Below are 144,179 nucleotides of genomic sequence, written 5' to 3'. Positions count from 1 at the left end.
TTACATAGGAAGTCGTGGGTGGTGTCATTTCTGATATGCTTATGGGGGGCGGTGGCCGTGAGTGCGAGGGCCCGTTCATCGCTGCTTGCAGCTTTAATTTATAATTGGGTTTTAGCTGATTCCTTTTAGTCTTTCTCATACACCCTTGCTTTAAAGGTGACCTATTATGGCATTTAATGTATATTTTAAACAGGCCTTGAATGTCTTAAAAACAAGCTTTTGATTGTTTTTTCTACAGAAAATTAGAAATTCAGCCTCTGGGCCATGTCTTTATTTTTACTGTTTCTACCTTCTTCTCTATGAGGGATTCTGAGTGGGCGGGGAGGCTATGATAATGAGGCTCTGTGCTGATTGGCTGCCTGAATGACGTGTAGCAGGGGAGGACACAAAGCACAAGGAAAGCAAAGCAAAGCACACACAAGGAAGGACTGTGCATCTTCTGAAGGTGTCGTTGAACAGCTTCAGGTGCATTGCTTGGTAGATTTGAAACCATAAACAGAAAAAAAATTATTACTAATAGAGAGCTCCGGTGTTACCTAACAGGTAACACTGGAGCTCCGGTGAGTGGCTCCGTTAGGTAACACTGGACGCTCCGGTGTTACCTGTAGACAAATATAAATAACATAAAAAATGAACGTCACTTACCGCTGACTCGTGTGCAGTTGCCGGGTCCGTACTGTTGGTACTGATCCTTCTATGCAGGTAAGTGTCGATGCAAAACCTAATTTTTACTGTCCCTCGTTTTTGAAACAGCCACACGATACACCGCTTTGAAACAATGGCGGCGTTCTTGTCCCGGTGGAGTTAGTTGTGGGCGTGGTTTCATGCAGCAGAGGCCGACCTATGGAAATCTGCTCCCGTCGTTACGTAACGATGGGAGCAGAATCTGAACGGCTCGTAGAAGCCACATGATACTGGAAGGATCATCCGGGCGGCTGTACAGACACTGCAGAATTTGGTTGCTTTCCTTCTTCTCTGAGTTGGCAGGCTGAGGGGGGACCACTTTATATATGTTAAAGCAAGAAGTGTTTTTCATAATAGGTCCCCTTTAAACTAGCTGTTCTTGTTGTTTTAACCCAGGTCTTATGCTCTTATGGTTTTAAGTTGTTCTAATGTTTGTTTTAGCAGCTCTTGCTTTTTAGACCTACTTTTAGGATTTTTTTGTTATACTTTTAAACTCTTTCAGTGTGTATTTTTAATTCATAGCCTATCTTATCCTGCTTTCTTGTAGCTTTTAGCTCCAGTGTTTTCCTCATGGGGAGCCTCCATGCTGGGACTGGACTCTGGCCTGCAGGGGGTCGTCCTGGGGGTGGTTCTGGCCTGGATGGATGTGGAGCTCTGCACCACGGCTTCACCGCTGTGGTGTGGACTCCTCTATCCGTCCGGGCCGGGATGGTCTCTGTGGAGACTCCCCCCCTTGTGGTTGCTAGTTATCAATCAATCAATCAAATTTTATTTATATAGCACCTTTCATGCAGGTACATGAAATACAAAGTGCTTTGACATTTTGACTGAAAAATAAGCGTAATAAACAAAAAAAAATAAAAACTGGGAGACCAAAAAAAATAAAAAAATATTAAAAAAAACTGGGAGACCAATGCACACTGACATACAATGTAGTTAATTAAAATAAAAAAAAATGATAAAAGTTCAAGGATTAAGGCTAAAAAATAATCAGTCCATAACAATAAAATATATAATAATAATAATTTAAAAAAATAATAAAAACATTACAAGAAATAGATGAATAAATAAAACAAATACCTTTAAAAAAAATGTTAAACAGAATAAAACTATAAAAATTTGATGCTACATAAAAGCCAGACCAAAGAGATTAGTTTTTAGTCTACGTTTAGAAATGTCCATATTTCCAGCTCCTCTCAGATCCTCCGGCAGGCTGTTCCACAGTTTTGGAGCATCGTGGCTAAAAGCAGCATCACCAAATGTTTTAGTTCTACTCTGTGGAACAGCTAAAAAGGAAGAGCCAGAGGATGAAGAGGCCTTCCTGGTTCATAGAATAAAAACATCTCTGAAATATATTTTATTATGCAACCTCCAGGCGTGGATGGCTCCCTGATACCGTTTCCTCACCTGGATCCTAAGTGCCCGGCCATACAGTATATTTGTGCGAATCGCAGTGTGCTTGCGCCTGTCTGTGTGTGTGTGTGTGTGTGTGTGTGTGTGTGTGTGTGTGTGTGTGTGTGTGTGTGTGTGTGTGTGCGGGGGGGGGGGCATTATTAAGTTTTATGTTTTATGTAAAGTGCTTTATTTTGTATGAAAAGTGCTTAACAAATAAAGTTTGATTTGATTTGATATAATAAATATGATTTGATATCAGGTGATTTAAAGTTCTTTAACTATGTGGAAGATGCACTGCTAACTTTGCAAAAGCAAGATGATGAGATGGACATCTCTCTGGTCTTTCTGGTTTTTCTTAAATGTGGAGGCAGCCAGCTGCTGATTAGTTTAGTTCAGCATAAAGGCTTGGAACAGGGATGACTCGACCCGCTCTGTCTTGGAGGAACTCATCTCCCAAGTTCCTGGAAAAGTAACAAAATCAGACCACCAGCACTGCTTCTCACTGATTTATGATAACTCATATACTTCACCATTGCAAAAGCCAGATGCTCAAGTTAGACTAGGATTCATTGAAAGATTAGCTTTTTGCACATTTTGGACATGTGTTTTTTTTTTGGACATGTGGTTTTTGTTGTATTAGCTGTAGCCTTTTCTTCTCCATGTGCTTTTGCTGTTGTTGTTGTTGTTGTTGTTGTTGTTGTTGTCGTTGCCTACCTCTTGCCTGTAGACAGGTGAGACAGCCCCCAGCCCCCCTGCAATCTTGAACCCCCCCCCCCCCAGACAGAGTAAAAATACATCATTACAAATAGTGCATGAAAAAAATCCTACTTAAGAATTGGTTTGAATTATTAAAGTTAAACTCGTTTGCTCTTCTAGGTGATAATTGTATTTTCCCAGCATATTAATAATATAGACATTAGGGAGCAAATAGCAATTTACTCAAAACCACTGGAGGTGGTGTTAGTTTAAGGGACTGTGAAATGATTATGGAAGAGGAAAGTTGAGGAAAACATAGTTCTGATGGGATATGAGTGTAAAAGTCAAAGCTCTGCTGGATGCAGACTAGCTATATAGTAGAAGTACAGCAGTGAGTGTTATCGTGTGAATAGATAGATGCGAAATATGTTGTAAAGTGCTTTGGAAAACCCGAAGAAGACAATTCATCGTCACAATCCTGTCTCTTTGTTTATGACCATTCCAGTGTAAAAATACGTCTTTCAGTGAACCGTTCATATTTCAAGAGCATTATCACATCGCAGATCAGAGAACAATTATCCAGCGTACCTATCTTTATCTTCACCAAGCTTCACATCACGCTGCATTTGTTGCACCAACGAAGTGGATAATGTGAAACGCCTTGTGGGTTGAGAGAAGGGTGTAGTGGAGAGGAGAGGAGTGGCTCACTCCACCCCCTTAAACTGTCCTGAACTGAGCTTTTAAGGAGCTTTTAAAAACAAGCTTTTTGATTAAAACTGTGGTATTTGACCCAAACAATTCACAGGAATTTCAGTAAGAATTACCTCAAGAAATGTTATACTGGGGAATAATTTGTCTCCTTTGTTGAAAACATCAACAAAGCATCATCATGAACCCTCCTAATGTGGGTTAGAAACCATGTAGAATCGCGTACCCTACCTTTAAGTAAAATCATCGCCATTAAACCTGGGTTTGGAAGCACTGTTACTGTGGTACCTCAGGACAGATTCTGTGCACACAAAAGACAAGGGTTCAATTGAAATTCACATCTTGTTTCTGTCCAGGAGTCCCTTAGTTGGTTAATCTGGTGCTGAAATTATCAGAAAGATAATCTACATACTGTACACTACAAACATTGCTACAAACAAAACAAATTAAGGTAAAAATAAATTTGAACTGCGTACTCCTGAATTGCTGGTTTTGATAGACGGATATGCACAAAGAGCCTCCCTGGCATACCTAAGAGACTTTGTTAGTGGGTCATAAGTGACATTTACAAGAGACATAAAAAGCAGGCAGACTCATTATTCTCTGTTATGATGAAATATCTAACTTTACAAGACATAAGTTGATTCAGGTCTTTAAACTTTTAAACAAAAGTTAGAGTTTAACTTTATTCTTCAAGGGATTTATGCATATTAGAGTCACCTTTTAGAACGAGTAATGTGAAACTGAACTATGGATCTCAGGAAGGTATTCACATTTCCAGTAATCACTAAGATTGCAGAGAATCCCCAGAGTGAGATATTACGTCATCCATTCCACTCTCGGTTCTCCAGTTTAATGAAATATCCTTCTCTGGGACACGAGAAAACCCATATGTTTTATCTGTCACCGGCTGATGTTTACCTCAGTCATGTGTTTAAAGTTCAGAGACAGGATGTTAAAGAATGACAAGGAAGTGTGACGCGTGATTCAAACACGCACGCACACCTACAGTACATGCAGACAGGCACAAGATCTGTTACGTAATTACACCGTTTCATTCTTGACAATCTTGGAGTCAGCTGAGGTGGAGCTTAATGGTTTCGGGGAAATAAAGGTTCCCTGGTGCAGAACAGTCTGCTGCTGAGTCTGCTCACAACTCTCTGCCATGGACCAAACATATCAGTAAGTTTAATGCCTCTTTTTTTTCAGTGATTGTATTTATGTACAGTACAGACAAAAAATTTGGACACAGCTTCTCATTCAAACAAATAGGGAAGTGTGTCCACACTTTTGGTCTGTACTGTATGTGTGTGAGCGAGAAATAGAACGTTTTACTCTGTATGGAGTCTCAGTTGAATGACATAATTATATTGATTATCGTGTGTAATATAAGACAAAATTAGTTAGTACGCCCTTTTTTCATCCTGTTTTTTTAGTTGTTTTGTTTGTTTAAGCATCTGATTGCAGAGTCGCTTAATATTTGCCATGACCACAAATATTGAACTTTTTTCAACAAATATGATGCCAACAAGATACTAAGTGTTGCCATGATTGAGATCCACCTTTAGTGACAATCTTTGGGATTCGTTTCCAGATTGGCTCTCACATCAGTGTGGAGAAAGTCTGGCACATTCTTATGTACAAAATGACCACAGTACATTGAGTTTTTGGCAGTCGTATATAAATAGCTTTCTTAAGGTTGTTTTTTTATATATATTATTATAATATATTTCTCACTGCCTTGGGGAAAGTATTCAGTGCGTTTTACTTGTGAATAATCTTACTAACTTTCAAACAATTAATTCCAAATTTCTTCTTAAAGATCATTGCTTATTTCTTTCCTTCTTGGCATTGTGTTAGCACACACCAGAATGCTACAGATCAGCAAAGTGCCCAAGTGTCTGGTTTTACAGACTTCTGCACACCTGCTGAAGATCAGTTTATCAAGAACCCATGATCATTAATACCTGGGTGCAACTTACCCTCTTACATCCTATTAAAGCAGTGAGGGGGTACTGAGCATTGGCCATATATATATATATATATATATATATATATATATATATATATATATATATATATATATATATATATATATATACATATACACAAACAAACAGAATATAAAGAGGCCATACTTAGTTTTGCACATGACTGTATGTAAGACCACATGATCCTGAAGGAAAAAAATCTTATCTCAGTTCTTGTTTTATAATCCACCATTCGTGTTTACAGTCACGGATTACTATTTCATTACATAATAAGTGTGTTATATAATTTATCAGGACATGATATGATAAAATGTTTACGACGGAGACTGAAGGGCATGAGAATGGGGTGTAACACCTGATTACGTGTGACTGTAGTCATGCTGTAGTCAAACCTTTGCAGAGTGGCTCCAGTCACAGAAACTACTGTCATATAACAAACATTGGGTTTTCACTGGGGGGTGACGTGTAAAAGCTTAAATAAATGTTTGTACATGCTGGGAAAACTGAATGATTTGTCTTTTAAACACATACAAAAACATATATTTTTCTTTTATGTTGTGTTTGCAGATAATCCAGAAAAGGGCACTTGAAATGAAAGTATCCACGCACTTTTTTTTAATGAAACTTCAAAGCAAATGTGAGCAACTGCAACCGTAAACTGGACAAGGAAAGAAGTTTCAAGACCAGCCTTTCTAGCCACCTCATGATGTCGCAGCCAGATGATCAGTACTCGAAAAACCGATTGGTTTTAACTTTTGTTGGATTCTTTTTATATGTTGGAGACATTGTTACAGACACTATATTGGCTGTGAACTATTTTAAAGAAGCCCAGTATGTTTGGGGTGGAATGACTCTAATGTTTGTCCTGACTGGGCTGCTAGTAACACAGATTTTCAGCTGTGCCTGGTTCCGGGACGATATGGAGACTGAAGGAGAGCAAGAAAACTGCTCATCAAAGGCTAAAAGTGTTGCTATCCATGTCTTTGGCATCGGTATCTTCTTCAGGTATGCAATAGATACGATTACCTTGCATTTTGCTTCGCATTATGGATGTGGATATGCTCAGTGGCCATGAATTCTGCTTTTAATTTTCATCGATTAGATTTAAGCAGACAGCCAGTCAAAATTATGACCACATTTCTCCCTCAAAGATGATGGTTCACCACTATCCTTACAGGCTTTAATAATGTAGAGGTCATGTCATCACCTAGTCTTTCAGTAGTCTCAGTAATCCTTTGCTTCCTTGATGCATACCAATAATTTCACTGTTGGGGAGTGAGAAACATCAGCACACGACTTGTCTTCTGACATGTTAATTAAGGACTGAGAAAACAAATCGCTGCATCACTTGGGGTCGAATCATGATGTAAAAACCTGGTCAGACAGTAATTTCAGTTAGTCAGCTGACTCCCTTTTTGGCGCACATGATGTTGCTGAAGCCAGACGTGACCAACTGAAGCAACCCCAGATCATGATACTTCAACCGCAGCAGATACTAGACATTTGTCTCTTATGTATTTGCTTAGTCACCTACTGGCCTTTTGTCTAGTTTGTTTACTATATTTACATAAGATGCATGAGGATGCTGGTCACACGCATATACCGGTAAGGAGGAATGCCTGTGTGTTATTAATATTTGGTATGCACTGACATGTCTAAGGAATGTGCAAACTGGTATAACTGGTACACGCAAGTGCTTTGCCAAAGCATGTCCTTCTGTGGATGTGCAGACAAATTACTAAACAAATGCATAACATGATGACAAGTTGTTTTTATTGTGTTTGGTCTGTTGCTAGGTATTGTCGTCTGCTTAGGGAAGGCTTCAAAGAGATTTGGATGACGAATTCACCCAAACAGGGGCACTACAGGCTGTTCTGCATGGCTGCAGATCTCAGTATGCTGAAGATGTTCGAGGCATTCCTGGAGAGCGTTCCTCAGCTGCTTTTGCAGCTTCATATACTGCAAGAAAACAATGAGTTGTCAGTCATGCAGTGTAAGTAGAGGCAGACAGTCCTTTCTGTATCATCTCAATCTTACAGAATCATCACTTAAATTCCTTGTCCTTTTCTTTCAGGTTTGTCAATGGCATTTTCCTTCTTTAATGTGGCCCTGGCAGTGGTGGACTACCGTGGCTTACTACGCAGATCCCTCCCCAAAACCAATAAAATGCCCCCAGGCCTCCCGACGGCAGTCTACCTCCTCTACAAACTCGGCACCATCACCAGCCTTGTTTTCAGCTACAGCCTCCTCCTCAGAGTCAGCATTTACAGCACAGTAGGCTTCGCCCTGCTCTGGGTGGTGACAACAAGTTGGGCACACTTGTGTGAGACCGACTTCTGCTCATCCAGAGCCCTGGAGCTTCTCTACCGAGCAGTCGTCGGAGTCATCCTCATGTTCACCTTTTTCAACGTGAAAGGACAAGACACAAAAAATTCCATGAGCACCTATTACGTGCTCTATACAGTTATAAACATTAGTGCCCCAATAGTGTTTATCTATTGTAAACTGACCATAAGCATGTTTTTCATGATAGCTTTGGTTATCATTTTTGCAGGTTCACTGCTGGGGCTGCTGTGTCTTGTGTTGTACTACCACTACCTCCATCCCAGAACACAGGCAGATGAGGTAGATGGCCAACAAAAGGAAGTACTGCCAAATAGAAGAAGCAAATTTTTGCAACTTTGAAGTCATTTTTCCAAGTATATCTAAGATATAATTGGAGGAAAGAGAAACATATACACAGTTGTGAATCTGAACTACCTCGACAGAGTCAAGCCGGTGCAGACGGTCATCTTGATATTGTGCTTGCAATCCACTCAAAATTATTGCAGGTACTACCGGTACTAGTCTTTTTGATTGTTTTATTGTGTTTTATCCTTATCCTTTATCCTATTTATTCTTGCATGAGTTAAATGTATCACATGTGATATTGTTTCGTGGCCCCGGGCTTACAATTCACTATTACAAGGAAAAAACACAACTGCAAAAGAAAAATCTACACATTTCTGAGAACACAAGAATGATTCAAAGACTGAACATTTCACTGTTCAGAAAAAGTAACAAAACAAAAATAGCAACAGTTTGTCAGAAAACAAATGTACGACTTACTGCACCTTCTCCAGTTTAGATGAGGATTTGGCCACTTCTGAAAACTGTGTACTGTGTATACAGTCTAGTCAGCGTAATGTAACAAAGTACAAATACTTAAGTGCAATTTTCACATATAGATACTTTACTTTAACATTTCTATGTCTGGCAACTTAAACTCTTACTCCATGTCTGCGTACGAATGCTCCGATACATTTTCCTTGACCATTTCTGTTACACATTACAGTAAAATCAAACAAATGTGTTAGACTGTAATAGTTTAGATGAGTTAAAACCTTGATTCACTCTAATTTCATCAACGCTACTGATGACTTGTTGAGTCCCATTTGTGGTTAAATGCTGCATGTCACGTTGACAGTGACTGATTCTGTCGTGGTCATAAAAGCAACCAGTGGTATTCCCAACTCTAACAGTCAAGACCATGGTAGTTAAATGTGTTAAATTAGTACGTATGAGAAATGGGGTTTGGCAGTTTTTGAAAGTGATCTTAAGAGATGTTAGATGCTTATGTGGCGTACATTTAGTTTAACCCTTAGCTAAAGGTTAGAAGATTCTTAGTTTCTTTTTGTGACTTTAGGGACCTCAGGGACTGAATAAATGTCCTTTATTTATGGAACATGTGATTTCCTGTGGGCTATATTAATGCTGATGGGTATATTTCTACATCATAACATTCTTCACACAGACAGTTTGACCTCAGCTGAGCTCATGATCGTGGTGACGCCGTCACAGTCTGCGCTGACCACAACAGCAGGTTAGATGTGAAATGTTTCAGTTTAGATTGCAACATGTCATCTACACACTTACTGACCCATTTCCACTGGATCTTCACATTTTTATTTTAAGCACAAGGTTTTTCTGTTCTGGTGTCTTATTGACTATTGTATATATTTAATTTAAATTAATACAATTGTAATATTTTATATAATATATTGTACATATTTACTTATATGTTATTAATTAAATTGAGCTTTAAAAAATGATGTATTTTCTATTTTGTTTAGGTGTTTTTGAGATGTTGTGTTTGGTAGGCTTTTTTTGGCAATTCTTTTTCTTAAATATAATATTTTTCAGTTTTGTTTATACATTTTCTGTTGTTTTTTTTCTAGTTGTGTCACGTTGAGTTTTGCAGTTCAGCGTCACCAGGATCACACAATCAATCATGTGCTCCAACTTAAGTTGCTGAAATTCTTTGAGAATTTCAAGAAACAATTTCAGACAAATTCAAATTTTAGCATTGAATTTCAAACAGCACTGAGATTAAAACAGACAAGAGATGACATGTTCTTATATCCTGTAGCGGTATCCTCACAATTACTTTAACCAAGAGCATAGTTACTTTTGTTTATTACAAGCTTTCTTTATTTCCTTTTGTATGTACCATTACATTCTTACAGACATTTACAACACTTTTGCACGTTTGCAGCCTGACAGAAGGTACTTAGGGAGGCGTTTTGTTTGTATGGACCTACACTTGTAGTGCAGATGATGAACACAGGGTGGCGCTACTACCAAACATGACTTTACTAGGAAACTGAAGTCAGGCGCTCCTGTTGAGGAGATGTACAGACACAATCACAGACAAAGAACATGCAGCACTGAATGTGTATTGAGTGTTATTTACTCTCTCTTTGGTCAAACATAATCTCACATTAATTCAATGTTTTTGATTATTAATTCTTAAAATTATCTTAATCCACATGGTTCCTTTATAATATTTGAAACTCCTAAGTGTATGGGTAACTGCTTTTAGACCAACAGAGGTTTTCCTTCCCTATTCTAGTGAAGAATACAACTAAAATGTTCAGTAGAGGATCGGATACAAAGTGATAGCTCATTTACATCGTGGAAGAGGAAAAAGATTTCAGGGGATGGCGATGGCTGAGTGTGAGCTCACCTGGGAGGAACGCTGACAAACCGCAAGGCCTGCGATGGTTGTTGGCTCTCAAATAAGCACAGCCATTTATTTTGGGTTTTTTTTGCCCTCTTTTTCTCCTTTAATTCGGCCAAACGCAGAGCTTTTGACTTGTTTACTCCAAGAGGCCACTTGAACTTTCATCAGTCGATTGCGTTCCATCAGGCACACTCTATAAAATGACTAATGAACTTTTAGGAACTTTTTGTTGGGAGGAAATGAATCACTGCCAGGTAGTTACCACACAGAATTCAATTTTACCGTGAAGCTAAAGTGGATAGACTAAATCTTCATTTCTTGATTGCTTTTCTTTCTGTCTGCATATAAAAAAAAAAAAAAAAGCGTCCTGGACGGGCAGCCTGTCCTCGGTTTACCCCTGCCGTTTGCCGAGAGACAACTGGGATAAGATCACTGTTGACCTGAGAGAGAAGAAGCAGGTTAAGGTAATGGATGGAAAAAAACAAGAACCTTTTTCCTTTTTTTTAACCCGCAGGGAGGACTCTCCTCTAAGAAGAAGCAAAATGACATCTTCTTTTGCATTTGAGATGATGTATGCTCCCCTCTGTACTCTCTGCTATATATTTGCTTGGGCTAAGTGGAGTAATGTGATGTAAACCTGCCAACGGGACTTTTACTGGGAGAAGACGCATGTGTCTTTGGCTGGACCTCGGAGCAGTCTTTCCCTTTTTGTCATCCTTTGCTTTTGTCAAACCACACATAATTTTGGCTGTGACTCACCACTGACAGCGCTGCCAGGGAGCAGTCACAAGCCATTGGGATGAAATGTGTTGAGTAAAGCATTACCTCCCTCTCTCTCTGGGAGAAAACAAGCAGAAAGAAGTCTGGCGTTGACAAGCTTGCAGTAATTTCCACTTCTGGCACTGAGAGCGTAATACCCAGTAATCTTTCCCTCCGATCTCGCTGAAAAGCACCCCGAGAAAGGATGGAGAGCTCAGGGAGAACCTGAGAAACTAGAAGCAAATCAAACATCGAGATAACCGAGGGTGCAAAATGAATCTCCAGAGCTCCGCAGGTCTGAGCTTTCCACAATCAAAGTCAGATCACTTTGCTCTTATCACACACTCACAACAAAATAAACACACAGGCACATAAGCTCACGTTGCCATCACTGTCAGCAGTTACGTTTTGTAAGACTGGACTTCTCAGTGTCTACATTAGCAGCCTTAAGCACTGACCTCTCCTTAACAACCTCTGGACTTTTCACCAAATCTTATCTTTTTGTTTTCCATCACCACATCCTGAAACAGCCGGTCGGGTGGGGGACATTCCTGGCGTACACCATCCCCACAATTTGTACAGACACAATAAACCCACACAAGCAGCCTGTTTCCTATTAAGGCTTCAAAGTCCATATAAACCATGATTAATGAAGCCCCGAGATGCTGTATGTCTTTAATTATTATGACTCGACTGCTGCACCAGCGCCTCGGATGCATTAGCAGTGTTGGCAATCTGTTCATTTCTGCCTGGTTCGTTGTGACATGGCTGCTTCATTTCATTCTCTGAGAATTCCCCCGAATTTAGAAGAAGGCAGGAGGAGAATGATACAAACCCCCACTCTCCCTCTGTTTTTTTTTTCTTTCTCTGCAGTGGCACCAAAATTTCTTTAATCACTGTACATGCACACTTACAAATGAGGTTGGGCAGTGACAGATTGGAGAACAGGCTGAGGATAATTACATGCAGTGGGCTGGTATGTGATCAGAGCGTGGCATTGCATTACCCAGATGGTTCTGTAAATAAAGTCCTCATGCAATGAATGATGATATTGTATAGCGCATTATACCGGCTACAATAGCCCTGCCATTGTTACTGTTTAGGTTTTGGCTCCGAAATAGCTGCTGGTGTTGTGTGACAAGCACTCCAACGAGGAAGTCAATCTCGGTTTGAAGAGAAACTACAATGGATGAGGTCAGTTGTTGGCATAAATCTAGCATGAGGCTGCAATTTACCTGCAGAGACTAATTACTTTTATGTAGATTTTTATTTCCTGTGAACGCTTTTTTTTTCTTGACTTATACATTTATGGGTTGGCATGCTGGTTTGGTTAGCACTGGTTCTTGGTCCAAATCCTGGCAGCGGGGTCTGTGTGGAGTTTAATGTTCTCCGACTGCGTCCATAGGTTTCCTCGCTGTACTTTGGTTTCCTCCCACATTCCAAAAATGTACAAAAATGTACATGTACATGTAGGCTAATTAGTGACTCACCAGGTCTTTCTGGTCCTGAAACTTCTGCCTTTTGCCCAAAGAGAGCTGGAATTGTCTCCAGCAGACCCTTGTGAACCTGAATGGGACGAAGCAGGTATAGATAATTCTTGGACAGACATGTATGATGATTAACTCCTGGAAAAGGTCTCAGTTAACTGCAGTCTTGAAGCATAAGTATTCAAACCTTTGCTGATCCGTTGATCAGTCCTGCACATCAGCATGAAGACGTTTGCAGCAGAACACCTTCGTTTCTGATGTTGATGGTTTCTTTACAGGCACTGCTGACCTCACGTTGACCATTCACTTTATTCTTCTTAGACAAAGAAAAAACGTTCCTGAGGATCCACATTTCTTCCAGATTATGCCAGGGTCATAAGCCCAAATTGTTTCTGTACTTAAGCATTTATTCTTCATCAGTCTTTACAACCTGTCCTTACCAAGATGCACATAAACAGGCCCATACCTTAATACTACCACTATCATGTTTCACAAAGGGGCATCTGATTCTCATGACTGTAGTGTTTTATATTTTCCCAAACCAAACCAAAAAGTTCGTTTTTGGTGTCCTCTGCCCACAAAACATTTTTCAAGGAGGCTTCAGGTATGGTCATTTCACATTTTGCAAAGTGAAGATGTTCTTTGTGTAGATTTAGTAAGTTCCTCCTTGCAACCCTGCCATGTTCTCTGCAGTCCTTTCAGCCTTATCAAGATGACAGACCCAAAAAGAGTCCAACTCTTCATGTAAGAGCTTCTCCTACATGAATAGTTGGACTCTTTTTGAGTATGTCATCATTTTGGACATTATTTTATCATTTTAGACAGCTAACACCCCTGACCTATGCATGTAATAGTAAAAACCAAACCTCAAATAGCTTCTTAACAGCTAAGAGCAGCTGTTAAGAAGCTATTTGAGGTTTCTTTTTTACCATTACACTCATAGGTCAGGGGTATTAGCTGTCTAAAATGTCCTCCATTTGCACACCGTCAGTCTAATTTTAAGATGTGTTGTATTTCCCTTCATAGCCTCATACAATTCTCTTTGCGTTCAGTCTAAGAACACATTTCCTTTTTAGTCTAAATTAAATTAAATCCTCCATTATTCAAAGAAGGGAATAAAACACAAATGCTATAAAAACAGATTGCCAGCAGGCCACCTTCTCAGCCCAATGAACAATTGTGAGTCATCTTTAAAAGCCTTTGCAGAATTACTGCAGCCGTTATATTACTCCCTAGTCTGCATCTCGTCGAGCCAAGTAGGACACACGTAGAGAAGAGAGGAAGCTCGTTTGTATAATCCTTATTTAGCGCAGGAGGTTTATGTATCAAAGTCACCAACAGTCAGTGAGCATTAGCATAATGGTGCTGCCCATCCTCGCCCTCACACACGGCCCTTTGAACACAGATGTATACACAGATAGAAAACAGAAGCCATGTTAGTGTTGGACACACTCCCACAGCATACAGGATGATGGATTATCGAGTGTTCCTGTTTATTTATGCTGCACTGGGTGGAGGAATATGGGCAAAGACGTCATGCATGGAGCCTACATATGGCAAATATAATCAGACATGGAGTAACGGTTGCATCTTATGAATGAGAAATTAGTTCACACACACACACACACACACATACACACACATACATACATGTACTTTTGCATGGGAAGCAAGCTTGTCTTGATTGTGACCGAAGGAACCTGACATTTTCCTTTCGCGTCATGCTCCGTTCCCTGAGTGGCTCAGTGGAAATCATCAATTTTAGTTTGCCTGCAGTTTGTCTGCTTGATTCCTTGCCTAATCAGGATTATTAATTGATGGCCTGTTGGCCTTGAACAGGAAGTGCTGAGTGAGGCTTTGCAGTGTTCTTGTTTTGTTTGTTTTTTTTGTGCTAAAAAGAAAATTAAAATTCACTGAACCAGTTGTGCTGCCTTACATTATCATATTGGACTAAATGCTCTATTTTCCCTCTGGTTTAGTGCTGCTTGAAACTATATCCCAACAAAAAAATAAACAAGCAGAGAGGTTTCAGAAAAGAAAATGATTTTCTGAATGAGCCATGCGATCGGTGAGATGGTGCTCAAAGCAGCAACTTCACGACTGTGGTGGAATGTGTTCCTCTCATCCAGCTCCTCTCTGAGCTGCACACACCACAGCTTATCACCCCCTTGACAATTTTCTTTTTTCACTCAGTATCAGAAAGTCCATAGATCTTGAGTGGAGGCAAAGATGCTATGCCTGATTATAACAAGAGGTCAGGTCTTTGATGCTGGTACGGTGAAATTTGTTACACGTTAAGCCAGTGCTAATGTGATTATGGACATTGATCCATTAAATCTACTGTAGAAATGCAGCCTGCGCTAGTTTTGAACTTGATACTGAGTAGAAATGTGAGAGGTGAAACATTAAAGACACTTTGATGTAATATTTAACCCATCTGCAGCGAAGTGGGGGGAAATGACCATAAAACACAGTTTCGGCCGAAGCAATATGGGCAGACTGGTGTGAGACATGGCATCTGTGATTATTCTGTCTGGTTTCTTTCAGTACTATTACACTGTGTGCATGAAAATGGGCAAGTGCCTGTTATGATTACCCTGGAGGACGTTTATCGGGGCAATAAAATCAGGTTCTGTGTGGCTGGAATAGACTGTGGAGCTGCACAGCCTACAGTGGGATCAGTCTGAGATCCAACCCATGTCTGCACTGCCATGGCCAATATGGACAAAGTTTAACGCACATGTGCCCTTCCAATGCAGGGACTAGTATAATTGAAAGGGTGAATAAAAACAATCATAATACTGATCATTTTTTGATTATCAGCATGGATAGAAAACACACAACAGCTTTCCTTCTTTGGTTAATTATTCATACATATGCATATGCACTGTAATCTATCAACCAAAAATACATCATTTTAGATTTTATTTTAAAAATCAGATAATATATCTCCTAATTATATTTGTTTTGACCATCTCTCTAAAATGCACTTGTGGGATTGATAAAAGCAACGGTGAACTATATCACTGTGAGAGTATCCTCACTGAATCATATGTGTAAGAAGTCTAAATTTCAGGTTTTGAAATATGAGTAAAACCACAAGTCTCTAGAATTACAGTTGATTCAAAGCCTTAACCCCTTAATGCCTATTGTATCATATTTCAGACAAACATTTCTGAGTCCTCTGCACCACTCTCGTACTCGAAACAATTAAAAAAATCTGATAAATAAATATAATTACAAAAAATATCAGTTAGAAAACTGTTAAAGACAAAAATGGTGGTATTTTTAATTTCAACATATATTAAACACTTCAAATTAAAAAGAAAAGGATTTCAAATGTCAGTATTTTGTTGGTGGGATGTTCTAAATTAGTTAACCTTCCATGCAAATTAAGTTTAGCTCAACTTTGTCTTTTTCTCCATCGTGGCTCGGTTTCACCAAAGCTTATTCTTCAGGTAACGAGTCATTATAACAAGTTATTCGTTTTTCAAAGTTGTCATAAATATAAAGCGAGTGGAGTCAGCCAGCTATATACACACTACTGTATATCTAGCCTTAGCTCGGCCACTAGACTAGATTTAACAAATGATACATAAGTCGGAAATCGGTTCTCAGATCTTGTCACAGCCAAATAGATCAAGTTGCAAAAGTCTAAATAATGAACCCGTCCAAATGACTGCATTGTCACTGAAGCAAAACAACATTTTTGTGGGATTTAGGACATACAAACAGCATAGCAACATGTCCCCTGATCAAAAGTGAACAGTTCTTGGTATAATCCTGATGTTATTGGTATACAATAATACAAAACTGTTAAAAACAATAAACCTACACAGTATTTACTTTGTTGATGCATGTAGCATCCACGTTGGATTATGAACTTTAAGTCAGGGAAGGTGGTGTTTCCCTGATGCAGCATTTGAGCTGGGACTTCATAATGCAGAGATCCTTATATGACCGCAGACAAAACTGCAGTTAAGCAACATTTGATGCCCACAGGAAGGTTTGTTTGTTTGGCTTGCCTTTAGAGAACGTACTGAGGACATCTTTTGGTAAGCCACTACATCCTCACTCACACATTCCTCCACACATGAATACTCTCTGCACAAGTGGTATGACACAATCCATAACACAAAATACCACATAAAATAAAAGCTCACTAACAGGGATTTCTGCTTATCATTCACCATGTCTGCTGCTGTTGTGATGTCAAGTCACCCAACTTGGTCGACTTGGATCTTGCCCGAGTTTCCAAGCTTAAATCCTAAATTCAGTGGCGGCTTTACTGCACTGACCGGAGGTTGTTCTTTTTACCCCAGTTCTGGGAACAATCAAATGCAGCATGACTTTCCGACTTGAAATCCTGACTTCAGGGGAAGTTCCACTTGAATTTGACCTGGAACTCAGAAGTTCCAACGACCAAATACAAATGGAAAGTATGTTTAGTTGACTGCCTCTGATGTACCATGGGGTTTGCTTTAAATCACATTTCCAAACCCTTGCAGAATTATATTTTTTTATGTCAAAATATTTTTTCATTGGGTAAAAAGGCCTATTATTTTTATTTTATTTATTAGTAGTTTATTTTTTCTCGCTTTGGGTTTTCTTTTTCAGAATCAAATTGAAAAAAGTGGAAAAACCGAGATGTTCTTTTTCTTTTTTTCACTCTAGAACTAAAATGAAAAGGGGAAAGAACCGTGCTTTTCTGTTTTGAAAACAAAACAGGAAAGAGGCAACAGAAACTAAGGTTAGTTGCTCTGATTGTGTAATAAAACACTGGAAATATGACTTCAGTATCTGGCAAGTGCCAAGATGTAAGGGGCAAAAAAAGAAGAGTTTTGTCATTGGAAACATGCTCATTTACAATATTGTGTCTGAAGTACTAAATAACAATCTGTTGCTATTGTATATCCTTTCTTTGTGTTTTGGATTTTAAACAGAAAAACAAGCAGATTAAGCGATACATTTTTTGAATCTGCATTTGTTATGCTGTTTGTCTCATTTGATTTTAGAATTGAAAATCAGAAAAAGGTCTTAAGTTTTGTTTTAAAGATTTGATTCTGAAACATCACAACTAAACAATACTAATACATGGATTTTACAAAACAGAAGATTAGGATTAAATGTAATTCACTAGACCATACACCTAAACATTTGCTACTTCAAAAATGTTTCCGTTCCATTAATCTGAAAGAAGAAATATTATGGAAGCAAAAACTCACTTTTCCCATATCAGACTAGCACAAGTATGTTTCTAAGATGTATTTAGAGAGAAACATTTGTTTAATGTATTCACGGATTGAGGCTTTTTTATGATCAAGCTCTGGCCTAGAGGGACAAAAAGACATGATTTGACTAAGAAACAGTAAACACTAGTGCATGTTTTCATTTGAGTGTCTCAAAGCCACCAGTATGGCATTTTTGGGGGACGTCAGCAGTGCGAGGCCTTTCAGTCTGACCCATAATGCAACAAAGGTGTGGTGACTGAGTAATCTCCTTAAACAGGCTCTCTAGCAAAACTACGGTTTGACTCTTGGGCCCCAGAGCTCTGCCAGAGGAAACTACACCCCCTTCACCCCCATTAGATCCCTACTCAGATAAAGCTCACTGATGACATCACCATCTCCACCTCTTTTTTTTCTTTTTCAACATCCCAGTGGTCTTCCCTTATTAGCATGTGCAGTGTAGCGAACAGAGAGAATAATAATGTGCTCTCTCTCTCACACTGAGTGAGCTATTTGGTTTGAAACCACAATGCCCGAGGCAGCAGCCAAGCTAAATAACAGTCAGAGGGAAGATGGTCAAATCATCACAATTAGATGCGGTTTATTTTGTATTCTGCCCATGCCAAAGGGTTTGCAGGCTGTAAATTGTGAAAGATGTTTGAGAGTTTACGTTGTCAGAGATATCAGTGGAAAGCTCATGAAGGTTTAAGATTTGGGGGAGTCGGTGTGGTCAGAGGTGATGCGGGGCGAAAGTTGACCAGTGAAGTGGAAATGAGCTGTTTTAGAAAGAATGTCTCCTTGAGTTGGATAAGAGTGAATGAAGTCTGTTGTTTTTAATAGGGCAGTGGAGAGCTCAAACAAACACTCCACTGTGTCTCAGTATTAGCAAGTTATTCTGTGATCGGAGCTCGGACTTTGACATAATTATTATTGATAATTTTATGGAGTAAAAGTATAGTTTATGCCACCCAAGGGTCCTGTCTAGGCCAGGCTCGATGCATACCCAGATAGTGCCGTGAGTTCAGGCAGACACATGTGGGATTTCCCCCTGACAACACACGAGAACCAACTGTTTCAGCATATTTATAAAGCCCTGTTCTGGAGTTTTGGCTTGCATACATATTTTGTTTAAAAGGCCCTCTGCTGCTGTCTCGACCCACAGGGTGAAGTAGGCCTGTCAATACAGATCACAGTTGCAAAAGTAAAGATTTTGTTCTTTAAAATGTGGTTCGCTAGACAGTTGAAGTAAAACCTGTCTCTGAACATTCAGTTTGTTTTTCTTTCCTCATTTGTTTGGGCATCTAAAACCACAAATCAGTAAGTTTCACAAAATTGTATTTTCCACATTCAATTTGAGCCCATATTCTCTCACTGGGCTGAGCTTCCCTACTGGAGAATTTTTTATTTTGATTATTATATTTTTTTACTAATTTCTCCATAAAGATATACATCCACGATTTAGCATAATTGTCCTGCACTTTTTTTTAACCTATAGTCTCCTCTGAATGCGGTCTGAGTCCGCAGTACTCCGTTTACAAGGTGTCCTACTCTCTCTGTCCAGTAGATGGCGCTGCAGATGCATGAAAGCGTGCAGGCCGTGTACGGCCTCGGCCTCGGCCTCGGCCTCGGCCTCGCAGAACTGCTGTCTGTCCGAGCGCAGGCCAAGCCTGCACACACCTGAGCGCCGTCTCTGCTCTCATCTGCGCTCCGACAAAAAGAACCGAGAAAAACTGTCTGCTGCTAAATTTAGACTTTAATTAAAACAATTTCAGCGCAATACGGGCTTCATTTTTCCAACCATGAAGAGCCTCTTAATACCTAAAGAACACGGTGAACACGATGTGTCAAGTGAATAAAAAATGAAAAATTGAACGAGATATTTTGATTCAATTTGTAACAATCTTTTATATATATATATATATATATATATATATATATATATATATATATATATATATATATATATATATATATATATATATATATATATATATATATATATATATATATATATATATATATATATATATATATATATATATATATATATATATATATATATATATATACAAAGATAATTTGGGGGCTTAACTTTTTGTCTTTTATTAGGCCTATATTAAGTGTCCAAATATATCTCCTATAATTTTGTTTATAAAAAATGTACATACAAAAAGAAAAAAAAGTTTTTTTTTAAGTGTTTATAATTACCAATACTGTAAGCCATAATATGGGAATTAAAAATAAAAATGCATAGCCTCAAAAGCCGGTGAAAAAAATTTGCAGCTGAAAAAAAAATAGTCAAGAAACAAGTATATTCATATTTGAACCTTTTTCTCAGTTAAAGCAATTATCTATAGTTAATATAAGCTTATTGTTATTACAAAAAAGAGAAATAATTATTAGGTATTTAACGAGTTAAAGCCACATCTTGGTTTACAATAAATAAATACATTGTCTTATATGCAGTTAAATATACTTTATTATTATTATTTTATAATCGTTATTAGTATATTTGTTGTTGTTGTTGTAAGCATCACATTCTAAATTTATTATTATCAGCTGACTCGTGGCTACAGCAAAGAAATGATTCACAGGACTGTCCTGTGCGGTTACATGGGCTACTGTAAAAGTCCCACTCACACCAGCGAGTGATCGATAACCTCGGCAGCTTTGGACACCGGGGTTCAAGTCACATGACGGCAGATTCCATGAGAGAGGCAGCACGACAGGCCCAACCTTGACACTAAAAGGAATATCGAGTTTTCAGACACTGAAGAAGGTCAGGTTTCATTTGAAGCGCCCACAATTAATGAAACCGGAAAATTACAGTGGGTACCTGGATGTGGGCAAGCCGAGGATGTCCTAAAGGTTATAGATTTTAGCAGAGTTGGAAACTTTAACTTTTAAGGGCAGGTTCAATAAAAAAATGAAATTGTGTGTTAAATAAGACATGATTAAATTTAACAATTAAAAAACAATGCATTTTGATTGGATGTGTACCTACAAATATTTACAAAAAAAAAGCTTATATGAAAAGCAGTGATGATTGAAAATCTGCAAACCTCTCTTCAGTTTTAATTCTGATCTGACACTAATACTCCTCTGCCATCAATAAAGTTCCCACCTGTCCTGAAAGTGATAAAGCCCCTCATCTCGCTTGCATGCTTTGCCAGGAAGTGACGGCCTAATGCCCCTACTTAATGATTTCCACAGGATAGGCTGTGCATGACAGACGCCAGAGAATCAACCCTCATCACACACACACACACACACACACACACACACACACACACACACACACACACACACACACACACACACCAATACTATCTATCAGAGAGAGACACTGCACTTGGTCCAGTGCATCTCAGTCTTGCCTGTGTTTATGTAAGCTTGATTTTCACAACTGGAAAGTAATAGCCATCTGCCCGAGCAGGCTGCAGGGGTATCATATGTGAGCAGGTAACGGATGGCTATTAAAATCACACAGGTCCTCTCTCTCTCTCTCACACACACACACGCACACTGGCATGCACACACACATTCACACTGCAAGTTGCTGCAGGAGCCTATAAGAGAAGTAGAGAGGGAGGAGGAGAGCAGAAATGAAACATAGAGCAGGCGCCTGTCTGTCAGAAACACTGGCAGGCACACCAGGCAAAAGAACACACAACCAACGATGGTCGTGATTTATCAGTGTAATATATGATAAGTCTACATTACAACAGTTTCTGCCATACAGAGACAGATATGGAGGCAGTGATGTAGAAGATCCTGAAAGTCAATCCAGGATATGTGTTTATAGTCAGAACGACAGGCGAGTGGAGTCAGCCAGATCCAGGTTAGTCTCATTCCCAGGCTCATGTCTCGCCAGGTAGTGTGGGAAGCCTAGCTTCCCCCCCGCCAGCCCCCTCCTCAAAGGGCATGTGCGACCCCGTGATGACATATGACCTCTTCAATGGCCCTCCCGAGCCGCATCTGTCATTTCCCACAATCCCGCTCCCATTTTCATCTCAGGGTAAGCTCGAAATTACCGGAAAGAACCGCGGAGGCTTCCTCCTCGTGCCTCCAGACTCTTGTACAGTCTGTGCCGAGTCAATTTTATCAAGTTATGAATAAAAAGGGTATTCTTTGTTTTTATGTCACAGTGTGCTGCAGATTAAGGCAAGACTGTACATTTGTGGAAATATGTCTAAGCCAAATAAACAAACAAAACAAAAACATACCAAAATACATTAGTTGGATAGAATAACTGCATATTTTAACATTTCATCTATTCAGAGGATATGGTGAGTGCTCATTTATTCCCCTGGTTATCTGTAATGGTCTAATTACCCCCTAAAAGCTTCTCCATTGGCGTCTATGTAATGAGGCCCCTGTAGACAACAGGTTGACATGAGGCCGCCTTCAGCTCAGCACAACTGCACCATAACCCCTCCTACTCTTTCTCCACCTTTGCCATCCACCGTCAAAGCCCTATGGCGGATCGACCAGCAGGGGTCCATCTGCACAGACGGAAGTTATCGAGGCGGAACATACAGGAGAGCTCCTGACAAGATAAAGATATCAGGAGCAGACAAGGGCAAAGGAACATATTGATGGAGAGGGCCTCTCTCAGGGCAGGCTGACACCAGATACCTGCTATTTAAAACAGTGGTTTCGCTTGCTCATGGATTTGTCCGCGCTGCAGTACCATAACCTAACTGGGAGGACCGTGAACTCTCTGTCTCTATCACTCTTCCCCTCCGCCCCTTTCTCCCTCTTCATGTCCCTCATCCACCAAGGCCCATTTTTACACAGCACCAAGCAGACAAACCCAGTCACACCTATAACTGCTAATACGACTGACATATGGATCCATCTTTGGCCCCTAATGAAATCGGAATAAGTGTTATGGAGTTCCAAAGTGGATCATATAAAAGCGATCGGACTCCTCTACCCGAGGCTCTTCCTCATTCCTCGATTCAGGGTTAACCATTAGTGTTCCTTTAGTCTGTCATTGCGACGGGGGCCCCTGTTCAGGCTGCTCTGGCCGGGGGCCAATGCTCCTCTGAGGACGGATGCCGGGGTCCAGTCTTCCCCTTCGGTTATATATTGTGTGTATGCGCGGAGCCGAGTGACAGTGAGTCCTGGGCAACAGCTGAAAGACGCTGGCAGCATGAGTCCATATGGGGGAAGGGTTCAGGCTGGCTTTGAGCTCGGTTAGAATATCACAAAAATCACAGTAGTGGAACAGAAAAATGGACTCCAGCTATTATTAAAGCCCAACCCAAAGCTGTTAGATATTTACTACACATGACGGGTTGCAGTGCAGATACAACTAGTTACTGCCCGTCGTTACCCAAACGTATCAGCTCTTTAACTCCATCCTTTTACAGTACACACTGGCCTTCAGAGGTGGGTAGAGTAGCCAAAAATTGTACTCAAGTAAAAGTACTGTTACTTCAGAATAATATGACTCAAGTAGAAGTAAAAAGTAGTCATCCAAATAATTACTTGAGTAAAAGTAAAAAAGTACTTGGTGAAAAAACTACTCAAGTACTGAGTAACTGTTGAGTAACGTCTGATTTATCTTTTTAACACAACCATTCAAACAGACAAAAGTACAAAATAATCATCTTCAGGCAAATTAAATCAATAAAATAATAAAATAAATTAGAATTAATAAAACATAGCTTAAATTAAAATAAGCTTAAAGTAAATTCAAGTACTTTAATAAATAGTCAAATAATAACAGAATAAAAAAATTAATTAAGCACAAGTAGCACAAAATTTCAAGCCTTTGTACTTTTCTTTTTTAACCAGGCAGAACTAGAACAAGCCTATGAACTCATAGAAACTCTGTGTGTGTTTGAGTCTGTGTAAATGTGACAAAACTTGCAAAAACAAACATTTTTCCCAAAGAATCACTCAGTGATGATGTCATGAGATTGACGCGTACGCGGATAAAAAGGATAAAAGAAAAGTAACAGCTCAACGTAGCCTAATGTAGCGGAGTAAGAGTAACAGTTTCTTCTTCACAAATCTACTCAAGTAAAAGTAAGAAGTATAGTTATTCAAAACTACTCCTAAAAGTAAAAAAATTCCCAAAACCTACTCAAGTAAATGTAACGGAGTAAATGTAACTCGTTACTACCCACCTCTGCTGGCCTTTCTCTCTTATTGCCCAGTGACTAGACCCTCCCATGTACCAAGGCCCATTATAGCCCCCCAGCCCTTTCCCCCCCGCCGTCACCAACCATAGTCTCCATTCGTGCCCCCTCGTGTCGCATACCCCTGCCCCTGCCTTGTCACAGCCAGGCACTGATGGATGGTTGGGGTCAGCGGTTCAGCTGTGGAGTTCAAGCCCGCGGGCTCCACGGACCCCCGACCATTCCCCCCTCCCATCCTATTCCCTCATTCCCCAGCCCCCCCCCCACATCCACCCACCAACACCTTTTACTACTCCTGTTCTCCCCGCCCTCCCAGATGAAAACAATGTCCGAAACCCAAAGCTGGGCGCTCAGCTGAGAAAACTCATAACTCTCCCCCTTCCGCACCCACCTTCCTCAACACCCACTGTTAACACTTTCATTCCTCGCAGGGCCCTCAAATAGACCCGGCTTACTGGGGCCACATAAATCACCGAGGGGGGGTCAGGCTGGGCCGGGAGTCGGGCCTCACCTCACTTTGAATGAGCAGAAGCAGGTCACTCACTGTCACTGCGCTGTGAGTTATCTCTTCATAATGACGCCTCTTGGATGTCTGTGAATGTGTGTCTGCGCTGCGTGTGTGCGTTAGTGAAAATGTGAATGGCACTCGGTTTTCATAGAAACTTATTTTTCATCTGGCTTTTCTTTTTTCTTTTTTTTTTTTAAGTTATGCTTGGCTGAGAGGTGCATGAGCTCATGTGCTCGTTGTGGTGCTGCTTACTGTCTGACTGCATGGTTTCACATCTGCGCAGCAAGAGCCACGTTGCTCCTGATCACCCCTGTCCTAACGACTCCATAGCTGTGGTATCTGGAGAGTCTCACGTCATAGACTTAAATCCGTACTGACACACACTTTGCTCTTATGCTAATCACAATGTTTAGGAGTATTGAACAGACACGGGTTTGGGGGCGGCGGTGGTGTTGGGACAGGGGTGGACAGAGTTGAGCGAGAGGCCCGTCGAATTCCAGTAGTTTTGAAACGTGGCAATTATCAGCATTAGCCTGCACCCCCGACCCAAACCTCCAAAGTGAGCGGAAATGGCAGCAATCAGGCCCGATTTCCCTTGGAGATGCTCGATGGGCTGGACACACACATCCAGAAGGACATGGGCCCTCAGTGAACGCAGGGAGAGCAGCACCAGAGCTCCGCGAGCCCCCTGACAGATGGGAGCCGAGCAGGGCAAGTCCTGGGGCTGACAGCAATGTTGCCAAAATTGCTCTTGGATTGACTAACAATTAAGATATCAAAAGAGATCACGGTAGCTCACTGACAGCTGCTCCAATTGTTTGCACCTGCTCCTCTGGTGTTCTGCACATGTCTGGCATGGATTAGGCCGACTTGTGCTGGCCACATTTCACCTTTCCACAAGTGATTTACTCCAGAATCATCCTCCTGTCTCACTGGCTTGTTGAACACGCCCTGCCACTGCTCTCCCATTATGAAGAGGGCGGGGAGCGCGATGACATCATTATCATTGTCATTAGCAGCATGGTTAAGCATGTGTTGTCTCCCTTTTCACTAATGTTTAACTGTGGCAGGGGGGGGGGGGTGACTGTAGGCTTCCTGATTCTTTTAACAATCTGAAGTATACATACATTTACATGCCAAAGCCGGAGCAAAGTAATAATTTAGGGATTGAAACATAACTCCCAGGAGCAGATTTTTAATTATTTAGATCTTACACTGTTTACAACCAAGTTCAATTTTTAGCATAATCCAGATTGTGAGTAAATTTTTAGCCAAAGCCAAAAACCACATAAAATGTGATCTTTTAAATGTATTTATTTATTTTTCTCAAATCGGAATCAAACCCCATATGGAGGTGATTTCGAATGCAAATGGATTCAAATTTTCCCAGATGTGTCTCAATGAGGGACTAGTGGTGGCATGCAGGTGTGTTATAGGCTTTTTTCATGCAGGTGAAATGCTGTCTGTGAAATGAAGTATCGAAGAATAATTCAGTCAGGTAACCTGAGTATACAGGTTCGATTGTCACTCACTTAAATAAATTTTGCCCTATAGCAAAGGGGAAAAAACACATTCAAGTAGCTGTGATGGGAATCACTACATCCTGTTCATTTGATTGTTAATTAATTATATATATATATATATATATATATATATATATATATATATATATATATATATATATATATATATATATATATATATATATATACATATATATATACATACATATATATATATATACATATATATATATATATATATATATATATATATACATATATATATATATATATATATATATACATATATATATATATATATATATATATATATATATATATATATATATATATATATATATATATATATAGAGAGAGAGAGAGAGAGAGAGAGAGAGAGAGAGAGAGAGAGAGAGAGAGATTATATATTAAAATGCATATATATGCTTTAGGTTTTACCAAACTTGGTATATGTGTATGCATTTATATATGTAGACAAAAAAAAAGTAAAGGAACATTTCTTTGGGCTTCTCACAGAGGTTGAAGCAGGATTCCATTAAAAAACGTACATTTAATAAGATTTTCTAAATAATTAGGCTACATGAAATCCTGAAAAAAAATCTTCTCTGACGATTTTTAAAGGTTTGTGTCCAGGAAATAACAACAAGGCTAAAAAACCCCAAAACAAAACAACAACGCACACACAGCTCATTATAACATTCCCTCTCTAATAACATCCTTTTTCTTATGAAGAAAAAAAAATAAGATTATCAAAAAAATGCACAGCTAAGAAAAAAATGAAAACAAACTAAGATATTATGTGTGAATAAGGGCCATGTGGGGGTGTGACATTTCTGATGCATCATTTAGAAAAACAGCAATGTTCTAAGAAAACTCATAGAAGTGGACAAAACTATGTATTCTGGTTCTCGATATGTCTCAGTTTCCCGACACAAATAAAGCTCTTTTCTAACCAGTGAAACCTCTTCAATCAATAAAAGGACCTGTCACTGTTCGGACGTCTCCAAAGTGTGCGTTATAAAATCTATTGTCCGATGAAATTTGTTTAGTGGAGGAGGAGGAGGACAGAAACTGGATTTTTTCTTGACGAGGTGATCTTCACAGAATAAGTTACCATGGTAACATACTGAGTCGTAATTTACCTCAGTTTCTGAAACAGGCTTGACTTAACCTTCAGTTTTGGGGGGACCTCACCCCTTGAATGTTGAATTTCTCTTAATTTAGGTCTAACATATTCAGAGTTTGCATATATTCTGCTTTTTGAAACAGGCCCCAGTTAATCAGCATCCATGTTGGTTTGTTTACATCCCTTTGATGTGTGTAGGTCACCATGTTAATCATGTGGATTGGGGAATGTCAGCAAGGACAGACAAAAAAATGCCACTCTAAACAGATCAGCGAAAAGTCATAGCAACCTGCAGACCTGCCGTTTGGACAGCCTAATCTAACAAACATACGCCTAAAGAACAATAAACTTAACAGAAAACCCCAACAGGAAGAAACAGAGATGGGATAACAAGGATCTGACGAGAGAAAACGGAAATGAGGAGGTTTAGATACACTGAGAGAAATAAGGACGAATGAACATAAGGTGACGTAATGAACTCAGACCTGGTGTGAAACAGGGCAGAAAGCAAAGTTACCCGGAGCTAACGAAGCTAAAGCGCCACACAGTTGACATAAGTTGCATCATGGAACCTCACAGTCAAGACTAAAGATGGGGGCGTTAGCGGGGAAGGGGGTTTAATAAAAGCCTTAAACCGTGAATGCAATAAAGATATATTTCACTGTATTGTAGTGGTTTTAACAGACTATATGAAAAGACAGTGAGAACACAGAGTAACAGTAGAAGCTTCATGCTGTTGAGGACTATTGAAAATAGTTGTTTTATGAAACACTTATTAGTCTTGCTTCACATCTTACACTGACCTCATATGACTCTCGGTTAGTCAAAAGTGCTCACGAGAAGTGTTATTTTAATCTTTTTATCACTGAATATGGTTCATTGTTCATCTCTGGTTGTTTCTTCCACATCTCCGGTCAACTGCGACTTCTTCATGACATCTTGAACAGTGGGTGGTGAGAGCTCCTCCACACCTTTCTGCAGCCATCCCTTACTCAGTTTGAATGAGCGAGCTTCACTTGCAGATTTTCAGTGAGTCATCTTGTCCTGGAGCCTAAAGAGTTAGACTTTTGATGACGGCTCTTCACAAAGCGACTCTCTCCTCATTAATCCTAACCACAGACTGTATATAAAACATGGCCGTGGCCAGTGTGTCATCACCCACTGGTCTGTGGACCGCTGAGGTCTCACATTTCTTGTTTGACTGCCTCAATCTTTAGTTTTTTTGTTGCCAGATGTCACATACAAGGTTCAATCTGATAAGACGACATGCATTGGGGAGCATCTATAGCACTCACATGTCACACAATGTAATTTATCTCTTAATATCAACTGAAAGACTTAACAGCATTTAAATCTTTGAGGTATAAATTACTGTGTGGCAGGGTGGAGGAGCAGCCACTCAGGTGATTGGGCACAGGTGTGCTCAATCAACCTCTCCACCCTGCCTGCCTTCATAAGAAGTGGCTGCACAGCAGCAAGAGAGTCTCTGCTGAAGGTGTTGGTGCACGTATGTCTGCAGTGAACGAGAATAAAAACGTTTCCTGCACGAAATCCTGTGTCCTCTGTCCTGTCGGTCGGCCCCAGTGGCAACGAGCTTGCTACAATGGTGCCCAACGTGAGGCCCGACAGGACAGAGGACACAGGATTTCGTGCAGGAAACGTTTTTATTCTCGTTCACTGCAGACACACGTGCACCAACACCTTCAGCAGAGACCCTCTTGCTGCTGTGCAGCCACTTCTTATGTAGCCAGGCAGGGTGGAGAGGTTGATTGGGCACACCTGTGCCCAATCACCTGAGTGGCTGCTCCTCCACCCTGCCACATACTGTATCTAGGTGTAAAACAAAAAGAGGTACCTGATAGCAGCTGCCTCAGCTAGGATGTTTGTCTTTTTTCTTCTGGATTGGCATTATCTAACTTTTAAATTTGAACTAATTTGGAGTGAACTGGATCATAAATAGATCACAACAAACTGGACTCCATTCAAAGTGTCTGCTTTCTGCATCCAGTACCTTGAGATGACCTTTGTTGTGAATTAGCGCTTCACGAACAAGCCACGGTTGAGTCTGCAACCAACAACCTTGAGTCCTGCTGATGTAGGAAGTCCCAGGGTGTATCTGTAAGTTTTATATTTATTTTTTTCATTGCACCGGCGTGTGTTTCACCTTTGCCTCCTGGTACATCAGCCACGTGGATTAGAAATTAACAAGTATATATCAGACAGTTAAGTGGATTTAAAGGGGACCTATTATGAAAAAGGCTGAATTTCTAATTTATTTAGCAAAAACAATCAAAAGCTTGTTTTTAAGACATTCAAGGCCTGTTTAAAATAGGTATTAGATGCCATAATAGGTCCCCTTTAAGTAAATTATTGGAGGTCTTCCCATATGCATATTGGGGCAGTTTCGTCTGCGGAGTGATGTATTTATTTATACATGATGTATGTATTTACTTCCTAACCATTATTTTCTATATGCGTCTCTGTCAAATAGTGTCTTGTGTGTTTGTTTGCTGGTGAGCAGGTGCTGAGCATCCATGTCTTTTGTGCCCAGACTTCTGTTTGTAGAGAGACGCAGCTGAAGGATGAAGGGACAGGAGTACCTGGAAGAAAGGGTTATGTCCAGAGCATATGTGCGCACGCACACGTATACAGTTGTGTGTTTGTATTCGTGTGTGCATGCTTGATTATAATACATGCAGTTCAAACAAGGTGACTGTCTCCTATTATTTTGTACAGACTCATATCCGGCACTTTAAAAACCTCATATTGTACATTTCTGTTTATACATTTTATCTCTTATATATTTGCTTTTATATTTGTATTGTATTGTACCAATCAGCACAACAAATTCCTTGTGTGTGTTCAACAAACTTGGCAATAAACCCTTTTCTGATTCTGATTCTGATTATCACCCCATCAGCTTTAGGCTCCATTAACACCACCCTCCCCTTACTGCACAATAACACCAGTATTCTCCAGCTTCATGCCGTTGGTGTCCAGGCCCATACAGCACGGCTACCATCTCTTATGGGCCCCTTATGGGTCTTGGATCGTGTCTCACAAACCTGTAGGCAAGGTAATTACCAGACTCTGTCCCAAAAGAACAAGAGCAGGAAGGAAGGATGTAGAAGTGGCAGCCAGTGTACCACATCCACTAGTGCACATACACAAGGGGCAGCACTCCGGCCCGGTCCTCCTCTCCTTGTTCTGGCCGGTCGGACCAGGTGCCAACCCCCCTTTTGGATGCAGGCCAGTCTAACTGGACCCTCTGGATCTTATTCTGGTGCGGGCCGTTGTGGCTGGTTGCTTGGACTGTGTAACTCTAGCTCGGTCTCTGACACAGTACAGGTATGTCCCATGCGGCCCAGATTACCAGCGGACTTTGTAAACAGCCCTGCTAATCTGAGGAAGTATCCTGCTGGCAGCAACAGCTTCACTGTTTCATTTAGAAAGTCGCTGCTGGCATCACGAGAGTAATAGCTGAAGAAGGGACACGCGCACGCACGCACGCACGCACGCACGCACGCACGCACGCACGCACGCACGCACGCACGCACGCACGCACGCACGCACGCACGCACACACACACTACAGATGTACTTTTTTTGCAAAAAAAACGGTTTTGCAAAAATATGACATACAATAAGACATATTTTATTTCACACATGCATTCAAACTTCTCATTCATGGGAATTGAAAATCATTTGATGTTTAATTGAAGAGTGGACTTTAATATTCAGTTAATCCTTCAAATGACCCTAAACAAAAATCTCTGTGTCTGCCGCCTTACCGTCTGTCGTGGAGAACTTTGGTCCCCGTGCCTTTAAGTCACTTTAATCTGCTAACAGCTTGGCCTTGGGCCACTTGGTAATTTCTGTGGTCCTCTTTCCATTGTCCCACATGTCATCTCCGGGCAGACACTGTTTAGATATTAATGGCTGCATGATGAGATGGCCTCCTTACAAGGCTGCCCTCACTGGATAATTGATCGTGCTGTGAATGACATGATGTGGTTCAGGTTTAGGTCTAGCCGCTTCAGCACAGAAGCACATGACCAACTTTTGCTTCTTCTTCATTTTTTTTGTAATATTATAACCTTAGAGAAAAGGTGCAACTTTGTTTCTTTGAGATAAGCAATTTGTATTCTTCTCAGAAATGAAAGACTTTGTATGAACTTGTGTATGGAGATGAACAATATATTCATAAATGAAAACGACAACAAAAACTAGAAATGCTGGAAAATCCTGAGACATAAATGACACATTTACATAATAATTCATAGAGCAGAAAACAAACATCTCATAGTGGTTTCTTTGATGACTTTTCTGTGGCAGTAACTAATCCCAGGGCCAAATGAGAGAAATAATGAGCATTCTTTACTGACATGAGAGTGTTTATAGGAGCACAACTCTAGCATGTAAAGAGAGACGCATGGAAGCACTTCTCTTCCTCGGAATAAAGTAATTAAGGCTCTCGCTCATGTTTTCGCTGAGGCTGGTCGGAGCCAGAAAACGTTAACTCCCCGTTCGCAAGTCGATCATCGCTGCAACTTGACATCCTGACCCGAGCATTTAATTTATTGATCTTCATTTTATTCGGATGTAAGGACCCTGTTGCTCTTTTAAATTAATCCAGGTTAATTTGGCCAGCCCCCCTATCCCACCCAGCATGAATGGGCCCTCTGTTGGGCCGCGCTGGCCCCGGCCACCCAGTTTTATGGGAATCTGCAGTGAATTAGAAAATCTGTCAGTGCGAGAGGAGTTGCGCAGCGCGGATATGCAGTGTCACTCCACCTGTAAAAGAACTGCTCTTTGTCCATTATCTCCCAGGCTTACCTGAGGAGAGTTAACCTTGAGGTCAATAACATCTCCATGGTGTTTCATGACTGGCTGGGCTTAGGCCGGGGGGTCTGAGGAGAGCCATTGTTAACACACGGGCTGCAGACCCACACTTCCTCCTAGCTTTTGGCCCTCCTCATCAAATACCTCTGGGAAACAGATCTGTAAAGAGCAGTGACGGGAGCCATAAAGACGTGATCACTTTCACAGGAAAGAGCAGCCACTGTGCCAGTTGGTCCTCATTGTTCTTAAAATAATGAGCCCCATTTCTCCAAATGAAGTCGCAGCATGGGGGTATTTTCCCATCGGATGTATGTAAATGAACCCTCATAACTTCATGTCATGCACAAGTCCACACACCTGCTTATTTTTCCGCTTCTTTACCGTTAAGCACCCCGGTATTCCGACCTAAGCGTCCCGGATCGGAGTATGATTTGTGAGTGCGTATCTGTTGCTCCCAGTGTAATCACCCACATGGTAGAAATAACTGTGAGACCGTAGGGAACTTTTTGGTCGAGTGCCAGGCAAATAGCAACAATCTAATCACAGTCGTGAGACCAAGAAGAAGAATACACGGTCGCAGTTGCACGAAACAGCCTGTAGATGAGTCAGATTCAATATTTAAAGCCCCGTCTTGACTAGATTAACAAAAAGTGATTGTAGTCTGCGGCGTCAATTTGATTATTCTAATTGCAGACCCTATACAAGCTAATACACCATCACAGGTCAGCAGAGTCTGTTTTGAAATGCTGCTCTGTTTAGATGGAGGTATTTGAATAGGGTCTGACCTGCATGTAAATGGCAGGCTGATGGGAGTTTACATTGAAAGCAGGCAGACAGGTGCAGAGCAGAGGAAAGTCCAGGTGTGCTGACAATGACACACATCCACTCTGCAATGCTGTTTGTACTCCCCCCAACAGACCACAGCAGTGTGTAGCTAATTGATGGTGGAAAATGACTTGGTTCAATTATTCGCGTACCTTGCAGACTCTTTCTGCCGCACCGTTTTCATCAGAGCACATCGGGAAAGAAGGATTTGCGTAATTTGAATGGATTTTTTCAAGTCACTCAAGCATTTGTCAACAAAAGCCAACAAAGCGAGACAGACAGCTCTGTGCTACGCAGGCAAGACAGCAAATTAAACACTGCTGGATTGATTACCACTGGCTGTCCAATATGGATTTATTTTACCAAACAAAATCAGAGAGGGATGTCTTTTCAGATGCTCGTGTGTTAACATGTCTTTTTCCCATGTTAAAAACCACCATATGTGCCAAAGTCCTGTCACATTCAGGTTTTATTAATAAGGTATCGATCTGTGTCGCAGCAACAGAGGACCCACCATCGCCTCTCTGCTCCTTGTCTTGGAAAACTATGATGCTGTTGCATTCGTTAACAGCCCCAAGGGGGTGGTGTGGAGGCAAGTGAAACTTGTGGGCCAAGCTCATCACCTGTTCCTCCAACCAAAATAGGACACAGCATGAGATTCAATTTTAGCTGCCAGCGGGGCTGAGCAGCAGCAGCGACAGGGGCGTAACGGCTGGTGGTGAGTGACGATCGCAGGCCTTCACTCACAATCAGCGGCCCCCGGGGGCCTCGTTTCGTCATACCTGCCACTAACTGTGGCCTGCCATCAGCCACGCACGCTCATTATAACCCCTGCTCAAATTATCTATTCTTTTTCTGGAAGTGGCAGTTTGTGTTTTGCGTCTGAGATCATCTATTTAGTAACAAATGATTAGGCCATAGCTGAAAGGACAGAGCAGACTAAGCCGAGTAAAATCCTTTGAGGAAAAAATCAAAAGTTCCAATTTCCCCCCGAAATCTGTATCTGAGTAACACAATTAAAATAGCTAAACGTCAAATAGTCAGGCTGGTCAGTAATCAAAATCACAAATCTTCCTCAAAGGAGGATTAAGTCATGGCTTATTCATGATTGTTGGGAAGACGGATCCTTTTAGTTGATTTCAGCAGCTGTATCTTACTTTTTTCCAGGTTTCAATTTGCTTCTCATTTCCCTGCCATATTAAAACACAATAAACCGCAAAACAAATATTTGTTTTTGTTTTCTCCTTGGATCCAGAGAGCTTCGAAATCAAAACCGGCTGCATTGTTGCTCAAACCAGTGCTGAAAAAATTCGAAGTGACAAAGCATTTTTCTCCCTCCCTCCAAGCCTGTGGCTGGAAGTTTTCTTTTTTCTTTCTTTCTTTCTAACCTGCAAAGAACTGCAGATGTTTAATCTTTTTCATCATTTGGAAAATGTATACCTGCCTTTTTTCCTCTGTTGTACATTTAATCCTTCGTGAAGGCTTGTGGTTATTTGCGGTTGTAATTAGGTTGTTTCCATTAAGGAATATTACTGCTAAATGGATCCATTACTCTGGACTCTACTCCGTCATAGGAAAATGCTCGACCACCACGGTGATTGGAAAGAGGCCCAGCTCTGATCTCGAAACACAAAAGAGTTACACCTGAGAGAGGCCGAAGCAAAAGAGGGGTTCAATATTCTCATCTAAGTCCATTTACTATTGCTTGTTTGGGCTGTGGAAAAATAGCTTTTATTTCCCTGTTTATTGTCATTACTTAAAACAAACCCTATCATTTTATTTTTTTAACATACTGAGTGCCCTTGTTATATTTTGTAAAGTGATTTTTTTTAAATAATAAAACTATCCCATCCATTTCTCCCACATTCAAGTTTCCATCTCATGTTTTCTGTGTAATAGTGACATACAGTATGTACTTCCTTTAATGCCAAACGATTTATTTGCTTTTGAAACATGGAACTAAGGGTTCCTCATGAAACATGATGTGACGATGGAGGATCGAGAGTGTTTTGCATCATCTGCGTCCCACAGTTGCTACAGAGGATTGTGAGGTTTTACTGGACCAACTGAGATATGAAGTCAAGCGTGTCTCAAGCGTGTCTCAAGTGTGTCTTAAGCGCGTGTCAAGCGTGTCTCCAGCGCGTCTCAAACGTGTGTCAAGCGTGTCTCAAGCGTGTCTCCTGGCTAAAATACATCTTTTTAACTGGAGGCATTCACTTGATGCTTTTCCTTGGCTTTTCCCTACACAAGGGCGCACGCATAGACTGTGCACAGCAACCTGGACGAACTCTGTGTGACGTCAGCCATAGGTTTACTGAAGAGGGGTTTTGAAGCCCATTTTGAGAGATGTCATCTCGGTAGGAGCTGACTTCACCCCACCCAAAAATAAGCAAATGGGTAAAACAGGGTTAGGGACTAAGTATAGATATTTCTGCTGTAAAGTGGAACATTTAACTCAATTTTGGAACCTTCCTCTAGTGGTCACTCAAGGAATAGCACTTCCACATTGGCTTTAGCAGAGGTTACCTCCTGGGTGCAGCGTGCATCCTTCACTGCGAAGTGGAGAGTTTCCAGATTATTAGCTTTGTTAACTTTCCAACATTGATGACACAGTGCTCTTTTCTTAATTTGGCCCACATGTCTGTTTGTAGATGCCCAATAGACTTCTTGGAAGAAGGTCATCACACCCCATTCAAAGCAGGTCAGAGTTTGGTCCCTGATGACATTCAAATTGTGCGTAAGACAAGTATAATGTGGTAAATCCTGTTATTTGGCTTTTATAGCTCATGTTGAGAGGTATCTGACCTTAAGGGTTAAGTTATTGATTTAATTTGACAGGGTACATCCACACCAAGGATCACAAACTTTTAAAACAGACCAAAAATATTTGACTTATTTTTCTAGTTCACTATGACTGATTGAAAAGAAAAAGAAAGAGGGTTGTATAAATCATAATATATGGTGCAGATTTAATCTAGTTCTGTAAATATAAATGAACTGCAATGTAAATATCAAATTTCTCATAATACTGAGAAAATATGCAAAAGGTTTATGAACGTTATTCATCCAAAGCCCCACCCTTTACAAACTGAGAGATCAGTTTTTAACATTCAACAGCGATAAGTGGGAGCTTATATAAGATATGCTTTGTGTTCTTGAGTCTTGTGGAGGAAACTTTCAGTCTTCTGCTCCCAGTAAAGATCATGTCGGCATTGACAGGAACCGAGGGCCTGCAGCGTTACGTGTCACTGATAGGGCTCCACGGTGCCCTGAATATGTGACACTGACACTAAAATGTCACCTGGACTTTGTTTCCTACCGTGTCTCCACCTCTCCGCCCTCGTCCCTGAGGGTGATTCCCAGCCTCAGCTTCACTCACTCCGCCCTTTCACATTGTGACCAAAACAATGCATCCTGAAGCCTCGGGGCTATTTTTACGGCTCCGAGCTTTGTTTCGTCCACCCTCCTCCCCGCTTCTTGTGTGATGTGCAAAACGACATGGCCGATCAACTGCAAAAGAAATATTTTTGGGAACTCTGGAACCAGCGGATGAAGCCCACGGGGCTGCTCCACAAAAGACTGAAGGGCCTTATTGTTGTTGTTTGGCATTATAGCGGGAGCCATAGCGTGACAGAGTGGGACAAGAGTTTGTTTCAGGTTCAACTCTGAGTGACGGATTGCTGATAATTATAATTGTGAAAACAGACTGAGACGCTCGCTGTTAAATGTATTAGAGATTTCTTGGAGTTGGCTCATAAATTAAGGGGAAAAAAGCTGTTATTATGAACGTTGCCGTGCAGCGTTTGATTGAGCTGATGGGAGAAACTCCCCTAAAACATGAACCCTTAAGGCACCATTTTGACTTCAATAAGATTGTTTTTCTAAGTATGGTATGAGCGGTTTTGGAAAATCTTTTACACTATGTTAATCTTGTATTCTTTAATACAGTAAACCAAGGATTCTCTGGCTGATCGGCAGCGTGGCAACATCAAATCAGGAAATAATGTACTTCCTTAAATTTTCTGTGGAGCATATTTACCGTAGGAAAAACATGCCAATCTGGCACTCATTCGCTCAAACATTCTGCCTCGTCCTTGAAGCGTGTCTGAGGATATCTTTCTTCATTATTATTAAGAGCATTGTATCCTTTTCCTAGTTTTAACCGTGATGACAATGCTTTCCAAATCCTCAATCATCAGTGTCCTGTAAACAGACCACCGCTTTCATGTGAGCAAAAAAAAACTGCACAGTAAATACCCTCTAATAGTGCATATCAATTGCTATCTACAGCCAGACACAAAAAAATAAAAGGGGAAAAAGAAGAGTGAGAGAAAAAACAGGAGGGTTCCGTTTATTCGTCTATAACGGGCCAAATAAATAGTACGATGTGAGTGATTTGGTCCAGATGGACACCAAAGTCCAGCGGAGTTATGGTCGTCCAAAAACTATCAGACTTTAAGAGGTAAGCATCCCCTCCTCATTAAGAGCTTATTGTCCCAAATGGATTTTACAGATGCTGCTTTGGGACACACGCAGGCTCCGAGCGGCTCGGGGCAGGTTGGCCCGAAGAAAATCCCTTTTGAACTTAGCAAAGGACATTTGAACTGAAAGGAACTGAAGAGAAACTAGTAAACAATTCTAAAGTACTAAAAATATCAATTATCATTCAAATCAATAAAAATATCATTTAAAAGGGATCGTCCAAATTGCAATAGAAAAAAAATCTTTTTCACACTTATCTCTGGTAATAACTTTTCTTTTATGTGATTTATTCTGATGGTGTTGATTGTTTGTGGCTTTGTTTTTGTCTGATGTTGCCTTAACGAAGTGCTGCCTTTCTTGGCCAGGTCTGTCTTGAAAAAGAGATTTTACCTGGTTAAATAAAGGATATAAATACATAATTTCATGTCAACTCCAAGTGAAATGTCAAGACATTATATTTCAAAGGATGAATGGCATTTTCTTGGTGTTGCTAAAAAGGAAAAGAAAAAAAGTCAGTGTGGATCAGCGTGAGCAGGGCACGTATCTTTATAAAATTTCAGTCCAATCCACTACAAAGTTGTATGTTTCAATAAAAGTGGATCAACAGCTGGATCCTTCAGATCAGCACCTAGAGAGAATCCATCTCGCCATCCCACAGCATGATGCACCACTGTTGGAAAGAAAACAAGAGATTAAACATCATTTTAACAGCTGTTGAGCGTTTCAGGTGTGATAACGTTCAAGAATAGTACACATGGGAAAAAATACAACTCCTCCAGTCTCCTTAAATAAAAAGAAAGAGCACAGATATTTGTGAAAAATAAATAATAATAATGGTTTTTGGTAAAGACTGAAAACAAAGTCTACACTATAAAAACGATCGGATTTTCAGAGAGGATTGATGACTTTCTCTGGAGTGAGGGTGCAGTAGTTGTGATGCCAGGACTCAACTTGTAACAAATGCTTCAGAAAAGAGGAGAGCTGACGCAGCAGGAGACTTCACGGGCTGTTTGTCATAGGTGTCGATTCGCTTGCGGTGCATTTGAGAAGTTGATGTGCATTGATGTGCTTAGATAAATCCCTGGTGGAGTTTTTTAAACTAATATACATGCAGATTGTTTTCCAGAACACTCCGGCAAATTAGCAGTAGCAGTCAAGTACAAGCAAATGTACAAGCTTGTTAGATCGATCGAGCCTTCATGTGATGGTGAAGCTTTGAAAGAAAAAAATGGTTATTAAACTGAGCCTGTGCATGTTTTAAGTTGCACAATATGCAAATCTTTGTCTTTGCCTATGTGGCCCACTACTGTATTATAGCAGAGCTGCAGTGTTTCAACTCCTTAGAAACATCAATGAACAACACTGGTGGTTCACTTTCCTTTGAAAATTGTCTGCCCACTGGAAAAATTGAGATCTTCTCAAAAGACTATAGTTCATTGAATGATTTTGTTGAAATCATAAACTATAAACCAATGCATGTCAGAGCCATATGTATTTATTTGATTCATTGTTAATTTTAGGATTTAGTTGCAAACATTCTTTCTTTTTTTTTTTAGTAGCCAGAACCGACCCATGAAGGTGGAGCTGGACAGTGATACTCGAAAGCTGATTGGAGAAAGCTTAAACCTTTGAAAATGGACGTCTAGTCAACAAAATTGTTTTCAGAAGGAATACCACCACACAGATCAGACAGAGTGACATCATAGTGGCTTGTGGGAAAAATGTATTAACTGAAGACAAGCACCTTTCGGCTGACAGGAGAACTGCACTTTTGGGTTTATTGTGGCTGAATCTGGCTTGTAATTGACAGTGATGGATAGATTGTTCTTTAATTGCTTGCCAAGCTTTTTTTTTTTTTTTTTAAGTGCCTGCACTTTTCCAAACTTTCTCCAATGACAGCTTCCCAGATGGTTCTGTGTAGCAAACCATCTGGCACATTAGGTTAAACAGTGGACTGGACGACCACTGGCCTGCCATTTCCACTCCGAAGAGCCATGCTGAGACGATCTGGAGACGGGGAACTTTTCAACTGTTACTCATCAGTGAACAGAGAGACCAGTACACATGCAAAGCTGATCCCCTTCCTTTGCTGCAACTCCAGCTAAATGAGAACACACTCTTTTAAAATGTGAATGAACAGACTCTTCAAGTCCATAATAGACAAGCCATCCAATAATTGTTTGTCACCATCAAAAGGAGATCCTGGCAATCATCCCATCGAACGACGTCTGCCCCCGCCGTCGGCCTCATTTGTGTGTGTAAATAAGGCTGAGACACGACCACAGCGGCTTCTGGCTCAGACATCAGCGATGGAAATGAGCTATGGTGTGTCAACAACAGTCTAGAAGTTGTTTCTGTCAGCTTGCTCGTCGTGTCTGATTTAGGATGTTCTGCATGTGGTAAAAGTGGTGAACGTATAAATTAATGGCTATTCTTTTTTCTTTCTTATTTTTATTTTGGTTGCTGAAAAACATTTGTTGAACAGACAAATAAAAAGCAGCCGGCATCTGTTTAGCGGCCGACTCCAGTGACTCGCTGACATTTGTTTTTGTAGCTTAACTGCACAGATGAGGCGCAGTGGCCTCATGCAGCCACCAGCCTTCTGTCAGAGTGTTTGCCAGTTGTGTTTTGGAGCAAACTAAAGCCAGAGGAACTGCTTCTTAGTGGCGGGCCTGCATGTCTACATGCAGCAGCACATGGAAATGGTTGCACGGAGCTGACCTCTAGCAGCCCAGTCAGTCCTGTTTGTGAGAGATGGAGCCTGTCTTTTATCAGTCCCCATTAGAGGGGACAGGAGTCTAGCGCCAGCGCGTTGGTGTGTGCGCCTTTGTGTGCCTTGCTTGAGCAGCCACATTAATCTCCATGAGTGAGCGCTAGCAGGTGTTAACCTATGTCACTCCTAATCGTCATAGCAACCGACTTGTGGCACCTGGAGGTGTCTGTGAGGCTGTGTCATGTTTTGATCATCACGTCCAACCACAACACACGTCGACATGTTTATTACAAAATGGACCCTATTACAACTTCTTATGTTCTTTTACGTTAATAAAAAAAGCCAGTGATGAAAAAAGAGCAGATCTTCTGAATATTTCCTGGTTGGAGCCAGTTACACTGTAAATGGTGTTAAAGCCCGAGTTTAGCCTTGCAGATCTGTTTGGTGTCAAACATTTGGAAATTATTTCACAATACCTTCCTGGCGTGAAACGAAAAGATGCCATTAATGAGCGGCTGTAAGTCCGAGGATCTGCACATACCATGTCCTCATAATGCAAATATTGATCCTGTGCTTGTCGGTGGAGCTGGAGAGGTTTTCATATTTAAATCTTGTACTTGTCTGGGCTCACTGATCCAGTCTGGGGCTTTTGGTTTTCTAAGTATTTATTAGAAAACCTACAGCAACCAATGGCCGCATTAAAATCCCATGCCAGCCATTTCTCCATACGGCAATGTTTTACTAGTTACATTAGATTATTGTATTAATCCCTGCTATGTAGCTTTAAAGGTCAATTAGCTTCAAATGCAAATATGAAGCGTGGTTACTGCACATGCGTTTACTATCTTTTCCTACATGCCAGACTGTTTTGTAGCTTGGAACAGCAACTTCCTTTGTTAAAAAGACATTTAGAAGCTTATAATCTGGCAGGTTTCAGAGCTAGCAACAATCCAGCTGTTTACCCCTACAGCTAGGCTCACTGTCTTTTGGCTTAACTTTATATTTCCCCGATAGAACTTCTCTGCACACAAGAACAAAAGGGACTTTCCCACATACTGTATCTAATGATCTCTTTAACATTAAGTTAAAAGGATCAAAGTAAAAATCTGCAAATAAAAGGAAACCATAACAAGCACTAAAGTGCAGCGTAATTTCCTGTGAGGGCAACATTAGTTCTTCCTTGGCTATCTTTTGAGATCAGCTTCGAATATCTTTCTTACAGTGTAATCATTTTAGCTGAGGTCAACTACTGATGGTTTTCAGGAGAGCTCTCTTAATGCGTCTCTTAAGTCCTCCGGCTCTTTCGCCGTGTTCGGGGAGACAGAAGTTGGCGATGGTTTCGTGGAGGAAATGCTTTAGAAGGACTCGGGGCTGGAATGTAGCACAGCGTGCTCCCAGAAGGCCGTGCTACAGAGGCCCCAGTGTGGCTGCCACACGCCATGATTGCCAGGGGTCACTGCCTGGGCCTGGAGCCTTCAGCTCCATACTCATCACGCATGAGTTGGGGTTAACATGTCAGAATACTTCCCCGCCTGCTGGCTAAAACCCCCACATTGTTCCCCGAGTCGTCATTCTCAGGGACTGGGAGAGGTTGAGGGATGTGTGCAAGTGTGAGGCCAAGAGTCAGATAAGCACATTCGGATCAGATATTCCGAAAAAAAGAAGAAAACATTAGGAATGAGATAGAGTGTGACGCAGAAAAAAAGAGTGATCTTGCAGAGCGCCGCCTGGCAGCAGCATTGTTTACCCTGTGAAGAGAACGATGCTTAAACCAAACGCGGCGAGCTAATGCTGGGTGGCAGCTCTCTCAGGCTGAGTCCCCCGGGCTTTGAGCTGGCTGGTCCAGCTGTCATCTTTCTAATGATTTCTTTATTTTGCAGGAAGAGCTTGTCGCCAGGGGAAACGCACCACTTCCGGCATGGGGAAACCCGACGCTGGGCCAGGCTGACGCTGGGACCCGCTACGTCTGCAGCCACCTCACAAGGGACCAACACACCCTTTCATCCTGCCTCTGTTTCTTTGCTTTCTTTCTCCCTCTATCCACACAGTCATCAGTATCAGCCGTTCCCGTGGAGCTCCCACTTGTCCTCGGGGGGTTTAACTTTCCTTCTCAGTAGTAATAGTTTTCCTTTGACTCCTAAATGATTATTTAGCATTCCATCTGTAGCGGCGTTGTTGATTCTTTGATAATATCTCAGTAAACTCCTGGAAGACTTTTTTCTTTTTTAGTTCAGCCTCTTCACCTGCCAGTGGGATTACTTTGCTAATTCTTTCTAGTAATAAAAGTACTTTTATTTAACAAATGTAAAAGTGATCACATATACAATATGAACATCTTTAAGCTCAAATCTCTTAACATGGTTGCTGTCAGAGGTGGACAGAGTACTCGACCCCAGTACTTGAGTAAGAGTACAAATACTACTGGTCAAAATTTACTCCGTTACAAGTAAAAGTAGCTCAGTCAAAATATTACTCGAGTAAGAGTAGAAAAGTACTTGCTTTTAAAGGTACTTAAGTATCCAAAAGTAAATGCTTTTAAATTTACTTTAAGTAAAAGTAAGAGTAAGAGTAAATTTCGTATTTTCCACATCAGTAAATTACTATATTTTTTCTAAATTAATTTAAGGATCTTTTAACTCTTGTTTCTGAGAATTCGATGTTGAGTTGTTGAAAGCAGAGAGGTAGTTCTGCTTCGGCAGACACAATAAACATTTGAAAATAAATGTCTGTGGTTTGTCTGTGCCCTCGTTTTTTGCTCGGTCGAACTCAAACATTGAGTTAAGATACGGCCAAGGATTTTGTGAAAGTCCCTGCTCCGAGTCTGGCTCATTATCAGACTCAGACGACTCAGCGGATTGTCTTTCTTCTCCTGACGCAGGCGTAGCCATTGTTGTCTTGACGTGTTGCGGCTCTGTCTTGACGAACGCAGGCTACTTTGGCGGTATCGTTTTGAGGAGGCTTGACGTATTTCTGCTTTACGTACATCCCAGTGGAGAGCGTGCACTGTGATAGGTCTCCTCCTTTGACAAAAACAGCTTGTGTCCAATAGGATTTTAGGGAAGAAGAAAAAAGAGCAGACCTGAAAGTAACGAGTACTTTTCAGCCTTCCTAGAAATTTACTCGAGTAAAAGTAAAAATATTTGTCTTGGAAATGTATTCAAGTAAGAGTAATAAGTACTAAAGAAATCTAATATTCAAGTAAAGTACAAATCCTCTGGATATGTACTTAAGTACAGTACTCAAGTAAATTTACTCCGTTACTGTCCACCACTCGTTGCTGTAAGTTCAAGGCAGATAAACAAGCTGGTTTCTCTCATAATAATCCACATCATCTTTTGACCAAATTTCAAAATTGTGATTAATTTTGGAGTATATCTCAGATCCATGAGTGAGCTTGGCCCTGGCCAGTTGGATCGTAACGACTGATCTCACCCTGAGTGAGGCGTCTCTCTGAAGGCGAGCTTGCACAGATCCCTGAAGCCGCTCCACCAGAAACCTTGAGAAGGCCTTGAAGGGAAAAAAACACCCTCCTGTCCCTTAACCCTAGATGAGTATAATCAGGCCCAGCCTCCCAATCACGAAACCCAAGTTGAGCGGGGCTTAAAGCCGTTTCCCTGCGCTTCTCTCCGGGCCCCTGCTGCTGATTGTTTCAGATACAACAGATGGAAATTGTGAGTGTAAACATGTAAATACTGCACGACTGCATGACTGAGAGCAGCGCGGAGCAGAGTGCTCTCTCCCCTCCACGGCAGGAAAGCTATTACGACACGCTACAGCGCAAAGTCTTCGGAAAAACAACTGCTTTGTGTCAGATGTGATAGCTGTCAAGCTCCAGCAAACGGAAGCATAAACAAAAACCCGCGCAAACAAACACGTGCAGTCCAACCAAATCTGCCCCAAACAAAACCTGAAATGGAGCACTTCCGGCTTTTAAGTCAATTTAATGCAGTAAATAATGTTAAGTGGAGGATGATTCAAATACTAACAGTTGGAATGAATACTTAAAAAAACATGTGATTTAAATGAATTCAAAATAATAATTTTAACAGAAAACCAAGGAGAAAAGGTTGCACAAGTGGATGTGTATTTCTGAGTGTGCAACAGTCCTCTGGATGTAAAAATGCTCTAATTTTGGAAGATGTTAATTGTGGTGGAGCAATCTATAGAGGGGCACCTGAGAGCATGCGGCACAGTTGAAAAATGTAAACATTTTGAGAGACTGATTAGTATCCAAACCACAGGACCGTTACCTGTCAAGACCGAGCAGCGCATACTGACCTGATGAATGTGTGTGTGTGTGGAAATTAGTGTGCATGTAAATGATTATATATGATTGAAACTGAGGCCTGCACGGGACAATAAAAAAAGCTCTGGTTTGAATCAAAGAGTCTGCTCCGCTTGAGACTGACAACGTCATTATATAATCTAAATTCTGGGTGATTTGATTTCAGACAACGCAGATGTACATTTGCACAGAGCGAGCCTTGATCAACCAGACCAATATAGGCCAATATAGGTTTCCTTCTAAAAATATCTCACATGTGAAACTGGAACCGCAGCAAAGAAAATGTTATTTTTCATGTTATTTTTATACTTTTAAATTAATACGTGTATATAAAATCTGTATTTTAGGGAGTGATGAAATAAATTTGCACAAATGTTATTAACAGTGTTTAAGTTTGTCACCAAGATGATGAGTCTGCATGAAATCAATAAATAACACTCTATTTAAAGATAAGATAAGATAAGATAAAGATAAGAAATCCTTTAATAGTCCCACAGAGGGGAAATTTCCAGATTACAGCAGCAAAGGGGATAGTGCAAAAACACAAGAGGCATCAATATCACACAGTAATAATAATAATAATAATAATAAAAAACACTAAACCATATATACAATAATAATAATAAGAAGAAGGAGAATAAAGATAGTAATAAAAAAATACTAGTATATAAAAAGAATAAAAAGAATAACAGATGGATAATTACAGATGTTATTTACATAATTGCACGTTGCAGAGAATGGTATAAAAAAGTTTTTTTTATTAATTCAACCTTTTTTTAATTGTAAAATCTTATTACACAGTTAGGGGAAAGTCATTTTATTATTAGCATGATATAACAAATACCTTGAGGGAATTTTATAACTTTTTGGAGAAATTGTGATTTCATGACAAAGTGTCATTCGCTGTCAGCGTGGAGACTTCCCCATTAAAGCTGAGTGACTGACAGCTGGGACGAGGCTGGAAACGCTGCTGGGGGGGGTGGGGGGGGCTCAACACTATGGGGCGGCTGCCATTGATATCCGTTGTGTAATTTTCTATTGGCAGGTGGGTGATGGCTGTGATTAAATCTGGGCTTTAGCCTCTGCCATCCACGTTATTGTGTCGGGATTCCTCAAGTCCCTGCTCTCCGGATCCTCTGTCACATTCTGTCATGCCAGCTTTGGGCCCTGCCAGCTGGCCCCCATCGCAGGGCATAACACCGGCTCCCCTCAAGGGCCCTGCCTTCGCTATCCCCTCTCTCCCAAACACACGCACTCAATCAGGACCTTCTCACTCTTTTTCTCCTCCCACCCTTTTTCCACCCTCATCACCCAGCATTTAAAGCCCTCACTGCCATCCAACTGCACATTTTAATTTATTTTAGTCTTCTGCTGTTCTCCAAGCAATGCGTCTGTCCATCATGCTTGTCCGATCAGCTGGGAGCGCAGTGGTAGAGGAGGGTCACACCGGGTTTATGATGTTATTCGTGTTGGTATTAGTGATTACGAGTAAACGTCTGGGACGTGCGGGTCTGGTCTTTGTGGGCACAGACTGGGACAGCGGCTAAAGGTCAGGCGTGCTAAAACAGAAACGCTTCCTATTGATGTCTGACTGGGGTGTTTGTTTAAGAGCAAGGAGGCGAGGAGAGCCACAGGGGCTCTCATTGGCTTTGGCTGAGGCCACTTTACCTCACACACATAATTGGAGAGGCTTCAGCTTTAGCTGGAATCATCTCTGGGCCATCGACATCATAATGATCTCATTTGCCATCCAAACACTGGCAAATTATTCTGAGGTAATCTGACCTTCTCTGAAATTCCAAAGAGGGTTAGTTTTGAGATTTTGAATACCTACAGAGACATAATAATTCCAAAATAATACCAAAAATTAACCTGAATTCTGTGAAAAGTTTAGAGCCCAGATCCAACTTTTAGCACATACAGATCGTATCTAGATAGATTTTTTCCGACAGTCTGAAGAGGCAAAAACCACAGAAAAATTTGATTTTTTCCAATTATTGTTCCAATCAAATAAAGAGTTTGTTTCAAACACAGTTTCTAATCCCATTTTCCTTGGTCTTGTCACTCAAATAAGCTTTTAAATAGTGTTTTCTGCCATTTGCATCGACCTGATTGACAGAATAAGGGTATTCAGGGCAAAACAATGAATTCCTTTGCTCTGTTATGAAGAATACGAGTTTAGGGGGTATTCTGGTAGTGGTTGGGGTCCTGTTAAGTGTGTCACACAGCTGAGCTGTCTGGGAAGGTATTGTTCCCGTTACCGCTGAAATGGATGGACACAGTACTGCAGGGGATGTGTACAGCCATGCTAATTCTTGCATTTGGCTGTTTGCAAATAAAAAAAAAGGAAAACCTAACAAATACATTTCCCTATGGCCAAGTATTTGGAACCAGCTGTAGTACTGAGCCATAGTTTTGACATGATGGACAGTTGACATAACAATATAGATGGATGCTGAAATAAAACAGTACACAGTAGTGTCATGGTGTGCAGAGACCAGTGTTGTGCAAGTTCATACTTCTCATGAACTAGTTCAAAGTTCCGTTCACATAGTTTAAAAATAAACAGTTCATGTTCATAGTTCACCATTTTAATTTTGATCTAGTTCAAATTCAGTTCATTTCAATATTTTTAGGTGAGAAATACGAATGAAATGCACCCTATCCTTAAACTGTTCACTGTATACAACCATGTATTGTCCTAGTGGCTTTTCAACTTTACTCAGAGGCTGCAAATCTCCAACAATGTAGTCCATTATCAGTGTGTCTACCTGTTGCTGGGAAATCAAACCCCTGAAGGTGCAGCAGTGGCACTGGGGTCGTTTGGGACTGTTGGGTCTTTCCTGATTACTTTTTTTGATTGTCAAGGACTCGCAGATATTTTCACAAACTGGACAGATGCTTTAACTCCACATGACATTTCAAATTTGAAGTTGACGAGGCAGAGGCTCGGACTTGTTTTCTCGGCGCAGGTGGACATAATTTGCACAGAAAGGTTAGATTTTTACCGTCGGACTCTTTGGGAGACGATGTGTAAAAATCCCGCAGATAATGATAAGCGGATCATTATCTGACGGCTCCTTGACGCTGCGTCCGCAACGTCTCTCTCTTCACCTGTCATTTATGAAGACTGCAACGTTGCCATGGGGATGGTGCCCGTTGTTATGCTTCTGTGTGCGCTGCATTGTGGGTGATGTAGTGTGAAGTCGTCGTTGAGTATTTTAAAGGGGACCTATTATGAAAAACACGTTTTTTCTTGCTTTAACATATGTAAAGTGGTCTCCCCTCAGCCTGCCAACTCAGAGAAGGAGGAAAGCAACCAAATTCTGCAGTGTCTGTACAGCCGCCCGGATGATTCATCCAGTGTGATGTGGATCTAAGAGCCGTTCAGATTCTGCTCCCGTCGTTACGTAACGAAAATCCAATTTACATATGTTGGCCTCCGATGCGTGAAACCACGCCCACAACTAACTCCGCCGGCCAGAGCTTCCGCCATTTTTTCATAGCGGTGTAACGCGTCATTCAGGCAGCCAATCAGCACAGAGCCTCATTATCATAGCCCCGCCCACTCAGAATCCCACATAGAGAAGAATGGGAAGATAAAGACATGGCTCAGAGGCTGAATTTCTAATTTGTTTAGCAAAAACAATCAAAAGCTTGTTTTTAAAACATTCAAGCCCTGTTTAAAATATGTATTAGATGCCATAATGCGTCCCCTTTAAATGTGTGCGCCGCCCGCTGGTGAAATGAGAAGGATTATTCCGTAACTGTCCCAGTGAAGCTGAAACTCACATAATCTGAACGGTTCAAATTCCAGTTCGTGATCTGCAGAATGAACAAGTTCACGTTAAAGTTCTTTATTTGCAAATATGTTGCGTTCAGTTCAACGTTCTCACAGAAATGTTCAAGTGTTCAATGAACGCGTTCATGCACAACACTGGCAGAGACCAAAATGTTTTTTTGAACCAGGCTGTAAACATGTTTATTTCTGCTCTAAAGTTGAACATTTCAACACGGGAGTCAATGGAGATGGACTCGCTTTTGGAGCCACCCTCTAGCGGTCAGTCAAGGAACTGCAACAAATCTTCGTAACCCCAACAGAAGTTAGATGGTTGGCGCTTGGTGCTGACGAGACATAGACATAGATGAAATAATCAGGATCATGGGAAATCAAGAAAGAACTACACACACCAGGACACAGATTATTCAAAATAAAACAGCAACTAATCAAACACAAAACCATGGCCACAACAGAAAAATGTGTTTTTGCTTAAAAACACATTTTTGGGAGTTCTCGCGGCTTGTTCCTGACACTTCATCTTATCATGTGGTGTCTTAGAAATTTGGTGTGATTGATCAAATTGATTGATCAGAAATTTGATGTGGGTGTGGTTAAAGCATAACATTTTTTTTTTCCATCTCCTTAGCTGCTTAAAAAATGACATTCCTCCTCCTTCATCAACTCAAAAACTGCCATCTCTGCCAGGGTCATAGTGCTGTAGCAGTATTCTTGTGTCTGTCGCGGTACTGGCACTGCAGGGGGAGGGCCCTGTAAGAACATTCAGACGTTCTGCACTTTAGTTTCATGTGAAGTATGAAATCTCTTTTGCTCTTGTTCTTGCCACCTTGAGAAAACGAACAAATTTGTCCATTCTTGTTCAACACATCTCCAGCCAAGAAAAGTGGATTCTGTTCAGATAAGCCTAAAAAAGTGGATTTTCCTTAAAGCACATGTTTATACTTTGCCTTTCCTTTAACATATAGTTTGAAGTATACACAAAATATGTACGTAGTAGTGAAGCACACATATTGTTCACGACTTTACAATTCAAATGAAACTCAAATCATAGATATTCTCATGTACTTGCTAGATTTTCCAACGAGTTTGACCTGTGGTTTCATACAAGTGAACATACAGTCCGTACATGTTTAGATGCATGCGTGTCATCTCTCGGAGTTACATCTCTATAAGGCTCGGCTTTCTCTCGTTATGTCTCGTGACAGAGGCGGTTTACTGGTTCAAAATTAGCCCTTGACACGTCAGGTGTGTACAGTATATCACCAGTGCAGTGAACTCTTGAATAGCACACCTCATGCTGTGAATGTGTCAATATTATGAAGTGCTGTCATCTGATCTAATGGGGTCCATGTCAGTGGACAAGCTGCGACCTATGCCTACTCACACACACGTATATATATCTAACAACACACACACACACACACACACACACACACACACACAAACACACACACACACACACACACACACACACACACACACAGAATGGAGTCTATGTCGCCCTTCCCCTTCTTGGCCATTGTTTTAACGAAGCAGTTTACCCGTGTGCGCTACATTCATTGCTGCACTTGTGATTAGAGAAATATCTGATTACGTTCTCCCTGCCATAAGTTGGTGGATCGCCCTGACACTCGAGCTCTGTTGACAGGAATGTTTTCCTTCGTACTTGCAGATTTGCCATTGATGGCGCTGGCCGAGACTCTGTTGACTGAAAACAACCAAGGCCAGAGAGTGAAACGTATCGCGAGCCGGCCCTTGGCTTGTCTGGTGATTAACATGTAATGCAAAGAGCCACCTTGGAACACGATTTTGGGGAGCGTTGGTTGAAAAAAAAATCTCAATCTCCGACTGTGTACGTTTTCACGTACATGTGTGCACGCGGACACAGCTTTCAAAGCAACAAATGCCAAAACAAACAAGAGGCTTTTGACGTGTGCTCAAAGAAGGCCTGTCTACTTAATTTCAACACTGCTGATGTTTACAAAGAGGTGGAAAAATAGATGTTGAAAATCATCATTATTACCGCCTGTTTTCATTTCACTTGCTGCAGTACAGTATCTGCCATTGATGTTGCCCTCTTGAAGCTTTCCTTATTGTTTATCTTTAGGATCTATATCTATTTACCTTGGGTTTGAGGGACTCTCTTGAGTATTTAAAATGCTTAAGTGGATGACCTCATCCAGTATACCCACTTGTCAACTGAAGTAAGCACGGGGTTGGTCCTACGTAACGGCACGTTTTACAGGCTGCTTTTTTATTTTTTAGAGCGCATGTAAATGATATATTTTCACACATAGTTGAATAGTCTGGGAATATGGAAAGTTGTCACAGAGGCAGCCAGCGCAGCTCAGCTGGCCGAGCTGGTAAACATGCACCACTGGCAGCGTCCTCCTTGCAGAAGGTAAAACTGACAACTGGAATGGCGTCCGTGTGCCACAAGAGCATACCGGAGCCGTGATACACACTGGGCCCATGGTCTTCTCCGACAGCAGCCCAAAATCCACGTGTTATTCACATACAAACACGCAGACTCACACACGGCGGTTGCGTCTGGGACCGAGTGAATCCCGGCAGGCTGAAGCCACATTAAAGGTGAGCGCTGTTATCCTGCCTCCAGTCCTGGTAGACTCATCACTTATCCTCTATGGCCTCTGAGATGTCTGCCATCAAACCTTTCCCCTCCCCTGCCCCTGTTTGTTTTCCGAAAAACGCCGCTCTCGATGTGGGAATATGGAGTGGGTGTGTCTGACACAAAAGTAAAAACACATCTTTCATGTCTAAATAAATCTGACAAAGAAATGCTTTATGAACCGCCACCTGAAGGTAGTCCTAAAAGCCGCAGTGAGCAAAGTGGCCATAACGTTTAATCCAATTGGCTTCCTCGCTGCGAAACCGTCTTAGCAGATGGTAGGCTGTAATATGAAAGTTATTCACCCACTCACTACTGCAGTGTGTCTGTTATATCACCATGTCCTGTTATTCTTTATGGGTTCCATAGGCACTAAAGAGGAGAGAAGTTATTTTCTTTTCATTACTTCTCTCTCTTGGGGGACTGGGAGACTTGGTCCAGCTCCTCTCTTTCAGTCCAGAAATTCTTTTCAATTAAAGGCCTATCCTACCAGATGGTAGAAGCATTAGGCCAGTCCTGTTGATGTGCTGCCCCTCCAACCGATGGACAGCCATTTCATTTACCAGACAGTAAATCTTAAGGCACCGAATGCCCCGCTGCACAGGCAGCCAGCACCCGACAACACGCTCCAGCGCAGCGCATTGCGTTGAACCCTTACCGCCGAGTGGCGCGCACTCTCAGTCACACATGTATTGTCTTTACCGCGGATCAATTAAAAGGATGAGGTCTAAAAAAAGGGCCATTTGTGAAATGGACGTCCTCTAAGAACTGAAACAGCAGCAGAGAGCATTGGAACCGTGAATAATTTATCCCGAAACCCTATCACAGTGTTTGTATCAGTTTCCATCATAAAGCTTGGAGAGGGAGTGGGGGGGTGGAGGGGAATACATCAGGCTGTGTGACAGGCTCTGCAGGGAGGGTACAGTAGAGGGGCTTCTGGGCAACCACAAACGCATAAATCCATTTGCTGTCACCGCAGGAAGATGATGAGATGAAATGGCACAATTAAAGCTTTGGAAAAACTTAAAATGCTGAAGGCCTATCATTGCTTTCTTTCAATGTTATAACAGTAAACATTTTATATTCTAGAGCCCATTGTTAATTATTCAGCATGTTATCAATTTTTACACAAATTGGTTCGCTCTTTATGGCAATGGTACTCAAAGATTGTAGTTTGGCACATCAGCGTGGCATGGGAAAGTTTAGGTTTCCTGTAGGACTTTGTGACAAGCTACATTCTTATTTCAAAATACAACTATGCAATAAATGTACATTTTGATTTACTACATCTGTACACTGCACGCTATATACTATACAATTCCCAAAAGAAGTGCAAATTCCTGTTGGACATCAAAGGTTTTTCGCAGAGAGTTGAGAGGAAAACAAAGCCTGCGAAGGGAAAATGAACAGAGCAAGTCGCAGTTATCCAGGGCAGTGAAGAAAAAGAAGCAGAGCGTCATGAAAGTTAGCTCTTTTATGGCTTCGTGCGGTGAAGATAAGTCGATGGCCATAGTGTCAGGGCACCCTGTTTAGCTAAAGCTAACATAAGCTGGGTACCAAGTGCACTGAAGTGTTTCGTCTCCTACAAAAACAAACTTGACATGACAGCTGAGAAAACCTGTCTTTTTTAAAAAGAGCCAGAGATTATAACCAGGAGCAATAAGACTGTTGGCTGGTGTGAAAATGTCTGATAAGATAACGCGGTCAACTGAAAAACTAATGGAGCTAATTGCTAAGCAGAAGGAAGAGAAGACAACAACAGACATGCTTATCTTCACGACTTGTACTAATTCAAAGGCTAGGTCCAGACACCACAAAATATTACAGTCTGAAATGCTCTAAACTGCTGATGCAATCAAGAGTACAATCGAGGGCATGAAAACAAAGAAAGCTAAAAATAAATTGGGATGTGTAACTCACTGTGTGAACATTTCTCCACTGGCATCAGGTGCCGCCTCAAGCTGCCACTTTGCACATAAAAACTGGGCTGTTTCTCAATAACGACACCAACAAGTTCAACTTGTGATGTCACACTTTAGAATAGATGGCAGCACAGCTCAACTAGCACATCTCTGAAACCATTAGGAGTAAAATACACTCGTCTTGATTGAAAAAAATCTGAATGAGAAGACTTAAATTCCAACATCGTATAATTACACATCATGACAGCACAAAAATAGTATCTCAAAGTTATAACTTTTAGTAGTCAGGTTCTCCATCATTACGGTACTTTCTCTTATTATATATTCTTTGGAGCAAACATGTTTTGCTATCTGCCCATATCTGCAGCTTTCTTTGGCCCACATTTGGCTTTGACTGATGGGATTGAAACTTGAGATGAGTGCGGCTGCTTAGCCACACAGCCACCAGATATGGACAAATTCTAATTTTTTTAAAGGCTTTTTGGCCATATCTGGCCCTCACAGCACTCACCAAGTCCCATCTCAAAACTAGCTTATAAAATTTGGGACACATGTGGCTCATGCAGCATATGCCAAAACCCAAGTTTGATGCCCTTCGTGAACTCTGGGACACATGTGGCCCACAAAGCCCTTGCTAGTTCTGTAACTGAGCCAGAAGTGCCAAAGGTACCAAGATTAGGCCCACATGCGTATGCTATCATGGTACTGTCTCAAATCTATACGTGTCTATTTTGTAAGCTAGTGAAATTATAGAATCTTTATATACCAATATATAAACTGAGATACCTACTGAATTACTGAGACCACTTTATATATGTTACTGAATTTCTGTTCATTACTTATTTATTGAAATTCTTTTTTTTTTTGGGGGGGGGGGGGGGGGGGGGGGGGCGTAAATATGAAATCTTATCTTGGTTATTTTCAATAGCCTTTTTTGATTTAATATTAAATCAGTATGAAATAGTGTGCCATGCTGATTTTATAACCTGACTGGGTTTTGTGTGATTTTTACAAATATTTCAATTAATTCTGAAACTAGTTTATTGAATTTTCTTTTACTTATCAGTCAACTGAATTTTAAAAGTCACAAAACTTTTAAAGTGGACTTATGTGGAAACATACAACTAAATAATCTCCTCTCCATTCACCCATAAACTATATAACAAATGGCTTAATATTTATTATGAGTATTATTTATTTTATATACAAGATATATAAGATATTGAGCGTATTTATTGATTCATTTCCTCACCTTTCACCACCTGAAAAGAGAGTGAGGAAAGAAAAAAGACAATAATAATTTCACATGGGACTCGTGAGAGACAACGGCATCAAACAACTGTCCCACTGGAATAAATCCAAGGTCTCCAGCACTAATTCCACTACCATCCCTACAACATCAAAATGTTGACTTTTTTTTACCGGCTTGATCAGTTTTTAGTGCTTGATACGTCAAACCTTGATATCACAGGCATCCGGGGTTTCAGGACATGCACAACTTTTTATTCTGGTGACTGAGTTTGGCAGGAAGACTTGGAAGGCAAAATGCAGAAATATATTAGGCCCAATAAGACACACACATGCATACACATAGTTTCTTAAACTGCCAAATGCAGGAGAAATGGCAAAGACAGACTGCGATGGGAGGGACAGAAGTATCGTATTGTTCTTCAAAAAGGTTAGAAAAAAAACTGCATGCCTGCTTTCATGAAAATTAATGGCAAGGCTTTCCTATGTGTAAACACTCTTTCTAGGAAATAAACAGGATTTTCCTTATATGTATATTTTGTTTTAACTGCTGTTGTTGTAAAACTTTTAGATTGATGATAATTACCTGTCGTATTTGGCATCACACAACTGATTTGCTAGTGTTGAGCGTTTTATTGAAAGAGCTCATCGTTCATTGGCTTATTATTTCCAAAATATCACATTTTGGCGGCTTCTAAAAACAGCTCCTGGTGAAAGAGTAGAAAGCAGCATTCGTCTGGACATCAGCTCTGTCCTGGCCGGTAGTCAGAGTCTGTAACTCCCACTGTTCCAGCTGCTGGAAGAAAAGGAGAGGGGCTGGGGACTGACCGACTGCTGCAGTCAGCACTCTCACCGCGATCTGCGTCTGAAGCCAAACCCTGGCCGTCCCAGTAGAATGTGGCATTTTCTGCAAGTCTGAGTTAAAGTCTGGTTTCACACGCAGAAAGGAGCTTGTTAGGCATCTCTCTCTCTCTCTTTACCCGCTCCATGTTCAACAGGAGCTTTGGGATACTTAAAAAAATCCTACAGAGTTCAGAAGAGACTCAGTAAAAACAGATGCCGCAACCATTTTCACACATTATTCTGTCTGGTAAAGGTATTTACAATCACTTTACTTATTTTATGGATGGATGGAGAGGGAGCTTCTTTAGTGGCATGTATTTTTACATCTAAAGAGTTTCCTGTCTGTCTACGAAATTACAGCCTGGGGAGAGTTGGATAAGCTTCTCATAAATTTTAAAATCAAATTATAAAACAACAGCAGAACAATCATAATAATTTTCATAATATTGTTAATATCGAAAAACTATATATCTAATGGCAGAATTCTCAAAACATGTTCACAGCAGGTTAACTGTGATCAAAGACAGTTTTATTGATATAAATTGGTTTAATCTTTTAGCTTTATTGCACATTTAGTCCTTTTGTTAGTTAAAGCAGATACAATTACAATATAGAGTTTGGAGGTTTGCAAAATGTTTTTAACGTACTCTAGTGCAACATATCCTAATGTAGTGAAATCCACACGATAATGGGTGCACAGGTGGATGAGCAGGTTAGGGGTATCACCCCTATTCATGTCTCCTTCCACTTGCTTCTATCAAGTCATGTGATTTCTCTAGAACTCCATTCGTTCCTTTGGGAACATCTTTAATTTCAGAAATAGTTGTGAAACTCCTCCTTTCTGGGTTTTTGCGTCTATTGTTTCTTCCTGTGTGTTGAGGAATTACAACTTGTTTGGTGGATTTTGTAGAGAACGTAAATGCTGTAGTAGCTCGCTTGCTAGGTAGCGCAATGTGAATAAGAAGCAAGCTTTAAAAAAAAAAAAAAAAAAAAAAATTCAGTTGTTTGACCTCGTAGTTAAATTTTATAGGTTTCAAGTGTAGCCTGTTATAAAAGTAGTCTGTCTCCAATGCAACTTTTTTTTTTAAACTTTGGCATCATTAGCACCGAGCCCACCCGTCAATAAGGAACTGTGTTTCGTTGCGTTGAAGGGGGCATGTTTTGAATTTTTATATGGATTGATTTATGACAAGTGAAAATGAGGAGTTAGTGCTGAGTGTAGTTCAGCTCTCCCTGTAGACCACCAACACTGCTCATTTACGGAGTCCAAAGAAGTCTGCCGCGCTGCTGCTGGACTCGTGCCCTCACCTTTCATTGCTCACGACATGATGTCAAATATGAAAGCAAACAGGCTCATGGTAATATATAGCAACCAAATGTTTTGCTGCCTGATATTACTGTTGGTAACTAGAGTCATGATGTAATTCCTTTAAAAAATATACATATTATCACCTTCTTTACTTAACACAATATCAATACTTAATCTTATTCATGTCATAGCTGTCATCAGGTTGGAGTTCTAATAAAGTCTCATTCTGAGCAGTGATGTCACCTGCAGTGCTCATTCCTCACAAGAACGTCTGTTCATTGAAGATTTTTGAATATGTCTGTGTCAAAATAGCTTATAGAATCTACTTTTACAAATGTTGGAAATTGGATTCTGTTCAGTTTTGTACAGATGAGTCTCAGATAATTGTCAGATTGCATTTCAAAAGTTTCAAACAACACAGGCAACAACTGCCTGGCAAAAGATGCTAAAATTAATGGTCTACTGGCACGACACTCAAATAGGCTTTTTTCAGAAGGGTAGCTATGTCGTAGCTGTATCCTACGTTGTTGTTGCCACTGCAACCCATGCAGATCATTTGGCAATGTCTGGACAGTCAAATTTTATTGGATCATTAGCAAATCACAGGTTGGTCAATCCGTCCAAAATATTCGGTTTTAAGAGGAAATCAAAATTTCCTACAAACTGAACAAGCCTTGAAAAGTTTTGTTGATGACTTTGAATGATCTTCCTTCAACCATATTTCAGTCACGTCCCAGAACTGTCTAGATATTTTACATTAAAGACTCTTCTTGTCCTGGATTTAACATTTGAGACTTTTTTCTGTTTTTTTTTTTTTTTTTTTTTTTTTTCCTTTTTTATTTCAGACAGAGGGGTTTGAGGGTGAAGTGTCATTTTACTCAGCATCCATAAATAGAACACGCAGAGCATTTCCCAATGGAGGTGAATGCATATCATGTTAGCGGGGCTGAGTAGGTGCTAACCTGCTGCTGGCAACCTCCACACTAAACAATACTTGTTACAGAGAAACACAGAAATTGGATCACTGTTGTGTGAAAAGTAAACTAATGTTATGTGGAGTAAAACACAAGAAAGTGTAACGCAATCTAATGCTTATTGTTGTCATGTGCTGGTTCCCTTGACAGAATTATATTACAAACAAGTGAAAAACAACAGGGCTGTCTTTGGTTGTGGGGTGTGATGTGTGTGAAACAAAACGAGGAACATTTTTCAATTTTGAATGAAAAAAAAAATTATAGGCCTACAGAATTTTTTTTCTTTCAAAATAACAAAAAAATCATTTGAAAAATATACATTATTATGTACTTTGGTTACAAGGCGTAAGCTACTCAGACATACAGTGAAATTCAAACACAGAATGTATCATTAGATGTTTGGCCATTGGCCGACATTTGACTTTGTGAGATGGCATTGACTCAAGGTGGCTGTGGCCGCTTCAGCTCGCCTGCATATCCTATGAGAGGTGGCCCAAATCTTCAATTTCTTTTGGGCTCTGAGGGCCACCCCTGGCCCTCAAAACACTTTTAAAAACCTAAAAATCAGGTTATAACTTATAACAAAGACCCAGGTTTGGCCAAAGTTCATGAACTTTGGGAAAGGTCTAGTCCTCATAGTACTTGTCATTGCTCAAACCACAAGTTGTGGGTGGAATAAGCCTAAATATGTTTACTATCTGGGATTGTTACAGTAAAGGTGCATTTTATGATGCTGTACTAGTTAAACAAGACCTTTGCTGAGACACTGCTTGCAAACACTGCTGAAGTATTTTGCTAAAACACAGCTCTGCATGCTTCTATACTTTAAGAAACTAGTAAAAGTTAATACCAGTACAAAGAAAAACCATGTCAGTGAATGAAATCCAAGAGCGCTAGTTGCAGGATGTTGATGAAGCGGTGCGCCACTGAACTCCACTCTGGACCGGAACCATGTGACCTCCTGAGTGGTTAGGGTTGAGGTCTGAGAGATGTCAGGGAAAGGTGCACCACTATCAACTTCAGCTAATCTGTAGGTTTGAAATAATATGAAAAGGTAGTATCACTCCAGTTTTCCTGAATTACTGCCAATGTTAAATCTGCAGTATATTATCTCATCTTGTCTATCATCTACTAGCTCAATCATTCCAGATCCTCAAATACTGGGCATTGTGGTTAGCCAAGTAACAATGTGTGAACATCTCACGCAGCAATACAGTGTCAATTACAGAAACCACAACATTGCTTTTAAAATAGAACAGACGCTGCACCATTTTTATCTTTGACACTGTACACGTTGGATATTTACCTGAGCTCGCACTGAAAAGTCAGTGGCAAGCCAAAAAATATCCCCGGGCCTTGAACAAGCCACCCGAGAAGCCGCTAATGAGCCTGCTTCCTTTCACAACACCCTTTTCCACCCAGTAAAAGTCACGGCAGTGACATGAAGACGTGAGAGGTAAAACGGTATCTGGTGTGCCCTGCAGTCACATAACTATTGTTATTGTGTTTTTGTGAAGGCTTGGGGAAAATATCAAAGTCTTGGATGCTTACCAAGCTTTAAACAATTAGATTTTGGCTTAGCGACAAAAAAACCTTAGACAACAGGAAAGATTAATTGAAAAAGAAAGAAACTGACAGACGATGCAAGAAAAAAGTGTGTATGCGCAGCAGTTTTGGCTTTTCAAGTGTCTGAATGATGGGGGGAGTTGCAGCGGTTGGGGTTTTTAGATATTACTGTCTTATAGCATGACAGCTTGACAAAGTAGTCTCAGTTTGATGCTTTACAGGAAGAAACAAGACGCTCACAAGCCGTGGCACATAAAGGAAAGGCTGCAGATGCAAGCATGCAATATGAATGCACACCGGTGCGCATATACGCATGCTTAGGAATGCCTGTTAATCTGAAACATGGAGCTACATGATAGAATTGGTCTTTATGTGTTGAGAAGCTGAGGAGACAGGTCAGGGTTTATGTCAAAGACTTCCATTCATACCAACTCCAACAGAAAGGAGCCCATCAACCTGGTATCCTCTATCTGACACTCAGAGCAAGAGAGGAAGGGAAAGAATTACCGCGGAGCAGAGTCTGGTGAAGCCGAAGCCTGTGCTGCTCCCCGGTTCCCAGCCAACGCAGGAAATGAAGAAATAGGATCACATCAAAATATGCAAGCCCTATCATCCTGAGCACACCTTTTCAAAGGCCACACACAAGCCAACATAGGATTTAGCAGTTTAACCTTAGACCAGATGAATCAATTTTGTGGCATTTATTGAGAAATGTGTTTTTACAATGAGGAAAAAAAAAAAAGAGCAGATGACCAAATAACAAAGCGTATGTCTGCGAGCCAGTTAGCCCGGCGTGCCAATAAATACAAAACTTCCCTGAGCAGATTATTAATTGTGAGACAAAAATCAAACAACTGTGAGGAAGAAAAATAAATACTAATCACTTCTTTTGAAGGTGTTAGCAGCAAATGTTTTAGGCGCTGATATAGTGAAGAAAACAATTAAGATTCAGATTCGTAATTTAAGTTTTACACGTTGGCTGCCCAACGGAAAATTCAACAGCTCACAAGAACCCCACAGATTTTTTGACAGGTATGACATTTGCAACACTGACATGACTTTACAAAAACTTATTTTGGCCCCATGAGTGAAACCTAACAGGAACTTGGCCATTTTAAATGTAACTTTCAATTTCTGCTATTTTTAATGCTTTGCATTTTTGACAAGTAACATGGTGGCTAAATGGTTAGCACTGTTGCCTGATATGGGCCGTGGTTCAGCTCCCCTGCGTGGGTTTTCTCCGGGTGCTCCGGCGTCCTCCCACAGTCCAGAAACATGTATGCTATGTTGAATGATGATTCTGAATTGCCTGTAGGCATCAACATGCGTGTGAATTAGGGTTGCCACCTTTCAGAAATAGAAATAAGGGACGCCCTGATTTCAGCAGCGCAGGAGCCAAAAAAAAGCCCCAAAACTTCTAAACTGAATAAAAATGTGTTTATTTTATATGAAAAAACAAAATGCTTTGATTTAAAGTTTAAAGTGCTTTAATAGCATTGAATTTTCATGACCGTACAGACAGCCAACCATACTAGCAGCTGAAATAGCCTCCTATGCTCTGTATGTCCACATCAGCCCAGATGTATAATATAGCCTACAGGTGAAGAATATGGTGTAAAAGTTAATTTATTTCAATAATTCAACTAGAATATGGTGTAAAAGTTAATTTATTTCAATAATTCAACTAGAATATGGTGTAAAAGTTAACTTATTTCAATAATTCAACTAGAATATGGTGTAAAAGTTAACTTATTTCAATAATTCAACTAGAATATGGTGTAAAAGTTAATTTATTTCAATAATTCAACTAGAATATGGTGTAAAAGTTAACTTATTTCAATAATTCAACTAGAATATGGTGTAAAAGTTAATTTATTTCAATAATTCAACTAGAATATGGTGTAAAAGTTAATGAAAATACGGTACAAATCGTGTCCCGTATTAGTTCAATACGGGACGCAACATTTTTTTCTCAAATAAAGGACAATTCCGTATTTTACGGGACGGGTGGCAACCCTAGTGTGAATGGTTGTCCATCTACATGTGTGGCCCTCTGATGAACTCGTAACCCATCCAGGGTGGACCCCTGCCTTTTGCCAGTATGGAACTGGGATGGGCTCCAGAAGGACCCTGTGACGCTGTGGATTAAACGAGTATGGAAAATTAACAAATCTATTTTTAGGAACTCTTTCCAGAGATTTAGTCTCATCGTCAAGATGTGCAGTGCAGCAAATCAAAACTACACAAGTTTTGTAGTCTGGACAGTTTATCCAAAACCAAAGATGTTTCAATCCATCTTCCTGGAAGTCAAGTTCTTCCTCTTTGTTTTGGAAACAAGTTTCACGTGACGATATTGTAGGAGAGTTACAAACATAAACAGAAGTTTTGCGGGATGACATTTTATGAGAATTACGCTCATTCGCAAACCACCATTCAATGGAAATTGTTGCTTTTGTTTTGCAAAAAAGTTGAATGGAAATCCACCTAAGTAGGCTACTCAGAATGTGCAAAAATCATCGCTGACCGCAAAACATTGAATAAGTTGATTGCAGAAACCCAATCATACTGTTCAACATGCAGTTAACATTATTAAAGGGTTCTTTTTTAACTATTTAAAAAGATTATTTTGAATCTAAGCCAAAATGATTTCAAAGACATGTGGTTTTGACACACAACCAAACAACAGAAGTAATCAAAAATGAAACTATTACAAGTTGCAGAAATGGTCCAACAGAGCGCATGAACCCCAGTCTCCCAGGGTGGAAGGTTTATGCCTGAAATATATACAAAAATTAATAAATAAAGTGGTCCTTGACCTGTTTTCTTCTCTCAGCATGACTGGATTAGATTTTAGACACACAACAAAGAAGAAAAACAATGAGAGAAGGTACATGGCAGATTTGTGGGAGTACAGGCATCAGGGCATTAATATATCACTCAAAAGAACTGTGAGAGGAGGAAGTGAGCATGCAACGGCTATGGAGCAGGTGGGGCTGTTTCCCTCTTTGCGCGTGGTGATTACTGTTGGCTGACGTCCGCCCAGCCTCCAGCTAGCAAAACATTATCTATGGCTCAGTGAATTCCCTTTTATTCAATTTGATCTTTTTCTTTTGCTTTTTTTTTTCTAGTTTCAGAGCTGCCGTGACAGAAACCCATAACGCTCGCAGACCTCGAAGCCTGAAAGTTTGAAACACGTCTTCATAAATCCCACTTTCATTTACAAGTTTGTATGCTTTGCATGATGTTATGAAGTCTAAACATTTGCGTGATGCTGTAGATCATCTGCGGTATAATCAAGGGAGCAGAACGGAGGTCCCTGATCGATTTACTGCTCATTAAGGAAGGCGCACATACACACTGCACGGCTGAACATCAGTCAGACTGAGACACACACATGCAAAGAACATCTATCATTATTTATAATACTTTTCTCACTTTATCATAACTGTTTGTCTTCATGCAGCCGTTTTTCTACCTCTTTTCATAAAGTATTTGTGGGAAAAAAAAGAGTATTATTCTTCTTTTTATAGCTGGTCTTTAAAAAACTGTAGATGTTTATGGGGCACTCTCTTAAAGAGCAAAAACTGACTCATGGGTATCAGCTGGGTTTCACTCCTCTTCCTTTCAGTTACTCTCTTCATTGAGATGCAGGGAGCTCATAAAGAGGCCTAGAGTGAGAGGATCCGGGTGATGTAATTTGCTCTTAGCGTCAGTGAGGAGCAGTCCGGTGATTTAGCAGGAGTGTGCTGAAGACATGACAGAGACTAATTGCTTTCATTAATCACGTTTTGCTGGGCCCATTCTGAGGTAAACTAATTGAAATCCTCTTACCTGTCAGGACGCCAAGCATTGTGCGCCCGGCAGGAGTCGCTGAGGGAGGAGGGGCGGCAGGAGAGGGGGCAAAAAGGTGCAGGGAAAGAGTGCAGGAGAGGGAACAGGCAGGAAATGAAGCTCTAACTACAAATAAACCACGTCTTTGTCTAGACAAATCTCTTTTCAAGCCATAATGCTCTCTGAAATGTGTTAATGTCATGTAAAGTCTTTCAGGGGGCTGTGGAGCTGAGGAGAAGCCAAGTGCAAATGTGGCTTGGGAAGAAAGGCTCTTTTCCAGCATAAAATACCAAATCAAATTATTCCCTTGGTCCAGCTGCCAGTGGCGTCGGAGGGAGAGAGAGAGGCTTTAGGCCTTAATACCTTTGTGTGTGACAGGGGCCATTACTGAGGCCCCTTTATGGAGGAACACAACAGAGACATCAGAACAGGCCGATCTCTGCAGACAGGAGGAAAAGGCAGACAGCGCACAGATAGAGGAGAGTGCATTCCCTGGGAAGCCTGTAAATAGCCTGCAGGAGAAAAGTACTTCCACCATTGCTTTGTACTTTAAGTGGAGTGCTGGGAAGGATCGCCTTGTAACATCATAAAGAATATGAAAAAAGAAAGAAGAAAGTTTTGTAGTTTGTTCTTTCAATATTTATAAATGGTGGCAGAGGACATCCGCAGTTAAAATAACTTTATATCTCATGTATTTAAAATGTTTAACATTTGCACATCAATTTTGTCTTGTAAATCAAAATACATTGTCTTAGTTCCCTGGTCCTTTGGGTCCAAAAGGTTTGGATGATTACAGTGACCGTGAGGTGGAAAAAAGATCAAATAATCAGAAACTGTTCATAAAACACAAAACAAATAATTATAATACATCTTTCTGTCTATCATTCATTGAAAATTATTTGAAAACTAAAGTAAGATGTAAAAAATGATGCATAAAAACAAAACCCACGCATTTGCCTTGTACTGCACACATGCTTGTGTTCATAAAGGAATAAAGTAAGTTGAGAATGTTTAGACCTCACACATTCTGCAAATTCCTTAAAACCCTGTGTACCCGTGGTTTTAGAGCAATCTAATCCCAACATGGTGAACTGGGGTTACAGAGGATGCGATTTCAGATACAAATACAGGTATCTGCAGATCCGGTGCAAACAATCACGAAATGCACAGGAATAATGCAGCTGAGCTTATGTGTCAAGATTTTCAAAAATCTAAAATTGCCTTTCACTTTTCAAGATATATTCACGTTGACTTTGATCTATTATAAAACATCAAAGGGTCTTGTGAACACGTGCTGGATGTTTGGTCCACATGTACCTGTCTGCCTCGTTATAAGTTGCTCCCATGCCACAAAGTTCAATATACTGAGATTTAAAGACGCGGTCACACCTGCACGTAAGTGCACTCTCATGCAGACACAAAGACACACAAACACAACCCTTTTTGGCAACAGCATTCAGGAGATGCATAGAAGACAAATCCAAAAGTGATTGCCGTGTGAAAGGCCCTCCTCCTGCCTTGAGAGTGCGTCTCCAGTTACGAGGTCACAGACAATTAGACAGGGAGGATCAGACGGCTCCACTGTTGTCATGGTGCTGCGTTGTGACTCTCTGCCACTGCACACACATACATGCACATGTGCACCAACAAATCTAGTCATAATATGCCTGAAACAGGCTCACTGACAGCTTTTTACACTGATTCTATAATCACATACGAAAAGTCATACATGAGCAAATGAGCTAATAGGGGCCTACGTCTCACTACGTGCAGCGACTGTCAGCTAACACCTTGCATTTCCTCCTTCAAGCAAATATCGCCTCGGGCTCTGAGAAGCTTTGAAAGGTGACTGTAATATAAGTATCAGGAATGACTTTATTCGCCAGGAAAATAGAAGATCTACTGATCTGTGGGGTGTCTGCTGCTTCCTGAACATCTCTTGTCAGTGATGGGCTGCCTTTCCCCGTGTTGTACCGAGGTGCAGCAGGGCCTGCAGGGACACGGGCCGACTCCAGATCTTATCGCCTCTACCTTCCAGTGTTCGGTTACATCCATTTTTTAATTTAGCATACTGGGAGACAAGTCAGCATTCACAATGAAGCCTTTATCATCTCTGTTGACCCAGCGCCAGGGACAACGATTTCTCCTCATCACTTGTATGAATGCATTAACAGCTATCTAACTTGTCTAGCTTTAAAATCAGGCAGAATAAATGCTTTTCTTGATGCTAATAATGTTACATTTCAGAGGAGAATGTACCAGTGAGTTGTCATTGTTTTTTAATAACAGCAGTAAAGTTTGACAGAGATTATACGCTTGAAAATGAACAGATATTTGGGTTTCTTGAGATTCTCAATTCCCTCTCAGCCCATAAGATTTCAAAGATAAGACTTGCAAATTTTCCAGACTGAATTTTTCGCTAATCTGAAAAACATAGCCTGCTCGAACGGGACAAAAGCCTGCTTCTTCCCACGGACTGTAAAAACAATGGACGCAGCATTAAGTCACATGATCCACTGGTTTCTGAGGAGTGGTTTTGAAGCCCATTTTTCTTCGTACGGGCCACAGTCATGTTGCTTGGGAAGGCATCGGGAACATAACCACCGTGTGTCAATCAAAGTTAACTTTGGCTACCAGCTCCTTCAGTCCCACTGAAATATCTCCGGAGCTTCTGGCAGACGTTTACAGCAGAATATGTCCTTTAACAAGTTCTCTCTTGAAGATTACTGTCGCCAATAAATGGAGCCGAAGAAGTCAATGTGCAGTTCAGTTCCTTGAATGACCACTAGAGGGATGCCATAAGGATGAGTCGATCTCCACTGAAGCTACCTTGTGAAATATCCAACTGTACAGCAGAAATAAACATGTTTACAGGCTGGTACAGAAAAACGGTTTGTCTCCATATCATTCACCTTTACAACTACGACAATGGGAGTCAGTTCGGATTTATTTCGTTAAGAAAAGTTATATAAAGCCACAAATTTGTACTTGTGAACTTGCCCCCTGAGCTGCGAATCAAGACCGAACTGAACATATTTCTTAATTTAAAGATAATATACCGCATTGTGACCTTTTTTGCTCTTGGCTTGTCTTCCCTGATCCGTTTTAAAAACACGTAAACTACAGCTAACAGGAAAGAGTTCACAGATCTTACCTTTATACAATTTATTTTGTCTCACATAATTTATACATTTTAAAGAAACTACATATTTAAGTTTGTGAGACGTGGAACAATTTTTTACGCTCAGTGTTGCGAGAACAGACAATTGCAGCACTGCCCAAAAATACGGATTGGGTTTCGCAAATTTTCTGAGGGTTACAGGACACAGTTTGGTTTTTCTGTCATGAACAGCTGCCCAACTGATGACGTCACAGCTCAGCCAACAGACCTTTTAATATTCAGACATAAAAGAGTAATATTTGGTTTCTCCAAATCAGTAAGCTGTAGTAGTATAGTATACAGTTTCAGAAATGATGCAAGTCACTGCTGGATGCATCGATTGTCCTTGACTAAATACGATACTTGAATTGAGACATTACTTCAACTGAGACTGATGAGATTTGACAAGTCCACAAGACCTCCAGTGCTGACAAGAATGCATATTGAGGAAAAGCCGACACTGATGTTGCTTTATTTTTGCCTTTCCCCCGCTCTGCTCTTCTTCATTTTGGTGAATATATCAGGTAATGTCTTAAGGGTTGTCTGCACCACTTACACCCCGGTTAGGTTCAAATTGAAAAGACTGAACAGAAGTCATGTTTATCTCTTTGTTTAGTCCAGAGAGCACAAATGGACCAGCCAGGGGATGTTACTACCTTTACTTCAAAAAAGACAGATTGGGTCTTATAAATAAAACAGTAAATGTTGGTGTATATTTCAGTGAGCCTAAAGGGACAGAGGCCAAAACCAAATGTTTTACACTGACATTGACATTAAGGCACAGCAACAATGCACAACATGAGGAAAAAATGATTCTTATGAGCATTAAAACATGTAAGCCTGTACAAATAGACAAAACATTGAACAATCAACCAGTAAATAAGCATTACATGGGCTATTTTAAGGGTAGCATGTGCGCTTTTATGAGTATGTTCAACAGTTGAAGATACCCAGTGCCAAGATTATGGTTTCTGGTTTTCTTGATTGTGAACTCCTGCAGATCCTTTTCCTAATATAGCTTGCAAGCCTACATAAAATGGAAATGATATGCTCCTTCCCTTGGAGTTAATGCACATGTTTGCTTTACAAATGTCGTTAGTTTGTTAGCGGTGGTATGGTATGTTTACAGTCTGGTTCCTTGGAGTTAGCGCGTGGAGAAATCCAAACCTGTGGTGTCTTGCGGAGTTTGCAAAGCGGTGATTAGACAATCAATGTTCATCAATAATACATGTCGACTCTCTGACTTTTATACTGTAACTGAAATGTTACACTATAAAATTACACTACGGAGAATTATTTTGTCATGATTAATATTCTTCTAGCACACAAAGTGGTGAACTGGCACCGAGTGTGTGGCTGAACAGAGCTGAGCAACTCGTGGACTACCTGAAACAATTAACATGGTGAACTCTGTCAAAGCCCTACATCCCTCTGAGGGTGGCTCAGGGGTCATGAATTATGGATCGAGGCTTAAATACCTCCACTTCCCATTTTATTCAGGCTGTAGGAAGCCAGCCAACAAATTATACAGGACAAATATTCATGCCTGCATTCTTTCTCGTCTGAAAGAAGCATCATGAAACATGTTTATTTTTTGGTAAAGAGACAAAAACACAGAAAAAAACCGTGTCCTATCCTCAACTTTACTTGTCCGTGTGTGCATGTGTCTGTTAAACATCCTCATACGGGGTTGATATACAAACCGTGAAGGAGGAAGGTTAACAGAAGACGATGACGACGGCGGAAAGAGGGAATCGCATGCGGCGATAGTTGGGTTTGAGCAGCGGGGCAGCCGGGGGCAGAGGCAAGAGGAAAGATTGAGGTGCGTGGAAGGAGGGAAACGAGAGAAAGGGGGTGGGGGAGTGGGGGTTAGGGCTTGGCTTCCTGTTCCCCAAATTCCCAGCTCCTGTCTGCAGAGCAGGTACACAAAGCCTCCCTTGAAAGTTTTTGGAGACGGGCGGTGGGATGAAACGCAGCCACTGATGGTTAACAGATCTGTCCCCCCGGACTCCCCTCTCCCTTCCCTTCCTATCCGCTCCCGCACCGCTAGCCAGCGCTGCGTTTGTTTACACTCTCAAAAGCCTTTTTAGCATTTTTCTGGCCAGACCGGTAGACTTGGCGGGACTTCATGCTGCTGATTGCCATATTCTCAGAGCAGAAATGTCACTTACCACTTTCCTCTCCTTCATCCGCCAGTTAAACCCTTTGTAATCCCCCAGAACAGCCGAGTCACCGAGGATGCAGGATATTCTCTCCGGTCCCGGTGACTTCTCTTACCGCGCTGGTTCTCCGAGCCCCCGTGTGCCCCGAGCCCAGACAGAGACAGCGCAAGGAACCATTTCAGCCAACTGAAATGGGACATTAACATTCCTACTGGGTCAGCTGAGATAAACCAAGCCAGGCCAAAGACAAGATAGCAAGCCAGACAAAGTTGACATTAAATTACGGTTGTTGTTGTCGACTTCATTCTTTCATTCTGATATTTTCTTTTTTCATACTTTCCTTCAATTGGTGGCTTAGTTTTTGATGTCTGCAAAACACCTACAAAGACTACTCTTATCAACATCATCTTTTTTTTTTTTTTTTTTTTTTGCATAATGCTTGCTTTGTGGCTAGTTTGGCGGATCTCCGGCGAAAGCCTCTTAACAAAACTATGTAGGCTACTGCATTACAAGTACGTACTGATTGTGCCGAGACGTAGCGTGTAAAACACGGACTCTATCTGCACTATGTGGAAAAATACCCAGATAATGCTTTGGGAGGAATTCATAATACGCAACTGACCAGTCCATCTTGGATACCTTATGCAAAACGCAGTATTGCAACAATATTGGTCTGTGGTCTCACAAAAAAACATGGCAGACAGCGGTACTCCATGCTTTTTCCTTCTGCTTTCTAAAACCAGAAACTGGCCACAAATGGCGTAGCATATTATAGATTACACTGTCTTCATGGTGGAATAATACGGACTGACATACTACGTACTGTGTAGTATTCATGGAGCATGGGCTTTTATGAAAACAAAGTCTGGCAGCTGCATAAGTGTGTGGACGTTTCATTGAACGTTGAACTGGAAAAGTCTGTTGTTCAACCGGGTGGATGTGAGATAGTCCTCAATGGATGAGAGTAAATGGGATACGTTTTTTTTTTTTTTAGCAAATACTGCATTGAGTATGTACATTCTCAATCACTGCTGATAGGGCAGTTGACAAATATAGCGCATTACAACAGGACTTCTGACCTGGAGATGATTCAGAGTGCAAAGAGACTGTTTTGAAGGAGGAGCAGCATGATGAATCCTTCTTGGAATAGCTAATTGTAAATAATAAATGCCGTGAAGCAATTTGTGATGTATGACGTCGCACAGAAGCAGAGAAACACAGGACATCTTGAATCTGGATGATATAATTAGTTATTACCCCGGCTTCCAGAGTGACAGTAAAAACATTATGCAGGCCTTCGTAATAGGGTTTTATCTCCACTAAAGTACATCTCATTTCGGGCTGAAAATCCTCTCTCTGTGGGGTCGGGCGTTTTTCAACATGTGCTCCTCATGTCCTGTCCGTCGCAACCAAATTCCAATTTAAAGTATCCGTTCAGTCAAGCACGGTTAAAATTCTTGACTATGTTCTTGGTCTGCCCAATTCTATGGAGGATGTATCCAGCAGAGACTGGACTTAAGAGGGTATCCCAGTATCTCAGAATCCCTTTCACATCAATGAGCAGAAGTAATCAAGCCAAAGTAATGAGAACCGCATTCTCCCGTCCTCCTGATCCTGCGTCAGACTTGTTGTGTTTGAACCGGCACGTATGCACCGGTAGCACGTACACCACACATTAGAGGGGTTTGGCAGGTTACGTGTTTCTGGTGTAGAGTCCAGCTCCACTTCTCCACAGCTCAGAGCCAGATCCTTCTCACTCTCTGCTAGTGCACTCAGCCATTTCCTACTGGTCAGTTAACCAACCAGAGGGCTTCAAGAGCAGTGTCGTGCTGCTTACTGCAAAATACTAACTAGTTACAGTTATTAGTTACTTAAAGGAGCATGAGGCTCCTTTAAGAAATGAGACTCTCTAGCGCCACCGTTCGCCACGACGGCCGTTGGGGGTACTGCAGCCAACAGTGAAGCCGGCACGGGAGAACGGGGAGAACGCACATGCAGCGTCATGTGACGTCACATCCGCAGGACAGCGCGGGAAACTCGGCCCCAGCACTGCAGCACATTTTGCAGCACACAGCCTGTTCAAGGCAACGGAGAGATACACTAGAGGAAACATTCTTTTTGGTTTGGAACGCTTCATCTGACATTATTACTAGAAAACTTAAAACGTTTACGAATTTTTTTCATAGATCCTGCCTCAATCCTGCCTCAAGCTCCTTTAATTTAAAAGTAACTCAGTTAGTAACTCAGTTACTTAGACCAAAAAGTAATGCGTTACTATGAAAAGTAACTTTTTATTTACTTTAAGTAAAAACATTATTTTAAATGTTCCCATTTAATGCCCCTCTAGCCTTCATTTCAGCAGGTACTGTATGGATTTGCATTGGGCTAAACAGTCTCTTCTTCACTTCCTGTGTCAATAACGTTGGTCGCTTAGCAACAAGCTGAGAACGGCCAATGAGCTTCAGCAGCAGCTCAAGAACGGGACCCTTTGATGAATCGTTCATTACAGTCTCAAATATAACCAATGGTGGCTTGTCGGTTTATAAGAATCTTTTTGCCCAGACGAAAAAAGAGCGACAACAACGACCCATAACTATTTTCTTCTCTCGAAAAAACACACCTGCACCGTGGGCTTTAGAAGAAAAAGACGCTACAGCGCGAGTCGGGATGCAGCAGCAGTCAGAAGAGCAGGGAAATACGTGCAAGGCGGTGCTGATCTCCGCAATTTGAAGCCTTCTATAATAATTGTAAAAAGAATTTCACTTATCACGGGTTCTTTTTGGAACGTAACCCCTGCGAAAAACCAGGGATTACTGTAATGACAATATCTCCACGTTGCGAAACTCGCCTTCTCTTGGCTCGTCATGTTTTTGAACGCACACACACGCCCACTACGTTTCCTCCGGTCTCCGTGTGTGGGGAAAAAAAGCTTCACTGTAGCCAGAAATAATGGAGTAACGCACCGTTTGGTAACGGTAATTGGGTTACTGAATTTAAAAAGTAATGCATTGGAGTATTAGTTACTGCAAAACTAACAGCGTTACTGTTTTCACAGTTTTACTAAATAACGCGTTAGTCCCGACACTGTTCAAGAGACAGGATCTAAATCAGCCGCTTCAGATCGAGGGTGACAAGACCTGCTGGAGTTATGTGGAGAATGAGATTGCTCTGTTTATGTTTTTGTTTATTTTTTTTTACAAAAGTATTTAAATCATTTAAACCTGATCTGTTGGCCTGTTAAGTAAATCACAGACCTCCAGATGAACATAAAGTGGGTTATTTTAAGGTTGCTCACTTCCTATGGAAGGCTTTCACTTATGGGAAGTTTCAACATTAGTCCAAACACAAAAGACCAGGACGAAATTATATTTCTATCAGTCATCTAAATGAGGAGATGAACTGACCACTGTGAAAGAAAAATGTTTCTCTGGGCAGACCTAGGGAAACATGGAGAGTTTTAATTATCTTTGCAACATTTCAGGACATAAAACAGCTGCAGTTTGAGGCCAAAGAGAATAAGAGCAAAATTAGCAAGAACAGAAACCCAGGTTCCCATTTTCTTCTTCGTAAACAAAAATATGAGGAGAGCAGAAACAGCAGCCATGACTTATTGAGCAGAAACAAACCAAGGTGGGATGCCAGGGCTGTTTTATTAACGGATGACATGCGGCCCATTGAAGTGGCTCAGGGGCTCCTGCTCCTGCCAGATGAGAGGGAACCTGGCCGCGATCCAGGAGCCGGCCAGGGAGGGCCGGCCCAATTAACACCCGGGAGGAGGGTCCCTGCAACTACACACACACGCTCACACGTAAACACCCTGTATGTGTTCACACACCACGCGGATGGAGGTCCGAAGGGGCTGCAAAAAGCCATGCACGCGCACGGCTACACACACACACTCACAGTTGTGCGGTGGCCGTAGCTCACAATATAAATCTCTGCCACTCACCTTCAGGCGGACCGGCGCGGTGGGTCCGGTAAATATGCGTGTGACCGCAGATGCAGGTGGAGCTGCGGTGTGGTCGGCTGTGGACGTCTAGCCTGGCCATGCCACTCACTCTCGTGACAAGTCAAACACTGCAAACCTCGCCGTGGATCTGAGCCGCTGCGGTGAGAGGCCACGTCGAAGTGTCGGTGGATTTGCTCAGTGAAAATGAGCCTTGGCACCGGATAAGCTGCAGCAGTTCTACAAGTAATTATAATTGGCTATTCCCAAAACATTTTGGGGCTTGGAAAAACAACTTTGCAATCAGCAGAAAAAAAGCCACAAGTTGAGCAGAGGTAGTACGGGACAGATGCATCAAAACAATAGAGCTGTGTCAGAAAAGCAACACTCTAATACATAACCATCAGTGACCTCTACGCATCACTACCCACTCTACAAGTCTATCAACCGCCACGACCAAAACGCATTAAACCCTTCACCAACATGCATTGATAGTGCTTCACAGTCCCGACTTGTTTGGAAATACCCTGTCTGTATTGGACGGGCATGGCCGCGGACACCAGGCCCCTTCGGAGTTTCACACTCCTGGCTAAGATCCCTGGCATCCACGGCTCCCTGATTACCAGCTGTCTCCCCCCTCGGCTCTGTCTGAAGAATCCCAGTAACTGAGAAATAAACAAACAGTAAACAAAGGCCCTAGTTTAGCGCCGCCGCCCGCTACAGCATGACAACGGGCGGCCATTCCCGCTGCCTGCCAGGGCTCACTGAGCCCTAGCGCTCTGTAAGACGAGGCCTTTCTTCAGCTCCAGATAATTTGAGGAGGAGCTGCAATCAGTAACATTGGCTCTGTCTATCCTGCCTGAAGACAAACAGCATCAGCCAAACCGAGAGTAAAGAAATCCAGAGTGAAACCCAGCAGTATGAGGTTAGTAGATTGAGCAGAAACTCAGAGCAGCTTCACTAAGGATGGACTTGTGCCTAATTCTCCCTCATTTCCTCTTTTTCTTATTGTCCTAATCTCTGGACATCTCCTTGCTACAGAGACAAATTCCCCTAACTTGAGACACATTAGCCACCAAAAGAACAAAGGCCTATTAATAGGCTTCCTGCTCGTAAAAGAGATGCAGCTCATGTGGATGCGGATCAGGATTTTTGGAGGGAGTTTGATATGTATGTAATACAATATTAGTTCAATTGTGATGCACCATAAGAGGCCCTCTCTCTGGAAATCTGCATGAAATCACTGTCTGGGCAAGGTCGTAAATCACCAGTGGCGTTGTTTATTATTGCAGTACAGTTTTATGGAGGGGGGGGCGTGCACTTTTGTGGGATGTCCCTGAGAGGAATGCCCAACCTCAGGACCTTCAAGGTAATGGACCCTTTATTTCCACGAGGGGATTTGGTGGGAGTTCAGCGAAGAGCGGGCCTCCTGACAATGATATGGTTGCTGTTAAAGGCCCATTGAAGTGCAGGAACATCTAACAAACGCGAGCACAAGTTGCGTCCACCAAGAAGGCTCGCGGGTCGTAAATATCGGAGCAGCGGATGATACAGTCCCAGTTCCATCAAAGTTATGATGGAGGATTGTGTATAAGGTAGATGACACGGACCAAACACACACGACCCAGCTCCCCCTCGGTCCTCCACCAGCAGCCAGGCCGGCTGGCCGGCGTGCAACGCCACCCACTCTCTCTTTCACAAAAACGTCTGGTCTCCAGGCCAAGCATCAGGAAAACTTATCAAAGAAAACAGACTTTTATTCTGTGACAGCGAGCCACTACTCTCCTCGAGAGAAGGAGCCAGTTGGGAGCTTGAGACACTTTGCAGTCTTTCAGCTGTTCGGGAGTAAAAAAAAAAAAAAAAACAACATCTGGGAAAATCTGATGGCAGCAACTTTAATTTACTTTGTCCTGCCTGGCAGAGGCGCATGCTGCACCTCGGCCATCGTTGGAGCTCAACATGAAAACATAATTGATCTGGATATCCAACGTGCCGTGCGGCCGTAAATAAAATTCCATGCATGCCTAATTCTCCGGCGCGGTTTTGGAGGCCCAGACACTTTCTTCTGCGTCCAGGCTAGTGTTACACACTGCACTGTCTAAACCCTGACCACGTCATAAAATCGGCCTCATAAATATCTGTATATTTTTTTAATTTTTTATTTAAACCCGCCTCAAGATTTGAGTGGTTTGCTACATGTGAATTATGCACAGAAGCATATTGGCTTGAGTTATTGAACCTCAAGAAGTTACGCAAAATAAAAAAGTCACAAACTGAAAGTCTCGATGTAAAAAGTATATTGTAGATTTAAAGGACAGAATTTGCATGTACGGACTTGATGTTTGGTCTCGATTTATACGTCAGTATTACCATCAATACAATTGAAAGTGCTGGAAAAACCCAACAAAAATCAGAGCGACAAGTAACAGTTCACAAATCAGTTTTATTAATTTAAACACAATCAAATAATAATGTCAAAAACATCTGTACACATATTTTGCAGACACAACAATCTCGAGTTTTCACAATGAGGCCCATGTAGTGTAAAGTATTTCCAGTTTGCATTTATGATTGCAACATAATATAAAAGCGTGCTGTATGAATCTATAAAACATTTCCTCTATTTACCTACCATTACCTTGATCTAGCAGCAATACGTAGATACCCCGGAGTGAGGGGGAGAGAAGTCGATTCGAGACAGAGGGGGGGTGTGGGGGAGAGAAGGATTCGAAATGAAATGCAAAGGCCAACAGTGATCATGTGCAAAGGAGGGAAAATTAGAAACGCAACGAGTTCGGTTTCTGTTTAAGAAATTCACAGTCGATAGCACATGTCCTGTAAGTTCACAAACCCCTCAAAGTTAGTGGCTTTTCTCTCACTGTTCTCTTTGTTTTTTTTTTTTTCCCGTCCACAGATGAAGAAAAAACTACAGAAAGGGCTTTGTGGATTTCAAAAGGGGACACAGAAGGTTTCTTTTTTTTTGTTTTCCTTCCTCCAAACTTTGAAATAAAAACACTACATCATACAAAATTACGCTTGCTGTACAAGAGTTTTTATAGTGCTTGTATAAAAGATAATAAAACCTATTCAAGCTTGCTTCTTTAAATATCAGATTTATTCAAATTTGTCATTAAAATGGCTCTTGGGCTTGCCGGTTTTCTGAAACCCTTATCAGAATTAGGTTTAATTTCAGTTATATGGGGTCAGGGCTGCAAGCTGGTGAAATGCCATCAGGACACATGTTGTGAGCTACCTTTCTGAATTACAAAAGAAAAAAACAAAAAAACTCTTTGAAATATGTGTCTAAAAAAGGACTTGCAAATGAAAGCTCCCATGAAGATGAGAAACATCCCAGAACTAACAGAAAGGTCCTTGACACTTGACATCCATGCTTTTGGTCTTGACAAACCAGTCCATCACAAAATCCCCTTATCTACATATTTGTTTATCAAACAGAACTTGAACACGTCAACACTTTCAGGTGTCGCACAAGCGTCATATGCGATGGGATGCCTCTATCTATTCAGTCTTTCTTACTTCAATAAAAAAAAAGAATTGCCACCTTTCAAGAGCATGTACCTAAATGAATATAGGAGGGAATAGTCCAGTGATTACAAACTTACACACACAAAAAAAAGGATTTCTTCTGTACACGATTGTCTCAGCACTGTAAATAAAGTTTTTTGTTAATTTTCTTAAATTATTAGAAAAACCCCCCTTTTTTTTCCTTTGTTTCTTCCTCTCACTGCGGTGGAAATTAATCGTACTTTGCAAAAGGCACAAGTCTTTTGTCACGGAGGTACCTTCCCAGTGGCGCGGCGCCACTTTAACAAAGTCTCTGTTCATAAATAAGAAGCACAGCACTCCCGGGCCGACGCTTGACATCGGAGCAGTCTCTTTGTCTGTATGCCCTATTTTGGAGGGGAGACCTATAAGAGCGGAAGATGTGGGGGGGGGGGGTTGATCCGAAGGGATGGGGGAAATGTCACTGCCAGTCACCGCCTGCGACCAGCGAGGTGAGCTCGGTGGCTCTGCCCTCCTCACAGGCGTGAACCCTGACGAAGTCCCAACACAAATGGGGAGGTGGGGGGGGGGGTGAAACTGTGACAGCTTCAGAAAGCGGCTGATTCACGGTAACCGAGGGGCAAGCAGCTGCTGCGCCATAAATTCACCTTTCCCTCCTTCGCTCAGCAGAAGGAAAAAAAAAAAAAGAAGAAAAAGTTGAGGGTTAAGACGATGTGTGACTGTATGTCAGCACATTAACGGCGTGCTTCTTTTTTTCTCCCCCCCCCCACACTCCTCGTCTTTTCTTCTTTTTGGTAGTGAAAGACAGACGGCGGGCAGCACCGGGTAAAGAGCGGGGTGGGTGTGTGGGGTGTGTGTGTGTGGGGGGGGTCTGTTCTCTGAGCTCTGGTGGCCGCGGCAGGCGGGCGGGAGAAGGTAAGAAGCTTGCTGAGGCGCGGAGGGGTACGCGGCGGCGGTGCAGTGCTACAAGTACTCCAGGTCTAGAGCGTGGTGGAGGGCCATGAGGTCCGAATGGCTGGAGATCCTCCAGAAGGGCATGTTGTGCTGCGGGGAGAAGACAGACGCGTCATTTTAGGACGGAGAGTCAACATAAGGGGGGGGTCAAGAGCAGAACACAAGACTAATCTCACTTATTTTGGTTCATTTAAGTATTAAATACGCTGCTGCTTTCAGGCTTTCCTACCGCTTCCACCGAGTTCACATTCTTCACACTCAAACCGGCACGTTTACTCGGGAGGAAAAGCAATCATATCAGTAACACACCGCAACGGCTCCTGCAGCTCCCTCGTGAGCAGGTCTGTGAAGTCATAGCCTACATCTGTGCCTTTAACTAATTTCTCCACTGCATCATCACGCTGTTTTATAAAATAATCCAGTTTTCAGGCCGGACAGAAGTGAACTCCCCCGCGGAGTGTTTTCAGCGAGCCTCCTGCCCCTCCGCTGTGTTTTTTAGGACTGTGCAAATGAGCTGTTGTTCCCAAGCAGAGGATGGAGGGAGAAACCTGAGTCGCAGCGAATGAAAGGAGCTTGTCAGGTAGAGTCCTCAGCTCGTCGGCGTGCAGAGCCCATTACCCTCCCCGTATCAAAGGTATGGCCTCTCCCAGGCATATGTTCCGCTTAGGAGAGCCTGCACTGACCCTTAAAAAGCTCTTTGCTTTTTGTTTTGTAAATTGTCTTTGCTTTTAAGTTTAAAAGCTGGAGATGTTATCTCTGCCGTTCTCTCCCAGGCGACGGTAATAACTGAAGACAGAATTGTGGATTCTTTTTTTTTTTTCTTCCTTTTTTCCCAGTTGAAGGAATGAGGACTTCAGACGACTCTCAGACATTTGCTTTTGTAGTTCCACGCAGTGTCACGTTTGATCCGCGTCTCCTGACGGGTGAAATTGTTGTGTTATTTCTCCTCTGTGATGTTGACACAGAAACCTTTTACTTCATGGCGTGTCGTGGGACTCGCCCCACTCTTGATGGGGAAAAAAAAAAAACAAAACAAAAAAAAAAACACCTTCCCCTTCCATCAATGTCACACTCCAACAACTCAAGACCGAGGGAAAATATTTGCATGTATTTCCACGGTCGTCCCTCCAGACCGTGTTCCCCGGGCGTGTTCGCTTCTCAAAACACAAAGCTATTGCTTTACACTTTCATCCAGGGTGCAGATTGTTGCTTCTCCCTAATCACCGGCCTAATCGGCCCTCATCTCCCCTCGCGGTCGTATTCAGGGTTTTTCTGACAAATAGATGGAGCTGGAGGATTTTCAAAGTCACGTCTTCAACCCGATACTGTGGCTCGCCAAAGCTGCCACAGAAATATGCCCCAGCGCCGCTGACTAATTTGCTAATGAATATACTCGCTTGTGTGCCGCACTTTGTTTACACCCGAAGTTTGACAGAAATGCTGAAAGAGCAAGACGGGGAGAGCAAGTTCCGACAAGCTCCGGAGAAAAGACCAGTCGGCTTCGTCTGAAGCGACGCCGCTGCGTTTCCTGAGAGTATGGCGGGACGACGGCGTCTCGATCCATCTCGTGCTAACAAGCTTGTTGCTGCTGTGAATATTCTAATTTCATCAACAATGATTTAAGTCTCCTTTATGTGTGTGCTCTGTTTACGACGAGCCTTCAGCGTGCCTGAAAGGGCTTGTCTAGCATTACACATCCAGCATTCACACTGCTCACAGCACCGAGCAGGAATATATAATTATGCCCCCCCCCCCTCCTCCTCCTGCTCTGTAAACCTGAGATGGTGGAGGAAGAGCGCTGATTACACACCACAGACTCGCTCTCTTATAAGAGGATAAACGAATGAAGGCGAAGTGAGATTGCTGAGGAGAGCTGGAGCACTGATTTCCTTCCTTCTCTTTAGAGGGGTGCAGCAGGTATGTTTTGTGTTTTCTAGGCATTCAGAACAAAGTCCCGACCGAGCAAAGCGGAGTGTGAGTGCAGCGCGTGGCACCTCCTACCTTTTTAGAGCCTTGCTCCTCTTCTACCCCATCTCCGACGACAATGTAAACAACTTTCCTCCCGAACCTTTGAATTACTCTCTCAAAGCAACTCTCCTTCCCTGCGGAGACGTGGAGGGCAGGATGTTAGTGGAGCATTGCATGGATGCAAACAAATACATGAGCACACACACACATGGATTTAGAGGCACAGAGTGACAAGAGCCCTTTTAGAACAGCACACTTACAAAATAAGGCAGAATGTAAACACTGCGTTCGAGAAAGAGACGTGATAAGATCAGCCCGGGGATAAAGGCAATCTTAAAAGAATTAACTTCGCCCCTCCGCTGCCTAAAACCTGGGACAAATAGACAAATCACTCTTGCACTCCCGGGGTCGGGCCGTGCCGCTGAGAAACCCGGAGCTCATGCTCTGCCCCCATTTGCACTGATGGGCCTGTTGCAACAGTGGAGCTCCGTGTTTATTTTGCATTTGAAACAGTGAAAAAGAGGGAGAAAAGTGGGAGGAAAAGTGGGGAGCTGGAGGAGTCGGGGGTGGGAGGGGGGTTCCTGTTGCTTTGGAATGACATAAATGTGCAGAAGTGGTTTCATATGCAGAGATCTAGGAGCAGAGGCCCAGCACAGGCCCTGCTCCAAGAAAATAATCCCAGGCTGATTAGGACTATTCCCTCACAGAAGAACATCAACCCCCCCCCCCTTCCCCTCCCCCAGTCCATAACAGTCTTGTCGTTTAAGTAGCGGATGAGTCACAACTATTAACACTAACCGAACTTAAATAAATAAGCACGCACGGCTCACGGAGATTTCCTGATCGGAGCAGAACAACAGAAAAACTAATCACACATTCCAGACGTTTTCAAATGTGAAATACAGTGTTTACCTATTTTGGTTGCGCTATAAATATTCTCGATAGGAAAGACGATTCCCAGGCCGTAGAGCAGGACCTTAGCCAGGGCGGGGATGAGCTGCGTGGTGGTCACCAGGATATTCACACAGTTTGACCTGAGGAGGAGAGTTGAGAGGTGACATCATTCTAAATCAGCCCGAGGGAGGACAAAAGAAAACAAGATGTGCAGAATATAATGCATCATGTCCTTAAAGCTCATCCTACGAATTCCCTCTTTTTTTTTTTTTAAATGAGATCTTTCAGCAGGCGGATTTGTCAAAATTAGAAATAACAGGCTGTCCAAAAGACAAATCGAAGCATCATTTTTTTTTTTTTTCTTCTTGTGCTTTGCATAACTTGGAATAGCGCTGCTTTATTTACAATACATACAAGTTTCTATACGTGCGGTGCAGGACAGGGCATGATTTTCCTCACTGGAGTCCTACCTTGAGTGGATTAATGTTAGTGCTTTCAGTGCCAGTGTTAACCAGGAGTCCGTCAAGGCTTCAATTTCTGCTCGCAATTGCAACCAGGCTTCCCTTTTGGCCGGGCCCAGCAGACCTGAAACGCAGGGTAACATTGTTTGGGTTGGACCAGCCATCCAAATACCACTGAAATGTTCAAACTTTACCCCTGCTTTTAGAGTGCGCGTGCATTCGAAACACCCGCAAGCACTCGCACGAACGCGTGCAGAGCCATTTTCTACTCAACAGATCGGCGCGAGGGAGCGCTGCTCGTTGGGGATTACCTCCGACGTTATTTTTGTAGGTGGTGTAGATTTCTTTTACTCGTCTGTAACGGAAGGCCAGCTTTCGCATCCAGTCCACGCCTCCCCGCACGCCTGTGGCCAGACACAGGTTGGCACTGGTAGCTGCCGCATGGAAACCGTCAGCGCTGAAGTTATACGTACTAAAATACAGACAGAGATGGGATTTGTTACCGCAAGCCGCAACGCATTTCGAGGCATTTCTCGTTGACTAATGATGGTAACCCACCTTAGATCCTGACCGTTGTCGTCAGAGGACACGTCGTCGATGTGTACCTGGTCACATTCCTGAAAGACACAAAACAGTTGCGTTGGATGACAACTCTGAGCTGCGGAGCTTAGACGGCCTTCCTTCCTGGTACAGGACACTTTTTCACCACAAATCCCAGATTTTTTTCCAGGCGCATTCAGCCTTTTCAACAAACTCCCCCCTCCTTTCTTTTCTTCTTACCAGCTCTTCTAGATTGTAACAGGGTCTAAAACTACGGATAGATACGAGTATAGCAGATGAACACACGCAGGCTCGCTTTTATAAGGTCTTATAATCGAAAACTAACGAGCAGAACAAGCATGGGCAGTGACAGTCTGGGCATGATTATGTTTTTGTTTGTGCATATCCAATCGTATGTGCACATGCCTCTTCCCCTCTTTTTTTTGAGTGGGTGGAGGGGGGGGGGGGTCCTGGCTTCTTTTGGAAAGGTAGAGGCCTTCTGCAGCCTTTCGCTGATTCCACCGTTACACGGTAACACAAACCAGACTTTCTGGTAAATGTAACCTACTAGAAAAATTGAACCTGATGCTAACCGCCAATGAAATTATGACCTCTGATTGCTGCTGCGCCACACACCAACACAGCCCCGGGGCTAGCAGCCAGCCAGCCAGCCAGTCAGCCGGCCGGCAAAGAAGCGCAGCAGAGAGAGCAGACAAAAAATCTGTTATTAGTTTTCCATTTATAGGAGAGCTGGAGTGCCCCCCCCTCCACCCATCCCCACCCTCCTTTCCCTTTCCTTCTCGCTCTCCGCCCCACCAGCCTGCTCCAAATGTGAGGGAGTCCTGCTTTGGCATTCAGATCAACACATTTCACATACAGCAGAGGGGATACGGGAGAGTGGAGCGGCCTTTCGCTAAAACTCCGGGTAACGAGGCATTTAGACAACAGCAACGGCTCCGTTCACATCAAAAGGCTTCACAAGATGTTAAGTTCAACATTTGTCTAAGTCGGCTGTAATCTAGTGTGAATAACAACAGTGTTTGCTATTACCGTGATGCAGTTTCTCTTCTAATTGCTCATTTGAACGGTGCTGCAGGTTTTCACATGGATGGATCGATGAAATAACTGCCAGAAAGTTTGTCTCACCTGTTTCACGTTATGTGAGAACAAAAATAATTTCTCATGGAAATTGAAACTCGAGAAAGAAAATTCCCCCGGTTTCAAGTATGAACAGTCCCCCCTCCAATTTTTTGAGCTTTTTAATTAAGTTTCATCCGGTTGTTAAGACACCTAAACACAGAAAGGACTTCCTTGTTTTAAGTCAATCTCACTGAGGCCAACTGCTGACGTTATTGCATTCCTCTCTAATGCTGGAGCAGGGTAAGGGTAAGGGCTTTGGACCATAAACCTTTTTTATTTTACTGGTTCCCCTCTGAACAAATTTTTCATCTCCCTGGATTTGTGGAGAGAGAGAGAGGGAGGGAAGAAGGACGCGAGGAAAAACTCAAACCAGCTGTTCTTTAACAGAATTAAAATCTTGACCCCCCAACCCCAGCGCTAATGCAGCCATTCTCTCCCCGAGCCTCTCCCAGCAAGCCCCGAGATCCAAAGAGGAAAAGACTTTGACCCCGTGACCCCTTTCTCCCCTCCTCTCCGGGACCGTGGCACCCCGATAAGGGGGTGGAAGGGTGGAGAGGGAGGGGGGCGGAGGAGGACGCGCGCTAATCCACAAATCTTATCAAGAGCACAACCCAAACCTGTATAGGTGCATTTCATTTCCTTAGGCATGTCTGTTTGTTTAGGAAAACAAAAACATCACCTTGGGTAAAAGCCCCCCCCATTATCCAGTAATTACCAACCGAGGAATCGGACACAATCTGCCAACAATCACCTCTTTCTCTGCTTTGGTACAGGACCATTCATTCCCACTCATTTAGCACCACATCCTAAATTGTATGCTGTCCACTTGTTGACAATGGCTTCCCATGTTTGTTCTACCCGCGTAATCTCTCTCTTTCAGACGGTGACAGGCAGCGTGGATCTAAAACAGACATTTGAGAGCAGCGTTACTCAGCATGTTAATTATGGACCTCTGCCTACGTTCCTTCAGCTCGAGCCAAAAGGACTCAAACACATAGTCTCTGTAATTACTCCTTACTGCAGCTGTTATAAACCCGGCCTGATTATGAATGATTTTTCTCGGACCCAGAGCTAATAAACACAGCAAAACCTTAACAAATGTAAAGCATCAAAGATTCAAGAGAGCCAAGATAAATACAGGGAGCTTGGGCTTACACTTCCAGCGCCTGCTGTCTCTCTCTCTCTCTCTCTCTGTCCCGCTTCATTGTTTTTGTATGTTTTTACAGTTTGCTTTTTTTGTTCAATTAAGTGAAGATGCTTAATTAAACGTTGGGCTGTGTCTGGGATGTATAGAGGGAAGCTCTTCCGTGTGTGTGTGTGTGTGTGTGTGTGTCCGTGTACTGGGAATAAGAAGAGGGAGAGCTGCTGGAAGAATGAGCAGACTCCAGCAATTACTATTCCCAGCTGGCGCTGGTATAAACCTCTGCACCGGCTCCCTGGGAGGACTGGGAACGCTAATAGAGGAGGTGGCTGCGGGTAATGTTGTACAGTAACCCTTACACACACTCATTACAAGCCACTTCTGAGGGCCTCATAAACACCGTAGAGTCGTGGCTGGTGCAGGTCGGGGCAGGGAAAATGGAAAGAAACTATTACTGTAGGTGGTGAATTTTACTGCTCACACTATCATTTGGCAAATAAACACCTGGAAGATGAACTGCAGGTAAAACAGAGTCATAGGGGCAAATTCAGAGTCATTCCACGATGAAGTCATTCATGCAATGGGAGCTTACTGGAAAGCTTATAAGACACAATAACATTTTGTGGTGATTTTCTTAGTATGATGCTGACAATAGGCTGGCATTAGGAATGGGTGATATTTTACCGTTCACGATAAACCGTCAAAAAAATTCCCCACGGTAAGAATTTGTCATCTCGCGGTAAAAACGATACATTTCCGTTGATGACGTTTTTGTGTAAAGCCGGATTTGGAAAGTCTGAAAGTCTGATTGAGGAAGGAAGGAAGGAAGGAAGGAAGGAAGGAAGGAAGGAAGGAAGGAAGGAAGGAAGGAAGGAAGGAAGGAAGGAAGGAAGGAAGGAAGGAAGGAAGGAAGGAAGGAAGGAAGGAAGGAAGGAAGGAAGGAAGGAAGGAAGGAAGGAAATGAGCCAGAAAGAAAGAAAGAAAGAAATGAGCCTGAAAGAAAGAAAGAAAGAAATGAGCCTGAAAGAAAGAAAGAAAGAAATGAGCCTGAAAGAAAGAAAGAAAGAAATGAGCCTGAAAGAAAGAAAGAAAGAAAGAAAGAAAGAAAAGAAATGAGCCTGAAAGAAAGAAAGAAAGAAATGAGCCTGAAAGAAAGAAAGAAAGAAAGAAAGAAAAGAAATGAGCCTGAAAGAAAGAAAGAAAGAAAGAAAGAAAGAAAGAAAGAAAGAAAAGAAATGAGCCTGAAAGAAAGAAAGAAAGAAAGAAATGAGCCTGAAAGAAAGAAAGAAAGAAAGAAAGAAAGAAATGAGCCTGAAAGAAAGAAAGAAAGAAAGAAAGAAAGAAAAGAGCCTAAAAGAAAGAAAGAAAGAAAGAAATGAGCCTGAAAGAAAGAAAGAAAGAAAAAAAGAAAGAAAGAAAGAAATGAGCCTGAAAGAAAGAAAGAAAGAAAGAAAGAAAGAAAGAAAGAAAGAAAGAAAGAAAGAAAGAAAGAAAGAAAGAAAGAAAGAAAGAAAGAGAGAAGAAAGAAAGAAAGAAAAAAACATAAATTCCCATTGATGACGTTTAGTAGTATTTAGTATCTTTTAGAGCAGTGGTTTGGGGGCTCCAAAGACTGAATGTGGTGATAGATTTATAGTTACAAAGGTGGAGTTGAATTGCTATTTTTTTTTATCGTCATTTTTATCGTTATCGGGATAAATGCCAGAAATTATCGTGATACATGTTTTAGTCCATACCGCCCATCCCTAGCTGGCAGGGCTTCCCTGTTGCTTCCAGGGCCGGCTTCTAAATGTCTTTTAAGCCTTTTGAACACCTCTTTCCCAATGAATCCCTCCGTTCTCCCCTCACCAAGCAAACAGTGGTCTTTCTAAAACCTACAATCACCGCTAACTCGCACCAGATGTTCCTACTGTACTAAGGAGTGAAGACCCTCCACCAGAAGCTGTTGCAATTACTCCCTACGCAAACACCGAGTTATTCTGTTAATTTTATCAGCGACATGCTTGTCCTGGAATTTGCTCGGGCTCCTGAGCAGCTTTTATCTGCGCAGGGGGGAGAGAATAAAGACGGGATGCTTCCACCTCAGGGTGCCTCCATCCCAGCATCATTCACTCCATCGTCCTCTTCCTCTCTCTCTGCCTGTCCACCGGTGTGCTGAAAGGCTTTCACAGGGGAGGAAGTTATCAGAGCCCTCTTTGTTCCCTTGGCATCTGTCGTTAAGCAATCAGCGATGACAGCCCGCGTCTTCCTGTAGCCCTGGAAAGAACTGGGAGTGGTGACTGCTACAGTCAGAGGCGGGGAGAGGAGAGACGGGGCAACGCTGCCATGCATGCATGTTACCAAAACACGGACACAACCATGTTAACTACCCCCCCTCGATCTGTTTTTACCCCCTCTCTCTCTGCGTCCTTCTCTCATCCCCTTCAGGTGAGCTCTGTGCTGTGCCGGGGGAGGGGGAGGGGGGGGTAGGTAGTGGAAGTGGCGAGCGTGAGCGACAACAGCCATCATCGCGAAATTCTTTGTGAGCCTACAGGCTAATGCCATGTGAAAAAGGCTCATCCATGGTTCGCAGGTTCTCAATACCGCCACTCTCCCGGCAGAAGCTGTCATCCACCCCCCCTCGCCTGTGACCCCAGTAACTTCCTTCTCCGTTCCCACCACAGGCACCCTTCTCTACGGTGGGGGAGGAGGGTGCAGGAGGGAGGGGGGGTGGGTGATTATCTGGGGGTCAAACACAGGATGTGGGTAACAAAGGGAGAGTTCTTCAAACCCACTTCATTCCAATCCACAATCTGTGCTCGAACAGTCGAGGAATTCAAACAGCCGTGCCAAACAAAGCACAGGTACAGGGGAATCAATGCTGATTTTATGAAAAATAAAGAAAAAACGTTTCTTTTTTTTTTTAATCCCATCGAGGAGAAAGGATACCGAGAGCTTAGCCGAGGAACAACACGTGAACTAGGTCCTTCAAGTGTCTGAAAAGATGGAAAAATATTCAAAAGAAAGGGAACACCCCACAGGTAGGGCAGCAAGGGTTTAGAGTTGTTATGTGTGATAGATGTGCTGCGGCTCTTTATTTCCTACTTTTTGGCATTTCACATCCAAACCGCTCCTGAAGGCGAGCGACATTAAGTGCTGTATCGAATCTCAGTCACTTCAGCATTTTCCCCGGGAAACGAACGTGTCCACAATGAGACGGTCTGTTCCTGCCAAGTGGACTGGTGTCTGGACAAATCCGCGCAAGTTCCTCCTCTCTTCCTCCGCTAGCCGTATCGTGCAGGTGCCGTGTCTCTGTTTTGAATGCAGGACAAGTAATCTACTCTTAAATATGATCATTTGTCACCGGAGAGTAATTCTATATTTTCTGTGCGCTCTCAGCCCTTATTGGTGTGTGAAGCGGCCGTGTTGGGATGGCGGGGGGACGGGGAGCGTAATGCGGAGCGGTGCAGAGTGAAGCCTGAAAGGGGGGCTTTGAAACTCCCACTTTCTGTTTGTGGACTTTCCAAAAACACATGAATGGCCTCTCCTCAAGAATTGATGAAGTTATGTCCAGGAACATGACAGAGGTGCTGCATCAGCGAAAAAGCAAATGTAGAAATGCGTCAGCGTGTACGAACTGTAGTAACTCAAAATATAGAAAAAACGGTACTGTCTGGGTTCATAAGGATGTTGTCAGTTAAGAAAACAAGACGTAAACATGATGATAATACCTACTGGTCTCATGGAAAGGCTATTTCAGGTCTCTGCATGTGAAACTAACAGAACGGCTCTAAACTAAGGCTCTGGAGAACCGTTTCAGCCGGGTGAAGGTAACCATGACTTTCACAGCATCTCTCATTAACAGGCAGCCCCTGTGTGAGCGTGACAGAGGAGGTTTCAACCCCGCGACTGCGGGCTGGGAGCTATAAAAGGTAGTCAGCATACGGCGTTACGGGCCTGCTACCCAGGTATGTGTGTGCGAGAGTTTTTGTGGACACTTTCATGAGCATTTGGTAAAGCACGCATATGTGTTTGCATGCGAGACTCTCGCAGCTCCACATGTTTTGAGTGTGCGGATGCATCAGAGGACTCATTTAAAATGTTCCCACCTTTAGAGACCTCTCACCCACTCCCTCTCTCTCTCTGTGAGTAGTTTGCCCCCATGCCCTTTATTCTCCAGACAGGGAGGGTTGTTTTCTCATCCCGAGGAGGTGGGAGACGGCAGCCCCCGTATCCCACTGAGAGGGGATCACAGGGGGCTCGGCCGGCTGGAGAGGCCCCTGGTTCCCACATAGTGTTCAGCGTTGGAGCTGGGGCTGCAGCAACACACCTATAGTAAACTCACACCCTGAGTCACAGCAGAGCTGTCAGTCTTCCCCGTGAACTCAACCTCAGTGGGATTCATTATCCACATCACTTTAGACCTCAGGTAACTGCACATACAGCCGTCCACCAGGAGTAACTCATTATATTCTAATCACTGGCAACTGATGCTCGTAATTACCTCCTAATTTACCTCAAGAGCATATACCGTATTTTCTGGACTATAAGCCGCTACTTTTTTCATAGGTTTTGAACCATGCGGCTTATACAAAGGTGCAGCTATTCTGTGGATTTTTCTTCCACCGCTCGGGGTGCTCTAACCGGAATTAGAATCAAAACTAAGACAAAATAAATGCAAAGAAGAATACGCTACTTCTTCTTTAGCAGATAGAAGTAGGTAGAAGCAGATTTCAAACAGATAAATAGATAAATAAATACTGGTTATTTTCTCTTGGTTCTGTCCCGTTTTAATCAGCAAAGTTGCTGCCGTGTTAAAAGACACTGTTAGGAAAGGATCTATTTAGGTACAAACATCATTTACAGTTCAAAATCCTTCTGTACATGTAGTAAATATCTAATCTAACAACATAAATATCTGCGGCTTGCATATTTTTATTTTTTTAAATAGAGCGGATGCGACTTATATACAGGTGCGGCTTATAGTCCAGAAAATACGGTACCTCCTAATTTACCTCAAGAGCATATAGTTTAAAAAAGAAATGTTGGTTTTCCTTATGCAAAATGTCGATGATGACGTGGCACTTCACTAACAAATTACAACAAAAACTTGTTTCATTTCTTGTTTGAGATTTGATCTGAAGACATATACAACTGACTGTGTTTATTTCAGCAGCTATTGAAATAACTTTTTTCAATGTGGAAAAAATGATCACATTGATCAGATCAATAAAGATCATATCGCCTTGAATGACTTTCCTAACATTTCCTTCACCGAGGGCATTTTTAGATGATAAAAACAGACTGTGCCGTTCACACAGTCCTGCACCCGTCTGTCTGTCAGAGGGCCGAGCAGCGAATGGACGATCGATAGAGAGTCACGCGTGTGAGAGGGGAAGTCTTTTGGAGGAGCTGCAGTATTTCAGAGACCCGTCTAAGAACCAGCGAGTGAGAGAAAAAAAAGAGAGCGAGAGAGCGCGAGAGAGAGAGAGAGAGCGCTGATCCAGAAAAAGGTCGGAGGAAAAAGAGGGAGAGAAAGAGAGAGAGACATAAGGGTGAAACTGATCCCTGTTGACCCCTTCGGCATGCCCTCTTTCTTTTTATGACTTTCCCCCGAATCATCACTCACCAGCTCTATCAACACGGTCCGGCCTCCACTCACACACACATCCACACTTGAACACACACGCTAAGATGAGTGGCCTACGCGGCGGCGTTTGTAGGCCGGGTAGAACACTCTGCTTAAAAAACGATGCTTGGAGTCCCTGTGAAGAAGCCTGATGATTAAAAAAACTGCTTTCCTCTAGTTTTATTCTGTGCAGGGGCCGGCATGCCGGCTGTGTGGAGGCTCGGATGGACCCTCACACACCGTTAGGCCACTAACTCTGCACCTGTGTTTCTGCACGGCCTCTGGGGTCTCCCTTTATGGCTTAGACTAAATTAGATGGACCATATGCATTTCTACACATGCTTAAATACATAACTGCTCCGGCTGCGGTATTTATAGCGGGACTCTATTTAGCTCTATCAGAGATCGAGGACTGTAAATCAGCAGAGAGGAAACACAACTGGTTAGGCATTGCTGAGAACTGGCACTTAACACTCAGACCGGCCTGGCTTAGTTTAAGAGGGGAGATCAATATGCCTTCGAGAGAATGTCACTTCTTCTCTGCCATGATTATTTATGACAAGCATCGCAGCGTCTGTGGGGGGATCTGTACTTTGGACATTTTAAAAAGCATTCCTCACACAGACCACATTTAGCTGTTTCAGTCATGATCTTTTTCAGTCATGAGTCTTTTAAGTGTCAAAACAAAATCTAATAATTTTGTTACTGAGATAGAGCAGAAGAAATATATGCACTAGGGTTTTCAAATAATTTTATAAGTAGTCTGAGCTGCCAATTCATCTGTGAACAGTTTCATCACATGAAAAGAAATCAAAACACGGGACAGATGTTGAGCAAAACCACATTTAAGAGTTGTCACAAACTGCCATTTTTTTTTCAAATGATTGGGGCACATCTATTAAATAAAGTGCAGCTAGAATGGATTCTACATGGCCAAGCCATAAGGAAATATTTAAGCAGCCAATTGCAGCCAATTAACTTTGATCACAAAGACTGCGTTTGGAATCTCAGTCACTCGTCCGTTTGGGGAACTACGCACATTTTCTTTCTCTCTCCCTCTCTCTCTCTCGGTCTTGTGTTTTTTCCCCCTTCTTGGGTTTGCTTCGTGTAACACGGCCGAACGTGGTGGTGAGTAATGAGACTTGGCAGACTGGCCACAGATCTCTTCACACTTAAGTATCAAACAAAAACATTTCCTCTCCTGTGAGGTCAGCGTGCAGCAAGACAGCGAGGCAAAGAGGAAGGTCGGAGGGCTCAGATTCTCCAGGATAAAGAGGCTGAGAGGAAGAGATATTTTGCAAAAATGAAGGAAATAAAAAAAAACTCAATAAAATTGAAGCCAGAGAATTGGCTTGAGTGAGTAAAACCACTTTTTTTGTTTTTCACTACATGTGATATGGATGTGAGAAGGTGTGCATACACCCGTACATCTCTAAACCCCTGGTATGTGCCTCACCCTCACCTCCAGTGAAGCAGATCCTCAGACACCACACGAGACACACTAGCTCACTTCCCACACTGTCCCGATCCGTCTATCCCGCTGCCCCAGGGGAAGATTTTACACTGGCTGTACATGACTCGGGGAAGGGGGGGGATAGAGAAGCATGAGAGGGGAGACGGTGGGGGATTTCATGCTGTGACAGAAGGCTACGGGGTGTAGGTGGACAGCGACACCAAGCACACAGCGTGACACACAGTCAGACAGAGGAGCCACAGAAACACTAGAGCCTGACAAATTGCGCTAGCTGCCGTGGAAGTGGGAAGGAGGTGTGGGGGGGGGGGGCCGGTGACCCTGGAGACTGACAGCACATGCAAAATTCATGGTATCCCATGGGCTCTGAGGTAATACTTCACTGCATTTGGATAGATAACCGAGAGACGGAACCCGTGCTATTCTGCAGTTGTGGCTGCTTTTCCTAACATTTTAACTGAGTCACAATATAAATGACCACGAAAGTCACCACAGTGCAAACAGAAGCACGATCAGACTCACCTCTAAATCATTAAAGAATAGGTGCGTGTCGGCCAGGTTGAAGATCATCTCTTCCATCCTCAGACCCAATGACACAGATGTAGGCGGGTCCTGTGAAAGAGGAAAAAAAAAATCAGGCTTGAGATCTTTATTCTTTTATGTTGCGTTTGAAAAACTAATAATGTAGTGCAGAAAGTAATGACAGTCCCTACGAGTCACTCAATTAACACAGAGCCCCTTTAAAGTCCACAGCAGGCTCTTCCCGTAAAAGAAGACTTCACATGAACGCGGGAGTCTTGCGCTCTCTTTACGACCCTCTGAGAGGAACCAGAAAAGTCATCAGGAACGGCGCAGACTTGAATGAATGTGGTAAAAGTGTGTCTTTTCTCAGAACGGGTGGTCAGTCCAAAGACCTGGAGGGTCGTGGCCTCATCGTAAATAGTCCTTACTCCAAATACTTGTGCTGATGCATCATCTGGTGTCTCTCCAGGTGCAACCTCGTAATATAACTCTGCTCTTCCTGATTTTTCCCCCGATGATCGACGGCCACTCTGGTGGTTCATGAGTAAAATGGGATGAATACCTACAAATGCCACCTATCAGTGCTGCGTCAGAGACAACGGCAGTGTTTTCCCTTAAATCGTGATCTCTGTCGGTAACAGGACACGGGTTGTAACGGTGATACGGTTGTACTGTCTGTAAGATAATACGTCAAAAGGAGCGAAGTAATATGTAAATAGTTAATGAGCATGTGACAATGTGTTCAATTCTCCCTTTTAAAACGTAATGCTCAGACAAAGAGTCTTCAGAACATTTTTTTCCTCGGCAAAACACCACACTTTTAGTCTTGATGAAAAAAATAAAGAAAAATATTTCACCAAAAACAAACTCATACTATAACTAATTATCTAGCTGCAGACAAGTGTTTTTTTTTTTCTTTTCTATTTGTGTTTACATGACCTGATTTTCCCTAATACCTTAAATCTCTAATCAGTAAATTGTCTTGGGCAGGTAAAGGATGAACCGGACAATGGCTGTCTGTGGCAGAGCCGCCGCAGCTGGGCCGGGTCTGTGTTTAAGGCAGGACCAGAAGCAGGGATTACGGAGTTAAACCACCTAAAGACACACCTGAGCTTTCCACTGATTAGCTGTCACATCCCACAATGCTTATGTTTTCACTAAAATGACAAGAGCGCAAACCACACAAGTAGAGCTCAATCCCCACTTCTCCGGGCTTTCTCCGTCCCCTTAACCTTCCCCGTCTGAATCAATCTTTCAGTAAAAATTCATCAAAAAACGATTACGTCAAATCCATCAGCGAGCTACCATCTTCCTCTCCCCAACTTTCTGCCGCTGTAGGACGATTTAGCGGTCTGGACTGGTTTGGTGGGAAAAGGCAAGTCCTCTGTGGCGTGAGTGAATCCCTCCAATTAAATCTAAACAATCAGTCAGTGAGGGAGTTAAGGATACAAGCAGGCCAGAAGGCCAAAGTGCTGCTGCTGTCAATGCTCCAGCACCACCTGTCCTGAGATGTCAGTGCTTCCAGGGGGGCGCAGAGTCCACCCTTCCTCTGAGCCCCTTAGCAATAACACACCCACACCCACACACACACACACACACACACACACACACACATCCCCACCCACTTTAAGCTCCAGCTCTAGCCAGCCCAATCGCAGCACAGCTGGCCTCAGCCATCAGCTTTATGGGGGTGAGCTGCCTTGATGCCAATTAGAAGGGCTGATAAGAGCAGCAGCGTGTTTATGTGTGTATGAGGCAGGAAAAAAAGCGTCGGGAGGGAGGGTGGGAGGTCACAGTGAGTGAGAGAAAGTGTGGATGTGCACTCGCTCAGATACACATCTATTTATAGTAAGCTAAAGCCGGCGAGAGAGAGAGAGCTGTTTGTAACTTTTTGTGTGTGTGTGTGTGTGTGTGTGTGTTTGTCCCACTAAGATGGAGAAGACATGAGTGGCAGACAGACAGAAGGGAGATGGAGGAGAGGAAAAGCGGTTGGCTCTTCACTTTCTTTTTCACAGATCCGCTTCTCTGTTTGGGTGTCATGTGCTCTGCGGTTGCCGTCGAGAGGCATTCCTCCCTTTTATAAAAACTGCTTTAAATGTGATCGTGGCAACAAGTTGGAGCCTGATGAAAGAAGAGAAATGGGTGAAAAGGTGACTAAAACGGACGCAGGAGGATTAAAACAGAGAACAAAGGAGAAAACGGAGAGCGAGAAGGACTCTAGTGGCTGTCACATCCTATATGAGCTCTGATGGAACGGGCCCTTATGGATTGAGGAATGTTTCCTGTTTCAGAGCAGCACACTGGAGAACCCTATGGGTGACTGTGTGTGAGTGTGTGAGTGTGAGTGTGCAGCGAGAGCCCCTCATCACGGAGCCACAGCTCTCCTAAGCCTCGGCTCTCTCTTAGCCCAGCATGCAGGGCTGCGAATAAAGTAAATAAACAGTGGAGGGTCGCGGGGCAGCCCTCCTTCACCCCAGAAACAAAACACTGCCCCCATCAAACACCCCCTTACACCAGAACAAAGGCCCGGAGCAGGAGCCGCAGACACTAAGCTCTCTGACATATGAGGAGCAATATGTCACTTTCTGACTTCAAAACCAGACAAATCTATAGCCACAACAACTGGCGATTGGCCATGCCGCATGTAGACACAATAAAATAAAATGATCCACATTTTCTAATTTGACATCAAGATGTTTTCAAACTCGAATAAATTGTATCTTTGTGGAGAAAAGTGGAGAGGACGGTGCACTTGGAAGGCTATATAGAGGCTACGGCCTCAACCAAAGCATGAGAATAGGATTCTGCCTTATTTCCCAAATTGTTTGTTTTTAAAGTTTAAATTTAGAGAAGCAATTTACATGAAACAACAAATAGCAAAGCCTGGAAAAGTAAACTCTTCATCTTATGAGAACACACAGTGACATGGGATAAAAAATCAGCTAAAACTATAATAATAAATATATTTTTTAAGATGAATATATACATTTGTATATGTAATATAAATCCTCATTTTGATTCTAACTAAGGCAGATTCGCGAGAACCTCCGCGTTGTAGTTTAAAATAATCACTTTGTGTGGACTCTGACTCTTCTCAGGGTCTCCGGGGAGATCCCCGCCTGAAAAGGATGGATTGAGAAGCACTTAATTAAACTAACAATGTGGCGTTTCTGAAGGAGAAAGGAACTCTCAAGATGTGTCAATAGACAGACAGAGTGCAACTGTTGCCAGCCCCTGCAGCCGAGCCCCGACCAGCCCCACATAGCTCCAACAGCTGCAAAGAGCAGTCAAATACTTGCCAGGCCTCATTGGAGCTATTAAAAAAAGAAACAATTATCCGTACATCCAGTTCTGCCCCGTCCTCGCACTGCGGACTCGGGGCAAAGTGAAATCTATCCTCCACTCAATTGCCATTGCCCTCACGCTGATCCTTATACTCTCCTTTTAATATTTATGCATTTTGCTGATAAAGTGCACCAGCCGCCGCTGCCGCCACAGTCTGACGTCACTCACCCGTCCATATCTGTTGGCGTAAGAACCCGTAAGCAAGGAATGGAAAACGATGATTGTTTCATCCAGGTCCCAGATGAAAACTCGCTGGAGAGAAGAAAAACAGAGAGAAAAGAAGGAAAATCAATGGGGCACTCTGTAGGGCTGCAAGGTGATCCTGCTGGTCAATAGGCCGGGAGCGTGTATTTGTGCGCCACTGGGACCGGGATCCATTTGCTTGGGTTGGTCACCGCAACAATTCTCTCATCACCCCACTACACACATTCCACCCAATGCCCTTTACATTAGACTAATCAATAGTGACAAACTAATTAACTAGATATGTTAACATGCCATGATGTCAGCGTTATAATTTCCTGCTATTATCCTCATTCAGATTAATACCATATTAATGAAGAGCCCTTGAAATTAAGAGGAGCTTATTTTGACACATGGTCACTATCAGTATCTTCCGTCCACTTGAGTGACGACTCATTAAATTTCAAGGCTTTTTGTTTATTTACAAGCCATGCCTGAGAACCTTATATACGATATGCGTTAAGTGATGACTCATATGTTCCACAATGCATCAATAATCAATCAATAGTTAAACAATTCATGCCCATCAAGTGTTTAAGTTGGTGTGGCAGCCATACGGTAAGTGGATTAATGTCCGCGTGCCTCAGACAGGGCGAGGCCGTCTGTCGCCAAGGTAGCGGGCTCACCCTACCTCAAGGTCAGAGTCGGGCGGCGGTGATGGGTTGTTGTTCCTTCTTCCACGGCCACGTGACTTTCCATCCGAGGCCCGGCGCAATCGATCCGAATCTGAATCTTTAATGGGGGTTGATGGACTGTGGATGGTACTGTACTCTCCTGAAAGGAAGGGAAGGAGCAGGAAGGGGAGCACAAAGGGAGCGTATCGGAGATGAGATGTTACTCGGCGCTAGAATATATTTCTGATTGAGCGTTTATCTTGATGCGGAACAGACAGGATGTACGAGACATCCTTCAGAGGTAGATTATTTAGGACTGCAGATAACAAGCATATCATCAATCAGACGGAACACAGAAAAGCTATTGTGCTCCGCGCTGATTTAATAAACAAGAGGTAACATAGTGCATGCCAACAAGAAATTGCAGAGATGTCATTTATCTAAACTGGAGGACTGTTTATAATCATGTTAAGTTAAATCTGTCAGTTTTTGGTGTTGTTTGATGAAAATGTTAAACGCGGTGATATAATTTTGAGCGACTTATACAGATACAATCTCAATTGCCAGATCATGCATTAATGCCACATGAAATTACGGAAAATTCGACATCTGATTTGAGTTTGGGCGTTTTTTTTTGTTTTTTGTTTTTTTTTCTTCCTCACCACAGTGTGGTTCAACAAGATGTTTAGGCTGAAATTGTCTCTCGCTTATGATTTGTAAGTTAAGACTTTTGACATTTAACTCGCGCGCTTGTTGGTGAGGGCAACTTCCAGTGGCTGAAAACGAGACGGCTCAGTTCAACGTTTGTTTATCGCTCTCACCGCTCATCAAACTCCCGATTCTCAGATTAACCGAGGCCACTGTTGTGCCCGGTGGTTGGATTCTCACCTGCGGGGTTGTCTGTAATGGCTTGACTGGTGATGACGGCGGGCGGCTCCTGGAGGGTGTAGGTGGTGGTGGTGGACGGCGTGCTGGGGCTGGTGTTGTTGCTCGTCATGTAGGGTGAAGTGTAGGGTGAGCTGTTGTAATACTGTGCATACTGGCCCTGGCCGAAACCTGGATAACTGGGGTAGTCCTGCAGAACCAGACGAGGTAAGACAGTGGAGATGAGATACAGTGAATTAAGAAGAGACAAACGCCAGACGGGAGAATTTGATCAAAAAGGAGACAATGTAGGTGGTTTGGCAAAGAAATCTGAGATATGTCCTGCACCGGGTTTGCTACTTTACAGCACAGATTCCAAAACATAAATGCAAACACGTGTCTGTTCTGTCCTACATCTGGACGACTGTCTCTCTTTCCCTTTTTTTTCCTCCCTCTTTCTCTCTGTGGCATAACACAGATGTGTTCAAGGAGGTACAACAGATAACCGCGTGTACAAAGCATGACATGGTGAGTGATTTGTGTGTAACGGCGTCATGGAAGAAATGTAACATCCCCAATGTGCATGTTTCATGAAGATTTCCAGATTCAGAATCTGACAGAATTTCACTGTGAACATGTAGCTTGTAAATTGATAGCAGATAGGAACAATGGAAAGATAAGGTAGCAGTGCACATCTACCTGTTGTGTGCTGTTGAAGCCGGTGGAGTTTGTCAGGGAGTTGTTTCCTGCGTACAGTCCTGTTGTGGTGGTGAAAGTTCCACCTTTAGTGACAAGAATAATAACACTGTGATTCATGCATGGTCTGTTATGATAAAATGTTAAAAAAAGCAGCAGTGAAGTGGGAAGACAAACAGAAAACTGCAAGAAAAGGTGCATTGTTGTGGGGGTAAAAAGAAAGATGAGTCTCTTAAACAACTATTTACGGAGACGAACAGAGAGAGGCCTCGGGGAGCGCTGCTAACAGCGGCCTTATCTTTCTCCTCTTCCTTCCCTATCAGTGATTGGATCAGGCCTGATGAATGACGGGGGCGGAGGAGTGGAAGGGAGGGAACCCACCTCCGAGCCCGCACAATGCGAGGAACACAGGGGACTGTTGTGTGAGAGCTACTGAAGGGTGGCGTGGGGTGACGGGGGTGAAAAGGGAGTGGAAATGGTGGACTCACTGGGACTGAGCGTGAGGGCGCTGGTGGGGGTTGGAGGGGGTCATCCTGGTGACACACACATGTATACAAAGTGAAGATTGAGGCTGGACTGAGGCAGGGCTGGGAGGGTCTGCTGCTGAAACTCAGTCCTAATGAATATGTATGCTCTTCTGTTCGCGAGCTCAAAGGATGGTCCTTCGGGGTAATTAAATCATTCAAAAGGGCTGATAACATCTAATGGCTTAATAATATACAAGCCGTGAGTTATAGGGCAGGACGGCTGACTGGGCCCTGTGGGACGCCGCCTCGCTCCTCAGCAGCCAACCACCTGTACCGCCATGTCAAGCCAGAGACAAGCGGGAAGAAGAGCTTAGCGGGGTCCCAGAGCTAAACAGTTGGAAACTGAACTCAGATCATTTCATGACACATAATGACTGTGAACAAAAAAATAATATAAATAACTGATTCATCCCTTCAGGCTCTGGTCCTGTTGTTGATAAAAAAGGGAGCATTTAAGCATAAAGTGTTCACTGTGAAAAGTAGCGAGTATAGCCGTATTAGGGAGGATTAAATGTGATGAATAATTATCAGGGGACATAACTTCAATGTGTGAGTTAAAATAATGGTTTCCATTAGTTAATTCCAGCCTAATGCACACAAATAACATCATTCATAGTAAAGCTCTGTTATTTTTATGACACTTTGGCTATAAAGTGACAGAAGTTTGATATTTAAAGATTTAAATACGAGTAGGGCTGTTCGATTAATCGATTTTAAATCGTAATCGCGATTATGTAATTAGAACGATGTTAAAACATGAAAATCGTAAAATCGATTTTTCACTTTTTTTTTTTTTTTTAATTTATTTATTTTTTTTACCTTGTCTGCACACATATTAATGATTGATACCATATTAATGATTGATGGAAATACCTCTCAATACCTGCGACAAGTGCCCCATTACACACCTCTACCTCCTTCATGGGTTGCATTATTATTTAGCATGCAAAGACCCAGTTTAGTTTAATTAGAAAATGTCTTGTTTTATTTAATTGGAAATATAACTTACTGTATGTTTGCAAGTGCTGATTTTTTTCAGAGATAAAACTTTATATTTTATTATATTTTTTAAAACTTTTTTTCAACTTATTTTACAGAGTTTTGCACTTTATTCTTTCATTTTTGGTTTAATAAGAGCAAAGTTTGCACTTAAAGCCCAATGGGGCAAATGTTCAATAAAAAAACAGCATATTTGAAATCATTTCTTTGCCTTTTGTCAATTCACAAAATAATCGTAATCGTAATCGAAAATCGGATTTTGAGAGAAAAAAATCGAGATTTTATTTTTGGGCAAAATCGAACAGCCCTAAATACGAGTAATGCTTTAAAAACCAAAGCATGGCCATGAAAACAGTCTCAGGGCCCTGATCAGTATTTAAAAAAAGTAAAACACACTACGGCACACGGCCACATGGGCCATCACTGGGCCTGCTTTTAACATCTTTTCCCTTATCGCCATCCGGGATCCTCCCAAGAGGTGTCCCGCTGCTACGGTGAAAAACAGGGCCGGAGATACATTTACTGTTCTTAAATGAGGGCGTAATTACACCTTTGTTGCCAGAGACAAACAGAGGGAGCCCCTTTCATCCCGTGGTCATTGGCCCCAGCAGAAGGGCCCTCCCACACCGTGACAAACGCAAAGCAGCTTTCAGGAAAGGGGGAATGATGTGGAACATTTGTGTGTGTGTGTGTGTGTGTGTGTGTGTGTGTGTGTGTGTGTGTGTGTGTGTGTGTGTGTGTGTGTGTGTGTGTGTGTGTATAGAGGACAGTGTGGTGGGGAGGGCAAGGAAGGTATGAAAGGTAACACTGCAAAAAGAAGACATTGCAGTGTATGTTTTTGCCAGTGGGTTATTTGCCTGGTAAAGTTGTTCAAAAGATTTAAATGATCTCGCCCCGTACATCTAGCAATTACATACGCAGCAGATTTCATGTTTTTCATCTCAACCTCTACCAGTAATTTTCATAAAAACCGTCCTGTCTCTCTCTCTCTTTCTCTCTGTGCTGTTTTGTTTAATGTTTCAAGGCCAGCAGGGGGATTTCCACAACTTTTGTACTCTGCAGAAAGTTCAACATCAAGTGAAAGTACAATGGAGACGAGAAGGAGTAAGGCTGTGAAGGACAACAAATTAGCCTAATGCACATTTCAAACAGTCATAAAAGCTCTCACTGGCAGCGTTTGAGGGCTGCTCTGTGGAGAACAAGGAGCCACATAAAAGCTGGAGGGACCCCCGCTAGCCCGGTGAGAATGAGCCCATGCTGTTGGGAGTGGTGGTGGTGCTGGTTATAGCAGGGCGGGGGGGAGAGGGGGTCTTGCGGTTCCCCGGGGGGCATGTTTTCTTCTCCCTCCCCCTGTCCTGCTCCAGTTAGTTCACTCACTCAAGACCAGACAACATCCCTCCCCCCTCTCCTCCTTCCCTCTTGCCTTCTGGCTCCACAATTGGAAGTCCATTTGCTTTGCTTGATCAGTCCCCCTAGCCATGGGCTATGTCTATCATCAGTGCACAATATTTGTAGCAGAAGTTTGTATGCTCCACTTGGGAATAGGCTATGAAGTCCAGATGGGGTCTACTTTAAAAAAAGAAAAGAAAAAAAAAAAAGGCAGCCAAGACTTCAGCTTCTTCAAATCGCACTGCCATTGGGACAGAACATTACAATCCAATTATTCCCCTAATTAGCATCTGTTGCATCCCACCAGTCAGTCTTTGTCACATTTTATGTTTCAGCCCTTTTCTGGAAATCCACCTTACGTTAAGTGTCATTAACAGATCGGCCAAAATGTCACGTTGCCTCGCCCGTGACTGGTGACGGCTTCAGAACCCGCACAAAGCTTCATGGGATCAGACATGAAATCAAAGGAGCAAAAGAAAAACATTAATTTAATCGTCCTCGGTCTTGACAGCTGGCACAGGCTTGTTGCAGGGACACCGACAGAGCGCGGCGTATCAGATGTGGAAAAGGAGTCTTCGGTCGGGACACCCGGGCCTGAGGCACATCGCCCAGGGAGATCAATAGGCCAGAAAGACTAATGATGATGGCGTGGCTGAAGGCCAGAGCCACGGTTAGAGAACCCAGAGCCCAGAAAAGTGCTCAATCTGTCATCCAACGTGGCTGTCAATTACTGACGCACTTAACGCTATCGTTGTGCACGCAATAGCGGGAGATAGCAGGAGAGAACGGGGGACACTCTGAGATGGACGGAAGAAAAACGAAGGAGAGTCTGAGCTTAATACTTAGAAGATGAATGGGCACATAATGCTGTCATCGTGAGTTAAACCACTGAGGGCAAGAGAGCAACTTGTTCACTCAGCTGCACATGCTCTCCCTCCTTCTCTTTGACTGTCCATTTTCAGGTATTCTTATGGGCGCCGCAAAACTCTGACCGTAGCCAACTGTATGCGGTTAAGGCGAGCGGAAAAGAGGCTTCCCCAAGCAACATCTGCGATGGAGCTGGCATTATTTATTGCGATAAACTCTTGAGGCTTTTCAGCAAGTTGCAGCGATATTTTCAACTGTTACACTTTAAGATATAACAGCCGAAAAACACAAAGATGGAGCTATTGGCACGTTTACTGTCTTTTGAAAAAAGAAAATGTGAATAAGAAGAGAAAGAGAAGTAAAAACATTGTGTTTATATTTAAACTGACTGCATGACTACATAGAACGAGCCAAAAAAAAAACCCGAAGGGGGCCAACGGCAGGGCGCAACAACTCATCTTTATCGGTTTGGAGGCCATAAATCTGTATGCTCACAGCGTTTAAACAAATACAAATATCATCACAGGGAGAAAAAAAACAAAGGCTGGGGAGCGACATGACCGGTGCCTCATCAGTGCCGCACATTTTCCCGTCTTTGTTGATTCTTTTAAGAGGAGAATGGAGGGAGGCAGCGGGTATGGCTGTACATACACCACCGGGATGCAATCATTGTCTGGGGTGAAGGCGAGGCCTTTCCCGAGTCAGTCTGCCTCTGCAAGCCTAAATCAGGAACAGAGGCCGATGTCTATAATCCCTTTTAAAAAACAATTCCATAAAACATATTTTGGATGTCTAACCAGATGATGAATATTTTGATAAAGGACTGAAACAGATACACAAAGATATTGAAGCAAACAGATGGAACAAATTGAACTGTGGGAAAAAAAACTGTTAACCATTTAATATGGAAACACCCAAACAAGCTGTTGGGGAGAGGTAGAGGATTCACAAAGATGTCCTCACCCTGCATCTGGTAACTATAGGGGGCCTGTCCCGTCTGCGGCGTGGTGAAGCCGGAGCTGTAGCCCAGGAAGCCCGTCTGTCCCGGGGACTGGGACTGGCTCAGACCCCCCTCCGTCTTTATGCCTGCCCACAATGGACCTAAATCAGTTAGTGACACCAGATCGGTTTGATGCACAGACAACAGTCAACACAGTTTTAAATTACACTGGACACAGCATAGGGACACTGACTCTGTCTGTTAACATAACACACTAATCGCAATGGAGGAGCTGTGATTATCTGGTAACTGATTTACGCTATCCTCTGTACTTTAGTAATATTATCTTTCACTGGGTTCAATCATACAAGGAGTCGACTGCTCGGCAGTAAAACCAAAGGCATGTTGGGACTGCGTTTACTTTAGCGATAACAACAATAATGATTATTACTATCATCATATGGGTCACAACTGAAAAGATGCACGAGTAATAAAACATTTTGCATGTGTTTGCGAGTTACACAGACCACTGCCTTGGCTGAATCGACCAGAGTTGTAGTTTTTATGCAACGGTAGGCTGCAGGACTCCACTCAAATAAACAGTGTAAATTCCTCTGCATATTGGAAGGTTTTCTGGGGTCAAAACACTCCAAAGACTTTGCAAAAATAAAGCCATGTACTCTGTGCTTTCTCTCACAATGCCAGAGGAAACCAGTTTCTGTTTTCAGATTTACATCACTAATCTTTCAGATCTATCTGAAAAGCTTCGCAAGCAAATTCCTCTTTATTGCACAGACTGAGAATATACAGGCACCAAACAACAACTCAGCATCTCTCCTGCTGTTGTTTTTCTGTGGGAACGTGGTTTGGTATGAGCAAGGTCCTGGCTCTGACCTTCAGCGAGGAACAATGTTTATTTCTCATTTTATGCCTGCTTGCGAATGAGAGAACAGTGGCATTATTCAGGGACTTGTTCGGCGGGAGGAGTAATCTGTGCGATGTGTTGTCGATCTTACCGTAAGCTGGGATGCCATAGGGCTGGCCGGGCTGGGGGTAGCTCGCATAAGCTGCGGCCTGCTGCATTCCTGTGGTGTACTGTGTCTGTCCATATGCAGCCATGTTTTGGGATGAAGGGGTAGGGAGAATATGCGGATACGTTCTGCTGTTTGAGGGAAGAAACAAAAAGCAACTGTAAGAAAGGAGGACAGGAAGAAAGAGAACTCAGTTTTACCCCCAAAACAACAACAGCACGTTTGCAAACTGACAAATTCCTTATGGTGGTCGCTCCTTCGTTCTACGCAGTCAGCCAAGCCATAAGACAGATAACATCACATGGCTCATATACATGGAGAAAGAACAATAAATGGCAAAGGAAATTTTTGCAAGATAATAATGACAGCAGATTTCAAGAGTGCATAAGCTGCAGACATCCAGGCAAACAAAGGCAGTCAGAAAGCCCCGATCTAGCAGAAGGATCTAATTAAAGATCCAAATGAAGCTGGATGCTGCTTATTTTTTAAAGAAAAATAAAAGAAACCTTACTTGGAAGGGTAGATCTGCGGAGAGAACTGGTGAGTTTGTCTTGGGCTGAAGCCACTGGTTCCAATAGCTGGGGAGAGTTAAAAAGAAAAGAACCGAGCACACATTTAAACATTAAGAAATAAGGTAAATATTAGCTTTTGCTAAAAGAACTTCTGGATTCCAAGGAAACAGTAATTACATTGCACGACTCTATTTATTGTGGTAAACTTATTTAAGGTCAAATAAACCGAAGAGCAATAATGAAGCATAATAATCAGGTTGAACACCAGGTTCTTCACTGACCCATGCGTCTCTGAGACACTTCTCGGCTGCCATGACAACCACTGATGCTAAACACACAGACACAACGGCCTGAACATCAGCTGGTGAACTCAGTTGCAACGTTGGAACCTGATTGCAGATGCTATCCTACCAGATAATCATTATTGATTATTGTTTGAAGATATTAGTCAAAAAGATCACTCAAACAAGCATACTTGTTTTGAATGCCCGTTTACGTAACACCTGGCTTTTTAAACGTATAACTGTTATGTCTTATAAAATACAAACTACACTCTTAATTAAAAGATATAAATAAATGTTAACTTTGGATTAAAATGAACTAATAAATCCAGATAAAATGGTGAAAACTAAACACAAAATACAAACTACCACCTTTACAGCTGCTCTAGGAAAAGAATAATATTAGTTGTAATTTGCATGAATTTTATCCAAATCAAATGTAAATTTGAAAAATAAACCATGAGAGATGGAGGTAGAAATGACAATACATTTTGTTACATTTGATAAAAATATATGTTAAATAAATGTACGCTTGGTAAAAGCACAGAAGAACTCTGGACATATTCAACTGCAGTGGAGTGGCACAGTTTTGAAACATCTGTCTAATTGATCGTGACGTGTAAAATGAGGGATTCGGTTGCGGGGGAAAAGCTAACTGTATGAAACTGTACGCCATAACCCCTCGCACACTTTATTATCACTGAACACTTTTCCCACATCAGCAACACCTGCCACTGGACCAAACTTTCTCTCCTGAGCTGAGCTCCGGGTTTCCCCATGGAGGAAATGCCATATAAGATTACTAAATTTCATTAATACTGTCACTGACCAAAATCATTTGGTGATTTATGCCCTTCTGGCGTTAAGTATCAAGTGCTAATCTAAATAAGGGAAGAAATACAGGAAAATTAACAGCAAGTTAATACCACACTAGGTTAAACAAGCGGTATTAATAAATGTATAAAGAAATCAGGCTGATATTAATAACTTTTTTAAATAATCTCTGAATATGGGGAAAAATTAATAAAAAATAAAATCTGGATAATTTGTATTAATATTTCTACAATGCTTGCTATACTCTTAAGCCTTGGCTTTATTTAGCAATGTGTTTATGTGTGTGTGTGATGTTTGTTGAAAGGTAGGTGTGAAAACCCCGGCTCTCGCGGGGTGATAAGATAACAGCCCCTGCAGACTGAAGGCCACTGGAACAAAGTGCCACTCCACTGGACAGACAGGTTCAGAGCACAACACGTCATAATTCAGTCCTCACTGACATGGGAACCAGCAGACTGAGCAGCCACACACACACACACACACGTAAGCAAGAACAGCATAAAAATATGCTGACTACGTTCAGGTGGAGGCCCTTGTTCCTAAACACACATGCATTATATTGTCGTTTTAGCTGCTCAAACACTTCCCGGGGCCAGGCTTATCAGTCACCCATCTAGGCTCATCTCATTATCTAATCAGTTCTGCAGATATCACACACACACACACACACACACACACACACACACACACACACACACACACACACACACACACACACACACACACACACACACACACACACACACACACACACACACACACACACACACACACACACAGATGTTCTCCTCTCACCTGATCCTGAGAAGCTGTCTAGAGAGGTGTCTGCTACTGAGGAGACGATTTCACTGCTGCTCATTGGCTCTGTTTTAACTGCAAACAAATAAAAACCACACTGTCACCAATTAAAATTGAGAAAAACAATAAACTACACGTCAGCTGCACCAAACATCTAAATTGCATTTCCAAGATTATTAAAAAACAAAAAAAGGAAAAAGTGATCGACTAATTAAAATGGATCACGATCAGTTATTTGGAAAAGCTCAAGCGGCATACATTCCTCACTTATTTCTTAAAACAATTTTTAATATAGTTTTATCAGCTGTTAAAGATGATCTTATGCTATTTTTCTGTTTATATTGCTTATATGTATCAATTTTTAGATGTAATTCATCTGGGGTTGACAAATTTATTCCAAAAACTGCTTTGTAAAGACTTCTGAGGGAGTGTAATAAATCAATGACATTTGACAGAACTTTGTTCTTCTCAAAAACTACTATTGTATCACATTATTATTCAAATCAAATAGTGGCCTTTCAGTAGTGAAATGGAGAATGAAATAAAAACGTATTTCTATGGATGTATTTGACAGTTGACTGCACTCTGCAGAAGCATGCAAGTATAATTGAAATGTCAAGGAAATATATGGTGTATAAAATCTTTTTAAGAGTGTAGCGAACGCTGTCTGACCTCGGCTCTGTTATACAGGCCAGCAATAGACTTGCAGAGACGATTTCACAGCTATCTGACAGCTCAGGAATCTTTTGAAATTAATCCATTTCACTTCAGGCGGGCTGAAGGACACCCCCAACCCCCACCTCCCCTCGCTTTTTCTTTTTTGGCAAAACAAATTAACAATGTGGGCAAGGGAGTCATGCTCAGTGGGATCCCTCATGGTTGAAGAAGCCATTCGCTGTCATGTTTTACATGTTTCCGCTATGCTCGCTCTCTGCCGAAACACATGTCGATGAGGCGTAATACTTTTTGAACGGCACACTGATAAAAATATAGTGGTGAAGTGCATGCATTAACTCGCACACACTCAAGTCGCATAGCACACAATAGCCACTGTATTCAGGAAACAGCATGGAACATCCAAATGAAAACAAAATGCTCAGTATGCAAAAGGACACAATCGGGCCAGTCAATATCAATGACCTCGAGGCCAGTCGGTGGCAAACCATGCTTGAAACAGAATACCACAAAAAAATAAAATGAATGAAATACAATAAATAATGAAAGGCACAATAGTTGAGGCAATTTAGAACATGTTGCAGCTGTGTATTTCTGAGATTTTTAAAGAACGCAATTCACTTTTCAAGTGGAATAACGAGCCCCAAAAGCATGTATTCACTGGAGTTAAGGAAAACACCAAGTATTGTCCTTTCATTGTGTCACTAAGAGTAGACAAACCTGCAGTGGACTGTGAGTTAGAACCTAACAACCAGTCTGCAGTGGTAAGCATTGTGATGTTATCACCTGGGGGAAAGAAAGAATGGCAAAGGGACACATGACAATCAGCATCATGACGACAGGCCCTGCGTCATGAACACTGAGGAAAACGAACCAGGAGCTCCAGCCTGACGATTATGAGAAGGGGGGATTTTGATAACTTGTTGGTTTGTGACATGAGCATGACTGCTTCAGTAAACAAAGACTCAGATTTTAAGCACGGCCGAATCACCTGAGTAAATAAGTATGTACAGTAGAGACCGCATGCAAAGCTCAGTCATTTCCATGCTGTGGGCTTTGAATAATTACATGGCTACTTAGATAAACAGCTAATAGTCACTGGAGAGCAACTGCAGGCCATGAATTGTTTGAAACACAAATGTCAGGGCAGAAAAAAAAATCTGAGGCCAACAATCAGAAATATTCTCACTTCGGTTTCCTTTGTTTTTTTAAAACTAGTAAAAAAATGTAATTAAAAAAATTAAAATATATATATATATCTATATGTATACCGGTATATAAAAACATTAATATTTTGTCCTAAAAAAAAAAAATCTAACTAATAGCATGGCTTTGTTCATTTCAATGTCCTTTTGTTTGGTTTAAACACCTCCAGGCTATTTAAGTTTCTTAGAAATATCTTAAAATCTTGATCTCATAAACGTACCTTCAGTGCCATTGGGTGTCATGGAATTGTTAGTGATGTGCGAGTTGTCGAGGTTGGGACCATTAGGAGATTCACTGCTTCCACTTACTCGGCTGTGAGGACTGGCTAGATCCTGCATTTCCATAGACCTGACAGGACACACACACACACACACACACACACACACACACACACACACACACACACAAACACACACCAAATCAAATTACTCACATCACTCTGGTTTCAGGGAAGGCACAGCGCTCTGATACACAATGCTTTTGTTCACAATTTGCATAGTTGTAAAAATGTAGAACAGGCAGCAAAGAACAACAGCCTCCAAAAAATATTAATATAAAAGTGCATTTTAAAACGGCTCACTTTGAGCTGACTAAAGTCAAGCTTGTGTGTTGAAGTTTTTCAGCTAAATGTATATTTTTAGCATTTGAAAGACTTGCCAAATAACAAACAAGGAAATCACACGCGCACGTGTTGCTTCGTGACATATATGAAGGGACATGTCACTCGTACAAACCCAGACACATTTGCACAGAGACAAAACAGTGTGGGATTTCAAGCTCTAAAATAAACAGGTTCCAATCTCACAGCTAGTCACAGTTAAACATGTTGTGAACGCAAAATGTTTACTGTCAAATTAGCCTGTTGTTTCATGAAACAAAAATGGCCTTAAGTGTATATTGTTGTGTGCGGTAATGATGACTGTTAACAGATGTTTGCTGGTTTGAGGCGATGCTTAATGTGCCTGTTAAAAGCGCAGCACTGCCTGATTGTAAGAGCCTATGCCTCAGTGATAGGCAGATGAGGAGCTCATGAGGCATGAGTTTGCTCTGGCAAGCTCTTTAATTGTTTCTGTGTTTACACAAAAGACCACGCCACTGAAAACATTATTCTATCGTCTCATTTGTGTGCTCAAAGGATTTGATCGTATATAGACAATGGAGCAGAAAGAAGGCACGAGTGATTTGAAAAGTGCGGCCACAAACTCCACACCTCATTTGTCTCTGCTACTGTTTCCATTGCAACGGCGAGTTAATGAAATTAGGTTAAAATGTTTTGAACATTACGCTGCCATTTTCAATTACATCTCAGGGTGCTTGTTATCTCTGCTATCGATTGACAGAATCCGTTATAGCATGCCATAATGATCAATGCTCAAGCAACTTCGAGAAGTCTGAGTACGATAAATTCGGATATGCATTTAAAATTATATTATATAAAATTATATAAAACTATTTTACTATTTTAGCGTAGCTTGAATAATCCAGTATTTAAGTGTGGTTCAAGTGCAAAAGAGTTATGAATGCAATTATGCATTTTAAAGTATTATATAATAGACCAAAAAAAATAAACAATACAAGTGCTAAAAAAAGTTGTTAATAACAATAATAATTCCAATACTGATGAAAAAAACAAACTGTACCAAAAAAGGTCAAGACAATCTTCTTTATGCATGTTCAACCAATGGAAGCTGCACTGTCTATTTCCCAAAGGTGTATTAATTTACTTACCCCCTAAAAATATCACACTCTCCACTCATACAACACTTGAGGATGATCCAAAATAAACTAACCCGTAGTTCTTGCAAACACACCCCTCAGTCTTACGTGAAACTTTCTAATTATGGACAGTAGGCTAAAAGGCCTTCAGTGTGTTCAAACGGAGAGCAGAGAAATCAGAGAAAAGTTGTTCTGCAGAGTCTCTATCTACGCGACCTCCGATGCCACACAGAGAGCTGCACGTCTCCGGTGCTTGCTGGAGCCGGCACAACACTGCTCTTACCTGGACCTAGATGGCTCTGAGTCCTCTCAAACCACACTCCCTGTCTTTATTCTGCCTCCACCTGCCCCAGCAGAAACAATGTCACTCCTTGTTACTGCAGCTCGATGTCACAGTCCGGAGCCATCCATGACACAGAAAGGCTTGTCTGAGAAAACATTATTGTTATTCTGCAGCAGAATGGGAAGAGAAGGCTGGCGGGGGGAACAGAGGCACACATTGTCTCTTTCTGAGCCGCAGCCCTGCTCCACTGTTGTTTCCTCCTCCAGGTCCTCCCTCCTCCCTGAGCGAGGGAAGCATGGCCAAATGACGGAAAGGTGATTCATCATTGGTCTACGACAGCTGCAAACTGGATTAGCCCTCCCCCAATCAACATGCAAAGCGGCTTAGCCAAGGTAAGCAGGAAGGGGTGGGGTGGGGGGGCAAAGGGGGGGCTACGAGGGGTGGGGGGGCAATGGGGGGGCAAGGAGGGGTGAAGGTAGGCAGAGGGGTGAGGGGTTGGGGGTAGACGGGGCTGAGGGGGCAGTGGAGTGTGGGAGAGCCGTCCTAGCTTCCTGCATGAGATATCCTGCTGCTGGAAGGAAGATGGGACTTGTTGAGCGGAGGTAAGTCAAGCGTGACACCCCCAGCATCTTCAGCAGATCTTTCATCTGCAATTGACACTATCTGAAATTTATCTGCACTCCTCCTCCAGGCTTACTGACAGCTCCTAATGACCATCAGGGCTGCTTCCCACAAGCCTGCCCCAGCCTGGGGCCATGCCATAGTATGAACAAAGTTCCCAGCTCCATAGCTTGCTCTTAATGAACAAAAATGTATGGAGAGTGCAATATGTACACACACACACACACACAATATAAATTGTTTCTTTCGTCATTTAAACACAAACGTTTATGCTTATATCTTTTACTTTAGCATACAAAGAGACATAACTTACGCCTGTATGTCTGCATACACACACACACACATACCCACACACACACACACACATGCACAGGGCACTTCAGAGGCCCCAGATGAGAGGCGTAAATGCACACACACACACATCTATGACACACACACACACCGGGCACTTTTGAGGCCCCCAGATCAGTGGTGCATCTCAGACAATGAAGGAGACTAGAAACAAGAACATGGAGAGCATATGGAGCCACATATGTTTCCTATGACGCTACGAATGCCTCTATTACTCTCCTTTAGCTGACAGTTACATTTTGCTGTCCACTCCCGCTCAGCTTGTCTCTCTGCAAACATCAAGCAGGGCCATATACTAGCATGGATATAGCACTACATTAGACTTGACTCCACACCACCCTGGGAATAAAAGGTCCAAAAAAAGGTCAAAGATATTCATTTGGTCAGGAAAAAGGGGAAAAAGACAAATATAATGTCTTAAAAAAGGAAAGAAAAATCACGGCATGATTTTTTTAATGGCTGACTGTTTACATGAGCCAGGGTAACCTGAGCTCCATGGTCTTAAGGTTTTTCTTTTTTTTTTTTTCAACAGGCTTTGCTCTTCACACCAAGGCAAAGCCTTCATGAATATCATTCCAGCTTTACAATATGCCTTCTCTCCCACCGCTTGCAGCAGAGCCTTCCTAGGAAACGTAACCAATATATTTCATTCTCACTTTGAAAAACCACACATACAAAAGCGAAGGCTCCAATATGAATTCCTAGAATCTACAGGGGCCATCTAAAAATATAAAAAAAATATAGGAAATAAATACAATCTTAGATAAAATCCGCTGAGGTAAAAGCCATGAAGACGAAAGAAAAACACTTTTTGCAACAGCACATTAACAGCGATCACAGAGCGGGGGGAAGTTGCGGGGAGAGTGTGTGTTGTGTTAGGTTGATGTGGTGTGGTGTGTGGTGGTTTCTCTGTTCAAAAGCGTAAAGCAATAAAGGCATTACAGTGCTGATGTTTCTACTGTTGCCAGCAGGTGAAACCAGCCAGGTGAAGAAAGAGGGAGAAAGATGGGAGGGGACCAAAAGAAGAGGGGGACTTAAAAGAAAAAAACAAACTTTTCTTCTTTACCACTAAATATTAATTTTGTTGCTGTTTTTTTTTTTTTTTCTTGGAAAAAATGGGACTGCAGTCAACATGTATGATGTGCATCCTAATTCAGCCTGAACTGCCAGGTCTTTGAAGCCAGCAAGAACAAAGGCCGGCTACATTAAGCGATGGAAGAGTCATCAAGAAGACAAACTGCCACAACACGCTTCACTCATGCTGGTTTGCTGGCCCTTTTTGTTCCGCTTTAGTTACTTCATGACCTGCATTTCTAAAGGTAAAATTAAGGCACAGCCAACCTTTTAGCAGCATGCAGGGTGTCTGATCTAACTTCTTCTTCTTTAATGCAACATTAAGCTGTGGCAGGATGCAGAGTAAGGGACTTGGATTCACAATGCAAATTGATATATTTTTAGTAATTTCAAGAATTGTAACTAAAAATCAAACAGAAGACAGGGCAAAGAAATATGAATGAATTATTCTTGAATAGTCCCTTTTTGTACATCCTTTTCAATTTACAGACTGCATCAGGCATGTGTTGTGTGTTATAGGTTTTGCAAAACAATGCTTTAATCAAAATTTAACTTTAAAACAACTAATCCCCACTTAAGCTGGTCAGCTGAATCCACATGGTGGCCCAGGAAAAATAAATCCACTCGCAAAGAATGTAGATGCAGACAACAATTGAACACAGATGTGAGTGGAATAAGACGCAGTTTACAAAATGCTACACTTCACTTGTGTCTCTGTACGTGGCCAAAGGAACGATGTCTGCCAACAAATGCAATATTAAATAGGCTGGTATTTTTCTTTTCTTCTTTTTTTTTCTTTCTCTAAAATGTTGCAATATTTAATTGTGCATGTCTGATAAAGGAACAAAGTCAGTGCATTTTTGATTCATTGTTTGACTTATTGGAAAATAATACACATCTTGATTTAAATAATCAAAAATACTATTTTCTGCTAAATACGTGACACATCAGCTTTTTTAATTTTTTGTCATTATACTGGATATCTTTTCTTTTTTTATTTTGGATTAAAAAAATTTGCACAGTAATTAAATCAAGACTACTGGCGACAAATTATGGAGGCTTGGATGCCTTCCCGTCAGTGTAAAAAATGTTGGATTTGTCTGTGATCAAAAGCACAATTATCAGCAGATGTGCTGTTTGTTAAAGAGGAATTTGTGTCCTTTGCATCAATCTGACACTGTGCTCCAGCAATTCACCCAAAAGCTACATTAAATCTGTTAATACAGTGCTCTTCAACCTCCAAAATTATTTCCAGAAGGCCACTTTGCCTTTGAGGGGCCATCAAACAAGATTTAAAGTGGACATTTTATCACTACCTGCCGACCACCGTGACCACTGCACAGCGAGAAAAAACCTTAACCAGACAAAGTTGAAAAAGGTCCAGGGACAAACCTTAATGATCATATCAATTTAACTCTTAGGACTTGTCGTTTTAATTCTTTCAAATCTGGGACAGCGACCTTTTTTATTGAAGACATTATTATCTATGCAGGGAAAAAAAAAGAAAAAAGGAACAAGAAAAATTCTGAAACTGCATATTTCATGTTAACATATCAAAATAGTTAAGCAGTATATTCAGTCCGGTGTAAAATTAAATGGACTTTAGGAACACATTGCAGAGCAGCGATCCCTTTAAATACGCTCTCCGATGTGGCTGTCCTCTTTATCAGGCTGATCAACGTAAACATATTTACAGAGAAACACAGAAAAGGAAATTATTGATCCAGAGTGCTGTAATGGCAATCACTCGAAAACTAATTTCCTGCTCTTTCAACCACATATTTCAGAGCCAAACAGCGGGCTGTTAACAAAACAGCCCACAGTATTTGGTAAACAACCCCTGCCCACTAATTGCCCAGTATGGGCTACTTAATAGACGGTCCGTATTACCTTCTTCCTTCTCTTTTGCTCTCTTTTCAACTCTTCATTTTCCCCTCTAATAGCTGAGTGAGGCTGGATCAATTAGCGCTGTGTGTCTTTCACCGTTTTAAATCTCCGGGCCAAAGGCCTGGCCGGCTAGACTCATCCACGAGGGAAGGCATCAGACGTTGGACAAACAATGCCACCGTCACCACAACACGCTGCTGCTACACATGCATGAGGCGCTGCAGTCACACAGAGATCCCGATCACTGCCCATGTAAAGCAAATACACAGTGTACACACACGCATCGGCCTGCTCATTATCTGTTAATTTGATAAAGTTATTGTGTGTGTGAATAGATGCAGCAGGCAGTCACAAACACACCGTCATGTTTGTCTAAACGGAGCGGAGGCCACTTTGCCGGCAGGCTGGCTCACCATCATTTCCCAACCTCTTAATTTCCTCTCTTTCATCAACACACACACACACACACACCTTTTCTAAACACCAAAAAGGGCAGGCGCTTCGAAAATGACAGGCAAATCGCAGGAAAATGAAGGTGGAAAAGGAAACAGAAATAAAAGAGGAGCTTCACACACACACCGGGCAATAATTCACCGACTAGTGATGCAAGCCTGTGATGATACGCTCGACATTAAAAGCGAACATCCTTCAATTAGAGAGGCTGGTGATTGCAGCGCGGTGACTCATCTTCACTGCACGTGAAATAGTGGCAAGCGGAGACGCAGCACGGCCGGGAGTCAAGGCCTGTTTGTCTTGCTGAGACGCTGAGAGGCGTTCAGGTCTCCTCGCGGCATTCCTGGGCTCAGCAGATGGCATTAAATGTCAGCTGCTTGAACTGTGTTGGTTTTGTCTGTTCTGCCAGCAGAGAAGGAACTACTCCAGAGTCCGGTGTGTTTTCCTTCCCTGATTAAAAATGTAAACTGGGCCAAGTGCAAAAGCACTGGATAACTCAAAGGTAGATTTGACTATGACTAAATTATGATTTTAGTTTGCATGCAAAATAAAAGGGAACATTTTATATTTTTAAATGACATGTCATACAGATTTTTAGACCTTCGTATTTAAAATTGTTAATTGCTTTAAAGGAAAATATTAAATATAAATTTCTACATATAGAAATGTGTAAACCATTTTGTAGTATACGTCTTACAAAAACGTAAGGAAATGTATGTTTTTTAACAGATGCAGCTGCATATCGTTTTTAAATTTCATATTTTATTTTAAAATGAGCTCCTTTCTGTGAATATTTTTTAGCTATTATTAGCTCAATTTCTATTGAGGTAATATCAACTTTTTTTTTTGAACAGCTCCACAATTTGATATTTTTTTAAGATAATCAATATGTATCTCGTCTTGTTTTAAACCGTGACAATTAAACATAATTTAAGGCCAAAAATTACATTGTTACGGCCACTGCTTTGCTATTGTATTATTATATTGTATTTAAAAAATGCTGATATAAATTTATGTGATAAAAGAGATTATTCCGCAAACACACACACACACTCACACACACACACACTGACACACACACACACACACACACACACACTCTCATAATGAAATATGAAAATCCAAAACAACTGAAGACAAGACTGTTAAACATGTCAAACGCCACAAAGAAATTGAAGTCATACTCACTACAAATATAGTTGAATCCCTCCGTGTTTATCCCCTCTCACAGCTTCGTTTTAAAAAGAAATCTTCTAGAAAGGTCAGTCAGTCCAGCAGAAAGGACAGCACACTCTCTAAAACAGTTCTCAGGTGTTGGTCGAATCTGCAGCACACTCAAAAGTAAACTACAAGATCACTTTTTTCTTTTTCATTTTAGGCTGCTGGAACCCATGGAGCCCCGCGCAGTATCTCAAGAGACTGTCTTATTGAGAAAGAGAGTTGTCCGATTACTGCTTCAGGCAGTGACTGGTGAGTGTCTGAGGGAGAGGGAAAAAAAGAGAGAGAGTGAGAGCAGCAGAGAGGGAGAGGGAGAGGGAGGGAGGAAAGCAGTGAATGAGAGAGGGAGAGGGAGGCTGCTGCTGCCGTTTGAAAAAGCAGAAAAGTTGCGTGGTGCTCTCACAGGAAGACTTTGGGTCTAGAGGAGGCACGGGGGAGTTGTGCCTCACACAAGCTCCCCATATGTCATTCACTCACGGCTTTAAGCAGAGGAGCCCTCTCTAGATTGTATCAGTGCAGGCTAAGACAATGAAATGGCAGATCTTTCCACTGTAACAGCAGGCTCTGCTCACACCGCCCGAGGGCTCCAACATTTCATCTCTCCCCTTCTCTCTCTTGTTTTTGTTATGCCCCCCCCCCCCCCCCCCCCCCCCCCCCCCCCCCACCACCACCACCACAAACCACACTTTCTTGCTTTCTCTTGTGAGCTTTGGGTCAAAGATGGATTTTCTGTCACAGAGGAACGTCAGAGGGCAAATGTGGGGGCTAGGTCATTAGCTTAGGTGATGGGGAGCCGGAGGTTTCGCAGCGACCGCTCGGCTCGGCTCGGCTGTGCCCGTCTCTACGGCACTCTAGTGGAAGTCCTCCGTCAACACATACGCGCAGCGTCTGTGTGCGAGGTAATGACTGCCTTCTGTCTGCTCCAGGTTATTATTTCAACTGTGCAAAGCTGCAACACAAGGCCGCACTGCTACTGATGAGCTAAAACTGGCGATTTATTCAAGCTGGTGATGAGGCTTGAACAGATTTTGGTACAATATGTCATGACATTATTTCCTAGAATATCAACCGTGTGTGTATTAAAGGGCGGAGAGCTCAGTGAACCATTAAAAAATGTGTTTGATTTTCAAATAATAAAACTACAGATGAAATGAACTGTAATACTGATAAATGATTATGAAACAAGAGGAAACCATACATTTACTATAGTAAGGAGGTGATGAGAGAGAAAGAACACCCACGGCTAGAAGAATAGTGTGCTCTGTTACTGGCTGGGCAAGTGTGTGTGCTACATGCAAATCTCCATTTATTTTATATAGCTAATGAATTAATCTATTAATACTGTTGTACTTGGTCATCTGGGCGATTCACACTGAAAGCAGGTCAACACCAAACAGCCTCGGTACAGCTGCAGTCAACAAGGAGCTGACAGAAATAGATCCGAGCTCTGCTTCTCCTGATTTAAACTCGCTGCAGTAATAATACGGACATGCTTGAAAACCAAGCGCTGCCTCCTTCTCCAAACCAACTGCCCACAGGTAAATCCACCAAGCTCACGTTACAGTATTAGAGTGAGAAATATATTGCACAAAGAACAGTTTCTTGATAACTCAATTGACTAATAATAGATGCTCGGGGACTCTCAGGTAACCATTTCTGATAGCAGAGGGGTGCACATGCCAATTATGTCACTGGCTTTAAGCAGAGGCTCTCTGTGTCGATATGCAGCTGTATAAAATTAGATGGAGATGTAATTTTGCAAGTGAGTTATTTTCAAATTGCACAGTGTAATTATCCAGAGTTGTTTATGTCTCAGCGACTAAACTCAGATTTTCCCTGAACACTCCTGCATGCAGAGCTGTATGGTATGTTTTGAATCAAGGGTCCAATCAACCTAGCAGTTTTACTGGGAATGACTGGTGATTATTTTACTATTTTCATGTTCACAGGATTGAATTAAAGGTTGTAAATGCAAACAATTTTGTGAAAAGGGGCAAACTTTAACTTTGAATTTGAGAATTAAACAAACGATGAGCCACGTAGACGTAAATCTGCCCAGATTTGGATTATTAAAGACACTGAATAGACAAATTCTGATGTGCAAGTTTAAACAGTGATAAAATCATTTGTGCAATTATAAAAACTTAGAAGCCTCTCTGTCTGCCAAATGGAGCTTAACAAAAGATGCACTGATACGCTTCAGCTGACATCAGCGCTAAAACGGCACTTGCCAAAAACTATATCAAGTCAGAAATTTGAGAAGTGAGCCAAGATTAAATGTGAAGCCGTTCTTTATTAAGGATTATCTTGATGGGACTCCATGGTCTTCATGTGGGGCTGCGGAGCTGCCTGCCTGCAATTTAGAGTGAAGAGAGATCTGAACTGTCCTCCACCGCCAATAGGTTATCCCCTCAGCTTCTCACACACATGGAAATAGGCTTAAGTCCCAATGGTTGACTGAGTTTTTAAGATAAGGCAATGAGGTCTATCGCAAATTTAAATGGAATCTTTATACCCCCTCCTTTTTTTTGCTCCATAAAGCAGCAACATCTTGGTAAAGGGACTTCACTTGTCCTGACGAAGAATAGATAAACTTTGCAATAGAAGCAGGGATGGTGTAACAAGGGATCCAAAGGTGCAGATGAAACAAAATGCTAACACTCCGGTGACACCGTTGCAGTATTTTCATATGCATATGCTGCAAACTTGTTTGGGTAGAGCTACTATGGTGTTTATTCAATGTCACACATTGGGGGGGGATCAAGTTCCTTTTTTGACACACGTCTCAGAAGAGCATTACACATGCATGCCCCCCCCCCCCCCACACACACACACAAAAAAAGAAAGAAGGGAAATCTGAACTTGGGATAACTTTGGATAAAATAACAGTTTTATATATTTGTACAGGCATTTACGGGTGAAGTGTTCACCTATTGACTTAAGGGAAAATACAAAAAAACACTTTAACTATATGAACCTCCCACTCCCAACCTTGCCCCTGACCCATATGGGACGTTAAGTTTGCTGGATGGCAGTTTGTCAGAGAGCTTGGTAAGTGCTAAGTACAGGATGTTCCTGAGTTGCTATGTCCACACAGTCTTGCTCAAGAAAAGAGAAAAAAAGAAAAAGAAAAAAAAGACGTAAAGAGTGACATATCCTTCGTAAAGCAAAGCAACACTGAAGACCAGTTTCAATACAGTTCTCCATTCCTTCTCTGCTCCCACTATTGTATTTTTATGTGAACTTTATAATACTAGCTTTAAAAGCCACAGTGCAAACTAAAGCGTCAAAACAAAGACAAAAAAGAAGCCAGGGCCACTTTAAGGAGTAAAAAACACGTTACCTTAATTCCTTCATGTACAGTACACACACTATAACATTCACCGTTCTACCAGGCTTTCATTAAACCCTAAGAGAAATCTTTGATGATATGCTGTCACCACAAGAAAAAGCTTTTGACAGTGCAGACAGATAATTTTCAGGTCCCTAAAGGTAAATTAGTAGCAAGTGAAGTGCTTTCAAGTGGTGAATGAAAGTTCCGAGTAGAGACTAAATTCCTCATATACAAACATCAGGTTGCCTGCCTCTCTGAGGAGCAGTGATGAAGGTAAACACAGCATATATCAACATGGAAGTATTGCAGCTCTCCTTCACATAAAGTGAGGAACAAAGGAAACGGCAAAGCTCAGTCAATGTCACAAGTTGATTTAATAAATGGACCTTATTGTTCCAGGCGTCTTGGTTCCAAACAAAAAATGTTCCATATTTCTTACGACCCGCTTAAATTATAGCAAAGACATTTTGGTTGGACACCACTGCAGACATCTATAAATAAAATAAAATAAAAAAAAATCACTAATGCCACGACTATATATTGTAGTTGTCACAGTGATTACTAACTAATGTGCCGTTAAAAATTCTCTGAGGACACATTTGTCTACGAATGCGCCGTGAGAGGCAAGCGTGCTTTATGAGCGGTGAAGCACACCTGGGGAAAGGCTACGAGGACCCCGAAAATCCTCAGACAGATACTTTATTGCTCTCCAGTGGCCTCGAGAGTCAAACAAGCACACATCAGAGACCTATTACTCAGAAGAACATGTTAAACTGGAAGTATCATCACAGGCATTATAACTATAATATATATAAAGTATATATACATATAAATATATATACAAATATCCTGGTGGCGGATAAAGATGTTAATTAGCGTAAATTCCGATAAATGAGTCGTTAATTGGGAATTTCATGAAATCCTCTCTATTGTGGTGTCTTCCTTAGAATCTGACTTTAATTATCAAGTTGTGATTGAATGTTTTCTTTTAGTACATTTTGGCTAGGTTCATGTTTGTGCAATATAATTTTAAGAATAATCATGATATTATTTGTAACCCACCCTCAAGATAACATCATTTTCTCATATTTTTAATTTGTCAATCTGATGAAAAATGTCAATAGTATATTGTTTTTACGATATCAATTGAGAGCTGATTAAATATTTCTGTATTTGTAGTGCATTCACAAATAATTGCTTCATTATTGCGTCATTGTGCAAATGGTGAATTTCTTTCCCAGCAATAATTTTTCTTCTTTTTGCTTTATAAAGTGTTTTTATAGCTTGATTTATTACTTTATGTCCTTGTCTTGATTTCAAAGCTGCCAATTGAATATAAGTACAAAGAAAAACTATTTTCATCATTTGAGTAGATACAAATGTTAACAAACGTAGGATATGTAATGCAAGGAAGCCCAAGTCTGACTTTGGACTGGTTCTGGTATTAATCTGGCATTCTGTTTTAAAGATAGCAACACTACTAAATCAAAATCAGCTGCACCCTAAAATACCAATATGTTTGGTAGTAAATTTTCGGCACCAGTCTAATGGCAGCATTTGTCAGGGTTGCCCCAACTGGCCTCTCACTGGTGCAGCCCAGGCAGCCAGAAATGCGGCACTCCCCGTCCCCCTGCACAGCTGCCCAGGTCAGCAGCTCGCAGGGAGCCAGGCCTGCTGATCGGAAAGCTTCCAGGGAGTCCCCCCACAATCATCGCTGGAACTTATGCTCGCCAAATCACCAGCTCCCAGAAGGTTAGAGTGCAAAATGCAGAGGTTATGCATATGACTGCAGCCTCGCAGTCTCCCCCTCCCTCAGGCGGACTCCCTGTCTCCCCGCTTTGTGACTCGCTCACCAAACCCCCACAAGTCCAGCCACTGTGACATTTGTGAAGCCAAGAGTCCACATAACAAAAACACATTAGGCAAATGTCTGGGGTCAAACGTCTGTTTGAATTGGCTGGATGAAAGACACTTAGACTGGGTCTGTGCCATTCTGCTCAGTGACTAAACACAGTTATGGAAGAGCCAGCGCTGTGCTAGCCAGTGGTTTGTCTTACTCACAGAATATGCTTCCACTTTCAAGTCACGGTGCAGTGTTTGGCAGGGGATGATACTACAGCACAGGCTCAGATATATCAGCCAAAGGCACTATCAAGCAGCTATCTAGCCAACATAAATACATCAGACATGCCAAAACTGAAAAATTGCTTCACATCCACATTTTGTCCTGAAAGAAGCAAGTGCAAGCGAACACAGCTTGCATTTGCAATGACGAGCAGGCAGTGCCATTGGACACCAGCTTTCAGTAACTTTTAACTCTTGGACAGATTTAACAGCTGGGTTTATCTGTCGACTCTGCCTTCTTGTGCATATGTACTAAAAAAAGCCCACGCTTGGATTATCCGGGCACCACACACGTATTTTATACAACTGCAGCAAACATGCTGAGCTGAACAATTTTCACATCCTTGAAGGTGGTGTGAACTATTAGCGGCTTGCAGAAAGTGACTTCCAACCACGTTAGTCCCCCGCATGAAATGACATTAAGTTCCAAAATAGCCAGAGGGGTAATTGCAGTTTAAGACTACGCAAGGGGGGGTTGTGACGCACATGTTAATACCTTAAAGTATTCCAAAGTAATTCTTGCTGACTTCCGTGCATGGGCCTGTTACTTGTTTGTCGAGCCATCATGAGCAAAGGAGACAGCCTTTCATTTGTTGTTTTTCCTAGAGCACTACCGCTGCATTATCCGTATCCAGGGGACAGGAAAGGCTGTACAAGTCAATTTACATATGGAAAAACAAAGACCGCGTCATCCGAGTGAGAAGTGAGCAGAAACGTGTAAACCAGAAGGAAATAACAAACACACAACTTAGTGAAACTACATAAAAAACTCATTGTATTTCTGAGACCGGAGAGGTCAGACTTCCTGATGCAGTTTGGCTTCAACAAACACATCATTGTGAGAGATACCAGTAGAGCTTAATGATATGTCATGTTTGTTTCCTCTGTCTGGAGCAGAAGTGCGCCTACAAAAAGGTGCTTCTCCTTTTAGGAGTTTCTTATTACCTTTGTGTCTGAGTGAAAAGGGATTTTATCTCGTCTATTTTGAGAGTTATCAAGAAACAATACCAAGCCCCAGCCCCCCCCCATATTGGGGGAATTACAATTTTCTGTGTAGTTGAAGTTAAAGCTACAGACAGTTTTTGAAAATGAAGTTATGCTTTCTACCGCTGCCAACTGCCTTTAGGGCGTTCTCTTCGTGAACTCTACATTTGACACCTTTGACTGTACATACTATACACCTTTTCCATCCAGGGTATCAGAGATAAATTATCACTCTAAAATGGATGCTACTCTGATTAACCTTTTGATAGTCACAAAATATTCATGGCGAGGGGACCCCTAGTGATGAATATGTGATTCATCAATACCAGGAGGTCTGTACGTCTTTTCTTAAATCCACAACTGAAACCACAGAAAAAGAGGTTCTGGTCTGATTCCAAAATAAACATTGCATTTGTTACACGAATCAACTTCTGCATTGAAGGGAAAAAAGCAGATGAAGTTTTCTTCCTCTCGACTTTGTGACTCAACAACGGCCGAAGCCCCAGGTGGTTTATTTTCTCTCTCTCTCAAAACATCCCGTCAACTACACTTTCAGTCGAGCAAAACCAGCAGAAACCTTGTCTTCTCTTAATAAATCAGTTGTTACTTCAACTTTCTGAGCTTACTACTACCAGCTTGATGGGCCTATAAATAGCTCAGCAGCCTACCATGGAAACAAACAAGCGCAGGCTCGTGTCAGTTACCAGAGCAGCAACTTTATATAGGCCATGAAAACTTCCAGTTGCCTAGGAAACATTCGGAAGAATAGCGTGCTTTTGGATGCAGAACAGGTAATACTGGTCAGGGAAATTAGAGGCCCTTTTTTTATGTGAGTTATCAGAGAGCTGGCTGGGGGTAATTGAGACGTTTGTTCATTCTGTCCATGGACTCATTTGCCACTTTGAACAGCTCAAAATGTTAAATAACTGTTTGCCTTGACTAATAATATTCCTTGTGTATTCAATGGCAATGTGATTCTCTGACTTATAAAATGATCCAATTTGTAGCTATAGACATAATATGATTAAGGGACAATACAAAATAGAGACAACGTGATTTGATTTGTTTATTATTTCTTTTATCTGGAGATCTGGGCCTATTCAGAAAACACTAACACTCAACACCTCTACCTGTTACTTTAATCACGTAGGCCAACCTGGCCATGACTCTTAGAGAAGCTGGAGCCGTCCATGCATGATGACTTTGCAATTTACAAAATAACAAGCGAGCTGAAACCCTGTCCTAAAGAAGCCCCAGACTCCGCTTGAATTATTAATCAGCTATTGATGAAGGCCTGATAAATGCACCCACCCTGCACCATCCGCGTGACATTTTTGTCCACTGCAGCCAGCGCTTCTGGTGCACAAAGAAAGTACATTCTGATTTTACAAATCCATAGATAATAAAAATATAATTTGTAAGACCTTGAAGTAATGGTTTTCTGTATTAAGTTATTATTCTCTTGCAGAGTTGTGGAGGAATTGTGACCCACTCGTGTTGATCCAAATCTTAAAATTGCCATTTCATGGATATTTTTGTTTGTGTACTTATTGTATTTTTCTTTGTTTCTTTTACCTTTTCTTTTTCCTTTCTATTCTTTTGCTATTGACTGTTTTGTTTTGGTGGTTTTGTATTGAGGGGAGGATTTTTTTATAAGCCCTTCGGGCTTCTTTTCCTCTCCTGCACAAATTATTTGTCCTTGTATGATAAAAAAGAATTATTGTGTTATCACTGTGCAAATAAATAAATAAATAAATAAATAAATAAATAAATAAATAAATAAAAACCATTTAAGAAATTGCAAGAATTTGCATTTTGCACTGCTGGATTTTAAAAAGGTTTAAACTAAACTTTATTGTTACCGTCTCATCACGGTATTTCAATAGGCTTGAACTTCAAATGCCACGATTCTTCTCTATTTCATGTTAATTTGTGTTCGATTTTCTGTTGTGTGTAAAATTATTGGTGTGGAAGATTTTCAGCCAAGCTTTAGCTGTCAAACAGATGGCCTCATATTTGACTAAATGTTTGGTAGACAGAGGAGTTCATGGTTGACTCAATGATTGCAAGGTTCCCAGGTCCTGTGACTGCTACACAGACCCAAATCACACACCCTTCTGCCTCCATGCTTCACAGTTGGTATGCGGCGTTTGTGTCTATATACTATGCTTGGATATTACGAAATGTGGTGTGGTGCATTATAGCCAAACATCTGTACTTTGGTCTCATCTGTCGAAACAACATTATTTCAGAAGTCCTTTGGTTTGTTTGGATAAAACTTTGCTAACCTAAGACATACTACCATGTCCTTTTTACAGAGAAAAGGCTTTGTGCTGCAACCTACACAAGCCACATTTGTCCCATCTTCGGTACGCAGCTGTCACAAACTCCAATATTTAATATGCTAATTGAGGCCTTCAGAATTTGAAATGCAATGCAGAGCCTGACTTTTCGGGAGAGCTTGCTGGGATTTCCACTCCTTCCACTGGGAAGATTGTCAGCTGTCTTGAATGTTTTCTTGTTCGGAATAATCGACAGTCGAACTACAACTGCTTCTTTAAGTTCACTGCTGATGTCTTTCCTTCTTGGCACTGTGTTAACACAAACCATATTTTTCAATCTGCTTTAACAGAGGTGGTCACAGCTGCTGCTGATTGATAAATCAACTATATTTGATTACGAGCGTACCGTTGGTACTTACCATGTTAATTTCTGTGGACGCAATGAGGTTTGTTCTTTTCAAGCTAACTGCTTCTGCATTTTTGGTAGTTTTTGTTCTTTAAATCATGACATGACAGGTTATAACCTGTTGTTCATCTGAGGTTATATGAACCTAACAGCAAAATGTCTTAATGATTTAAAAACCTTGAAAAGAGTGTTTGATTTTTCGGTCATGCTTGTACTACAGACTTAGCATACACAGAGGGGAATTGGACTTCTTTTCCTTGTTCTTGATGTTTTACCTCTTTATTTAAAAAGCTTCTTCACTCTGAACTAACCAGTGGGGAGTTTCAGGTCTATACGCTTTTTTGAGTAATTCATTCCCATGCGTCATTGAAGTCACAAATACTGATTCAACTGTTCCTCTGGTGATCTTTGGGGTTGCTGTGAACTGTGCGTTGTTTGCCCGGTCACGTTGTGAGATGTTTTGGTTACCTGAATCATCTAACGACCCACAAGAAGGGTGAGCTGGTCAGTGATTTATATGTGACTTCAATGACTCACAAGACTGAACGAGCCAACAGCTTGTAAGCCCGACACTCCCCACCAGTCAGCTTGAACTGAAAAAGACTTTCTCTCCATGCATTTAAAGTTTGTGCCTAAATTATGACATTAAATGTGCTCATTTAAATCACAAATTCACTTACTGGGTTACTGATCTCAACAGTGCTGCTACCTTTTTCTAAGTGAGATTATTATTTTCTATTAAAGCACATTACCTTGCCAGTTAATTGCCGCTCAACACAGTGTGACAGTCGACAATCTTTCCCTGCTCCGTTTGGCCGAGCACCAAAGTCATCTAATGAGCTCACACTTGGGGAATCAACATCCTAATCTGATGGAGGCATACAAACATCAACAAAGAATTACTGGCATAATCATGATTACTTACCTGCCTCAGGTATAGACACAAAATCCATTAAGCTTTAAGCAACTAAAGAGGAAAGGAAAAGTATGACTTTCTACTTATTTGATTGTCTCTGTAGATGAATAGACTGAGACAGCAAACAAATAAACAGGAATATTCATTTGAGATTGTGGTATTTAGTGGTGTAATGTACATCAGGAGCTCCTCTGACTGACCTGGAGGTCCACATCTCTACAGCACATCCAGCAGCTGCACTACACTCAATAAATTGCACCTTTAACAAAAGGGAAAGGCGATGAATTGAAAAATGTTGAGCCCTTTCATGCATTATTAATGGGCTTCTCCCTCAAATCGGCCACTGTTGAATAATTAAAATTAATCTCATTACGGGACTTTTCATTATAGGATAATTTAATTAAATGAAAGCCCAAGGACCTCTGAGGGCCCTGAGCCGCTAGGGCCCCATGCCCTACTCCTCTAATGGGCCGGGGACAGGAGAGTGCACCGTTAATGCACAGGAGTCCATACATTATTTAATGGATTCCACTGAGAAAGGACAGATCAATGATGAACTGTCAACTCATCAATGCGCTGAAAGCACTCTAAAGCCCAATGGAGAACAAAAACCAAAACTGGAAAAGAGAAATATCTTTTCACACATGTGAAAATCCTAAAAATTTACTTGAGGGTAAAAATATAAACATGTTTTGTTTGTGCGTAATAAACTGCAAATATAAGATGTGGGGCAATTTGATGTGATATGAATGGAGGGAAGAAGGCAAGAGCATAAAGGTAAAAAAGTAAGAAAAAGAAGTCTGGGCCAATATAACAGTTCACATTCAGTGTGCTTTAGGGCAAACGGCGAATGGTACAAGGTGTACACCTGACACCAAACAATAAATGATATCAGAGTCAAATGGGAGCCATTAAAGACCTTCTTAGTGAACGAGAGGAGTGGCTGAAGAGGAAGAGGGTATCTAGGTTTGTCTTCCCTTCAGGAGCACTTAGGCACTCTAATTATTACATTGCAGTGAAGAAGCACTCATCTAGCTCACAGTGAGATAACTTAAGATACTTTTCCACCACACACGCATAGACATCTTGGCTGTCTGCACAAGTAACTAAATGAAGGTTTACCCAGTTTTATGCATCAGTACATATTTAAATAAATAAAATAATGCCATGTCTTAAAATTATGTAAATAAAACCTCATCTGAACGATAAGACTTGACATTATTACACAATGTTATGTAACAAAAACTAAACACAGAAATAGTCTGCGAAGGACTAAGTGCAGCTTTATTGCTTCCACAGGAATTAAAATCAGAAACAGTGACCAGGTATTGATAATTACAGTACACACACTTATTCAACTGATTATCAGTAAGTCAGCACATGATAGATGTACATGAACACAAACGCCTCGTACAAACTGACATGCACGGCAGTGGAAGGTTAATAATTGGAGATTTTTAAGGATCTTGGCAACTTGCAGTCGACATAACACCTCTTTATGGCGAAGTATTCTACAGTCAAATACGAGTCCTGCAACTAAACCTGGCTTAAACAGGGTCTCAACTAAACAATGATTCTTTTTTGGTGAGCAAGAGCCTTCACAATAAAACAAAAGTAGAAGACAACTGCGGTCCAGAGGACAACAGGAAAGAAAGCAGAAGCCACAGTAAGTCTTGATGTTCTTTTGTGAATAGTTTGAGGAAATAGATTTGATGAATGGCAAATTATACTCAATAAGGCAAGAAAAATGAACAGTGTGTGAATTAACCTCATTAAAGAAGTGAAAACATAGACGTATGTGAAAATGAGACGGGCAAACCTATACGTTAATCCAGGGATCCTCAATTCCGGTCCTCGTGGGCCAGCGTTCTGCACGTTTTAGATGTTTTTCTGCTTTAACACACCTGATTCTAATTAATGATCGTCATCAGCATGTCATCAAGGTCTGCACAAGTCATGACACAGTCATTTGAAACACAGTGTGCTGAAGCAGAGAAATATCTAAAACCTGCAGGACACCGGCCCACGAGGACCGGATTTGAAGACCAGGCCGTTAATCGATCATTGGTGGATAGTGATGGCAAAGACGATGTTTATCTTCAACTGCTGCTAGATGTCACTAATCATTACAAACTAACACTTTAAACTAGAACTTACATTTTAGATTTAATTCTGATCAAACGCTGGGTATATATTTATTTATTGTGTAAAGGGGTTAATGACTTTTTCAGACGCTGTTGCTCTCTTGATCATCATTTCTGTTCATTGGTTGAAAAGTTTGGCACTCAACGCTCAATCGCTGTTGGCCAACAGATTTGTCCTTTCAACATTACTCATTACTTTTGCTTTGGTTTGTATTTAGGATTTTCTTGATCACAGCACAGTTCAGGGTGATGGATGGGGATCTGCTGGAGCCTAGTCCAGCCCTGTTCCAATAAGGCAGGGGTAAATCCTCGATGGGTCACCAGTCCATCACAGGCCGTCATACAGACAAACAACTAACATGATTACATAGGCATGTTGGTTAGGAGTAGTTAGTAGTAGTAATAGTAGTAGCAGTAGTAGTAGTAGTAATCAGAAAAGAAAAAAAGAAATGTTGCAGATGAATAAAATGCAAAGAATGCAAAATCATTCCCTTCATTAATCTGATCAGGGTCTTTGCAATGATGGAAAAGAAGCTAAAAACAACACCAAACTAGGCTCGGATGACCTTGAACTAAACTGTAAAGCTAAAAACAAATAGATAAGTTGACATACTGTATCACTCGGATTAAGGCAAAAATTCAACTTTCTGTTAGTGCATGTAAACGTTCTGACTGTTAGCCAGACCTCACCATCACTACTGCCCTCTTGACAATGTAAACAAATATTCTGTATGAGCTTTGTAAACAGTTTGGTGTAAAACACACATGAGGCTTCTTTTGTAACACACATGACTACTTCAGGACTAAAATTGCCATATTTTCTGTTTTCTACATTACATTCCTAAAACATGGTAAACATTCGTTAAAAAACAGCCCAGTAAAGTTAATAACTTAATTTCTGGAGAAGCAGCCAGTAGCTCTGCATGAGATGCAGATTTGACTCATGGGTCAATTTTAACAATTGATATTTTAATTTTTTTTAAATCAGCGCTATTACTCAGACCTCACCATCATTGTCACAATTATGCAAATGAATTAATGCAATTACCGTGCCTAAACCATGGTGAGAATCATACATATATATGCAAGTGAGGTTTGCATTTGGAAGAGGAAATCTTTAACATAAACATTATCATTTTGTGAAAACAACTGAGTAATTAGTTTAGGGCATAATAAGCTGGGGTAGGCACACAATGAAAGAAAGCATTCTGGCTTTAAAATGAATAAAAATTGATTGTGTCCCAATAAAAAACGAATTGGCAGAGTGTTAACTGAATTCCACATAAACGTCTGTAGCAGTCCCTGGCCGCTTTATTGTGTGCTAATGCAATAGAGAACACTTAGCAATAAATGCTCCTCTCTGATGAGCTCACAGAGGCTTTCCAAGATGGCCTGATGAAATTGTAAAAATTAGATTTCAGCTAGCTGCTAATGACTCCTAAAACAAAGGAAAATCTCCAAATAGAATTAGCCTGCCCTCTTCTTCTCTAAATACATCATATGTAAATTACTGTCATTTGGAAAAATATGCTTGCCTGGAAGGTAAAGCCTTCATTAGAGATCTCAGTAGGTTTGGGACTCAAACAAGAACTCCTCCAGGACATTTAAAAAGTTTGAATACTGAGAGAAGGTGAAGGTATTGTTCACTCATGGCAACAAATCCCAGGCATCATGACTAAGGAGTTGATTTTTTTATTATCTAAGCCTAACTGAACAGAACAGCTGCTATGAGAAACAAATAATGAGTAAATCTGCATCGCTAGAGTCCATATTTGTATTTAATTTAAAATCCACAAACAGCATACTCACAACATCTTGAGTGAATCACTTCATTCCTGCACAGAAACCAATACAATGTCTCAGTGAAAGTTATTCAATACTGATAATTAAATGAATGAAAGTCTGATACAATATGGTGGTCATTTTTACCATTAAGTGCAGTTTTATGTCGAGCTTTTAACATTTCCAGTCGAGTTAACGGATCGCTCCGTGTCCTGTGTGTTGTAATAGCAGCCTAATTTGCATGTGATGTTGTGCAAGAATATTCTTGATGTCTGTACATTAAATCCCCGGAGCCATTTGGCTCACTTCTACAACTTTATAAACTAAGATTTATTAAAAAATAGTCCAATTTTTTACACCAGGTCTTGAAATTATATAAACACAACATATACAGTAATCCAACTCAGTATCTCAGCATATTGTCACATCTTTTTCACAAGATCGCTTCGATTTATTGAGATTTGCAGGCATTTGCTTGTGCTCAGCTCTCTCAAGCCCCCAACACAGACTTTGGCCTTAACAAAACCTTGACTGTTTTCTTTTTCACACATTTCTTCCTTACATTTCCTGGTGCGTTCAAGATCATTGTCCTGCAGGAACAACAGTTTTAGACGAGTGTTACTTGACGGACAGATGAGCATTGAGTATAGCATACTTTGTGTACCCAGAACTTCATGATATGACTGCAAAGTGTCATACCATTCAAAACATTCATCAAAACAAGCTCAAACCACCCCCCTTCCACCTCTGTGTTTGGCTGTTAGTGCTGCAGATATACTGGTTCCTCAAACGTGGTGGTGTGCATCGTGACCAAAAATCTGGCTAAAGACAAAGATCCTGTGGTGTGCGGCATGTTGTTTTTACAGAGAGCAACTTTTTTTTTCACTTGGAAATCTTTCCAAACAATCCGTACTTTTGCAGTCTTTTTCTAACTATACCACCCTAATTTTTTTAAAGATTTAACATGTTATCTTAGTTTTAAAGGAACTGAAATGTAGCTCTTAAGATTTTTTTTTTTTGTGCAATTTCTCAGAGAGTTTCAAAGTCTAACCATGAGATGAACGTATTTTCCACCAATGGCAGGATTGGCAATGCTCCTGCACATTTTCTCGATTAACTCGAGAATGATCTGTTCAAAAATCTTTGGAAACGGCCTTACAACCCTCTCCAGATTGATGAGCAGCAGCGATAGTTTCTCTAAGATGAATCTTTCTTCCTTGGCAGATAAGCAAACTGCCAAAACATCTGCCTTTATGGACGTAATCACACTTGCTAATGATCAGCTCGTCAAGTACAACGGATTAGCAGCTTCTATAGAGCTTCTATTTACTCTCTTGCATTTTGGATGCTTTTTTTGTTGTTCTTAAAATAAAGAATGACTGTATAATATATCATGTACTGTTGTTAATCTGAACTTGTGTATACCTACAACCTGGTAAGGACCTGATGTTTTTATTAATATTCAGGTAGTTCCAAGATGATCAGCATAAAAGTTTGTTCATCAAATGACTGTTTACACAAGCCTGCCACGACTTATTTGCTCTTCCAGAGAAGTTAACTATACACCAACCGAGCATTCACAACACCACATATTGTTTGTACAGGCCCGGGTTGAGCGATATGTACAGTTAACCACTTAAACAGGATATATCTTTATGATTGTCCTGGAACGTTTTATCAGAACTGAAAAAGGGTGTACTTTCTTATTCACGTCTGAGTTATTTACATTAGTGGGGAACCAATTATTGTTGAAAAGCTTGTAATTGACGACTAGCCTCCAGCAGAACATGTATGAATCATGTTTTATTTTCTAACTGTGAGTAATAAGGGAAAACAAAAAACAATATCCTGGAAAATTGGTGATGCAATTAAACAGAATTTTGCCAAACAAGACTTGGGACTCAAGTTATGTATATTATTTTCAGTCCTTGCTAAGTAATTAATATGTTCTGGGGGGGGGGGGGGAATCTTGGTTTGGCTTAAAACAGAAGCTTTTAAAGAGTGGCAGTCTTCAGTTACAAATACCCTCAGAGATCAGACACTATTGTCCTCTTCTGCTGACGTCAGCTAACAAGGCAAAGTTTTCCTGCTTGGCTGCAGCAAAACTGACGCTGGCGCTGCTTCCTGTGCTACACCAGTGGGTCTCTTTTATACTCAAGATCGACTCAAGAAGGAGGCAAAAGTATTGTTATTCAGTGAAATTAGTATTATGAATATTTCTTTGTCATGCTCAAAAGGGCTGACAATACTTGAATACAAGCTTTACGGTGTGCAACAACATCCCTATTGTATATGCATTAAAATGTGTGCTGCTATTCCTCCCCTGGGGCACAGAGGAAACACTTCTCAAACATTCAGGTAGCTCCAAGATGATCAACACAACCCAACTTGTCAAAGTGTTGACACAATGTCTACTGTTTGTTATTTGCCCTTCCAGAGAAGTTACTAATTACACTACTTAGAATTAACAGGAAACACTGTGCTTCACCAGGATGTGTCATATTTACAGGAGATGATGAGATAGAAGGAACACAGGCAGAGCCCTGGCACTTGTCGGAGCATCACGCTTGTGCATTGATACCTGTTTGCTTATCTAGGCATTAATTACATGGCTTTGTAAATCGATGTGCCCGATTTTGCATAAAATCTTTGGCAAAAAGCACAAACCTCACAGGCTCTCTAGTTACATGTGGCCACCAATTAAAGCACTTCAAAAAGAAGTACACTGCCTACATCGTGCATCATTATTGCACTGCTTGGCTGTCATTTAATGGACTGTGAAGAATCCAGTTGTAAGTTAAAAGAAAACATCTGTCGCTTTATGATTTGACTAGTATTCTTGTTGTACGCATGTCCGTATCGCTGTAAGTGACACCAAGTCTGTATGGTTGTGAAGTTTGAGTGTTTTCTGATGGAGCAGTCGGGGCAACAGCCAGACTGCAGCTGTGGGGAATTTCCACTGTCCATAAGTACACTCCTATATATTAATGGATCTATAAAAGCAAAAGAAAAAAAAACTTGAAATCAAAGCTGACATCTGTTAATCCAGAGTTTATTTAACAGCTGACCTAGTTATAAAGGAAATGAAGGCGAGATTAATATAAGAAAGATCCCTATTCATACTTTGCAGCACATCCTATATTATACCAAACTAAGATTCAAGTTTCACGTTTTATACTTCCACCTTTGGGTGTCTGTTAATGCTTTGCATTCTAGATATTTAGAATGTATGTATGTAAATAGTTAATTGGTCCTGATTTTCCTGAAGCAGTTAAGCAGGATTATGGTCATTTAAAGTCCATCCGGTGACAGAAATAACCGTTCTCACACAGGGGCTAGACCCACTGGTGCCTTTTGCTGTCTGTTGGCAAGAACTAAATATATTTTATGCATTCTGAATGGCATTCCTCTCTAACACACCAGCGCCAGTAGTGTACAGTGCAAAACACATAAATAGCTTACTCGACTGAGCCCCGAGACATGTCAAAGATGTGCACACATGGATGTCTTTTTTTTTTTCTTCCGAAAAAAATATGTCATTTAAGAAGTTTGAAAGCAGTTGTGGTGTCATTGCCTATTTTTCTTATTCTTTTTGTCTATTTACATTAATAACAAGTTAGACGAGAACTGACTTAAACATATAGTGAGGCTAACAGCCCTTCTGGCAGAGGAGCAGGCCCTAATTTCTCTGGATCATAGCAGCTCGCCAGAATTATGTCACCCGGACCACCTGTTCCCTGAAAAGCGTCACCGGCTTTAAGCAGTTCCGGCATGCATCCAAAATGTGAACTTCTGAACCAGAGTGCTTATTTCTCATTTGTGCAGACGCAGAAGTCGGCGGTGTGTAGCAACAGGCACTCTAATTTCGTGGTGGCAGAGGAAAGGTTTACATAAGTGATGTGCTGTTCTGTGGTTGTCACTCAACCTGCCTCTGATTGGCAAACAAACACACGAAGGCGATGCTGTTTCATGTCACTTGAAAGCTAATGAGAGATTAAATCTAAGCAGCAGATATAATAAATACTCTTCGGTAGCACAGCAGTGAATGCTTCGTAATTTGGTGACTGGAAATAAAAATGATAATAAGAAGCTTATCCAAGAACAGGCTACATAAATCAGTACTTGGTCACGCATTCATTTTTGCCAGAAGATCTTACAAATAGCAGCTGAGCAGAAGAAACACTGATGTTATGAGAAAAAAGTTAAGCGTCCTGCTGCGTACAATATAAATGTCCCCAAGGCGAAGCTGCATTGCAGGTGTAACATGAACATAACTTTATATTTCTTTTGGAGTGGGGCTTGAAAATAGCTGCGAAAGCTTGTGTGGACCACACGCAGCTGTTAGCGGTGTGGTTCTACTCACATCTTTGGAGTTTATGCCAATTAGCTGTTCTGACTGTTTCCAGGGTGTCTGTCATAAATTAAAATAGACAGTCAATTCTGCAAAGCCCTGCAGCTCCGTGGATGCTTTGACGGAGTGTGAAAGAAAGCTTAAAGCACATAATTATCACTTTATTAAAAGCTGGTCCCTGATGTGCCTGTTGTGATGAGAAATTTCCAACGGGTTATGAGCGGAACCGTTTGCACAAGCAGCGCAGGACATGACTGAGATAAATAAAATGGGCTCGCCGAGGAAACAAACCCAGCAATGTCCCCTCATAATAATCCGGGAAGCAGCTTGACTTTGTGTGAGTGTGCTGCCAGCGGGCATCGAGGCAGACGGCGTAACTCCGGGGGTATTTTTATCTGCGATCTGTACAATAAAACCTGATAAGATGCAACAGCAGTACCACAAATATTGCTGGTTCTTGGCATTTAGCAGAAGCTGGAGCGTGGATGAGGAAGACAGAGACAGACAGGCAGGCAGAAGAGGGCACTGTTTTCCATAACTGTTACACCAAGTGCATCACAACAATAAGCCGTCATTGTTTTCTCTTAAAAAGCACCACAATGCGGCATTGTTTAGAATATCTTACTCTACAAAAAGAAAAGATGGACTGATTAGCAAAATGTGCATCCTCCGGTTAATAACTGGCAAAGCCAGGTTTTAAGATAAGGACATGTTGAAATTATTACTATTTCCAGCTTTTCTATTCAAAAACCTGTCTGTCCCGTAACAGTAAAATAAGCACATATCCCGCTTCGTTTGCTCCATGTGTTAAGGTGTCTACTACGTGTGAAACAGGCTATTTTTCTTCAGATTTGCCTTTTTGGCTCTGGTGACATAATGCTGGAGAGAGTTGCTGCTGCACGGAGGGGGGACTTTCTCCGCTCTTACTTTTATACACCTATTTAAGAACAGCAGCCTTTCACACCAAGTTCAGCAGGAAGAGGCCATAAAATGAAATGGGCAAGACCTACAGTATTTCATAATTAATAGGTAGCAGCGAGAAGGGGAGCAGTCCATGCTGACGTAAAAAGATCAACAACGTATAAAGGTGATCATTCATTCTCCAGAAAATCACACAGAAAAAAAAAGAAAAAACAACACTATTCCCATATGTTATTCGCTTTACAAAAACAAAATCAAAACAACCTTGAAATATGTCAGGTTTTTCTTTTTTTTTTACAATCTTTGATTGCTCTGCTTTATTTGGAAGTCCTACAGAGCCGCTACTCTCCTCGCCTGTACGCTCTCGTTCGTTACTAAGGTGGTCCCAGCTCACGCCAGGTCACCACCTGCAAGCAGTACTGTAAATTACTTGGTGGGCCTAATTGCCCATGTCCGCTGTGTTACTATAAACTTCTAGAGCTGTGCTAACTCTATTGTCAGGTACTTCATCAAGGCCACCAGGATTTATTTCCCAGAGCCAACTCTGGGGACAACCGCAAGCAGGTCTGAGTAATAGGATCTTTTTTTTTTTTGCATCTAAAATTAAGCAACTATTCTTAGTGAGAACTGGGTTTGGAAATGATCAACAAAAATGATAGCATCGATGACCATATGAGGCCTTGCCTTGTGTATCCAGGAGTTTCATGAAGCACGTTATATTATCCTCAACGTTGTAATCGCTATAATATCTTAGAGCAGTATAGAGAAATTCAATAATTCTTCTTACCTGAAGTTCATGCAGCAGCAACAGGCACTGGAGACATCTTAGACTACCCTGCATCCACCTGAAGAATGAAACAGCAAGACAAAAAAAAATCAAAAACCACACGTAAAATGTTGGTGGACAGATTTCATGAAGGAACGACTACTGGATGATGAATAAAACACGACCTGTGTAGGATTAAATGGGAAGAATTTGAGAAAAGCAATTTGATAATTTCATGTCAATACATTTTCCATATTTGTTTCTTTTGATGAGTGATTGCATCGAGTAACTGGTAACACAATTCCTTTTCGTCAGTGAAATATATAGGCAAAGCAGCGGAGGCTGGGCGAGAGCGAGCCCCGGGCAGGCAGAGGGGATGTGGTCTGTGTAGCCATGTCAGAAGCGTAATGGGCAGCTGAGTCGTAGGTTATAAAAAGCTGTCATTAGGGATTTCTGTCCTCAGCAGCTCATCACACAGGACCTGTGAATTATTTATTACGCAGGAAACTCAAGTGGCCCGTTACTCTGGATCGCCTGGTTTCCTGCACTTTGCTTTCCTTGGGTTTGTTTAATAGAAGCACATCATCTAATTGCTGCAGTTTAAGCCTTTAAAGAGTATGCGGTATATTAATAGGAATTAATTTTGTTAATGAAACCACTGCAGTTTTTTTTTTTAGCAGTGGATATAAAACAAATTATAAACCGATAGTACATGCATCCTAATGAGACTATTTATACAAGCTGGAATTGAAAGGTTTGGATTATTGAAAAGGCTCTGGTGTTTGTTTTACCCTCAGTCCAAATGACCCCCTAATTAGCACCCAATTAGAGTACATTAATGAGGATGATTATTATTACTTCGTTTTGTAAATACGCCCAGGAACAATTCTAATACTGATAATTTGTAAAATCTTAAGAGGTCATTTTAGCAAGTCAGACGTATTAAGCAGAAAAGCAGTCTATTCCGCCACCAATATATTCCACAAATCAGCTCAAAAGGAAACATCTACTCCCCTAAATCAGTCTCACTTACTGTAACTTTTTCCTCTCGGTTTTTGATAGCAAAGTCAATGCAAATCAGTTCAGGCATTTTTCCTCACTTTGTTTTGTTCTCAGTATATGAAAATGGTTAAAAATCCCATGGGTCAGTGAAAATGATCCCTCCACTCCAGTCGCCTGCTCTAAGTCAGCCAAAACATTCCAGACTTCAAAAGATGGCTTTGCCTACCAGGGCCATTTCAGTGTCCCAACCTCCGTGGCCCAGGAGGACTTGGTTATTTGGATAAATTAATTTCTGGAGTCTGCCTGAGTTGCAAAAACAACCTCCTGCCTGACAGCAAATTAGTCTAACTGAAAAAAAAAAAAAAAAACACATAGAAAATATATCAGGTTGAAGAAAACAGAGACTTTTTCTCTATACAAAAAAAATGATTTACGTTTAAAGACTCTTTTACTTTATGATTTTATGTATTTCTGGAAAAATTAATATTATCATATAAAATACTCTGGAATATATCGGTAAACCCATCTGTTGGCAGGTACAGTGGTCGTAAAACACAGGCTGTGTACAGTACACAGCTGAGAGGCTGTATACCATAAAGCAGACTGATGTTAAAGTTTAACAACTGTCAGCGGCATTGGAAAAAAAAAAGGTTATAAAACTGAATTCACTTGCAGACTCAAACATTTGTGAAAGAGGAAAATATAAACCTGAGAATACAGACTGTGAAAATGGGGAAGGCAAATGGTTACGGAGGGAAAATTATGCAAACAGATGAAGACAATCCAGAATTAATGGTCCGCAACATTTTCAGGCACTCAAAGAGCTGTCCAAGGACACCATGGGGGAGACTGCGTGGCCCCAGTAATTGGAGGAGCATGTAACTTCAAAAGTAAGGAGAACAGACTGGAGAACTCTCCTCTGAAGTCAAGTCTTAAAGAAAACGTGAAGCACATGTAGAGTACGGTAGGGAATATAGTGCATGTGTGAATGAAAATTGTTCAATTCATTGCTGCAGACATGATACACTGCAGTCTTACGGCTGTGCAACCGCACTTTTTTAAACTGACTGAATTCTGAACCCCAGTCTTTGGGTTACTGCTTTTCCATCTCGGGTCAATCACTTATGAATTCATGATGCATTAAGCAGAAAACTGGGTCAAAACAACACAAGCTTTTCCACAATGCCGATAAATTTGTCTATAAAATATAGCATTTTTTAAGATGTTGCATCATATTATCATTAAAAATAAACAGCAATAAAACATGTTGACCACAAGTTATGATGAAGACGTCACTCAAAGAGTTGGATTCTGACCATATTTCCATAAAACAGAGTTAGTGTTTTCCTAAGGCAATCAAAGGAGGGGAACATCAAGGCATAATGGAGTTTTTCATGATAAAATAACAGCATTTATATCATTTGAATGACTATTTGATTTTCAAAAACATTGTCTACCTGTATCAATCTCCCATCAATATCAGAGTCCGACTGGTTTCATCAGCCAGTATTAGTAGATTTATCAATTCAGAATAATTAATTAAATGAAATTTCTAAAAATGAAAAAAAAAAAAACACGTCATGAGATTTTAAATGACATAGTTTGTCCATCTTAGGGGACTCTGTGATATTTTTAAACTGCCTTGTCATGTCTAAGTGATTCATAAATACTATATTTACTGGAATAAAACAACAAAGAAAAAAGATTTTGAGGAAAAAAACAATATATTGGACGATATGTCGAATTACTGGAATCTTGGATCACCAAATATCAGTATCAATAAAAACCGTACAGTATATCAGTAGACCTCTCGCCAGAGGGGGAAAAAAAAGCATGACAGAGTTGTCTAAGAGGCTTGAGAAAGTGATTAAAAAAGGGAAAACTAGAGAGGAACTGAGCAAGAAACCAAATAAGAATAAATCGTGGACCAATCATTAAAGGAACTTCATGCACAGGGAAACCTCCTGAGCTAAAACTCCACAAGTGCCTTTTAGCTACTTTGAAGCAGCAGCTAAGGAGCTTGCTTAGTTTTGGTAGATTCGTGGATTCAGGGCTGTTTTCTAACGCTTCCCATGATGTAATTTATAGCTGCATCCTCCTCAAACTCATTCAATCTTTTTAAAACATTTAGGTGATTGTGTTGCTTTAAACTGAGGATTCAGAAAAGGTTAATTAAACCACAATATGCAGGAACTTTAGGTTTTGATAAATTGTTACTCTTTTTCTTACAACATTTTTCATTGTTTTATTTGATTAAATACTTATTGAAAGCAAGGATCAACAGTTACCACACTTGTGACATCAAGTGGGGAAGTAGCTTTAACGATAAAATATTCCCCTGCTGCATGTTTTTACTCTCAAGGGCACACCACAGAATATAAATGGATAAATAAATGTATTATTTGGCTTAGTATGATAACATTCAGCCTGATTACCAGTATCGAGAGTGTGTAAACCTGGCAATGCCTGCTGCCAGAGTTGTTTGAGGTCTCATTATAAAGATGGACACCAGATGATACGGAAAGACAAAGAAAACATCATGTGTGTGCTCTGTTCCACTTTCCTCTAGTTATAACTGCAGTACCACATAGTTTGTGTAACCATGAACTGGAGCAATGAACTCTGGACATGGCTTCTTGCCAGGGAGGCGAGCTGTACTCAGTAGTAAACCTTGTCATAACATTTAACCAGGTGTACAAATTTGACAGCTTTCTAAATTGACATTCAGACACTGACAGACAACTGGTATTTGACAGCTGGGTTCTGCAAGACAAACAGTAAACGGTACCCTCCATCTTTACATGGGTGATCTAGCGAGATGCTTATTTGGTGCTGTGGGGCCAGCAGATCCCTGCCTCTGCAAAGACTGTAATCATAATGGTGTAACTTTGACATAACCTACACTTCTGTCTTGATGATGTGCCCCAGCTATACATCATGAAAATGACTCTAAGCCAGGAGAAAATGAAGACAAACTGTATCATAATGGAATGGGAAAAGCAGAGGGGAACACAATCTTTCCAAGGTCCTTTGGTCTGAGGGAAGAACACCATGCATGCTTAAGTCAATCCAACATACACCAACCGAGGAGAAAATGTCCATTTTTAACCTGTTATCCATCACTGTCAAATGTGGTGTGCAGTGAAAAAGGCAATAATCAAACAGAAAAATGCCTGCACTCTGGGGCAGAATGGATAACAGTGAAACCTACAACTGTTGTTAACTTAAGACATATTTTGCACCTCGGTTTTGAGAGAGAGAACATGTTATTTATTCAAGACATGTTACTGATGTGAGTCAACAGATGTCATAAAATACTGAGTATAAGTTCAGGTGTAATATAAGCTCTCTGGACTTTTTTTCTTTTGTATGGCTGCCATCAGGAATGAAGAAAGAAAAAAATATTGTAGGCAAATTTGCTTAAGACAAATTAAAATCAAACATATTATTATTAGGCTATAATACAAATAAAATCGCTATCCAAATTATTATTATATATTATCATCATATTAATACATTTCTATTATGCAACTAAAATAATTAAGAAATCAAATAAATGAAATGTATTGATGGACAGCTAAATGAAGAGCCTGAACTTAGTAGGCTTTAAATGATCACAGATCATTCCGCGACAAAAACTAGAGCTGTGATTGACGTTGATAGAGCCGTCTCCTCCACCAACTCTACTCCTTGCTGTCTCCGCCCATTTTGCTCAATAACTCAGTAACATAAATACGCTACAATTTCAAAGAAAAGTGCCACCAAATAAACAAAAAGACAAAATGGTAAATATTAAAATAGTGCGGACTCCGTACCTTTTCTTTTTTTCCATGATAACCGCTGTCATTACACGCAACAAGTCTCCTTTTTCATGAATGCAGCTCTGGTCTCACTCCGTTTTCCCCCTGCTGACCGTGAAATTAGATGAGATGGACAGATAAATAAAAAAATATTATAACAAGGTTTTATTTTCTTTTTTTAAAGAAAGGTTTCATGCCATTTGAAGTCGGAATAAGATTACACGATTGACTAGGAATCTGCAACAAACCCATCAGCCAGGTACGAGCACGAGGGAGCCCCGGTTAACTTTTGACGTTAATAACTTTTTAATATATATACATAATTTATGAATTAGCTCAATGTTAATATGTTTCGATAAACCGGCATCAGTTTTACGTATCAGTGTGAAGTCACAGACGCCTACTTACATGTATATATAAGGTAGTTCGACTATATATGGACTAAAGGCTGAATTATGGTTCCGCGTTAAAACGACGCAGGCTACGCGTAGGGTACGGCGTATGTTACGCTGCGAGGCGCAGTACTGCGCGTGTCGCCGCGTAACCGACGCCGTAGGCTCTGCGTTGGTGTAACGCGGAACCATAAATCAGCCTTGACAGTGTGATGTTCTGGGTATTATTGCGCGTCATACCGTCGATCATATCCTCCCTTGTCTGCTGATATGATTTAGAGCGCCACCTATAGGTTATTAAGAAGCTATCCAATGTTTTAACAATGAAGTCAGAAGGAGAGAACCTCAATATTGTTTTTTGTTGGATTTTTTTGTGTTTTGTTTATATTTTTTTTCCGGTAGTAAAACAAAATGAAAAGGGTCAAAATTCCAGTTTTAGTAAAAAATAAATATTTCTTTTTCCTTTGTGCTTGTTTTGCTTTGCGTTATTTAAATTTGTCCTTAATAAAAAAAACAACAGATAAATACAAAAACAAATGTGTCCTCCTGTCCTTGCGACTGCCATTGCTTCTAATGCAAAAAATCAAAACTCAAAACAGGAGTTTTTTTTTCTCTTTTGTTTCGTTTTGTGGTCGATTTATTTCAACCAAGGCATCATTCATATCTCCCTGAATGGCCTCCATAATGTGGCCTACATATTCTAACTAATTGGACAAGACAATTGGATGGACAGCCTTTAACAGCCTTCAGCAATGCATCACAAGACAATTCTGATGATTTGTTGCATCAATTGGCTGTTCCCATAATCTTATTTGGGCTTGAAAATGCACTCATCGAAAGGTTCCAGTTCGAGCCTTCATTTCAGCACAGCCGCCAACACACCTTCAGATAAAGGGATGCAAGTGGATGGAGAGTGCCACATATCCTTGAGAGCATTTTTTAATTTCTTGGTGCTCCATCTGTTGAAATGATAAAGTGCAGCCATAATGGAGTGCAACAAGATTAAATTAATCAGGTTTGTCCATTACACCGCCACAGGCTCTTCACAGATGATTGTAATTTTCTCTGTCAGGCCCATTATTGTAAGATCTGTTTAGTGGGTTGATGCAATTAAAATAGACTTAATGTAAATTTAACAATACAAATAACACTTTTGTCTGTGTACGTTTCAGAGGGGTCCGGCTGGAGGGTCCTGAAGTGCAATGGTAAACACCCTCTGTAACCATTTTTAACTTCAAACAAACCAGGGTGCTATTTGATTAGTGTGGACTCTGTGATCAATAACTATGTTTCATGTTTTCATGTTCTCTGTGATGTCAAAGGATCCGGTTGCACAGACCACCCTTGTCTGGACATCAACTGTGAGGAACACAACACCTTCCACAGGCGTATAATAATGCTCATAGATCATTTGAACCTGGAGAGAAGGGAGTTTAATGGAGTCGCTCTGATGAGAGCGTATAGAGTGCACGCCTCTGAATATCATGGCTCACTACGGTAGGTGAGACAGACTTGAGAGAATTTTATTAATTTTTCCCGGAGCTGATCCAATATGTTCCTGATTGGTTGCTTCCTCCTGCTGGATCAGGTCACTGCCACGGGACAAAGTCGACAGGATGTGCGCTTAACGGGAGGAGATCTCAGCCTAGCGCCACAAAGCTCCCACCGCCACTTAAACGCAGGAATGGCGGAACTGTCACGCTAAAAATGTCAAATGCTTTTTATTCTCAGCACCTCTATAATTTCTGATTTATGCCACACAGTAAAATATAACAACGCACCGATGCTTTGTCTTCACGGGGATATTCTTCCGCACATTGGAGGACCAGATTCTTTGCTGGTACCTCTTTGGTGAGACACATTTTTCATGGATGTATCTGGAACCTCACGACGACCACATCTGTTTTAAGGGATTTCAGTGGATTTGTGGCGGCTGAGCTTTAGGTTATTGTGGATAAATGAGAAATTACTATAAACAATCAGACAATGCGCTTTATTACTTTACACGCAGTATGACATTTTGAAGTCAGGTGTTTCATATTAGTCTCCTATCACATTACACGCAAAGTGACATAATCTACACCTGAAGAAAGGCTTGTATTTACTAGATACAGAAAAAAAGAAGACATTCAGGGATTCTTTTTTTTTTTTTTTATGCACACTCAAATGTATAATTAGCAGAGTGCCAGCCAGGTAATGTGAGGAGGTATGCGCCACTGCGTTTGTTGGAGACACCTTTCACAAGAGGTGCATTCCAGCAGTCCTGGCAGGCCAGCAACAAGCCAATCAATCATATTCTGTGCAGAAGTAATTCAGCCTCCTTTGTTTGCCACAGGACAGCGGCGAGACTCACAAGACGAAGGGAGACAAATTTTTCACACTCAAAGCATTACGTGGATGCCTTTCCAAATCATATTACATTTTATGAAGTTTCTGTAAGTCATGGAGGGATTTATTCACCGTATTAGGCAGCAACGATTAGTTATGCATTCAAATTAAAAACAGGAATACGATACATCATTTATATGGATACAATATATCGGCAATCACATAGCTTGTGCATCACAGCCACTATTTAAATGTTTCTTCTGCGGCCTCTGCTCACAACTTATACCATTAAATGGCCGGGGGGGGAGGGGGGGTAACCAGGCCACGAACCGCTATTTCAAAAAAATAATAATTAATTACCACTGGTGGCATTAATATGTTTGACTTGCTCGACATCCAAATATGAAAGTATAAGTAACAACCAAATTACTTTGATTCATTGCTCTGCCCTGTGATATGGCCTCGAGGTGAGGGCTGTCCAGTCGCCAAATAAAATACAGCGGCAGGTACGATGAATGCCTAAAAATGCACTTCGGTGTGTCCTCTATCAGTTATGTTTTGGGAAAGAAAAAAAAAAAGTATGACTGCCGCTTAAAAGTGGAGTTCTAAATAATGAGCTGTCCACTCCAAAAAAAAGGTTTATACGTCAAACGCCAAGATCTTTGAGAAAATGAGCTCGCAAAGCCTCAGTCCAGTGGGCTAACTTACAGCATGAGAAATTTGTTGCGAGGAGAAGTCCTCCTAAACCACTTAGTGCAATTATTCAGTAGATCCTTTTTAATATGTCACGAGGAAAAGTTGCCTCTAAATTCAGGAGGCTCCTTTTCTCTTCTTTTACTGCTTCATCTGTTTATCCTTTCCCACCTTCTGAACTTTGCCAAAGTTAGCGGTGGACACTGTTTTCATGTAAAGCCTTTTTTCACCTCTGCAGGCAGATATGTTACCTTTTTAAATGATCGCCTTACCAGACCTTTTTTTCACCCTTTCGTACAAACCGCTTTTGGAGGAAATAATGCGTTTGAAGGTTTCAAAAAGTCTCAAGGAATACCGGGGAGGTGTTACCTTATTGGTTCTTCTTAGATATAATATGATTCCGCTGATGCGCCATCCGCAACCAACTTCTTAAATCTCACTCCTTTCCTTTAAACCGACACCATTACCCTACAGGTTTGCCTTACATACGTGTGGTTTTAATGTAATAACTGGTAGATTTTCAGGAATAGTATTCGTGCTGATAAAAACATTATACATATCAAAATTTACAGCTAGCGTGTTGGATGTTTGCTTTAAAAGCATTTATGTGCGCGTTGTCCCTTTCTGGTACTCTCATGGCATTTTCTGCGAAAGATTATATTTCATGATGAGGTTATAATTTTCTATTTGGTTTAAAAAATACTTGCGCGGCATCCAGTTTGTTTTTTATTGCGAAAATGAAAATTACTCGCCATAGAAACAGGCCACACCCCCTGCGATGGAACTGAATTAGCGGTAGCGCGCGCAGTTTTACTGGGAATCTGATGTCAAGAAGGTCTCTATCCTTCGGTAAAAACGTGCCTCAGAGCAAGAGGTCAGCCGTAGGTGTGGTTGAGTCCCGCAGACGGACGCTGATCATGTGGATTAAACCAAATTTATCCACACTTGTCTCGTGGGATTTCCCTTGGCTACAAGCAAGCAGACGCTGAGCCAAAGTCCGGCTTAGTATTATGACAGCAGAGCCAGAAAAAACAAAAGTTTTTCTTTTTTTTTGCTTTTCTGTTAAAAGAAGAAAAAAAAAGTGAGAGAGAGAAAGAAGGGAAGATGTAGTGGAGAGAAACGGTAGTCCCTCAGCCACTGCCTTACTCGATCCATATGTGAGGCTTAGAGGCAGGAAATACCCACAATTCAGTGTAATCAGGGCAGAGGCCGCCTTCCCCATTGGAAAAGACCTGGTGGAACTGATTGGGCACCATTAGGGTGAGCAGAAGCTGAGTGTGCAGCTCTCCAAAATGCTAAATTTTCTTATGTTGAAAAAGCAGTCAAAGTAACAGAAGTGAACACATTCTGTCTCCCATGAAATATCCCAAAAGAGATGGATTTGAGTGAGATTTTTGCTGCATGATGTTTTGAATTTAGCTGTAATCAGTTTCATCCCTCTGTCAGCTATATTTGAGTACTGTCTGTACACATTTGTGTTAGTTCCATGTGCCACATTCCCCAAGTTGTAAATATTTGACCACTGCAATAATCTGCTGCCTCAGTTCACTCGGAATCACAAAAGCACGTTTAAATTTTGTTTGCTTGCTCTGCTTGTTCACAAACTAACTCTTTCTCGTGGTACCAACATTAAACCGCAAGTTAGACTTCAAAAGAGCAAATGATAATGTGCCTCCGTAGGAAGCCAGTAGTTGTTTGACAGACCGGTGGGTTTGTTTCGTGATGAGGAAGAGCTTCTGGCATGTTAAACCATAACACTTCCCTCAAACTAGCGTGATAGCCGTGGCCCCGTGTCCGAACCAAAAACAGGGTTTCCCATTTATACAAACTGAGGCTAGCCGGCTGGTTGTCTGTGAAGCCAAGCGTTTTAAGGGAATTCGAGGAGTCTGCATGTTTACTGATAGCGACTTTGTTTTTTTCCCTTTTGAGAAATAATTAGGGAGGCTGGAGGAAACGAGGGAAGCGACAGCTGATGTGTTTAGGTCAAAGGGAATGAACATCTGCCTTTGATTTCACGTGTGGGCCAATAAAGATGCATTTCTCTTTCTTCGTAGTCTGTTGTTTGATCTGTTTAAAGCTCACACTTTTTCTCCTCTCACGCAGGATTCCGAGCCTCATCTCCACCTCTCCTGTGATTACTTGCTTATTTTCTGTAATTTAAATGTCAGCAATGCGCGAGCTGCCAGAAACGCACACGATCAAAAGGGCAGTCGAAAAACGCTGGCCCCCGTACCTCATGAGTATAGGAGAGAGAGCGCCGGAGTAGTTAAATCCTTGATTTGTACCCCTCAAAACTCTCACAAGTCCCCCGTGTCCCTCCGCCCCTGCTCTCCACCTCCCACACAATTCCCAGGTCAACAAAGCTCTCAATATGAGGCGCGTCTGGTCTACTGTGACAGCATATGGTTATCCACTCAGTGTCCGGAGGCTCTCGTTCTCCGTACATTAAGTGCTGGAATTATTCAATCAACAAATGTGCTGGAGAAGTAAGGATCATTTCTGCCGTCTTAAA

At 41.5% G+C, this 144,179-nt stretch overlaps 2 protein-coding genes and 1 long non-coding RNA gene across 7 annotated transcripts; 2 read left to right on the top strand and 1 right to left on the bottom strand.

The window, feature by feature from the left end:
* The first annotated feature begins 4,550 nt into the window (after window positions 1-4,550).
* Window positions 4,551-9,547, top strand: xkr9 (XK, Kell blood group complex subunit-related family, member 9). The gene is made up of 4 exons (XM_061713224.1): window positions 4,551-4,665; window positions 6,042-6,479; window positions 7,271-7,467; window positions 7,549-9,547. Exons 2-4 carry the CDS (start codon window positions 6,178-6,180, stop codon window positions 8,157-8,159), a joined length of 1,110 nt encoding a protein of 369 aa, XP_061569208.1. The 5' UTR covers window positions 4,551-4,665; window positions 6,042-6,177; the 3' UTR covers window positions 8,160-9,547.
* A 64,682-nt stretch (window positions 9,548-74,229) lies between these two features.
* eya1 (EYA transcriptional coactivator and phosphatase 1) lies at window positions 74,230-138,300 on the bottom strand. Of its 5 annotated transcripts, XM_061713128.1 has the most exons (19): window positions 138,270-138,300; window positions 133,474-133,531; window positions 106,060-106,187; window positions 105,354-105,419; window positions 103,956-104,033; window positions 102,045-102,111; window positions 101,519-101,664; window positions 100,526-100,648; window positions 95,784-95,866; window positions 95,109-95,295; window positions 94,238-94,380; window positions 93,532-93,615; window positions 90,019-90,108; window positions 80,155-80,213; window positions 79,908-80,068; window positions 79,606-79,720; window positions 79,154-79,275; window positions 78,275-78,375; window positions 74,230-76,363 (listed from the first exon to the last, which is right to left on the bottom strand). In XM_061713128.1, the coding sequence occupies exons 2-19, from the start codon at window positions 133,482-133,484 to the stop codon at window positions 76,283-76,285; spliced, it is 1,845 nt and encodes a 614-aa protein (XP_061569112.1). In that variant the 5' UTR covers window positions 133,485-133,531; window positions 138,270-138,300; the 3' UTR covers window positions 74,230-76,282. The 5 variants fall into 5 exon arrangements, with proteins under 5 accessions (XP_061569112.1, XP_061569116.1, XP_061569113.1 ...); XM_061713132.1 differs by lacking the exon at window positions 105,354-105,419 and having other exon boundaries at window positions 138,270-138,299; XM_061713129.1 differs by lacking the exons at window positions 133,474-133,531; window positions 138,270-138,300 and adding an exon at window positions 113,413-113,687.
* Window positions 138,301-138,427: 127 nt separating this feature from the next.
* Window positions 138,428-140,088, top strand: LOC133423042 (uncharacterized). Its single transcript, XR_009770792.1, has 3 exons — window positions 138,428-138,513; window positions 139,819-139,851; window positions 139,969-140,088. It is a non-coding gene; the product is annotated as an uncharacterized LOC133423042 (long non-coding RNA).
* The last annotated feature ends 4,091 nt before the right edge of the window (window positions 140,089-144,179 follow it).

This window comes from Cololabis saira, chromosome 22 (assembly GCF_033807715.1).
Source record: "Cololabis saira isolate AMF1-May2022 chromosome 22, fColSai1.1, whole genome shotgun sequence".
Classification (NCBI taxonomy): Eukaryota; Metazoa; Chordata; class Actinopteri; order Beloniformes; family Belonidae; genus Cololabis; species Cololabis saira.
The sequence above is the reverse complement of the archived record's forward strand: the minus strand, read 5'-3'. Positions and strand labels throughout refer to the sequence as shown.

Bases quoted from the DNA above. Each gene is read 5' to 3' on its own strand.
- xkr9 (XM_061713224.1), top strand. From the start codon at position 6,178: ATGATGTCGCAGCCAGATGATCAGTACTCGAAAAACCGATTGGTTTTA. The intron at 6,480-7,270 runs GTATGCAATAGA...GTCTGTTGCTAG, and splicing joins GGCATCGGTATCTTCTTCAG to GTATTGTCGTCTGCTTAGGG. The intron at 7,468-7,548 runs GTAAGTAGAGGC...CTTTTCTTTCAG, and splicing joins TGAGTTGTCAGTCATGCAGT to GTTTGTCAATGGCATTTTCC.
- eya1 (XM_061713128.1), bottom strand. The intron at 100,649-101,518 runs GTAAGATCGACA...CATTGTGGGCAG, and splicing joins CTATGGCATCCCAGCTTACG to GCATAAAGACGGAGGGGGGT. The intron at 80,214-90,018 runs GTGAGTCTGATC...TGTGTCTTTCAG, and splicing joins TATTCTTTAATGATTTAGAG to GAATGTGACCAGGTACACAT.